Genomic DNA, 144,179 nt, shown 5'->3' with positions numbered 1-144,179 from the left:
GACCATATCTCGGTCTACTCCTGTGTCAGCAACTGTAACACAGCTTTCCCTGATTTGATCCATTTTTCATAATAAAATTATCAGATAAATGCCACCAAATAATTAAAAATTAAACTTTACTTACTTATTGCTATGAATCAATTTTTGCTCTAATCAATACTTGCTCTAGTGGTATCAGAACATTAACATTATCTGTGCTGGTATACTGCTACATCTATGGGAAGATTAAAAATGTAAATTTTCTAAAATGGAGTTCAAATAGGTTGCCTGTAGTGTAAGTTAATTTCCCTTGCTTATTTTCATTTTCACAGTATGATGTTGATGCACCCCATAATACACACATGTGCACACACACACACCACTCAGAAGACTACAATCAATAGGTAAAGTTCACAAAGACTAGATGGAAATATGTTTAATACAAATGCAAGGTAGAATATGGAATACATTTTGAATAAATGTAGAATAATAACTTCTTTATTCCAGCTTCATATAATGTGGTTATGCTGAAAGTACATGTATGACATTAAGTTAGAGAAAACATTTAGCATATTCGCATCACAAGGCAAAGGGGGGGACTGTCTATCACCATTTTTAACACCAGATCTATGCTAGCCGAGCAAGATCCTGAGAACGAGCAAACGATGCGCTCCGAAGCTGTAGCTCCAAGGGAAATGAGCTGGCATCAAGAACAGGCTGAGGGATTGTGCACACCATGCTCCCCTGCCTAGCATCTTGCTAGCCAATGTCTCGTCTCTGGAGAACAAGCTCGACAACTTCAGGGCCAGGGTTATGTTCTAGAGGGACATTCAGGACTGCAACCTCCTCTGCTTCACAGAGATATGGCTGAACCCATTCATACCAAAACATGCCATCCAGCTGGCCGAGTTATTCTCGGTTTACTGCATGGACAGAACAATGGAGTCGGGGAGGTCAAGGGGAGGTGGAGTGTGGTTGATGGTAAACAGCAGCTGGTGCGACAGAGGGACCATTGTTAGATTCACATGCTCCTGCAAAACCTGGAACTCCTGTCCATTAAATGTTTCCCTTTGTACGTTCTTCAGGAATTTACCATAGTCACTGCTGTTTATATTCCACCTCAGCTGGACACAGACACTGCGTTATGTATGTAAAGTACATGAGGCTCTCACTCAACACCAGACTCATCACCAGGATGTTGGGCTCATTGTGGCAGGGGACTTTAACAGCGCCAATCTCAAACGTGCAGTGCCAAACTTTTACCAACACATCACCATCCCCACCATGGGTGAAAGGATACTAGACCATTGCTACACTCTGTTCACAGATATACACAAGGCACAGTCTCAACCACTGTTTTGGAAATCTGTTCATGCCGCCACCTTCCTCATGCCTAGATACAAACAAAGACTGAAACAGGAAGTTCCAGTTCAGAGGGAGGTCACATGCTGTATGGATCAATCAGTGGCTGCTTTGCTGGACACTCTAGATGATGCAGACTGGGACATGTTCAGGCACAGCTATGGCTCAGATGGTAGAGCGGGTTGTCCACTAATCGTAGGGTTGGCGATTTGATTCCTGGCCCACATGACTCCACATGCCGAAGTGTCCTTGGGCAAGACATTGAACCCCAACTTGCTCCCAATGGCAAGCTAGTGCCTTGCATGGCAGCTCTGCTACCATTGGTGTGTGAGTATTTGTGTGAATGGGTGAATGAGAACCAGTGCAAAGCGCTTTGGAAAAAAGCGCTACTATATATTAGTGCAGACCACAGCATTAATGACATCAACGTGTTTACAGAAGTGGTTGCTGGTTTAATCAGAAAACTGGCAGATGATACAATCCACAAAACCTTAAGCAGAACATTTTGCAACCAGACCAGGAAGTTGGCCAGACCAGACTGCAACTTTGGTTGGGTCCTTCGAGCCTGCGCTGACCAGCTACAGTAGCACAGGTGTTCACTGAGATATTCAACTTGTCCCTGGCACAGTCGGTAATCCACACATGCTTCAAACAGTCCATTATCATTCCTGTCCCAAAGAAACCCCAGCCAGGAGACCTGTCAGGAGCAAGTTTCCAGTCTCAATTTGACAAGGGCCACAACAGGCTCCTGTGTGACGTCTGTGGACATGAAAGACTAGATACTCCTGACGTTGTTAAGGAGAAACCTGCATGACTGAGTCTCAGTAGTGAGGTGAGAAAAGAAGGACAGCTGGTTGTCCAGTATCCTAATAAAATGTCCAGGTCCTCTGGCAGAAAAACAGCTCCAAACATTAAAGAGCCATCACATCACATCGTTTTGTTTGATATCCATGAGAGCAGAGGATTTTGTGAATTTTTTTAAACAAAATATCAAAAAGTTAAACAATAAAGACAATTTTTCGCAGCCCTCTTTGCTCACATTTACCAAGGGTGCCAATATTAGTGGCGGGAACTGTCTATGCTCTGGCCCAGCTTAGTTTAGTCTTCCTTCAGGCAAATTAATTGAATTGTGAGGAGTGCCAAATTTAGAGAGGGGTGCCTTTTATAAATATTGGTTTGCTGTGTTAAAAGTTGCACTAGATTTAAAACTTGCATGCTAATGAAGAACTTGTTTTTTTAACATATTAGTTGTGAATAAAACTCTTTTCCCTCTTAGCGGTGTTCAGTATACATTTTATTTACTCGTAATAAAAGCAAGTTTAAACTTGGTTATATCTCTGTATTTGAATACAAGCTTACCTGTGTGGTACCTAAGGAAACAATATTATAAAGGGAAGTGAGTTTATGCTCTTTTGGAATTCATTTAACAATGTTATGTATTTCAGTTCATCTGGACCAGAAAATGATCTACAAGATTCTGTACTAACTTCCACCATGGAAGAATCAATCATATTCAGTCTTATTCAATCTGTGAGACAGAAATGAGCTTCTAGGGAAGACAGCAAACTCATTAGTGCTGAATTGAGGAAACCAAGACTTATATAAGTGACATAAAACCCCCTGCGATCTATCTAGACTTGCCCAGAGTTCATTTGCAGAAGCCTGTTGACACTGTAGGGAAGGTTTTTCTTTCCTAAAATTTCAGTATTTTGTTTCAGAATTTTCTCAAGCTTGGATGAATGCATAGAGTCAATATCTGAATCCATCTGAGACCTCATCAATAGCACACTCGGTTTAATGGAACACACCATGCACAGCACATTTGGTACATTTTGTTCATGTTTCTCTGTTAAATACACTTATGCCACTGTCTGGTCAGTAGAAGACATAATTATGGACTGAGGAACAGTGTAGGACAAACACTTTGTAATGTACAATAAAGTCACTGCACATGTTATTTAATTGAGGTTTAAAAGAAGCTTGTTGAGTTTCTGTATTAAATCAAACCCAAGGTAGGGCTCTGAGTTTCTAACTAATTTATTACGTGAAGGAAAAAATAAGTGCAACTGCACAGACAATACGAGGTGAACAGCAGTCCTGTGTGGCCTTTCATTTATACCTGGAAATTGAAAACACAGATTTCTTGACTAGTCTTTTGTTTTGTAAGTAGTCCTTTCTGTGAAATGAATATTTAATTCTACATCACCATACCACGCTGTCTGTCAGCAGACTTGATCTTAATAACACTGGTACTTATTTTACTTTCACATCTGATAGCTTAATGTTCTAGAAAATAAAGTAAAGTAATAAAGTAAAGTAAAAATGATCTTAACTTGATAAAAGAGTGTTTAATGTGATATTCAGCCAGTTAACAATGAGCTTTGTGCTGTGATGCTTATGGGAAACTCAGCCTGATCTAAACATCTGATTCTTAAATTACTACTGAACCTGTGTGCACCTCTTGCAGTTCCAGTATGGCTTATATCTCATGGCACCAAAACCTTTTCTATGTAGCCTATATCTTGTCCATATAAACTAAAGATAATCAGTTTTATCATCTGAACCTACATGATACCACTACATAATATAGCGTAGCATCTCTTTAAAAATACACACTTTCCTGTGGTAGTTCTGAAAACTTTGTCTCGCTCTGTCTTGTTACACCATTGCATCAACCAGTAGCTCTCAGGCCCTTCTACAATCTGCTGTGTGCCTAGTTTACCTTTATCATGTTAGGCCAGTTGTTATCTTCCAATTAATTATTAAATAAAATAATCCATCCATTTTCTATACCACTTATCCTATGGGGTTGAGGAGTACATGAAGCCTATCCCAGGGAGCACAGGTGGGGGACACCCTGGATGGGGTGCCAATCCATCACAGAGCACACACACACACACACACACACACACACACACACACACACACACACACACACACACACACACACACACACACACACACACACACACACACACACACACACACACACACACATATATATATTCATACAATATGGACACTTTGGAAATGGCAATCAGCCTACAATGCATGTCTTTGGGCTGGGAGAGGAAACCGGAGTACCTGGAGGAAACCAGTTTTGCATGGGTTTGCCTATTTACATATCACTCTGTCTCTCAACACTTTTCGTTACCTGAGTATCTAATACTTTACCTGAATATCTAATGTACTAGGAGCTGCAACTCCCCTTATGGGCTGTGCTTGTCTTCCACCATAGGGCACAACTAGATATTTGCTGTTTAATTGCAGTCACAGTGCTCTTGATGTTGTAAAGAATCTGTTTTCTACTTATTCACTACTCCTGGAGGTTCAAAGCATACAGAGAAACAACCAAAATCTTAGTCTTTCCTTCAGAGTTAGACATTTTAGTTCAACATACTTGAAAATTCTATGGGGTGTTACATTTTCCTATTAATGCAGATGCTTTAAGATAATTTATATTTTGAGTGATGCCAACTTAACGGTGCATTTTTCAACATGCTTGAACTAAGATTTTAGTAGATAACCTAATCAATTATTTTTAGTTAAATACTCAAGCCTGTGGCCATGACATGAGTTGTCTATACAAAGTCTTATTAAAACTAATGAATTACTGTAGTTGAAAAAATTATGATGCAATTGTTTCACTTTTTTTCTCAAGGTAAAGTCAGCCTATTATGGTTTACAGTGTATGTAAAAGTCAAATGGAGTCTGCCCAAAGTAGTAGAATTGACAACTTCCGTACCTCTTAGAGTGAATTTAAAACAAATGTTAATGAGCACCCTAAAAAAGGCACCATAGGCAAGCTGTATGTTACTCTGGCATTTATTTGCAGTCTCAAATCTGCTCTGAAGCAAGGGTAATGAGGTAATTGTACCCTTCAAGCAATTTAACCCAAAGTTAAGTGTGTTGCCCAATGGCAAATTTAACCTGCTGAACAGGAAGCTTAAAATGCACTCCCGTCAGCACAATTTTCCATTTTCAGGATACTAGTTGTTAATGCTAAATGCTGAACTATCCAGTCAGCATCAACATCAGTGTTAACCAGTCTTGGACCTTAGAAAAACAAATCAGCTAAGAAACAAACTCTTCACGATGTTAAAAATGAAATGTTAGAGCACAGAGTGCAGTACAGGGATACTCCAGGACAGTGGTGTATGTGATTACACCACTAAGTGACAAGGTCTTATAGTAATTCAAAATACAATCTTTTTAAAATTATTAAATCTTTACATGAAAAAAACACAGTATGTAAAATCTGTTGAAGAATTTAAGCTTTATTAGGAACAAATATATTTGAACACCATAATAATATTAGGTTAGGACCCCACTTTACTCTCAGAACAGCCTCAATTCTTCATGACATGAACTCCACAAGGTGTTGGAAACATTCCTTTGAGATTCTGGTCCATGTTGACATGATTGCATCACATAATTGCTGCAGAATTGTCAGCTGCACATTCATGCTGTGAATATCCTGTTGTACCACATCCCAAAGATGCTATATTGAATTCAGATCTGCTGACTAGGAGGCCAGTGATGTACACTGAACTTTTATGAATTGTCATGCTCATGGAACCAGTTTTAGACAACTTTTTGGTGCATTATCATGCTGAAAGTAGCCACTGGCTAAAATGTGGCCATAAAGGTGTGCACATGGTCGGCGACAATACTTAGATCAAACAATACTCATTTGGTATTAAAAGGCCTAAGTTGTGTCAAGAACAGATTCTCCATGCTATTACACTGTAATGATCAGCCTGAACTATAGATACAAGGCAGGTTGGGTCCATGGATTCATACTGTTGATGGCAAATTTGGACCCAACCATCTACATGTTGCAGCAGAAATCTAAATTTACCAAACCAGACATTTATTGACCCTGTGCCCATTGTAGACTCAGCTTCCTGTTCTTGGGTGACAGGAGTGGACCCCAATGTGGTCTCCAATGTGATTGTAGCCATCCCCCGCTAGGTTTGATGTGTTTTGTGTTCTGAGATGTTTTTCTGCTCATCACGGTTACAAAGAGTGGTTATTTGATTTGTCATAGCATTCAAGTCAACTGAAACAATTCTGGCCATTCACCTCTGACCTCTCTCAACAACAAGGGGTGTCTGCCTGCATAACTGCCACTCAGTGGATATTTTTCATTTTTGCACCATTCTATATTAACTCTAGAGACTATTGTACACGTGAGGATCCCAGATCAACATTTTAATAAATACTAAAACCAGCCCATTTGGCACCAATATCCGTGCTATGGTCAAATACTGAGATGATCCCCCCCCCCATTTTGATAGAAAATGCAGACCTGGAGACAGCAGTCCCTGAGGAAAGGTAAAAATCTTAAAGATTGGACAGAGTCCAGCCAATAAGGTGAACACCATTTGCTAAAGACTCCTGCAAAAACTCCGGCATTCAGAAATGGTTCTTGAATTTCTAGGTTACAAAACCTTATTTGGCGATCCTGTCAGCTGGGCCAAACCTGCAGGAACAGGCAACTAAGTTAGGAATGCAAAATCTTTCTAGCCAAACAGTGAAGCAGACCTGCTTGTGGAGAAACCTCCTAGGGTGTTCCAACAACCAGTGAAAATGTGTCTGTAAGCACTGTTTGTGCAGTGTACATTTTAACTAATGCTTTGGTTAGATGAAACCACAAGTGACACAATACAAGCATCACCAGGCAGCATAAGTGTAAGTCCAGCCTACTGGTGAACCATCATATTGGCCAGAACATGCACCACAGATCACGACTGCGGGTGAGGTGGGGCCTGCTAAGACCTATAAGGAGGGAAATACTCAGACATTACCTCCGACTTACAGTCTCTCAGCTCCTGGATCACTGATTTCAGGGAGCCATTTCTGTGAGACAAGTCATTCGTTCATCTAAAGAGCAACTTAGGCTGTTTCAGAGCTTCTTGTGGCACTTAGAGGTTGTCACCAGGCCTGACTGTTTACAAACAGGCAGTGGGTACATAATTGATGTTCATCATTGTTCACAGATTCAGGCATAGTCTGCATAGGGCAGTGGTGGCTTGGCGGGGGTAGTGGTGCCTTGGCGGGGGTAGTGGTGCCTTGGCGGGGGTAGTGGTGCCTTGGTGGGGGTAGTGGTGCCTTGGCGGTTAAGGCTCTTGGTTACTGATCGGAAGGTCGGGGGTTCAAGCCCTAGCACTGCCAAGCTGCCACTGTTGGGCCCTTGAGTAAGGCCCTTAACCCACTCTGCTCTAGGGGCGCTGTATCATGGCTGACCCTGTGCTCTTATCCCAGCTTCCTGACATGCTGAGGTATGCAAAGAAAATAATTTCACTGTGCATATGTATATGTTGTCAATAAAGACTCATTATCATTATGAGCTAGAAGTGGCGGTGTACTAAGTCTAATATAGACTATCGTATGATCCAAACCAAGTGTAGAAAAAAGATCTATATGTACATATTTTTAAAGCTGTGAATTAGCAGGAATTCGAAGCTAAGAATAGCAGAATCAGCATGGTGTGGTATATAGAATGAGAACCAATTCTATGGCACTTAGCAGCTCATATTAGTCACAAACCTTGTTAGCCAACTAACTAGCAGGATTCACCAGAATGTGGAACACTTTAAGGAAGAAAACAAAATGTTTAAAAAACAGAGGGAGAATCCACTCAATGAAAGTATATGGTAAATAATATCCATGTATCTGGGATGAGGTCACTGCCCCTGCAGATAGTGTTCAACTTTCTGGATCCTGATAGAAGTGAATATCAGAAATACAAACAACAGTGAGGGCTAAGTGCACTCTAAAAGCAGTAGAGCACGCAAGAGGTAAAAACTGACTCAAGGCTGAGAGACGCTACGGTGCTTAGTAGGGTTGAGTGGGGTCAGTTGGGCTCAGAATAATGCATCAATATGTTAATAAAATGAATAACAGTTCTGCTTATGTCTTTAAAGGACAGTCAACTAGACAGGGATCAAAACTAGCCTATGTTGGGTTCATTTGCATAGAAATAAAAACACATAAATGAAAATATTGTTCAAATGTGTAAATTACTTTCATACAGAAAAATCTGACTTTTGACAATAAATTCTGCAGAGCTGTGAGTAAGTTTTTGCTCTTTTGCTGGAAGGCAACGGATGCAACACTATCTGCAGTATACACCAAATCAGACATTATTCTTGCCTATTGAGTTCAATGCCTGAGATTTATACTGATATATAATGACAATGTCGAAAATAGAATAAAATTGTTAACATAAAACATGCTTTGCCCTGCCAAACGTGTATACTGTATATCCACCTTCTCTAGTTCCAGATAAAAAAATAATTGAAAATCAATTAGATTCAAATTTATCCGCATAGTGCTTTTAACAACAGACATTGTCACAAAGCACAGAAATGTGGATATAGATTTAGATCCCTAATGAGCAAGCCAGAGGCAACAGTGGGGGAAAAAAAAAACTCCCAGAGACGGCATGAGGAAAAAACCTGGAGAGGAACCAGCATGATGGTCTAATCAGGCTAATTGTTTTACATTATGGCAATGTAAGATGCTGTGAGGAAACAAACTTTGACAAACTATTGCAAGGTGCAATGTTGAAAATTCACAGTGCAGGGACTTGAGCAATTGGAAAACTGAAGGTGGTATGGGTAGTGAAGAGAAAAAAGCAAATTGAAAAAAACACATGCAAGAATGATATACAGTGATACATTTAGTGTTGCATTGATGATGATTAGTTCCTGTTTGTTGTCAAAAGGTTTAACAGTAACAGCCATCTGGTCAAAGGTGCATCTACCATGTATTAAAGTTTGCATCATTAAAAAGACATTGCATCATTTAAAAAAAAAAAAAAAAAAAATATATATATATATATATATATATATATATATATATATATATATATATATATATATATATATATATATATGTATGTATGTATGTATATATTATTATAATGTCACCCCAGAATGTTTCATGTGGTTACTGACTCTCTTTTTTTCATCCTTCTACACACTCTCTCTCTTTGAAAGAGAAGAGAGAGAAGTTATACTCATATTCACAGGCTATTTTATGGAGCAGTGGAATTGAACTTTGGTGCCTTCTGAAATACTGACAGGCTTGTAGGGGTAAAGTCTATGTGAGACGCATAGTGATTATAAAACACATTTATTATGATGCTGTGCATTTTGGAGTATATGTGTTACAGACCTTATTTGACACTGTATTTTAAAACTACTTGTAGTGTGACTCTACATTCTCTGTAGTGCACCTTTAATGTTAATAAAACAAAATAATTGTTCAACTTTTCTCCCTGCAGAGTCAGAGAAGGTGTGTCATGACCACAGAAGAGAAAAAAGTCTACATAACATCCCTCAGAGGCTCGTAGATTTTTTTTAAGTTTCACATCTCAGGATGTGTGAACTTTCTCACACCCTTGCTGCAGATGCAGGCGTCTGCAGGCTGGGGTACTTCTGAAGCATAAAAGCTCTTGCTCATTTATTCTATTGATTTTGGAGACTGAATAGGTGATAGAACAGTTAATATTGAAGATTAAATGAATTTAAAATTGCACATGCGTTCTAGGGATACAAATGGCAGTTTATTTTACAACCTCCTAGGAAGTATGGATTTTTGTTCTCTCTCTGAAAAAACTCTCTAACATTGGAAAAAGAGCATAGACAAAGAAGAAGAGGTGAAAAGGCTAAAAGTCAGTACAAATACAAAAGAAAACAAATAAATCTGTGTAAATTATTGTTATTTAGGCAGTTGCATATATTGAATCAAAAATACTGGTGACTCTTTCTTTCTGTTATTTATTTATTTATTTTTTAAATACTTTGATAAAAAATAATTCAAAAGTGCAACCAAATTTAGGTAAATAAATTTCTGCTTCCCCTATTGTCCATACATCTGGCCAATTTTGCTAACACTGTGTGTATACTATTTGTTGGGTGTTGTAGCTCATGTGATACTTTAATTCATTCATATTACAAAAAAAGTAGGTGAAGGTGTGTGTAATTTTGTTTAGCTATCAATTTGTGGAATTTAGATAAATATTATGACTGGTGTTTATGTGCAGTGTGCCCTTAAGTTCAGCATCATAGGAGGAAAAAAAAAAATGAAAAGGCAAAACAAAAGCTTATTTACTGTACTTTCTCATTATGCTCTATGCTATTTTGATTTCCTATTAGTAGAATTATTTGGATTCGTTCTTCCTGGCTCAGATACATCACGGTCAGTAAAAATGTAAAAATGCACATTAACCCTAAACTTATGGGAGACCCTGTATTATATTGTATTATATTATATTATATTATATTATATTATATTATATTATATTATATTATATTATATTATAAATAAAGTCTATTTAAACTACACCTTCTCAACATATCAATTATATATATATTTTTAAATATATATAAAAGATTGGATTCCAGCATTTTATAGCAAAAGGTTATTGCAGCATACAAAGAACTTTACAAGGATTATTTAGCACACTTAACAAACTAACATCAGTTTTCTGACTACTAGACTAGACTAGTGACTAACCATATAAAAGTCCCATATGGGAAAAAGGAAAGGCTACTGACAGAACTAAGCTGCTGCTTTGTTTATGAATAACTTTCATTTACAGGGTCAACTGTTGAAACCCAAATAAAATACTAATCGTTAGTGTGATTTCACACCTCATTTCAGCTGAAAGCATTATAAGAATAGTCACCTTAACATATTCTCTCACGTAATGCTTTGTAAAAGGGCAATTATGAAATGATGAAAATTACATATTTTAGATAATTATGTATAATTATATATTATATATAACATGTAACAGGTAATTTGCTACCTAAGAAACAAAGGGTTCTTACAACCCACACGTGCATGTGTAATGTTACTCTGAGTTGCATATAAAACATTAATGGCAGCATGAGCTGGTGATGAAATTATGGTGTAACCTTTATCAATGTACCAGCAAACCAGCGGTGTGCTCTTGCATATCACAGATCAGCTACTCTAGACTACTCTCAGCAATCCTACTATGATGCTATAGTATAAGAATATATATATATATATATATATATATATATATATATATATATATATATATATATATATATATATATGTGTGTGTGTGTGTGTGTGTGTGTGTGTGTGTAAAATGCATCAAAAAAATGTGTATTGTTTCATTAATATTATTTCATTGTTTAACCTCATTTTAGCTACTGCATAACAAGAACTTATAAATCTGCATGTATGAAACTAATAATGAATAAATAAATAATGAAATAAATGAATTATTGTATTTATGGTGATATGGATATTTCAGTGAATACAGAAGAGTACAGATTAATCGCTGTACTAATAAATCCAGCTTTATGGTCATTCAGAATGATTATATAAAATGTAGGGTAAGACTTGCTGTCCAAAAATTTATCATTTAGCCCAAATAAGTAAGAAATTTATAGATATTGCAATTATCTGGGGAAATAATATGAATAATGAATATGATAATCAATATAACAAAAGTATGATGATGATGATGATGATGATGGTGATGATTAGTAGTAGTAATGTCTTTTTATTGCTATATAGTTGCTATATTTGCTGTATAATCATTATTATTATTATTATTAGTAGTAGTAGTAGTGGTGGTATTATTATTATTACTATTATTATTATTATTATTATTATTATTATTATTATTATTATTTTAAAAAAAGTCTATGTCTATAAGGTCAAAAGTAATAAAAGGAAATAAAGTTCAAAAGTACATAAACAATTATTCAAATAAAGAAATTAAAATGACAACATAACGCATGAAATCAAATTAATGAGAACAATCCTAAAACCATTACACATACACATTACACATACACATTATATGTATGTATAATAAACACACATATCACAAATAAATAAATAAATAAATAAATAAATAACCCCGGAAGTGCTTCTGCGCCTGCCCCGTTTTCTTTCACTCAGATCAGATTTCAGTGTCATTTTGGCAGGAGTTATAAACTGATTAGGTTTTGCACTCCCTCCACCCAGCCACAAAGCACGTAGTGTAAACATTGTAGAGGCTTAATGTCCTGTATGTGTCCATCGTTTGAACATTTTATAGACTGTCTGTGAGAGTCTGAGGCATTTAGACACCATCCGCTGTGCCTCAGACAGCCTCCCCCTCAGGCTACACTTCCTGACACGGATTGTCACATCGGGGAATGAAAGTATATTTTCCCCAAACAAAAACTACTTTTTCCGAGGGTGATTTTCACTTCCCAAACAATATACTATAGGAGCGAAACTTCTCAACACGGAAGCGTAGGTTACGGACAAGAGTGCCAGCAGAGTTTGAACACAGGCAAAACTCCAGCAGATCTGATGCAACACGCCTGCAACCGCCTCGCGCTCCAAACTGTACAGCTCCAGTGTCCTTCCTCAGAGCCTCTCATTAACTAGTCCTCTCTGTCTCACGCTTTAAAAGGACTCTGCGATTTATTTGATCAGCCATCGTAGTTGTAAACGTGTGTGCAAATTAGTCCAATTTTTAATCATTCGCAAGAAGATAACTTTTTTTAACCTTTAATTTTTCCTCTCTTAATATAAATAGCTCTATGAGTTACGAACCCGTTCTAATGGAGTGTTCATAGCGGACTCTTAGAGCAGGTCAGTTGACGTTTATTACAGTTCAGAAAGAGGCGGATTGATATGAGTGGGTGTGATACGGCTGGGTTTGTATAGGCGTTGTGCTCCCTGGTGCCCAAAAGTTTTAGAAACGTTTCCCCCCCCCTCACTAGATCATTTTCAACATCAAATGGTTTGAAGAAGACAGAAGCGATGCTTTGTTAATTTGAAGTCGCCCTTTTTCCTCTGCCGGAGTTTGGACAACGCACTTCAGCCCACATCAACATGGAGTAAGTGTGCACTTCTGTTTCATTTATTCTAGCAGACTGTTAGTGCAGAAAACGCCCTGGGTGGATGGATGTCACTTTGTTTTGCGTTGCGCTTTGTTTTATTTTATTTATTTATTTATTACTATATAGATCAGCGTAAAACTTTGTTGTGATCATGTTTTGGCACTGTCGTTAAAGACTGTTTGGAGTTTGCCCCTAGAACAGTCTACAAAGTTAAAACATTTAGGTAAGTCCCTTTCCTCACAGATGTATCCTTGCTCTGGAGACTCATCAGATACAAATCAGAGATAGTTACCTTCTTATAAAGATCACATGTCAGCAGGTGTGTGATTATGTTTCAGTTTTTTTTGTTTGTTTGTTCTTTTGTTTTTTGTTTTTTTTGTTGTTTTTACTCAACAGCTGTTCTGCTCTGCACTCTGTCCTGTTTAATGCTATTAATTACTCTGCTGACAACCAGCGGTTCAGTAACCACGTGACTGGTCTCTGCTCTTTGGGCACAGATGATTTGTTCATTCAATCATGTGAATTATTTGTGAATTAGAAGCACATAACAATAATTAAACTACATGAATTCGTTGCTTATTTATTATATATAATCTATATATATATTATAATATTTATATATATATATATATATATATATATATATATATATATATATATATATATAATTTTGTGTTAGTTTGACTGAGTATAAAAACCAGATCAATTACTTAGACTTGAGAAAACCTAATTTTAGACTAACTGGTTTTGCTTGCTTATAAACTCTCTCCAAATGTATTATACAGTGTATATTCAGGCAAAGTACTGACGAAACAGAATAATGCAAATACAAATCAGCAAGCAAAGCATTTTTTTGGGGGGGGGAAGGGATTTGAAAAGAATAATATAGAAACCTATATGATAAACATGTAATACAAAGCTTTGATTAAAACACACAATTTGTGTGTGTGTTTTTTTTTTAAATCCCCGTCTTTTATAGGTATCAATATTTCTTGCCATTGTCCTGTGTGAAGCATTCCTCGAATACTGACACATTTGAGTACACAATTGAGTACTTCAAGCAAATCAGAGAAGATTATGGCATCATAGATCCTTTTCTGCAAAATTCTCCTCATTTGCAAAGCCGACCTCCGAATTCTCTCTTTCCCACTGGCTAATGACAGCCAATCCCTGAAAAGAGGGGAGGAGTCTACACAGACGTACGGACGTACATTGGTAAGCAGAGAGATGATTTTTTATTTTACCCGATAGTCGGTGGACACCGCACTGCAGTATATGTGTTAATGGCGTACCGTAAGTAAAGCTAATGACTTTATTTCATATTGTGTATTCTTTGTTATGCTTTGCTGGTGAATGCATTTCTGGGTATTTTTTATTGTATGTACAGTCATTATTACATGTCAGCTGGATAGAAATGAGTGCGTAGGTATGTTTAGTAGTAGCAAATCGAAGTGATTAGACTTTTGCGCCACTCATGAGAGGGGCTTACATTTTCAATTCTTTAATCTTTTATCGTAATTAATAATTAACATTTATTTAATGTTTACGTTATCATTTTCAGATTGGATGACAGAACATTTTGACACCTACCCGCTTTCAGCATCAACTGAATCGTCTCCTGGCTCATCGATTCCACCTTCCCCTTTGGAACATGATGTCCAGGTGCCCTCAGATTTGGAGGTCATGACCTCCCTCCTAAAAGAAGAACTTGCTCAACTTGAGGATTATTACCTATTTGAATCAACGCCCATGAAAGCAGATAAATGGCAGAAATGTGATAAAGGCTACCAAGCAATGTCTGCCCCATCATATTACCAGTTACCCTGCACTTCATACAATGTGAACCAGTCCGAATCGAACCCCAGGCTTGTTACTCTGGCAACAGGTGAGCTTGACCTAAGAGGGTTTTGTGGCAGCTCTGTTGGAAGAGCTAAAACTTCCAGACCTGCTCCATACAGCTATGTTCGGACCCACTCTACTAGCCAAAGGATAGCATCAAATGGTTGCAAAGACGTGGAAGTTTTTGAGAAAGAGACATGGACTTTCAAAGGAACTCATTCAGGTTATGCAGAGATAGACCAGTGTGCTGTTGACAAGATTTTTGGGAAGAACCATATTGGTACAAAAAAGGTTAGAGAATGTGCTATATTGCTAAAGGAGGAAGAAAAGAGATGTTTCACTGAAGACGTTTTTTACAGAGCAGAGATGGTGAAAAGTTTTGATGCTGGTGCGCCACTGGATGCCCAGCACAGGAGAGAAGGTCAGGTTCCTGGAATGAAGATGCTCGGTCATGGTCATGAAGCTGTTGCAATGCCAGTACTGCACTGCAGCGAAAATGGAAGTAGTCCTGCATTTAAACACCCAGAAGTAGCTGAGTGTTACTTTAGTCAGATTACTGCCAATTTAGAACCATATCACGGCTTTATGAATGAGGTAGATCCGTCAGTCCGGTCTGGGGCTGTCGAGTCTATGAATAATGGTTACTCAAGCCATGAATGCCTTGTAGATCAAAGCTTTGAATATCTGTCAGGAGACAGTGTTGGATCTTCTTTGGAGTTCCCAGCACAGAAACCAATGCAAAGGCTGAGAGAAAATCTGTGTGTGTTCAAGCCGGAGGTCAAAGTAAGTTGCCTGGAAAGGAACCATGGAGAGCGCAAGCAGAAGAAAAGAGACCAGAACAAGACAGCGGCTTACAGGTATTGTGGCAATGTTCTTTTAGCACGTTATCAGGATGAAGTAAAGCGTATGTGAGTCAACTAGAAAGTCAAAACATTTCAGCTATTGGATGAGACATTGTAGTTCAAATACAAGTGTGAGTTCAATTGATTCCATCTCAGTTATTGTATCATTGTAACACTAGGTAGCTATTGAATTTAACAGCTTTCTCTGGCAAGTGAGGTTAAACATTTGTACTTAGTGAAGACACTTTTTTCTTAGAACGTGGCGATAATGTTCATCTTTTGAGGTCTACTTTGCCAAATTTCATGTACGCATTGTCCTCACACAGACAGCAATAGCTCAGTAACGCTGATCTGATTAATACCAGGTATCGACAGCGGAAGAGGGCGGAGCAGGACTGTTTGGAAGAAGAGCTTCATGGACTGGAAGGGAGAAACAGGGAGCTGCGAGACAAAGCCGAATCTGTAGAGAGAGAGATCCAGTATGTCAAAGACCTCCTGATTGAAGTGTATAAGGCTCGGAGTCAGCGCCACAAAGACGATTCCAGTGCCTAAACCGGTTCTAAGCACCAGCATTGAAAGATGAGCTTTTTCGGCAAGGACTTTTTTAACAAGCTCTGGTAGTATGTTTTTGACGTTCAAAGTAAATGACAAGACTCAGAAAAGAGCTCTTTGCTGGGTTTGCTAAATAGAATTTAGCAAATTATGTAATGAACACTGTGATACTAGCCTTAGGCTGACCAGTATTCTTAGTATTTTAACGAGAGCTAAAGATATTATGCATTTTCATGATTTGGTTTGACTTTTTTTGCTTCTTTTTTTTTTTTTAATTACAATCCTCTGTGCATATTAAATCATTTATACCAAAAAAGTGAAACCAACAGCTATACTACATATTCTAGCTCAGATGTGTGTTTGTTGTGTGGGGCATGATGGTACAGCTTAGTGAGGACTTGTAAGAATGTGATTGCAAATAATTACTGCTATTTTTTTTTTTTTTTTTTGCGCTGTAACTATAAAACCCTGTAATGTTAAGTGTACTTCATTTTGGTTTTTTAACATCACCATTTTTGTATTTTCATATTTTATTTTGCTTGTACATCTTTTTCAATGATGCAAGATAGTTTCAATCACATTTAAAACAGTGTACATTATCAGCAAATGTACTGTGGTTTGAAGCACACTAGTAAGCTTTTAGATTTCTTGGGAACTTCACTGGCTCAGGTACTGAATGCATGCAGAAATATTGAAAAGCATGTTAGGTTACAATTTACTGCATGACTAATTATATGACTGCATTGTACATTATGACAGCAAGTAGACTTTGTTTCTTCCATCAGACCTTTTATTGCCATTTTCTTGATTACAGGCTGCCAAATTATTCACTCAATTTGTAAGGCATGGAATTGCATTAATCAGTATGAGAGGCCGTTTGCTTTCTTGTACAGGTTTTGCGGCAAACAATCACTGTCATTTACTAAAGAGCTTAAAAGACTGTAGGCCTAATGTAATTTATATTTTTAATATATATATCCAGGTGCATATTAGGTCTGATATCAATAGTTCAATCACCACAATGCTGATATTGGAAGAAAGTACTGCAGGTAATCCTCTGTGTCATAACTGATATGAGCATCAGAATCAAACAGCACAAGTGTGAACCAAATTCTGACATTTCTGTATACTGGTATTAAAAATGATTGTTTAATGTCGTCAAATGCTCAGAATTATTTTGTGTTTAAGTCTTTTTGACATTTCTGTGGCATTTCCTAACAACAAATTCTGAAATTTTTGCAGCACACCAAGAAACTCACTTCAACACTGCTTAGGATTATATTATGGTGTCTATTATTATAATGTCTTATAAACAAAAACTGTATGGCCTTTATGGTAATCACATATATTTAAATTCACTTGGATTTTTGGATTTAGTTGCTCACTATTTGAAGCGAGAAAACTAATATAAAATATTAAATTAGCAGCCAAGTTGTCTGCTGTACAAAAATGTTTTATTTATGATATTTTATTAATAATATTTTTAAACGTATTATTTTGTAGAGCAGTAAGCTCAAAATTATTACAAATGCCACTAGTGGTCATAATAGCATACAATACTATGTAATATGTTTTTCCAGGAAAACTCATGGACTAAGTAGTGTGTAAAAATCAGATGAAATCACTGAGACCTATTTCACAGATCTTTGGCGGCAGAAATACAGGAACATTTTTACTTAATTTCCAATCGTTTTGAAGGGAATGAAGTGTGTTTTTGTACCGCAGTGACCAATTTTAAAGACAGGAACATGGTTGTGGAAGCGAATTGCTAAGTCATTACAGCTCTCAATAAAGTAAAATTAAAAACAATAAATTTTCCAAACATAAGCTTTCTGATGGAGAGTGTAATGTGTCATCTAGCAAAGTTGTTACGAACACTTGTAGAGGGATCTTGGATGACTCCTTTAGGGTTGCCAGACAATAAACCCACAACATCTTAAAACGTACAGTAAATAGATTATCAATGTGGAATATAATAATAAAAATAATAAAATTGTACTTAAAAAAAAAAAAAAACCACACAGACATTAAAAATTGACCTTCCAAGCTAAAATATTTCATGTGGATGACCAAAATGATAGAAAATATATTTTTTAACAATAGTAATATTCTTGATGTGTACAAAATGTACACCGTTTAGGACTGCTGGGTGGTACAGCAGCTTTTTGAGGTAAAAAAAAAAAAAAAAAAAAAAAAAAAAAGATTTTTAATAAAAAAGTCATCTGTAATTTAAAAAAAAAAAAAAAGTTAACAGGTTATTTTGAGTCAGAAAAAATCTTTTATATTTTAATTTAGGATTTTGGATTTAGTTTAGGATTAATTTAAGGATTTTGTTTGAAACTTTCAGGATAATAGCATGGTAAATTACAGTAAGTGATATGGCGGGAATTTATCATTGATATATTTACTAAAAACTGCCTTAAATTGACTGTCCATTATTATGGACACTGTGCATAAATAGGTCAAATCAATCATCACAATGTCTGTCTATTTTGAACTAAAGTAATGCATTTTTAATAAAGCAATATTAAAATAGTAGATTTGAATAGATGCTGAAATTTTGATGGTTGATGGTGTAAATGAGGAACATTAGACCAACTCACAACATAGAATAATGCAGTCATACATTAATATGATCAGCTAATGTAGAAACTGGGGTGAAAATTGCCTGGGACTCATTATAGATTCTGATTAATCTCCTAAGTGTTCTCTTCTGATCTTCATTTACGTCCAGATGCAGTTCCTAATTTACTCGCTAGAGGTCTCTTCTTATTTGGCGCTGGTTCAGTTGCGCGAAGGATAATGTACACCAAACTAATTTTTAATACATTACTAATATTTATTGATAATATATATATATATATATATATATATATATATATATATATATATATATATATATATATATATATATATATATATATATATATTAGTATGGGTTGTATAGTTTAGACTGTTACAGTCACTAGTCACCACTATATATTTACAGTCTGGATGAAATTAGTTATACACCCAATTGCACATTATATAAGACTATGCTGGGAATTTTTTTCTTTTGCTTTAATGGAACGCGATTCAATTTGATATTAATATTTTAGTGTTTTTTTTTTAAAATAGATTAATACATTAATAACATAACTAAGACATTGCTGAAATCCTCAGGTTGCTGACTATGTGGATTTGAAGGAAAAATGTTTCAATTATATTCTAAACAAGCATGGCTTTCCCTTTTGTCAAGACTGACTGAAAACTGTTTTTATTGACTGTTAATTTGGACACATAATTTCATAAGTTATCTTTACTTTCATCGTTAATGACACATTTAAAATGGTATTTATTTATAGAATAAAAAATCATTACATAAGTAAATCAAATTTCAGTAGCAGGATATTTTTTTAAAAATCATATTGTTATATTGCATGAACAGAGTAGAGTAAGTAAAATTACTTCACAGTAAGCTGTTGGCCTAAGTAACATTCTACAGTATATTTCATAAAGCATTAACTGCAATAACAGCATTTAGAAAATATTTTCCAAATTCACAACCTTTTTCAAAAATTAAACACCACTAAAAGGTAACATCTTTCAGCATCACACACACACACACACACACACACACACACACACACACACCTTAATCAACATCAATCTCTAATATTATATCAACACTAAATAAAAATCTCTGCAAAAAGTAATAGGCCTCAGTAACTATTTCCTAGTCTAATTGTTCCCCTGCTTCTTAAGACCAAACCATTTTTGATAATTTGGGACAAATTGGAAATTAATTAAATTATAAACAGTTGCATGTACATAATATTAACTTTATGTTTATTTTGTTGCAGCATACATCTCATATTAAATATGCATCATAAATATGTATATTACTAATGACAAACTTACCATGATGATAACAATGATTTAAACAATAGCCAAAACATATAATTTTCTCCTACTTCGAGATTATGAGTTTTTATTTTGGGCAACTTCCTGTTTGATGCTGACCACACTTGTTTATATGATGTCACATGAATTAAGGCATGTTATTATTTTATCAAACATTTCCACTGTGAGAAATTGATAGAATAGATTTTGAGGTTTATTGATCGGCCAGAAAATAAATGCTGCTAATTTAAACCAATTTACCTGATGCTCCAATATACCCAAAATCACCCTAGTATTTGGCATTAGTAAATGTAATATTTTACAGTAACATAATACATTTCTAATGAAGCAGTATTAAAATGTAGATTCCCTAAATAATTCAACAAGATGCAAAAATGTAAATGTGTCATACTTCATACTGTAAATAAAGAATAACTTCATGCATCATTAGATCTATTCACTGAAGCACAACATAAAATTATACATTCAAACATTCAGGTGAAACACTGATGATGATCCAAAATGGACTCTAAACTTGATCTACAAGTTCTCGTTGCCGTCTGGTTTCAGATGCAGTTAATAATTTATCCACTAGAGGTCATCTCCTCGCATTATTTGCACTGTTTCCCAGTCTCAGTAGAGTATAGGAGTTAATGTACACCTACAGGTTGAGTGTGCAAATAATTGACAAAATGTCATATGGTAGATGCTGAATGCTGAATTCTGAATCAATGTCACAGGAGAAACGAAAAACAGCATATTTATAAGAAACAAAGTAAACCACAAAATGTTTGATTTGCTTACAGTAAGTGACTTCGCCCACAGAATTGAATGTTCAAAGCCGCTATGAAACCATTCATGTTAAAAAGCATGACCAGTATTCTGGCCAGCTACAGACTGGGACTGACAAGGTAAACAAACTAAAGGCAGCTCTCAAAAAGCAACAAAAGAGTGTCACTCACAGTTTTGAGAAGAATGCTGCTGCTGGGAAGGCTAGCAAAGGCAAACAAGAAATTATAACTATTTGTTTACACTGTGTTTATTGTTAAAGAGGTATAGCACTACGAAGTATTAACAATCTGCACTGTCATATAAATAGGTCAGTTGCATTTATATTTACTTCATTAACTGATCTGGCTGACTTTCTTTTATCCAAAGCAACTTATATTCAGGCCTACTGTGCATATTGCCCAGGCTCCTGTGGTGGTGGGGCTGCTTACAATTGAGGTTCCCTTGTGTCAGGCCTTGTCCAGGGTCAGCCTGTTAACAGTATTAAGATTTAGCAGATTACAGAAGGGGTATGCAAAATGCAGACTTTTGGGCACAACTGATATACATCAGTTGTGTAGGCAGAGGGGCAGGGGAATGTCCAGAGTAGAGCAAGGAAGCAGAGCATTGTCCTCAGTTGGGCAAGAAGGTGGAGTGACGTCTGAAGTGGGACAGGGAAGGTGGGAGACAGGTCCCCAAACAAATTCCCTGAGGAGGCACATGATATTGAGCCCAGCCACAAGTTGGTCCAGAAAGGCCTCTATCTGGTCAAGCTGACTCTGGTTCTCATGGATTTGCTCACCTTAGGCCCATATGCACCTAAGCATATCTGCTGCATCCATTGTAGGCCAAAAGGGATTTTGTAGAGGCAGACATAAGTGCAGATTTTACTGAAGAAGAGTGCAGCCAAATAACCAAAACAGTGAAAACAAGAACCAAAACAGAGAATACTAGCAAAACATTTCAACAATAAACAGGGCTACAGGGCACACATCAACACACAAATGCAATAACAACAGAAGCTTGACAATGAAACACACAGAAACCTGAACTTAAATGGGGTGCTTATTTGATGTAACACAGAACAGGTGTGAATGATCAGTGAGACATATGACATGTTCATGTGATGTGCTTGACACGGCCCCCAGGGGTAGTACCACTAGAGGGCACTCTGGGATTCCCCGCCCACCCCTGCTGACGACATGGCACTGCCCCTTGCTCTGCTGAGGTTGATGCTCCACCCCCTTGCTCTGCTGAGGATGATGTTCCTTCGTGCCACCACAGTCATTGTCGCTTCCCCCTCTGGCCTTGCAGTGGTCATCACCCCCACTTCTGGTCTTGCTTTGGTCATGGTTACTCTGTCTAGCCATGTTGTGGTCGTTGCTCCCCCTGGCTGCTGCTCCAGGCCCTTCTGACTATTGTGGCTCCTTCAGAGGGAGCTCTGTCACAGCCCCCACGGATAGTTCCACCTTGGGCCACTAGAGAGCACCGTGACTTTTTTTAAATGTAAAACTTCTGTTGTTTGCCTCATTTCCTACGTTGATCAGACTCATTTGTTTGTTATTTTCCAGGTACCCTCTATTCAAGTTCCATATTTCCCCCTCTTTTTTATTGGAGCATTATGTCAGGTTTTGTTGGGTTTATGTAAGTTTATGTTCAGTTTACATAAAAGTTTGTGTTCATGCCTGAAATTGTGTTCTTGGTTTGATGGGTGATGTAATGCAGCAGCCCTTTGGTGCTTTCATAACACTTCTAATGTTGCAAATATGGTTGGAAGCCCATTGTTCTTAGCGTAGACTACCTTTAGTAATTTTTTAAATAATATTTGTTCTTATTAAACCTATAGGTTTATGGTACAGAACCCAGACCACATACAGGTTCTAATATTAAGATTCTAGCAGATAAGATTGAAATTGGTTTGTAAACTTACAATTGTTAGTGCTGAAAGTCCCCCCCACATGGTAATAGATGATAAATGGACTTGTGTGCTACCACATATTTGTAGCCAGGGAACAGGACATGTTTAAAGACAACAACAAAATCACTGGGTATTAAAAATACTTTTGAGGAAATAAGTAGTTTCTCTAATTAAACTTTTTAAATGTAAACTATTATTATTATTATTATTATTATTATTATTAGTAGTAGTAGTAGTAGTAGTAGTAGTAGTAGTACATATAAGTTACATATAATTTGTCTTTATTTTCATGAAGTGTATGACTCATTGTGTAATGTGCATACCTGGTTCTAAAATATAAATGATACCTAAAGAAATAAAAATTAAAGCATATTTGAGAATGTATACATACTGTAAATGTATAAATTATTAGGAACGCTCATATAGTATCAGCAGAAAGGAATGTTTTTGATGGATACAGTTTGTATATTCATTGGTCATCTAACCTGCAGGTGGCACTCAATACCACATTTAATTAATCAATACACAACATCAGAGTAGATAAATATATATAAAATAAATCTAAAATTAAAACTTTTCACGTCCAATATTTTGTTGGAAGTTCACCCTACCGCTCACCCATAAATGTTTGTGATGAGCACTAAGAAGAAAATTGCGTGCAAAGCCACACATTACAGTCCAAAAAAATGTCCTAACAGAAAACCAACTTGTGCGGTTTGAGACAGAGACAAACTTGTTTGGCGTCAATGCTTGTGTAATTAGTTTGCCTCAAGGGCTCTGTGTTTGATCTACACTGACTCACAATTGTAGCCTTTACAAATGAGCTCAAGCATAGTGTAAAGCTGAGAGGGTGTGATTGCTGTATGTGTTCCTCATTATGTCAAACAACTATCCAAAAGTTGTGACAGTAATGTGAAAACATATTTTAAAATCAAACCTATAATCATAATTTGAGTTAATTAATTGTACTTGAACAAAAATCCAAGGTAGTTAAGCTTAATAAAAATGCTGTGTCACATGTTTTATTAAATTTTTGAAGATAAAGCATACATATCACAATGAAATAATATAACATTCTACACAGAACAAACGTATTACAATCTCTTTAAATCACCAATTGATTTGGCAGTTCAAATAAAGAAAAATCCCTTTCCCAACTTGTTAAAACAATAACAACAACAGTATTTACCTTAATTTACTGACAGGTCAATATTTGATTAATATATTAATATTACTGTTTAAATGTAAGCATAAAAAAACCTAAATGCAATTGTAATATATGATTTCAAAACAAACTCATGTGCAATAGCATTATACAGCCTCTTTAAAAAGACTCTTGAATTAGAGAACAGTTTAACATAATTATTTTTCAGTTAACTAAATGAATATTGCTAGTCTTAGGGCAAAAAAGGCCATTCTAAAACACTTAGGGGTTCTCCTGCAGGGGCCCATGTTTCCAAAACGGATCCTACACATTTAAGTGTTTTCCCTAGTCCCAAAACACCTGATTCAACTAATCTGTTAAATCATAGTAAAAATAACAGTAAAAATTATCAAAGTAAAAATAATAGTCAGTAGTTAGCAATCACTTAACAGTCCTTCTGGCCTTGAAATGTGTGTGTAAAATAGAGAGAAAACACTAAAATATTGCAGGACTCCAGGACCAGAGTTGGGAACCTGTGCTCTGGGGGAACCCTTAAAAATTGCATGTAGAACCCTACAGCATGGAAAAACACTAAGAGAGAGTAGAACCCCTTTAGAACGTAAAGTACCATTAGCTATTTAAACAAACTTAGAGGAACACTTTTCTCTAAGAGTGTAGCCTTTATATTCAACATTTCTATCGTAAATGAACCACAACACCATTATGTATTGATGGCTTGTCTAAATTGTTATAGGTGCAAAGATATGCATGTGCATGGTGCCCTGTGATGGGTTCATATCCCATACAGGGTGCATTTCTGACTCATGCCCAGTGTTCCTGGATTGTGTTCACCATGATCATGACCAGGATAACTTCATTTAAACAGATCACTTTAACAAGAACACCTGTGCACCTGCTCATTTATGCAATTATTCAACCAGCCAATCATGTGGCAGCACATTGTAAAACCGGATAGTTCATTTAACTCCAAAAATTTGAGGAAAATAATTACCTCAAAATTTTTAAGTTGATAAATCTTTAAGCCAAATATATTTAAATATAACAAAACTTAATGTTAAATTACAAAGTTTGAGTTAAATTTTTGTTATATTTAAATGTATTTGGCTTAAAGAAATTGATTTATCAACTTAAAAATTTTGAGGTAATTAGTTTACCAGCTTCAGACAGCTTCGGATTGGAGGCCCTTAACCCTCAGCTGCTCAAATGTGTAAATGAGATGAATGTAAGACGCTCTGGATGAGGGCGTCTGACAAATGCTGTAATTTAAAATTTTTATAATTTTTTTTGCACGATTTGTAATTTATGTTTTTGTGTTTTCATTATGTCTTGTTTAAAATATTTCAGAGGCTGCTGGGAGGATTCACAGAGTAAGAATTTCATTGTACTGTGTACCTGACTGTTTCCTGCACATATGACAATAAACTCTCGAATCTCTTTGGCACTATGGAAGATATGGCACTTATTTTGACCATATGACATGTTTGTAATACTTTATCAAAAACAGCTAACTGGGTTAACATTCAAAGTAATAATTCACAAATCCTCCCAACTAAATAAAGACCATTTTTAAAAGGAATCGCTCCTTTTATGTATGTATGTATGTATGTATGTATGTATGTATGTATGTATGTATGTATCAATGCTGTTCTAAATATGTACAAATATGTACTAAGTAGTGTTCAAGAAGCCATAATTTGCTATATCCTAGACTACAAAGCCAGCAGTTCCCAAGATATTCCTACCAATCCCTAAATGGCTTCAAGAAGTCTTTTTTTTTTCTTTTCTTTTTTTTTTTCTCGCAGTTACACAATTCAGTATAGGGCTAAGTTTATTTGCTTGATTATGTTTTATTTATTATATACTATTTAGACTTGAAGCAAGGCTTTACAGATTCAATTGATGTTCAATACTCTAAAAGTGTATGCAAGCACTCAGCGATGTGAAAATATGTAAACCTTACACAAGTAACCTTATATTAATATATATCAAAAATGCATTAACGTATTTTTGGTTTTTGCTCACACACAAAAAAAAACCTCACCAAATAAAATATGGAAACAAACAGAATTATAGGTCACTACATATCACTTTTTAAAACTGTTTTGCTATTTTAACATAACAAACAATGGAAGTTTCACAGAAACCAGCTGACTCACAACCATTTAAGTTATTAACAAACTAAAGGGACTGAAAGGAACCCTTGTTACAATAACTCCCTCTGGTTGCATAATACATAGCTTTAACTATACCGTGATAAAAAAAATATACCTTTTTTTCTGTGGCAGGTTAAAACTTGTATTAACCCAAAAACATTACCGTCAGTTAACAGCACTGCTTTGTTTGACAGACACCTGTCATTCCTGCTCAAAGTAGTTGCATAACTGGACAAACCAGTTCTAATTGACCAGGAGAACAGGATCATCACAAGCAGCAAAGCTCAATATCTTCATTTCTGTACGGGACAAAATAACACAAGTGTGTTTTGAAGCTTGTAAACAACATGTTCTTCTCTACCTTCTAATAATAGTACATTTGTTGTTATTGAATCAGTTAACACAGTTTTAAGTGTGCAAATGTTTTATAGATTTCATAAGGTCTGTTGAGTATTACTTACTAAGTAACATGCTAATATGGCTTCATATCAAATTAGTCAATGAACAGATAAAGAGTTATATGTTAAATAAATCTTTACTGCCTTTACAGTGAATTTATTCACTGTACAGTTTATGCCCAATGTGTTAGTTCTACCACAACCACATTGCTCATTAATTTTCTGCTTCCTTTTACCAATGATGGTTGGTTTAAAAAAAATTTTTTAAAAAAAGAAGCAAATATTATGTTTGCTTTACATTTTGTATTGCTTCACTGAAAATCCTTGATGACAAGCTCTTGGTTTGTGAAAGTGAAGTGTGTTTTTTTAACCAAATCAGAAATTCACATGGACTAGGTTAAGAGATATTATGAATAGATCATAGATAATTGGTACTTTCTCAAATGTATGACTCACCTGGCCTACAGTTGCCCAATCTTGCCCTAGCAGGCACTGCAGGTTGCATTCCATCTGCAGGAGGCACTTGAGGGTTTCCATCATCTGCTCTTTACGTAGGGAATGCAGTCTGGCATGACCAACTGTCACACTCTTCTCCAAATTACCCACTACGCTCTTCAGAGCTACTGATGCAAGCTGTAGTGCACTGAGTCCTGGATAAGACATATCACATATGCTCTCACATTACACTTAACCACCTGATTCCTGAACTTCAAGGAAAACACAGGCTAAACCAAAAAGTGAATGTCACTTCACATCACACATAGCAAGGTGAAACACCACAAATTTGATTCTGGCTTAATCATAATTATTACTTTTAAAAACCCTCTAGACAGAGGAGCACACTATTTTATGTTAAGTTTTAAATGTTTAACAAAAAAATTAATAAATGAGTTACTGTTGAATGTGAAAGCAATGAAATGCTTCACCAAAATTATTGCACCAGAACAAAGTCTCTTCCAAAACATGAACAATAATATTGTATGTGTGGGTGAAAAATATGTTTTAAAAAGTGATCTAGTATGAGCAGACTCCCCAGACGGGTAGAACATGATCATGCAAATGTTCTATGCCAGACACTGGAACACTGACTATTCTCTGTGGTGCTTTGTGAAATATTCTTGTATATTTTTAATATACAGTAGTTGTTGATTTAATTAGTATGATGGAAACCATTAGAACATACCATTCACATCTCTCGCTTCCAAGTCTATATATTTCCCACTTTTCATGTAGCTTTTCAGAACCTGTTAAGAGCAAAGTCTGTCACTGAATTAATCTGTTTAGGTTAAAATTACAAAGTGATAATGTAGAATACTTTTACATTATCATGCAAATTATTTACCTCTAAAACCCTGATGTATCCATATTCCGCACTGAGATGGAGGCATGTTTTTCCATATTTATCCTTTTCATTGATGTTTGCACCGAGGGAAATTAAATCAGCAACCACAATGTGCTCATTCTTCTGTGCAGCTAAGTGGAGAGAAGTCTACAAAGAGACATTTGATGACATGAGAGATATGATATAATATCTTGAAGCTGTCATTACAAACAAAGGCTTCTCCACTAAGTATTAAATAAATTTCACTTAGTGTGTTCAATACTTTTTTCCTGTGTCATTCCAGTTTATTACATATAACTTCATTCATGGACTTTAATGTTTGCATTTATTTATATGTGTGGATTTCTTGAGTTTATACCAAAGTCTGGTGAAAATTTCAGGTGGATATCCTCAGTGGAAATATATTTACTGAAATAAATGTTAAAGTTTTCAATACGTATTTCCCCCACTGTAAATCCGGGTTTTGATTAGGCCATTCCATAACCCTCCATTTCTTCTTTTTGCGGCATCCTTGGTGGATTTGCTAGTGTGCTTAGGATCATTACCCTGTTGAAAGGTCCACTTTCAGTTCAACTTAAACTTCCGGACAGATAGCTTCACATTATCTTCAAGCACACTTTAATATGATGCAGACTTCATAGTTGAATCAATGAATGCAAGCTGTCCAGTCCCTGAGGCAACAAAGCAACCTCAAACCATAACATGAAAAGTTGTCTTTGGTCTGCGCTAAACATGTCAAACTCTGTTTGATTTGTCTGTCCAGAGCACATTATTCTGAAATGCCTGGTATTTTCCTAAATGCTCATTGGCAAGCTATAGTCTTGCAAAGGTTTTTTCCTGGCACGCAGCTGGGCCGAAATTGGGTCATGCAACAGAACAATGATCCTAATCACACAAGCAAATAAACAACGTGAATGGCTAAAGACAAAAATCAATGTGTTGGAATGGCCAGGTAAAAGTCCAGACCCCATTAAGATGCTGTGGAGGGATCTTAAGTGAGCTTTGCATAAAAAAATCCCTCAAACATCAATGAACAGAAGCAATATTGTAATGAAGAGTGTGCCATAAGTTCTGCAAAATGATCTGAGAGGCTGCCTGAGGTGGTTTTACATGTGTTACGCCAGGAGACGTATTGTGCTGGTGTGTTTTCTCTCTCTCTCTCTGTCCCTCTCCCTGTTTCACGCTCACAGATCGCTTCGCCTTAATTGGAGTGCTGATGTTGTGCACGGGGATTGGAGAGGAGAAGATTGTGCGTCTTATTAAGAGAAAAAAGGACGTTATGTCGGGAGGAATACAGATGTGTGGTGTGTCTGTGATTGCGTGGGTAGGATTGAGTAACGAAAGTTTTCTTGGTGTTTGAGTGAACTCGCTTGTTTGGTATACTGTGTATGAGTGATAGAAGCGAGTGATTTGAAGTGTTACATATCGTGGTGTTTCGGTAGGCTATTGTGTTGTCCCATTCCCCTGTCTTGCTTTATATGTTGTACCAAGAATTGAATGGCACGTGTGTTGACCTCATTATTTTGATTATTTTGATTATGATTTATGTTTATACTATTTATGTTACACCTCGACCCTAGACCGGGGTCATAACAGCATGCTACTGAATTATAGGGTTTACTTTCTTTTTCCCATGGCTAGGTAGTGGTAGTAGGTAAGCATTTTCCCTTGCTAGCTAACTTACTGTAAACTAGAGAAGTAGTTAGCAAGCTGGCTGTAATGAATTGAGTCCTGGGGAGGATGCAAGTGCAGTTTAGAGGTTTATTAAGAACATGTAATCTAAAGGTCAAGGCAAAAGTAGAAACAAAGACAGGCAAAGGTCAGGCGATCAGCAAACGGGCATAAAACAGGCTAGGCAAAGCACAGAACGGGAAACTAGAACCAAGATCAAAACCAAATCAAAGTAGTTTTACTTGTGCTTGAGTAAAATTTTTGGCTACTCTACCCACCTCTGAGTGTATGTGAGACAAGAGAGTATATGAGTCTTATAAACTGTGTATGAACTTGCTGTGTGTCATAACATTACCCTTCCATCTGCATCTTTGCTGTCCAGTTTGTTTAGATTTGCCATCCGTCTGGCAATAACATACACAAGAGATCGTTTCCCCTCATCAACAGCTTGGTGAAGGCGTCTGTGAGAAAAGAGCATATACAAATAATGGCAACATACTAAGGAAACATTGACAATATTATTCTGGTACTGCCTGATTCAGTGAATATCAATAATAGTCCTCCATGAAATATGAGTCATTTTGAAAGAAATGTCAATTCTGCACTTTTCAAGGAGTAAAAGCAATGTGATCTTTAAAGGAATAATATTTTGGGTATGTATGTTTAGTTTCTGTAATAAAATCTCATCAATGGGAGGATCACTATTTATATCCTGTGGTCTTGTTTTATGAGTGGAATTGTTGGGATCTGGAAGTTTGCTATGCATTAAAGATTGAGCAAGGAAAATTTCTCTTTATAATTTCACATTTGCCAATGGACCATTCAAAATTATGCAAATTTTTTAATGCAATTAACCAGACCAAGTACAAATCTTTCATTTCGATTACAGATATAGTATGATTTCCTGCAAGAAAGGCTGATGGATGGGGAGCAGTCATAACCATTCTCCTAATTTTAGTTGTCTAAAATGCAGTTAAGCAGCTCTCGCTCTTTTGAATCCTGATTGGAAAACCACAATATTACGATTAAGGATGGATAAACTTACGTTCTTCCCCTCTCATCCTGAGTAAGAAGCTCTTGGTTGGAGATACGATTCAGTAGATGCACCTCTCTTTCCATTTGGGTCCAGAAGTATGTCATGCTGTCCCAGTCCTCCTGCACAGAGCATGAATTTGATGGACTTCCTATTTTGTGTGGTGAACCCCACCAGTCCATCTTGGTGCTGAAATAGATCTCTTGTGGGGATGGGACATGCACTTTGCTGTCACTTGGAGACCAGGTCATTTCATGCTGCCTTCTTTGTATATAGTAATCTGACTCTAAATCTGTGAAGAGAGAAGTAGCCTGGCCATATGTAGAGCCATAGATTCCCGCAGAATGCATAGGGGACTTTTTAGTGGCTGCATAGCAAACTGGATTTGGAGGTGGCTCATCTAGATGAGCTTGCTGAAGAAGGTTTTTCACCCAGAACTTGTTTCCAAGCTCTGGGGCAAAGGTGGGTGGTTGGTTACTTGACTGTCTGGAGGAACTAGTCTTAAGGTCTTCTTCCAACACCTCTAGTATAAAGGCAAGCTCTTCCAAACTCTTTGTTTGCCAGTTTTTCTATAAGACAGATGTACATCACATACTGTGTTGTGTGCCAGTACACCAATATTTTTAACAGCATTTTAAATAAGCACAACCAACTTAGAATTTATGAAGAATTTACTTACCAGGCTATTTCTTCGACAACTACTTATATTCACTCGTTTTTTATCCCCTAAAAAGAATTTTGACAATATAAATAAATGCTTAAGGTGGAAAGATGTATTAACTTACTGTACACTGTAAATTTATTCTAACCTTTTAATCCTTTGTTTTCTTTCTTCTAGACAGAAAAGGGGAAAATAGTGAGATAAATATCATTATTCAAGTATATACAGTGTTCTCCACTAATATTGGCACTTCTCATAAATATGAGTAAAGAAGGCTGTGAAAATGTGTCTTTATTGTTCAGTAAATTAAAAAAAAAAACATCTACTCTCATGGATATCAAACCTATATATCCATGAGGGTATATTTAACAAAGATTTTTTGATAAACCTGTGTTGTGTTTGCAATTATTTGATATCCATGAGAGCAGAGTATTTTTGTGAATTTTTTAACAAAATATCAAAAGGTTAAACAATAAAGACATTTTTCACAGCCTTCTTTGCTCATATTTACCAAGGGTGCCAATATTAGTGGCGGGCACTGAATGGTATAAGTATCATATATAAGTAAAGAGAATTATTAATACCTGCATTTCTTTAGGGTCCAATCCTTTGGCTAGGCGAATATCTCTGAGCATGTCTTTTACTGGCATTCTCACTCTGACACCCAGGTATGTCCGATCAGTTTTTGTTTTATGAGCCTTTGTCCCTAAAAGAATATGTATTACTGTCTTATTAGTATAACTCTTAATTGGTCAGTGGGAAACAGCAAGATATTTTGTGTAGTTATATAGCAGGCTCTTGTAACCAGAAGCTGACTTATCAAATATGGACCATTTGTTCCCTTGTTAGAGTGTGTAGAAATGTGAACTAGGTGCTAACTTTCCATTCACATTTTCCATTCACATTCACATTTTAGCCACTCAATAATGACTGATATAATCATGACCATCAAAGAAAAAGTAAAGTTAGTAGTTTAGTCTAGTCAGCCCTTACACCCTGAGGAAAAATTACATGTTTACCCACCTTTTGGAGAAGACAGTGCTTGCTCAGTATTTACTGTTGAGGTACATACTTCCACATTTAGTGCTGTAAGTGCTGATGTTGGTGAATTTGTTCCATTCATATTCAATGCCAGTGCCCCGGGAAGCGGTGAATAGTTGTATGCGCCATACTCTCTCTCTTTCCCCTCACAAGTTACTGGTATCCTTTCATATCCTGTGTTCTCCACTCGACTCTTTACCATTTTTAGGTTACCGCTAGAATTCTGGATTTCTTTTGAAGCAATGAAAATGTAAGAATCCTTCATTAAGTAGTTTTCTTTAAAGACTTAAAAAAATAAAACACAGATCAAAATACTGGAAAGGCATCTTTACAGCATTGTTACAGTGTGTGTGTGCATGTGTGTGTGTGCGTGTGTGTGTGTTACCCCATATTTATGAGAGTTTGGTACCTGCCTGGAATTACTTCTGAAAGGTGTGACTGAAACATAAAGCTGAAAGAATGTTGAATAGCCTGCAGGGTTTAAAACCTGTCTTGTCATGATATTATAGGGGGGAAAAAAACAAATAACAAAAAAACCCATTAAAAACAGAAAATCAAAATGAATAAACTAAAAGAGTTCCCATTACACATAACCTTAATGAATGTGATAAAATTAGGTGTATTTCAAATTCAAAAAGCATTCAAATACACAAAAGTCTTCTGCTAATTGGCACGAGTGGCCTTTGGCCATAGATGTTGGTGGGGCAGGACAAACATTTTAAATAGCAATGTCCAAATTCTGTGTACTTTCAAAATACATTTGGTAAATAAAACCAATACCAACCTTTTTTTGGAAAATTATGAATAATACAAAAAATAAAAAAAACCCAAGAAAAAACAATTAAGAAATAAGTAAATTTAAAACATGTAGGAGGAATTAAACAAAAATCAAGCAGTGGTATATTGCATGTGTATAAGTAAGGACAACAAAATGCAAAAACATTTTTAAAGCTACAGTACTGAACCTTTGCCTCCCTATCACCATCTCTGTTTGAAAAATAAAACTGCAAGTTACTTGCCGAGCGTTTTTTTTTTTTTAACGTGGGATGTGCTTCGGCACTGTTCCTCTTCGTGGATGAATCTGATGGTTTGAGGTATTTGTATGGACTGTATATAAGCTCCAATACTTGACAATAGATGTAGTGGTGGATACGGTTTTGTTGGAAGAGATGTGAGTTGCTCTCTCTCTCTCTCTCGCTCTTTCTCATAGCTAGCAGAAAATAAATGCAATTTAACACAATCACCATAGCAACAAAAAAACAACAACATAGGAAACTCGATCCCTAGATGAATCAAGCGAACAAGTGTACTAATGTTAGTTAACTACATATTGAACCACTGAAATTTCTTACCCGCTCAACAGAAAAAAAGCCATCTTTGTGTCAATGTTCAATCCCTTCAGATCTCTGTTGCTATCCCCTTTTTGACTGCAGGCTCTCCGCAGTTCAAGGCTTCTTGGTTTTGACAACAGCTGATTCCCCAGATGTCAACGATGATTGTGTTATATATCCAGATTGTGGATATCCAAATATCCAGAAATATCCAGATTGAAAGCCACCATGGTAGGTCCCAAGCCCGGATGCGAAAGGAGAAGTGTTGTGCGTCGGGCTAGCAACCCGTCCCCATACAACCGAGAACCGCTACAGAAACAGCAAGAAGAACTTCAGTTCTTCCTGATCAGTGCGATAGAAGCTCAAATCTGAGTCATGTGATGGCGCCTGAACAAACTGATGCCGGTGTCTGGTGCACAATATCGGAAACAAACTTCTCTACAAGAAACATCACAAAAATCTAAATGTGTACCAAAGTGGATGACTCGCCCAACTACTGTGGGCCTTTGAGAATTATCAGCTGGACATCCTGGGTGTCAGGGAATGCCAGCAAAGGCAAGACAGTCGTATATGTGGGAGCGGAATGAATGTAGGTCTGTTCTTGAGCAAAAGAGCAGCAAAAGCACTCATCGACTGGAAATACGTTAGCAGCAGGATAATTACAGCTTGCTTCACCTACAGACACACCAAAGCAACAGTCGTGCAACAGTCGTGCAAGCATATACACTGACAGAAAGTGCTGATGATGCAGCAAAAGATGAATTCTACAAGCAGCTCCAAGATACCTTCGATGACATTCGTGAGATGACAGTTAAAGTTCCTGGTTGGGGACTTCAATGCCCAACTGGGTGGCAATCGGCCAGGACTCGAATGTGTGATTGGAGCCCACGTATCTTCAGACCACCTCAGCGACAACGACGAGTGGCTGAAATCCTTCTGCAAACAGAATGGATTATGTGCTGGAAACATCTACTTCCTGCACTGGAGAACCCACAAGAACACGTGCCGATCCCTGGCTGGACACCAAACTCAAGCTCCAAAACCAACAGCAGCCAACAACAAAGAGACCATTCACAACAGAGAAGCTTAAGGACCCTACCATTGCCGATGCATTAAGCCTGGATCTGTGAAACCACTTCAGCTTGCTTGAACAGGTGGAAGATATAGAAGTTCTCTGGATTAGCACAAAATAAACCATAAAATAGTGCACCCAAAGCACCATCAGGAGGCAAAGAGGACATCAGAAGGAGAAATGGATCCAAGACCAATCATGGAAGCTGACCGGTGAAAGGAAGAATGCAAAGCTGAAACGGGATTAGGCCAAAGACACAAACAAGCTGGAAGAAGAAAGTCACAGATATGCAAAATTGGATTGACTCATGAAGAAAAGCTGTCGGAGGGAGCAATAAAGAATGGCTCCAATAAAAAGGGAATGAAGTACAAGTGGCAGCCAACCGAATGACGCCAAAACCCTCTACCACATCGCCAATGAGTGTGACACAACTCGAACAAGAACAGGAAACTTTTGATCACTCAAGAAGACCAGAACAAGAGGTGGATGGAATACTTCCGGGAAACCCATAACCAAATAAAGCCAACCACCCTCTACTACTTCGAAGCGGATGTGGGCAAAGAGGAGCTTTAAGTGAACACTGGCAAGATTACCATCAAAGAAGTGACAGTCATGATCAAAAGCCTTAAGAACAACAAGGCGGCTGGCTTGATGAAATACTTGCGGAAGTCTTGAAGTATGGTGGCAAGGCCTTGGCAGAAAAGCTGACCGCACTATTTAACAAATGCTGGGAAAATGGAGCAATTCCCAAAGACTGGTGAAGAGGTGTGATAGTTAAGATCCCTAAATAAGGCAACATCTCTGAACTGGCAAGACATCACCCTTCTCTCATTGCCCAGAAAAGCATTTTGTGTGGTCCCACTGAGGCAGCTAAGAAGCGTGCTGGACCAATGCCTGAGGGAGAAACAAGCCAGGTTCTGCACCGGAAAATTGTGTAGTGACTAAAACTTCGGTCTTCACAATATCATTGAACAATGCATCAATTATCGGCAACCGCAGGCCATCCACATCACCGACTTCAAGAAAACATTTGACAGCATCCATTGAGAGTCCCTGTGGCATATCCTGTGGCTCTACCGCATGCCATCCATATTCATCAATATCTTCAGGGTCCTTTACCTCCGGTCAAGCTGCTGCATCAAGACCGAAAGCGACTATACAGACTTTTTCAAGATTGTCACTGGTGTCAGACAGGGCTGCATACTGTCCCCTCTCCTCTGCCTTGTCACCCTCGACTATGTCTTGCAGCGTGCAGGAGCACGCATTGGGGATGGCATTCATTGGTCCAATCAAGACTGCCTGGGCAACCTGAACTTTGCCAGTGACATCACTGGACGACTTCCAACAGAGTTGCTGACGCCGAATCTTAAAGATCCGATATTTCGGCCACATAACGAATGAAGAGGTGCTTTGAAGGAGTGGCGCATACAAAGTCCACTACATCGTTGCATGTTGAAGACTTCGACTGACCGGCCACATCCTTCGAATGGAGAACCACCGGATCCCAAAGATGGCACTGAGATGGATTCCCACTGGCACAAGATGTCAATGAAGACACCCACAGAACACATGGGGACTGCGTTTATTCAAAACCTAAAGGTGCTGAACACCACGTGGGATGAAGCTGAGCAACTCGCGCATATGCTACCTAGCATGGGAGGCTCTAAGTCTAAGTCTAGCTATATCACTATATCACATTAAAAGCAGCCATCTAGTTGACAAGTTTAAATTCTAAGTAACTCTTGTAAAAACAAGCTACAAACACTCCATCATCCTCAGCACCCACACAGGTGATATAGTAACTGGATCTTCTTCTTTCTGTTTACAGACGTGATGTAACCATGCAAAGGTGTAGTGACATCAAAGGCTACGCAAATGACGTCACACTGACGTCTCCTGCAAAATCAAACCTGGCAGCTCAAATTATAAGTCATTACTATAAGCTTACCATTGCTAATCGGGGTAAGGTAAGGAGACCATTTTAAACACTGATTTTTATGTACTTGCTGAATTATTGATTTTTAATAAATTTTTAACCAAAATGTTAAATACTGCAGCTTAACAATGCATGTAGATATTTTAAAGCATGTAGAATGTTAAGCATATACTTTAAGGCATTGCATGGCCAATCATATGAATAGATGGGATAGACATTTTTGCACTAATTATTTCCAGTTGTAATACAGGTTAGCTTCCTCTTGAGGAAGTGGTCTCTACAGGATTGTCTCTACATGTTTTTGCTTGTTATTTGTTGAAAATATTGCCTCGTCTTATCTCTTGTGCTGCCAGCATTTATGAAGATTTAGACTAATATATAAATCTCACATTAAGCATGGTACAGGTATATGTTCTTTTCAGATTTCTTAAAAACAATTACACTTGACATAGACTGGAATCATACAATATGGTATTGTATTTTCAATCTTTCTTTTTTTATCACCTTTTTAAGATTTCATGTCAGAGAAAATCAAGGAACATGAGATGGTTATAACATGTCAAATCCTGACATCTAGTGGTGTGCATGATTTACACGATTTACCGTCAATCATTTTTGTCATAGTAGAAAATGTTCCACTGAAAATGATTAATATAACATACTAGTAATAGCATGAAAAAAATTAAAATACATATACATATATACAAATACATATACATTTACTCCTGTAACTAAATGATAATACAGTTCGTTCACATCATGCACAGATGTTTATAATTTAATCATTTTGATACATAGTTTAGTAACATGGATTGGTCATTTCAGACAGCATGATTCAGCTAAATTGGAACAATCTTAAAATACCATAAGTGCAGGAGAAAAGTGAAGGGATATAATGATGCATGAAACTCCAAAACTGTGGTTAATGATGCACTGATTGATTTTTTATTATTATGATGCATGATTGATTGATTATGTGCATTAAATGGTGTATTTATTAAACATCTTAAGAAGCAGGGACTGGGAAATATAAATAAATGTTCCTAATATGTAGCATGGATAGATTTTTTTTACTTGGTGTGCTGTGCTCATATAATTTTAGAGATTGATGTCATTGTTTATTTTATTTTATTTTTTTAAACACTGCAAGTTATAAATTATAAAATTATGTTACTTGTTAGTGGTGTTTTTTGTGATCTTACTTAACCTGTTCATACCGAATTTTAGAAAAGATTGATTATGAATTTTCGCCTCTAAACACTATTATTGTTTTAATTGCTGAAAGAAATGAAAAAGTGAGTGCTATTTAGGTAAACATCCTAATATTTAGTCTATTTTACTTAGTCTCATCTTTTCATACAGTATATGGTGATTATGAATTTGGAGAAGTCCTGTTATTTATTTATTTATTTATTGATCTCATGAATAATTAGACTACAAATAAGTAACATTTTAAACATGCAATTGAGAATAGAAGCAAGCCTAAACCAAAGAAAATAAATGCAGTATCTGTCCCAACTTACCCAACATTAATTTATTTTCAGTAAGTGTTTTATCCTGGTCAGGGTCAGGGTGGATCCAGAGGCTCATTATAACACTGGGAGCAAGGTGGGAGAATTCACCCTGACTGGAACCCCACTTGTTTTGTGCAATATAATGCTGTGCAACATTAAGCTGAGGTAGTTGTATTGGTGACATACAGTCCAATCCTAAACTATTGGTATGGCAAGGCCAATTCAATTGTTTTTGCTGTAGACTGAAGACATTTGGGTTTTAGATCAAAAGATGTATATGAGAAGAGAGTTTAGAATTTCAATTTTTATTTCCTGGTGTTAAACAACATAGAACATAGCACATTTTGTATCAGACCACACAAGGTGAGCAAAAATACTGGATGTAACTAAATACATGTGACTGTCAGGTGTTGTTACCCAGGTGTGTCCTGTTTTATTGTTTAAACAATAAATAACTCTGAACATCTACTCTTGGCATTAGCCTTCCGTTTCACCAGTTAGGACTGGATTTGTTGAGAGAACTGTCAATGGGAGAAAAGCAAGCCATTTTGAAGCTGAGAAAAGAGGGGAAATCAATCAGAGGCATTGTACAAACATTGAAGGAAAACCAACAAACAACAGTCTGTGACATCACCAACAACCTCCACAGGGCAGGGGTGAAGGTTTCACAACCCATTGTTTGAAGAAGACTTTGAGATCAGAAACATAGAGGCCATAACACAAGATGCAAACCATTCATCAGCAGTAAGAATCAGAAAGCCAGATTGGAATTCACAAAGAAATACAGAGATGAGTCACAAAAGTTCTGGAACCAAGATTAACCTCTACCAAAGTGATGGAAAGACCAAAGTGTGGAAAAAGAAAGGATCTGCTCTTTATCCAAAACATACAAGCTCATCTGTGAAACATGGTGGAGGTAGTGTCATGGCTTGGGCTTGCATGGCTGCTTCTGGAACAGGCTCACTAAGCTTTATTAATGATGTAACTCATGATAATAGCAGCATAATGAATTCAGAAGTTTACAGGTACATTTCGTCTGCCAGTTTAAAGAGAAATGCATCCAAAGGAATCGGGAGGAACTTCATTATGCAGCTAGACAATGATCCAAAACACACTGCGAACTCAACAAAGGAAAAGTGGAAGGTTTTAGACTGGCCAAGTTAATCACCAGACAATTGAACATGTATTTCATCTTCTGAAGGGGAGACTGAAGGGAGAACCCCCACCCCCCACCCCCACTCAAAAAAAAAAAATGATCGCAACAGAGAGAACAGACCATTGTTTGAATGGCTGAGTTCGTTTACTATCTTCCAGGCCTTGGTCCAGCACAGCTTGCTGAAGATAGACTGCTCCGCACAGATGGTACGCTCAACTGATCACACCACCCTCTGGAGAGCCTGCCATTCCTGCTTGGTGCTGTTTCAAAACCAGGCTGTGATGATTCCCATTAGGATGCTCTCAATGATATAAAAGTTCCTTAGCCCCGTAGACGGTAGTGTAAAGCCTCTGAAGCATTTAAGGTGGTAAAGATGCTGATGGGCCTTCTTCACCAGGGGGTTAATATGACAAGACCATGACAGGTCATATGTGATATGAACATGCTGAAAAGTGAAGGTGCCAAAACCCGTCTCCTCTCTCCATGGGGTCCCATTGGTCTTAAGGGGGTGGTAGCACCACTCCTGCTTTGTGCTGAAATCCACTATTGACTCTTTTGTCTTGCTGATGTTCAGGAGGAGGTTGTTCTCCTGGCACCAGTTCTCCAGGCTTTTAGTCTCCTCCAGGTAGTCCTTCTGGTGATTATCAGGGTATGTCTCAACCAGCTCCCTAGTTCAGTAGTTAGGGCACTGATCAGGGAGCCATTTTAAAATCCTTCCAGTACACTGTAACATTCGCTATCTAAAAAATCCCATAATGCAAAAGCCAGGGAGCATTGATGCTTACTATGTTCCCTTTCTGGAAATGACGTCATGTTTTCTGAAGCCTCTTATCTGGAAAAAGATGGGGAATGAACTCATAGCCAACTTCTGGCTACAGATATAAGTAGCGGAAATTCAGTTATCAGTGTCCCAATGTGTAGTGAGCCAGGGTCCTTACCAGTGCCCAAACTCATGTACACAATATAGTGATTCACTCTCAGAAAGCAGGCCCACCACAACAATGTTGTCACCAAAATTGACAATGGTGGTTGAGTTGGAAGTGGCCACACAGTCATAAGTGTGCAATGAGTACAGCACAGAGCTCAGAACACAATCCTTGGATGCTCCATTGCTGAGAGTGAGGGAGGGTGAGACCTGTCTGCCTACCCGTAGTGCTTGTGGTCTGTCTGAAAGGAAGTTGGAGATCCACTGACATAGGGACAGGCTATGTCCTAGGTCCTCCAATTTGGTGGTTATTAGGGAATTAGGGAATTATAGTTTTGAATGCTGAACTGCAGTCAACAATCATTTTAACATAATTTCCCTACCTGGTGTCCAGATGGCTCAGGGCTGTGTGACGGAGGTGTGTGGTGGCATCCTCCGTAGAGAAATTGGGATGGAATGCGAATTGTAATGGGTCCAGGCTGGCAGGTAGTGAAGTGGTGATGAAGTCTCTGACCAAGCTTTCAGAACAACTCACCTGCTCACATTCACACCCAAAATGACACTCCAAACAGCGTGTTAAAAACTCTTAAGTTCTTGTCTGATACCAATCACAGAACCAGAATTTGGACCCTGCACTGGCTGATTCCTCTCGTACAAGGTCGGGAAGAAGTCACACAGACACCATAGTTTCTTGAAAGCTTCTTAGTTTAATGATACAGAAAGCATAGAATATATACACACAAAAACAATGATAAAGAATTATAAATATCAATTGGAACAAGTCTCAGATATAATCAGAACATCTATTACATAGGTTTGATTGATATAAGGACTAAAGACATCTAGTCTACCAGATAATAATAATAATAATAATAATAATAATAATAATAATAATAATAATAATAGGAAGAAGAACCGACAGAGAGAGAGAGAGAGAGAGAGAGAGAGAGAGAGAGAGAGAGAGAGAGAGAGGACAAAAGGTGGGGTGATTAGGAATGCTCAGAACAACATATACCATGAACACAAAACGCTTTAGTTCCGGTACATCATGACACAAACTAGAGCCATTCAGAATTGAGACACAGAGACAATTCTATGAAACTTATCAAAACCCGTTGCCTATTGAGCATTCACTGAATTTTCCACAGGGTCCCAGAATGTACGACTGCTAAGTGCTGTGTGCTTCAAAGGAGATTTTCATGCGGGCTTGTGCTGTCAGCCAAAAACGGTTTGAGATGAACAAAGAGCATGATATTACAGTAAGATACTTGATCATTTGATTCATTACAAATATTGAATTCCACCAAGAGTGATGAATAATATAGATACTTTGGTAAATATTTAATTGCAAAATTTTAATGACATTTTTGGGGAAGCCAGGCTTCCCATGTAGTCTTAAAGCAATTGCCTGTGATCCTACTAATATTATCTACATAGGCTTTAAATGAAAGACTGGAGTCAGTGATCTCCAAAGTCTTTCTCTATGATCTAACTGAAAGGCCATTCAGAGTTACTACATAATCAGAAAGCTTCCTTTTAACCGCTTGTGGTCCTAATTGAAGTACTTCTGTCTTGTCAGAATTAAGTAAATGGTAAATAGTAAATGTTCAGTTTTCAGTTACTTAATATCCAGTGTCTAATGTCCTTTACACATTCCTCAGCTTTATTAAGCTGGTGTTTGTCATATGGCTTTGAGGTGTGTGTGCTGTGCATAGCTGTGTGTCATCAGCATGGCAGTGGAAGCTACAGTAATATCATGTTTATGAATAATTGTACTCAGAGGTAGCATATATAGAGAAAAGAGCAGTGGGCCTAGAACAAAGCCTAGAACAAATCTGACATGATTTATCTTGGTGTAATTATTTTTATGTTTTTTACAAAAAAAAAAAACATATCACAAAAACCTGCACAGGGATGTATATGCAGTATATACATCGGTGCTTGAAAGTTCAGAATTTTCTATATTTCTGTATGAATAGGAAAAGGCCGTCCTCCTCACCTGTGCGCATACAACGCATGGATCTCTGCAAAGGATTCGTGAAGGAAAATGTGCAACGTCCTCTGTTCTTTTCCCTGTCGAGCACTGTTGGGTGTGGATGCGCTGGCCCACGTATGGTAACTATTACCAGTAATTCATCTAATAATAAAGTGAAATAAATCTGAAATTGGACACCTTTTCAGTGTCACCTTTTGGACACAGTCTTACCTGGTCCTGGTATCTCCCAGTATCGCAAGGAAAGAACTTAATAATGGTCATAACTGATTGATTTTCCAAGTGTCTTCACCTGATTCCACTGTCCAAGCTGCTCACAGCTTTCAAAATGTCAGAACTCATGTTCAGACACATATTGCCTGTTCATATTGCCTGTTTTTGACAATTGCCCAGTGATTTGGTTTTGTTTGCTATTGCCAGTTGTTTTAAATAAAAACACTCTCTGCAATTGTCACTGTCTTTGCTGCCTGGCAGGTAGCCAGCACTACATACAGTAGACTGCGGGGTCAATTTTCCCAGATCTGTTGCACTAGATCTATGACAAAATGAAGAACTTTGATTCAGGGAGTTCAGCTTAAGGCTTAGCATTGAGATGTGGGCAAGAAGATATGTTTATATGTATACCATAGAGCTCTAATATCCTTTGAGATAGACTAGAAATTGTTCTTGGAGTTAATAGGATATAGTGACCAAAAAATTCAAGTGAAAATCAAGTAGAAATGTTTACAAAAAAAGATCAAAGATCAGCTGTTTCTGTAGGATTTTCTTGACATCTTGGTTTTATCCAATCACTGAAGTCATGGTCCACAACAAGCTTATAAAGCATACAGAAGCTTGGTACAAATTAATTTCCAAAATATTAGATGTTCCATGGAACACCATGAAGGCCATTATCAGCAAACAGAGAAAATGGTACACCACAGTGACATTACCAAAAACAGGATGTCCCTCTGGAATTGCCAAAAGGACATGTTGAAACTTTATCATAAAAACTACTAAGAGACCTACAGCAACATTAAATGAGCTGCAGGAATATCCAGCAAGTACTGGTCATTCACTATATGTAACAACAATATCTCATATTCTTTATATACTGTATGGGGTAATGTGGCTAGATGGAAGCAATTTCTTATTAAAGAAAAAATAAAACACCCAAGCCCACCTAAATCACCCAAACCACATGGCAGAATGTGGTATGATCTGATCTACAGATCTGAGCTATCTCTCTACACAAATCAAATTAAATATATAAATAAAGTATTTAGATGTCCTAAAAATCATTTTTAACAAGTCTAAAAACTGCATAATTTATATGTATTTTCACCCTTTCTGTTAGCAATATAAATTAGGACTAGTATTTCATTTATGAGAGCTCATACAAATGATGTCAAACAAGGTACACATGTGTTCATTTTAAATTCACCTGTGTCCAAGTATATGCTTGCACAATAAATATTTCTGACTTTGGGAGGTCTCACAGCTAAAATGAAAGCTCAGATCAGTCCTACTTGTCATGAAGATCAAGGAGGCTTGAGAGGAAGTTGCTTGAAGGGAAAAAGGTGGACAAGGTTATTAAAAGATTAGCAAAGCTGTGAGCTTTCTTAGGTTTGGAGTGAAGTTCAGTAAAACCAAACAGAAAGATATAGCACAGCCCACATACTACCAAGATTAGGCCAAAACAAGTGGTCAGGCAAGAGGAGCAATTGTCAGAGAAGTGTCTAAGATCTTAGCTACAACACTGAAGGGATTACAGAGCTCAGTGGCTGAAATAGGAGAACCTGTGCAGACCTCAACAGTATCAGCTCAGCTCAAGATATGACCTCTATTGGGCAGAGTGTCCAGAAGGAAGTCGATTCTAAGGTAGGCAATTTAAAATATCAGGGAGCTTTTGGAGAAAGATTTTGTGGTCTGGTGACACTAAAGTTGGGCCATTTGTTGCATCACTAGTAGTTTCATTCAATAATGGGGGGCAGTGGTGGCTTGGCATTTAACGCTCTGCATTACTGATCGAAAGGGCCGGGTTCAAGCCCCAGCACTGCCAGGCTCTGGGTTATTGATCAGAAGGTTGAGGTTCTAGCCCCAGCACTGTCAAGCTGCCACTGTTGGGCCCTTGAGCAAGGCCCTTAACACTCTGTAAAGCCACTGGTTCTCTTCTATGTATCTGTGTGATGCTTACTTCATTTTCCCATTGCCCTGGAAAACAGATGCTTCTTAAAGTTTGTCTTCAAAAAGCAGGCATTCCAATTCTTAACCTATAGCCACTCCCATTCATCACATACTTGTATACAGCTGACAGTATGCAGGCTGCATTTACTCCAATAATGGCCACTGTCTTCAGGACACTAACATATTTGAATGTCTGTGGAATGACTTTAAGAGGGTTATGCACAAGAGATCTCTACAGAAATCAAATTAAACAAAGTATTTAGATGCTCTAAAGAAATATTTTTTAAAGTCTAAAAAACGTATAATTTATATATATTTATAAGCCCCTATCTGGGTGCTTTTGGAGAAAGATTTTGTAGTCTGGTGAGACTAAAATTGAGCCACTTGGTCTAAGGTCAAAGCATAATGTTTGGTGCCAACCAAATACAGGCCAAAAAGCAGGTAACACTATTCTTGTGAATAATTGGAGGTACTATCATGCTCTAGGTTTGCTCTTCAGCAGGAGACACTGGAAAGCTTATTGACATCAAAGGCAACATGGGTGGAGACAAACAAGAAAATTGTTGAAGAGAACCTTTTCCAGTCAATCAGACATCTACAAAAATATACGTTCCAATAGAATGGCTTGAAAAACTAAGGTTTGTGATTTATAATGGTCAAAGCCCAGACTTGCATCCAATTGAATATATGGCATGACCTGAATATTTTAATACTTGAACAGTTTGTAATGATTATATGAACAGTTTTTAGATTTGATATGTCCCAATGCAAAGATTTTGACAGTTTTCATGGGGGAGTTGGGCAAGTTTCAGCTTACCCACACTCTAGCTCTAGCTAATATGATGATTTATGAGTAGGTTGGTGTATTTGACCATATGCTTGCTGTTGATGCTCTTGTTGCATCTCTAGTGGTCTCTTCAGATAATCACTATGCCCAGATACATGCTGAACAGGTCAGGAGACATTTTATGTGCGTTTAAGTTCCCCTCATCTAAATTGTGTGGAGGGCCCTATGGTATGAATGACAGATATGGTTCAAACTGTACAGCCACTGGATCTCTTCTATGGATCTGTGTGATGTTTACGTTATTTTCCCATTGCCCTGGAAAACAGATGCTTCTTAAGTCTGGTCTTCAAAAAGCAGGCATTCCAATTCTTAACCTTTAGCCTCTCCCAAAATCTCATCTCAAGGGAAAACTAATTCAATTTAGAATGTTAAATAATATTTCTTCCAAAATAATAGTACATTATGCAGCACTTACATGAATTTACACCCCTCAAACATGAAAACAAGGAATCATGTTTAACACATGAGCATGTTCATGTGTTTTTGTAGCACTTGTGTCCAATACAACACTTACACAACTGGACCAGTTCTAGGTTTGAAAGCAGTAGGTGGAAAAGATATAAAACTTATGCTGGAGACCAGATGTTGAATACAAAGCACCACTTTACTGTAACACAGCAAACAAAACAAAAAACAAACAAACAGTAGTTTGGATCAGTGGGGGAAGGGGGGGGGCATCGGGGGGATAAAAACACATGAAATAAAAGACAAATTACTAAAATACACTTTTCTCTTTTTGTGTTCTAGATTAGAGATTAGAGATCGGCCAATAATTGTTATCAATCGATAAAGGCAATTTTTCACACTTTAAAAACATCCAATGATCAGGGCCGATTATATCTTGTCAATCAAAAGAGGGCGGGAAAACACATCGATTTTGTGCTGTGTGTAAAGATGATGTCTCTTGTGTGGAATGATGACAAAACTGCAGTTTGTAATCTCTGCATTGCTAATATTTTATACCGCACTCTGCAGCAGAGTAGAAACAATGTGTATTTTTTATAATAAAGTTTAGAGAATAAAGTTTTTATTTGCATTTCCTTCAGAATTGGGGAATTAATAATTATTCATTTAAAAGAAGGCATAAAAGGCAGAACCACCAAACTATCGGTATTGGTATCAGCCGATATTACTCTGAATAATTGATTATTGTATCGGCTTAGAAATTTAGTATCGGTGCATCTCTATTACAGATCACGTAAGTCCACCCGGGCTGGATGATTTGTTTAGACTAGTTAGCAGTAGTTAAGATCAAGGTAATATGTTACACCTATTTCAGTTTCACTTTTGAATGTGTTAACCTTTCTTTTCTTTCACAAGCAAAAGAGCAATTGCATTGTACTCAAGGCAAGGCAAAGTAAACACAATCACATACCACAACACATAATAATTTAAAACAATAAACAATAAAAAGTGTTCGATACTGCAATTCTGTTCATGGTGTGTGACACAGTTCAGTTCATTCAATATGTGTAAAATATTTCAGTTCAGTATGTATAATATAGTTCAGTTTTTTTCATCATCAGATGAACTTAGTGTTTATCACAGACGGCTTTAATGGTGTTCTCGTTTAGAGACACATGCTCAGATTCCAAATGCCTCTTTGTGAACTGGTGTATTCTCTCCACCTCTTTCTGCAATAATGTGTCCTCAGGTAATCTGCTCTATGGTCGCTGGACAATCCATCTGCATCCTGGTTTTGTTTTCTAGCTCTGTACTGTAGATGGAAGTCATATGTTGACAGAGTAGCCAACCATCTGTAGCTTGTGGCATCAACCTTAGCAGAGGTGAGGATATATGTTAATGGTTACTGTCAGTGACAACAAGAAATGGGCTCCCATACAGTTAATCCTGGAACTTTTCTGTCACAGCCCATTTAAGAGCAAGGAACTCTAATTTGTGGGCAGGGTACCTGCTTTCACACTTTGACAGCCCATGACTTGTGTAAGCGGTGACCCGTTTCCGGCTTTGTTGTTCCTGGTACAGACCAGCACCAAGGCCTGAGGTGCTGGCATCTGTATGTAGTATGTAAGACAACATGGGATCAGCAAATCCGAGGAGGGGGCAGCCATTAGCTTCCCAATCAGGGTGTCGAAAGCTGTCTTGCAACCAGAAGTCCATAGGTTACCGAAGAGGTCTTTTGGATTGTGGTGGGTATCCAGCAGTGAGCTCATTAAGTGGCTTAATGATCTTCGAGTAGTCTTTGATGAATCAGTATAAGTAGCCAAAGAATCCCAGAAAGAATTTCAACTTTCTCAAAGTGTTCATTTTGGCCAGGTTTTTAATGCTCTTATTTACTCTGGATCTGTTTTGATCCCTTTTTCAGATACAATGTGGCCTAATTACCTTACAGATATCTGGAAGAACTTGCATTTTTCCAGTGAGAGCTTCAGGCGATACTCTTTTAGTCAGCTGAGCACTCACACTAGCCTCTCCTCATGCTCTTCCAGCATCAGGGAGAAAATGATATGATCATCCAGAAAAACTAGGGCTTACTTCATGTTCAGCTCTCCTATACAGTTTTTAACAAAAGGGCATTTGTTATCCCTTGAGGCATCCTGTTGAACTCAAAGAATCCTAGTGGGCAGATGAATGCAGTTTTGTGCTTATCTGCTTCATCCATTTCTATTTGGTAGAAACTGTATTTGAGATCCAGTATGGAGACCCATTTGGATCCAGTGAGTGCTGAGAAGGATTCTTCCATATTAGGTAAGGCATAGGAGTCCTTTATTGTTTGCCGGTTCAGTTTTCTTTCATCTATGCAGAATCTAATCACTATTCTTTTTTCCTGACAACTACAGTTGGTGAGGAGAAAGGGGATCCAGGTTCGTGGATGACTTCTGCATCAAGAAGTTGCTGGAGATGGTTACCCAAAGCTTCCATGTGTTGAGTGTGTATAGGCAGCACTTTATGCTTAAACCGGTCTCATCACTGAAGTTTATACAATGTTTTATTTTATCATTGCGGCCAAAGTAAAGCTCATGTTGTGCAAATATATCTGGCATAGAGTTAAATTTTTCCTTATCGTCTCTTTCCACACACTAGGTACGGGAGAGTTTCCAAAGTCAAAACTCAGTTTTGGTTTGTGGTCTGGCTTTGTTTGGGAGTCTGAGTTGGAAGATTTGATGGACTGAACACACTTGATAGCATGTATCTCTGTTATCATTGCCTTTGGAGACAGGGTAATATCATGGTCTGATTAATTTCCGAGAATGACTAGCATGCAGCATGGTAGCTTAGGTGGTAGACTTGCTATGCTATCTATTACAAGCATGCCACCTGGCAAGGGAGCTGATTTTGGTGATGCTACCATCTTCCTGATTTGGTGTCCTGTAATTCACTGTTCCTTTGAATACTTGGGTCTGACCAGCTGTGATGGTGACTCTACAGGCTGAACTTGGTTGGCTGTGTCAGCAGACTCAGGTGAAAGCAGAGCTTGGTTGACCATGTCAGCAGACTCAAGTGTAAGCAGAACTTGGTTGGGCGTGTCGTCGCCCTCGGACAGAAAGATGGCTTGAGAGGCCGTCTCATCGCCCTCCAACAGGAACATGGCTTGAGAGGCCATCTCATCGACCTCGGACAGGAACATGGCTTGAGAGGCAGTTTTGCTGACCTCAGACAGGAACATGTCTTGAGAGGCCGTCTCATTGACCTGGGACAGGAACATGGCTTGGGAGGCTGGGTTCTCTACCTCAGACCGGAACATGGCTTGGGAGGCTGGGTTCTCTACCTCAGACAGGAACATGGCTTGGGAGGCTGGGTCCTCTACCTCAGACAGGAACATGGCTTGGGAGGCCGTCTCTTCTACCTCAGACAGGAACATGGCGTGGGAGGCTGTCTCTTTGTCCTCAGGCAGGAACATGGCTTGGGAGGCCGTCTCGTGGGCCATCGACTGGAGCTTGACATGTGAGGTTGCCTCGTTGACCTCCGACAGGCGTTCTGTAGATAACCACCTTGGGGGTCTTGTGCTGGAGCTCTGAGGAGGAGGTCACCATGTTGACCTCTGACTGGGGCTTTGGAGCTGAGGTCACTTCGTTAACCACATGCTTTAACTTCGGATATGAGACCCACTCGTGGGTCTCATGCTGGAACTCTGGGGAGGAGGTCACTTTGTTGACCTCTGGCAGGAACTCTGCAGGTGAGATGGCCTTGTGGATCTCAGACTGGAGCTTGGGGATGAGGTCGCTTCGTTGACCTCTGGCAGGAACTCTGCAGGTGAGACTGCTTCTTGCATTTCAGGCTGGAGCTCTGGTGCTGAGGTTGCCACGTTGGCCTCCGGTTAGAGTTTGGCAGGTGAGACCACCTCGTGGGTCTCAGGTTGGAGGTCTGGGGATGAGTTCACCACATTGATATCCAGTTGGAGCTCTGCAGTGGAGACCACCTCATGGATCTCAGGCTGGACCTCTGGAGCCGAGGTCACCACGTTGACCTCCAGTTTAGTTCTGCAGCTGAGACCGCCTCGTGGGTCTTAGGTTGGAGCTCTGGAGTCAAAGTCGCCACATTGACATAGGGTTGGAGCTCTGCAGTGGAGACCACCTCATGGATCTCAGGCTGGAGCTCTGGAGCCGAGGTCACCACGTTGACCTCCAGTTGGAGTTCTGCTGTGTGGACCTGCTCTGTTTGCCTGTATATAGTAGGTGGTGAATGGCAGGACAGGTTTATCTGCCAGGCTCACCACCCCAGCACCCCCCCCCCCCCCCCCCCCCCACTCCCCTTCCCCCCAAAAAAAAGAATGTTCCATGTAGGCTTTGGATTCTGGACTCCTGAACTCCATCACAAATAGTCCCACAAACTGATTACCTTCCAAAGTCCACTGGATCCCCTGGCCACTAGAAGCTGAAATGTATAGATTTCAACAGAAGTTACAATCTCAATTACAAAAGGGGAAATAAAACATCAATCAGTAATCATCAGATAATGTGCTGAGAAAAGATGTGTTTTAAGCTGAGATTTAAACATAGAAATAGAGATGTCACAGAGGCTCTGAGGTGGAGAGTTCCACAGTCTAGGTGCAACTACACTGAAGAATCTCCCACCAAAAGTGGATAGACAAAATCTAGGGACAAACAGCAATTTGGAATCAGAAGAACAAAGAGTGCATGCAAGTATGCATGGATGCAGCAGATAACATATATAATGAGGTCTAGAGCCTGCTACTGTTTTTTCAAATCAGTAATTAGTGTCTAGATTAGTAAAGTGATTAGTAAAGTAGAGTTTTACCATTGAAACACTAGATGGCAGTAATATACTGTATGGTCCAGTTCAGCCTAAGCTTGCAGAAATTATTCAATTTCCTTTATTAATTGGACTTTTTTCTTTTAGAGTTGTTTTGATTGTTTGTAATTTAACTATTTTTCCCCATTAATAAATAAAAGAATCCCAGTCTATCCTGCTTGTTTAATGAGATGTTTAAGGTCCTTAACATCTGGCTCCAAAGTAACCTGCACTACACTACATTTCGTCAGCTATGTGTTCAAAGACATGGAAAAACTGTGCAGTGAAGGACTCAAGACCTGAACCACGGATTCAAAATTACAGCTCAGATGCTTTTCATTGTGCAACGTGTGAAACGTAGCACAAGGGAAAATTGTGGAAGATGCATATTGTCATACAACTTTACTCTTTTTGCTCAATTTGGCTCAAAGTTTAGATCACATAGCTCACAAATTTCTACAAAATTTAAGCAGACTCAGTTAGAGACAGTTGAACAGGTTTGATGAGTTTGGGGCCGTTTGGGGCCATTGCAGGGTGTGTGTGGGGGAAGGGGGGAGGGGGGCTTAAGACTGAAATATTTTCTCATAAAGCAGTTCTGCATTGGAGACACACCCGGTAATACTGCAGGTTTAAGATTATCCCTGATTTTCAAATGATTTGATTTTTGTCTAGGTACATTATTAATAATTTGCTATTTTGTAAACAAACACAACCAGCATTGTGAATATACTCAGGTATGTTTCAGAGGCCTGTGATTCATGGTTATAGGTGAGACATGCCCATGCTTGCAGCTGGCACGTGGGTTACAACTTTATTATAGACCGAATAGGACTTTTACACGCTGTGGTGTTGCTCTGATAAAGGATCTGTGGAGCATGAATAAGGTTTCAGAAACATCATGTAATACATTTCGGAAGAAAAGAAAAATTTTGCAATGTTCTGTATTTTTGCATGAAAAAGAAAAAAATATGATCTCTGGATAACATGGTGAAGGGTGTAAACAGTTGATGAACGTTTGACCTGATCCACTAAAGGATTCACAAATCTGAAGGGCAGTTTTACCTAGTAACTCCTAATTCAAGACAGTCAACACGTGGCCATGACCTGAACAACTTTTCTTACACTTCTTCCTACCTTTCATCTACATAATCATGTGTGTCCTTATTAACTTTCCCCTATGTATGACCTCATCATTCAGAGTCTTTCTGTGAGAGAAGGATGGTGAGGCTGTTATCTTGCTTACAGACCAGGGTTACCGTTTCTTTGACAGATGTTGTTAATGATATGTAGCTGATCATCCATACTTTTCTATGCACCCAATCACATAGAAAGTAAGTTAACTTGTACGATAAGTGAAAGTTGCCTACAGTAAGCACTTGCATCAAATGCTCCTGAATCAAGTCAAGACAAATGGATTCACTGATGTCAGTGATTTAAAAGGACATGCAAAACAATACTCTCAATAATAAGCTACTCTCTTAGAAAAGCTACTCTCTACACAATAAGCTACTCAATAAGCTATTCTATTAGAAAAAATGTTTCACTGGTGAACTTTATTCCTTAGTATACATCACCAGTTTAGAAACATTTGAGTGCACACTGCACTTTACATAGCTGCATCAGTCACATTTGCTGCTATACTGGTGCTTCTACATTACACAATAGCTTACAGTTTACAGTCCATGTTCTGTGTATCTATTGTCCTGTGTATTTATTGTTTTGCACTCGTCTCACACTGTTGTGTATTTGCACTATATGTAGTCTTGCATACTGTCCTGCTGCACCAGGGTCCTGAAGAAATGTCATTTCGTTCCAATGTATACAAGCTTTATAGTGGAATGACAATTAAAACGCACTTCACTTGACTTAACTTGAGTGCTTACTACATAGCTAAATTGTTAAAAAGCCTCTAGAAAGCCCTTCATCATGTTGCTTGCCAGCAATAAAAATGTATTGCCCTGACAGCATGGAGCATTCCTGACTGATTAAATGACTTGGCAGATTTAAAATCCGAAAAAGCATGCAGGTTTGCCTGCTAAAGTAAGACATGTACACACAAGCATAAGTAAGTGTTGTCAGGTATTTTGTCAAAGCACATGGTCACGTTACAGAACCTTACGAACAGTGCATCCTGTTAACTGTTAACTGGATGGATATAAGCAATATTTTTGTTACATATATATATACATGTGTGTGTGTGTGTGTGTGTGTGTGTGTGTGTGTGTGTGTGTGTGTGTATATATATATATATATATATATATATATATATATATATATATATATATATATAAATATACACACTCACACACTCACACACACACACACACACTCATACACACACACACACACACACATATATATATATATATATATATATATATATATATATATATATATATATATATATATATTACATTACCTATATTCTTGTGAGATGTTTTGCACATATATCTACGTTTATATTTAAGTTATGAATCCTTACAAACTGCAGTTGCAAGTGTAAACTGTAATGCAGAAAAGCTATACAATAATGTATAGTATGACATGGCCAGCCAAAGAGCTTCTAAAACAGGACAACTGGCCATGAACACACACTCATAAACAAATAAGTAATAAAAAGGCCTGGATAAAGGATGGAAGAAAAACAGAGTGTAGAAGTTTACTCTGGTTGATGTATACAACAATGACAATATCATACACAGTTTACATACTGTCAGCTTTGTTATGGAGTGTTCAGTTTTCAGTGCAGTGTGAAAAAAACATGGTTTGTTGTTGTAATTCATATGAGAAGTGGGTATGCTGTTTTGATGTCATTGTGTCTTTTTTTGTGGTGAATGTTTATGGTTTTGGAGCTAATGTTACATTGGTAGCACTCTCTTAATGCATGCGTGTGGGTGGAGGCTGGCTTTTACAGCTGTTCCCTTTTGATGTGATTGATCTATTGTTGTTATTATATATCACTATTGTGTATCAAAGTGTTAGCCTTTTTCCACTTATAGCATTATATCATTAAAAGATTGACTAGCTACTTTTGTTTGGGACAAATGTTTCTGGCACACCTAGTAATAGTAATAGCACCTACTCCAAACATGATTGTGGGTCTGTGTTGTTTTTCCTTATTTTTTTTTTTATTATTTTTTTTTTTTTGCAATATCTGGTGACAAATGCCCCCATAATGGTAGCAATACATAATAATGTGAGGCTAGGCCTCATAAAGCAAAATACTTATTAAGCAAAAATGCAACTTTACTTGAAAAATTAAAAGTGCAGAAATATTTTAGTTAATAAAGGTTTCAGTTCAGTTTGTCTTCTTCAGTAAAAGAAAGTTCAGCAGAAGCAAAACACAAAGCTTTACATCCCAAATATTTCCGGTGCCTGCTAGTTACAGAAGGCTCGCTGACTACCAGTAAAGCATGAATAGGTGTGTTAAACGGTTCCAAGGAAGAAAGCTGGGCTGAGCACTGTGCCATGACAAAGTACATTGGAAGGGGCACATGCTTTAGTTCAAAGCTGTTGTTTAACCTAGATAAGCTTAAAAAATCCCCGGCACTGTGCCAACCGTTGTTGAGCTGCAGAAAGAGGAAGTCTGTCTTTCTTTAGCTCCAAAAAATGTCCCTTCAGCACACTGTGCAAGTCTAGAATGTTTAAGCACTCCATTAGTAAATACAGTTACTAATTCAGGTGATAGAATTATCACAGACATTCAAAAAATTTTGTTTCCATTTAACAAGTTAATAAGTGCAGAGTACAGAGTATCCCAGTACAAATTGTAACGAGGTAAAGTTCAACTTCAGCAGTCGTATTAAGACGTATTAAGTCGTATTAAGACGAGGTAAAACACCAGTTTAAGGTGTGGTTTACTTTGAAAGAAGAGGCCAAAAGGCTCTGTTGAGGTATACACTGAAATCAGTCAGGTTGGCATTCATTTGCAGTCATCCATAATATGGGAATGCCACACCTTTGTTACATTCATTCTTTTTCTTTATAACTAGTCCACAACTCTCTATTGATAGAAATAAATGGGCAAACAAATCACATGTACAGCAGCCATTAAATGAACATAACTACAACCATCATGTTTCTTTGTGGACAGAACGCGCATGATGATTATCTTATCCTGGCTGGGGAAAATAATATAAGGTGTTACTTTGGCCAAATGGAGGTCTGATTGGGTTAGACAGTACTCTCTGACACGTGCTAGAAGCATGCATGGGAAAGTCCATGGGGAAAAATTAGAAATGTGGATTTGGAAATGTGAATTTGGTATATAATGTCCTTGCTTATAAAATATCAGTGGGATTGGAGGCATTTTTTCAGATTTGTTAATTTTGTAGCTGTTATATAAATTCATTCAGCATTCTTATATATTTATAATGCTGTATAAGGCTTTTGTACATTTAGTAGATATAAGTCTTCATTCATGCATGGAATCATTTCTTTCACTTGTTTACTTCATGCACCCCTCTTTGTGATTATTGTTAGGATGTTTTACAATTTCATGGCTTTTGTGCTTAGTCCAGTTAAGTCTAATGGAAGTCATGTTATTCTGCCAGGTGTACTTTCCTGCTCTAGGCTATTTTTCAGATTAATTTGAACTGAATTAACTGGAGTGAATAGATTCCTTCAAAGTCCTAGGGCAAAGTGTTAGTTTTCATCAAGTTAGAGAGGGCAAGCCTGCAATAGTGTTATGTTTTTCCTTTATATTTCTTGGTTAGCTGATTGATATTGAGCTTATAGTGAGAGAGGTTTGTTTGTTGAGCAGGTCAGGGCCTGCTCTAGTGCTCAGAGATGTGGCAATGCACACAAGTTGCAGTTTAGCTGAACAAATCCATGCACCCACAATTCTAAGTATAAAAACATAAAAATGAATTTAAAACATAAAAATGTATACAAAAAGTGTATATAAAACAGACTGATAAATGAGCAATATGCAGACTATAAACCAATAAATTTTACAGAGGCTCTCCTCAATATATGGACACTCAGTAGAGTGCAAGTTTGTGGAGTGCAAGTTGAGTGCAAATTTGATGGAAGGGAACTTGCCGCTGCTTGTAACAGTATTGGCTGCATGCTGACATGGGAAGTCCCAGTGGCTGTTTGTTCAAACGTGAATATGTGTATGGGTGCGCCTTAGTGACAAGGACATGTAGTAATATGTCCGATATCTTGCCTTGGAGACAGAGCGTTTTTTTAATGAACCCAGTAGAACAAAGAAACCTGACCTAATTTTATTAGGTTATTTCCTCTTAAGGAGGTTATTTTCTCTTTTTAAAAAATATATTTTATGTGTTTATATGACTAAAAGTTTCTGGACACCTGAACACTCTCACCCAAATGCGAGCTTTCCCCAGACTATTGCCACAAAGTCAGAAGTACACAATAGTCTGGAATATTTTTGTGTGCTGTAACTAACGGGCCTGTTCCAGAAGAATAATGTCTCTGTGCACAAAGCAAGGTCCATGAAGACAGGGGTTGCCATGGATGGTGTGGATGAACTCGAGTAGCCTGCACAGAGCCATGACCTCAACTGCACTGAACACCTTTGGTATGAATTGGAATGCCGACTGCTCATTGCCTGATATCAGAGCTTGATCTCATTAATGTTCTTGTGGCTGAATGTTCAAGTTCCCACAGCAACACAACAAAATCTAGAAAACCATTCCCAGAAAAGTGGAGGTTATTATAACAGCAAGGGTGGGGGGTTTAATTGAGGTAGTAATAGGCTATAGAGCTTTTTTTATAGGATAAAAATTATAGTTACAGTGTCAGCTTGTCAATAACAGTAGGTGGGGCAGAGCCCAAAACTCCATACAATTTAAACCACATTAAATACTAATTACCTCTTGATTGAAGAGCAATTTAAAAAAAATTGACACTTAGAAGCCCATGTTCCCTTGATTTCCTTGTCTTTCTATATGTCGTGTAGTAATAGAGTAGTGAGCTCAATGCTTAACTTGATGTCCACTTTTGCTGTTTACTTTTGTTGATCTGAAGGAGCGTTTGGACCTGGAAATAGCTTCACATCACATGTGAAATCAGACTTAACAATCAGATAGAGGCGCATAGGGGCGGGAATTGTTATTCCCCATGCTTACTCTGGGGGAGGAACCATGGGAAGACAGTTATCAAAAGTGTTGCCAGATTTAGCTAATTTAAGAATACTCCACCAAGGCCATCAACATCATGTTTTATAGCAAATCATTGAGATTAAATTAATACATTTACACAAACAGTCAAACTTCAAGTATTAAAAATGGACAAAGAGAATCCAATTAAACAAATGAGACAAAAATATTATACCTGGTCTTTTATTTATTGAGGAAAATGATCCAATTTTACATATCCGCGAGTGACAAAAGTATGTGAACCTCTAGAATTTCCGATTAAGTTGAAGGTGAAATTAGAGGCAGGTGATTTTAATCAATGGGATGATCAGCTGTAAGTGAGCACCCTGTTTTATTTAAAGAACCGGGATCTATCAAAGTCTGATCTTCAAACACGTTTGTGGAAGTGTATCATGGAATGAACAAAGGAGATTTCCGAGAGCACCAGAAAATGTTACAAAACCATCTCTAAAGAGTTTAGACTCCACCAATTCACAGTCAGACAGATTGTGTACAAATGGAGGTAATTCAAGAACATTGTTACCCTCCGCAGGAGTCAACCAACAAAGATCACTCCAAGAGCAAGATGCGTAATAGTCCGCAAGATCACAAAGGAACCCAGGGTAAGTTCTAAGCAACTAAAGACATCTCTCACATTGACTAATGTTAATGTTTGTGAGTCCACCATTGGGGGAACAATGAGCAACAATGGTGTGCATGTTGCAAAGAGAAAACTACTGCTCTCCAAAATGAACATTGCTGCCCATCTGGAGTTTGCTAAAGATGACATGGACAAATCAGAGGGCTATTGGAAAAATGTTTTTTGGACAGATGAGACCAAAATTGAATTTTTGGTTTAAATGAGAAGCATTATTTTTGGAGAAAGGAAAACACTACATTACAGCATAAGAGCTTTATCCCATCTGTGAAACATGGTAGTGGAAGTATCATGGTTTGTGCCTGTTTTGCTGTATCTGGACCAGGACGACTTGCCATCATTGATGAACCAATTAATTATACCAGTGAATTCTTAAGGAAAATGTCAGGACATCTATCTGTGAACTGAATCTGAAAAGAAAGTCGGTCATGCAGGAAGACAGTGACCCTAAACACACAAGTTGTTCTACCAAAGAATGGTTAAAAATTAGTTGGCCAAGGAAAACAACAGAAACATCGTGAGAGCTATGAAGAAAAACCCAAAAACAACAGTCAGTGACATCACCAACAACCTCCAGAGTGCAGGGGTAAATGTATCACGATCTACCATTTGAAGAATCAGAAAAGCCGATTGGAATACGCAAAGAAAAACAGAGATGAGCTACAAAAGTTCTGGAACTTAAGATTAACTTCGGTTAACCAATGTGATGGAAAGGCCAAAGTGTGGAAAAAGAAAGGATCTGCTCATGATACAAAACATACAAGATAATCTGTGAAACATAGTGGAGGAAGTGTCATGGCTTGGGCTTCCATGGCTGCTTCTGGAACAGGCTCACTAATCTTTATTGATGGTTTAACGCATGATGGTAGCAGCAGAATGAATTCAAAGTGTACAGGAACATCTTGTCTGCCATTTTACAGAGAAATGCATCCGAATTAATCGGGAGGAACTTTATCATGCAACAAGACAATGATCCAAAACACACTGCCAACTCAACAACGGACTTTTCCATAGAAAAGTGGAAGATTTTAGACTGCCAAGTCAATCATCAAACCTTAACCCAATTGAGCAGCATTTCAGCTCCTGAAGAGGAGACAGAAGGGCGACCCGCCCATCCCCTGAGCCCCACCACCCACCCACCCACCTGCCCCGTCCCCCAGTTTTTGTGCGGGTTTTGTGATGTAATTAAAATTTTGTTGTAAAAACCTGTAAACTATGGTTAATGATATTACCCCCAAAGACAGCTGAACATGGTACATGGAAAATTGCTCAGAATGAGCTGTTTGCTGGATGAGACTGTAATCTGGATGACTATAATTTTGGTCACAAGCTGCTGCTATATTATGAAACAAATCATTCTAATTATTCATTGGACATTCTAGGTACACAAGAATGTCTGGTCCCTGGTACATATTGTAAATAATAAACTTATTCCTGTCTGAACACATACATATATCATAAAACTATCCATATTTTTAATAATATAGAAAGAAAAATTTTTTTTTTACATTATATAATTAACTTTTAACTTGAACTATTTTCAGGACTATATTTTAAAAATACCTTAAATAAAATGTCTGCATCTTAATTTCTTTGTTCTCACCTAAAGCTACACCTACAGCTACTTAGCTGGGCCAGCAAGGCCATAGGTTTTCAAAGAAATTCTAATCGCCCTGTGTTCTTAAACTCGGGTCACTTACATGCAAGTGCTTGCTATGTTGTCCTCTCAGGTCTGCCCCATCCCCTTCCTCGAGCATTGCTTCAAGTGAAGATCACAGTAGATAAGACATTTTCATTTTCCTCTCCCCTCTGCTGATTTGTGGCCTGATACAATACTTAACAATGTTAAATCAATTGAGCCTGCAAGCAAGAATCTTCAAACCTCTTTTAGCTCGCAGTAAAGGGAACACTGGTTTGTGCATTGTTTCTCATACAGTACCCAATGAGGTAAAGAGGCTAAATATTATCTATCAGTGCTTGACCTGTTAACTGACAATTCACCACAGAACAACAGTAAAAACAAACAAAAAAGTCTATACAGCTTTAAAGAGTAGAAAGCACAGTATTGTTTTATATTTTTATTACAAGACCTCTATATATACTGTTTCATATCCACTAAAGCCTATGGAAATTACCTCTTTGCATTGGGCCACCACTGTATTTTGCATTAGACAATTTTTAAATGCATCAACTGTTTAGTGCTGTGGTGCATTTAATTTGAGTGCTGGGGGAAAGTGCACTTCCACACCCTGATAAACTACAGTAAGTGTTGAATTTCTTCTAAATTTTCTATTTCATCTGGGTATACAAATGGTGGTGTCAGTCTTATTAGTCTATTTACATGCTAATTACTGTCATTAATTACCATATTACATTACTGTCTATTATGATTTTAATGGCCTGTAAGTGATAAATTGTCTGCTATTGGTCCATTGTATTGCTAAATCCATTTTATTTGTATTTTGTTCATGTGAAGACTGTTGATTGCTTGCTGCTGAATTAACATAGAGCTGAGAAAGGATGTGTTGTGCATTCAAGAGCTCGGATGGTCAGTGAACCTCAAAATCTAAGCAGGTGTTTCCTTTTCAACACTGATAAATTGACTTGCACAGAGGTTTCAGCTGGGTCTGAAACTCTCGCAGACGTCATTTGGGCACCAGATTTGAACTACTTCATCTCCTTTAAGAAAAATAAAACCGACTTGCAGATATGTGCAATTTACCAGACTGAATTGAATTTATATGCAATATATTATGTGTCCAGATTATATTTTTTTTCATTGCTTAGTGAAGTGGCCTGAAAATCTACAGTATACAATATATGTATTATGTAACCAAGGTGACTGTGAGCTGCTTTTAATCCTCTCCTAAATCCAAAATTATATAAAGAAATCATTAAAGAAGTGGTCCAATGTGTTTAGAATATTAAAACAGTATATTAAAACTCTAGCCCTCTTCTAAAGCAAGAAGTAACATTTAAATTAAATGGGAAACTCGTGATCTGCATTGTGGTGACATCACTTGAAACTGCATTGCTGTTGCTTTTATAAAGCAGACCACTCAGGCGATCAGTGTATACTTCTGAGGCGAATTAGCGTGTTAGTGTTCATCTAAATGATTAAACCATATTAAATTAACGGATATCAGATTATGCACATGGGAAAATGTAAGTAAGAATTTTTTCCAGTATACATGCAGAATATTTCCAAAATGACACATTACACATGTCATTAGCCACTCAATGTAATTAAATACATATATTTTTAATTTATTACTAAGCTTATTTAATTGATTTATAATGTAAATCAATTTAATAACAACTTTCTTTTTGAAATTTGCAACAGCAATAATACATAGACACAAATCCATGTAGCTCATGCATGGGAAATATTCCAGTAGTTACTCTATTTTAATTCATAAGTTTGAATCTGTATCTGCCATTTTAATCTTATGTGAAAACAATCTCCTGCTAAACTATAGACTTCACTTATGGTCAGTTTTTTAGGGTTTATGTGAAAAATGCTAAAGTAAAATTTACAATGATGCATGTTTAAGTGAGAATATTAATACTTTATTTCTTATGCTGTTGAATGTCATCTTCGTGCTGACATGATGTTTCTGCAGGCTTTGTGATATTATTGACAGGTGATGATGTATATTAACAAGTTTATCTTTGACAATCATTCCTTTCATTTGAATGTTATTATGGAATCTTATTAACAACATTAATTTGATTATTATTAAATTCACAAAATAAATTAGAGAGGTGGAAGTCACTCAACCTGGAGGGCAATAGTGTATACCCATTTTAATGTTTCAGACACACCATGCTATACAGTTTTGCTGTTATATATTCCTTATCATTTGGAAAACCTCATACTCACAGGAAATAAAATTATTATGGAGGCCTGTCCACATGTTGGGGGTTGGTGCCTTAATCTTGATATGCAAAACATCACAATTATTGCCGTCCTGCCAAAAAAAGAAGGGTGCACAGCTGCAGAGCTTCCTCTTTTCGAGTCCCTGAAATACTGTCACGCTTGTAATTTGCAGAATGACTCTTTGCTCTTAAGAGTGATAAAGTGCAACTGTTCGTTCACTGTTAGTCTGATTCTCAGTTCAATCCATTTTGAAGGCAAAACACTTCCATAAATCTGAAATAGAGAAAATGTTGAGATACCCAGATTGTCCACTAATTAACAGAACTGTGAGGGATAATATTACAGGATGCAATAGCACATTTTTAAACAGTTAAATTTTATATGTAAAGTGTCTGGTGCAAGCCCACTCATATTCAGCCACTAATAATACATCATTCATTTCATAAGAAATAAGGTACAATTTAAAACACTCAGTTGCAATCAGATATTAATGGATAGGTAGCACATTTAGAAAAGTTATATATCACAGCAACAGGAAATGAGGCATGAGGGAAAGAAATATACTGTTCACATGTTGTGGTCTGCTATTACCTGTATTACTCATATCAAATAATACAACAGAATATGTCTGACAAGTAGGGCTCTTCGGGTTAATTCCTTATGATCCATTTCACTTAGGTGCTTTACATACTCTGTGAAAATATCTGAAGCAAATAAATTGATGTGTTGGATTTCCAAAGGGGTGAGGTGTCTCCTTGTACCAGGCTGGAGTGACCACAATAAGCAATAAGCAGCTTTCTTTCTTGAACTGAATATGTGAGGTAACTGTGCGCTAAATCTAAGGCTCATGAATGAAACCTTTGTAAATAACAAACTTAATGGATGTTTAGGTAATGTATGCAGGTAATGCATGCAGGACAATTATGTAAGCGTTCAGCTGGTTAGGGCCCCAGCTGTAGATAGTAAATTAATTATCAATTGTGTGAAAGTTGCTGAATTTGTGTATGTATGGGTTATACAATCACACTTCTCTAGTGAGTCTATACATTTGAAATTTATTAAGGGGGTTCCTGCAATTGTACATTATGACCTCTCTAGCAGTAAATCAGGACTACATTTCAGTTCAGTTTAATAGTCCTAGGTGTGACCATTCTTTACAATATAAAAAAACAAGTTGTTTTCCATGTTTCCATTCTCAACATTTGTCATTACTCATCAAAATCTGTAATATAAGCACAGTACAAAGGTATATGAGACAGGAAACTCCAAGTGACTGAATTAAGAGGCACATTGTTGTTACCACCAACACTGTTGCTTTACAGTTGAGCATGCCCAGAAAATAACCATTGGATATTGGGAGCAAAGTATAACTTTCACTTAATCATATGATCCAGTCAGTATTAATTTGTTTGTGTCCCCTTGGTAAATATAGTTAGCATGGATGTGGTCATTTATGCACGCAATACACTCTGCATGCAGAAAAGGCTGAAATAGTTCATTTATCAGTAGGCCAATATGAGAAAATCTGTTCCTTTATTTGATCAAATAAAAAAGATTGCTCAAGAAGGTAAATGTTGACCAATCAAGATTCTTTCTAAGGGCGGGTGAGTCCAGGTTTTACTATAACAGGATATAGTGTTCCACAAACAATGATTCATGAAGTGAGTGAAGTTTTAATCACTACTTGAGAATATATTTTGATTAAGCACAAAAACTGATTATAAGCGGATGTCTGTCAGTGAATGTGGTTGATAATGTTTCATGCTGTGAATAGATAAAAGAACTGATGTCCTTTGCATCAATGCTCTTCAATGCTCACTCTTTTCCACACTGACTCTTATATTTCATAAATCACTAAGTGGCCACTCCTCCTGAAACACACATAGCAAACTCCTGCCAAGTTACTTTAAAAATCCCTTATTTTCAACTTATGCCTAGTATATCTGGGGAAATGCATTTCTTGGTTTCTAACACAAATCTGTGTTTGTCCATAGCACTGTCAGAGCAGGCTGCATCTAAACCATACCAGGGCGTGAGAGTCAAAGACCCTGTGAAAGAGCTGCTGCGCAGAAAGAGAGGAAATACAGCCAAAACATTGCCTCCAACTGCAGTGAGAAAATGACCATATACACACACAGTACATAATCACACACACACACACACACACACACACACACACACACACACACACACACACACACACACACACGTTATTAGATGGACAACTCCCTATCACTAAAAAGAAAAGAGAAAAAAAATTATATGAAAAATGACTTATGCCACATAATCTAGAGATTATATCCTGTTCAGATTATCAAGTAGAAAGCTTTGTTTACTGTCAGATTTCCTTTACACTCCAGGAAGTTTAGAGAAGTAGCATGGACAAAGGTTTATTTTCATCTAATCTAAGACATGCCCTGTTGAGAATCAGCTGGATATTAGCTTAATTTGTTATGTGGACATGGCTGTAAAGCAGCCAAACTCCAGGGGGATTTTGTCCTTATATAATCCAGGTGTTTTTCCATGACAGTTAAACCATTCCCCCATATTACCACAGGGCAATAGCCCTATGCAAATCAGCATGCAACCCTGCCAAGGATCTTGCCTGCCAACTTCATAATTATACCTGACAACTCGTGGAAACATAAATATACAAAAGCCTATCAGATTCGTATAAAAAAGAGTGTCACCCATTCCTATTCCACACTAACATACTCCCACCCTCTCCTGCAGTTCTTCTTCATGTCTTCTCTTAAACTTTTTTCTCAGAGATTTTCACATAGTCCATCCTGTGTGCACACAGAAGATGTCTAAAGACTGTCCAGCTCTAGTTCCTTGCAATTTAAATAATTTTTCACTAGAGAGATTTTATTTTTCGGATATAGTGTATATTAGATCATTTTATTATACATACTGAAGTTACATATATGCCACTTATTATTTTGATGCAATCTTCAACAGGTGGTGATTCCCAACAATACTTTGCCATCATATACACATGTTGGTGAGTAATATTAAAACAAGACAGTTTTTTTTACCACAGGGCTACAGATTTCTCACACCATATTTATGGTCTGAAGGGCCTTCTGGTTTCCCGGGCAGCAGCCAAAGCGCTCTGAATGAATCAGCTGTAGATTTTGGTGCCCTGTGTCCTGGTTGGGTTGCTCAGCCCAGCAGCACAGCTACCTTTCAGCCCCTAGGTCACTGGGCTCCTCCTGAGTATTTTCAACATGAGCAGAGCATCTCCACCCTCCCCTCCCTTACAAGTGACATGTATGTCCAGCCTGTGTGTCCCAGCTATGCAGTGGTGGGCCCCTCCTCTGTTCTCACCCTGGCCCATGCCCCTCTCTTCACCAACCTCGGGGTAAGCTATAGCCGATGATGAACTCTCCACGTGAAATGCTAGGCAAGTGTTAACTCAGTCCTTACCTCTACCTTCTCCGTCTCTTATCTTATATCTGTTCCAGACCATAAGCTCTTCCACTTCAGGCCTGCCCCAGATAGATGTCCAAGATGGCTCGCTGGCATACATCCCATGGGCCCCACCCTTGTCTCCCTGTCCACAGAATGTGGCTCCCCAGCTCCTGCCCATGCCTGTTCCTGTGTCTCATCCAGAACCACAGCAGGAGGAACCTGCCCCATCCTCAGAGGGCACCCTAGCTTTAGAGAAACTTCTGGAAGAGGAGGAAGAAGATCAGAAAGAGCCCTATGCCTGCAGTCCTTCACTGTTTACACAAGACATTTAGAATGCCTCAGTACATCTTTTATACCTTTGCTGTTCTAAGCACTGAAATGTCACCTGTGAAGTAAAAAGTCTACCTTTATACCATAAATCATGAATTCAACATTGTGTTCAAATGCATATATTATTCAAATATCTTCTTAATTGTTCATAAATGTGTCTTTGTATATAGAATGCTTTATTTTTTGCTTGTTGGGGCTATAAAAAAACAAATTTGTTTTGTAAATACAAAAAAGAAGAAATTAAACGTTAATGTTAGTCAGTGATTGTTCCATGAGTTGTCAAACAAATTTAATCTAAGAATCATTTCACATTTCTCTGTTCTCACTTGCTCTGTTTTTCTTAAATCTGACCCAAAAAAAACCCTTTGTTTGTTTTCCTGCAAGTATATCTTATACTTTCATATCCTGTAAGAAGAGATATATTTTCTCAGCAGGTGTCACATAACTCTTATCAAAACCTTGTGAGTCCATCAGAGCACTCTAGATGAGTGTTTAGGGGGAAAAACATCCCTTTGTTGCAGAGACTTTTATCTGGTTATCTTGACACAGTCATTGTCCTTTACCTAGGAGTGCCAGTTTTACCTTGCGTTCCCACAACATTTTTATGGCCCTAGTTGTCTGCCCTGCACCTGCTCTTCAGCTGTCAACATTACTAAGCTTTCATTACAGGCTTGGTGCCTATAATAATGAAGCATAACCAAAGACAATAAAGAAATTATTATTTATGTCTTGAGACTTCGAAATGAAATTTCATTTACAATCTGACTAGTTGATGAGCATACCTTAAACCAAGAGATTAGTGTTAAACGTAAATCCCATGGTATAAGGAATGTTTTAACAAGAGAAAAATGACAGGTCTCCCTGTCCGTGCCTGTTGCACCTGAGTAATTTCAGCATCTTGGCATGTCCTTTTACATCAGTACATAATAAAACCATGTCCTGTGAGGACAAATTTAAAATTAAATTTAAAACTATAAAATTGCTGTCCTCTTACATATGGATAATTTTTTAATTTCATTACAGGACAACAGTGCCATACCACATGGCATTGCTAGTGCAATGGAGCGACTAACTTTGCTTTCTAAGCTTTAGCTAAGAAATATGATAACTTTTTAACTGCAGTAGGATTGTCCAAAGTCTATGTTTAACAGCAATACCGTAAAAGCTCTTCTTAGGAAAGCTGCAACTTATTAATCTCCCTTTGGGTTGCTCCAACACTCACAAATGAGCCATGTAAAAGCTGTATCTGTCAAATTACACTCAGTTGTTGAAATCTTTTTTATTATTATTACTATTATTACTTTGTTTACTTTTGGGGGGAATTTCTTTAAGAACAATTGATTTTTAATAACCCGCATGACTTCCTTTCGTAGAATTGTTGACTTTGGAAATCAAACCTAGGTGGTTGGAGGGATTTTTGGAAAGTAACCATAACTCCTCACTTCCTCCTCTATCCTCTACCCTTCTTTGCCCTTGTTATTGTTTCCCTGAAATACGAGTAATAGGTAATGTCACCCAAAAACCATGTTGAAACTCTTGCTTTTGGTTCAGCTTGGTATGGATGAGAAAACTATTTCCGCCAAGACCAAGATCTACACAACATGTAGCCAACATGATCCAGGCATGTCTGTGTCTGAAAGAAAGGAATTTGATTTGTCTGCCAAAGGAAAGGTAGTGCTGGAGGCATCCAGGATCTGGAACTCTCACGTGTTGGATGAGACAAGGCTTTAAAGCATTGTGTGAAATTCTTTAGAATTAAATGTCAGTTTAGATGTATTGAAAGAACAAGTTGTTTAAAACAACAGTTGAAAGGTTGTAATACCTAATTTTCTTAAGATCTAAAACACGTGCTCTAAGCCACTGTCCCTCTGATAAGATAAACTGGTATTGTTTTTTGTGAAATATGACTCATCTCGTGAGTAATCTCACTGATGTATCACATGTGAAAGCCATAGGCTTTTGTCAAATAAACTATGGGAAGTCCACAAGTTAATATTTTATTATTTATTCTCTCTGAAAAACACAAATTATTAGTGAGTTGTATTGTGATGCATCATGCTTATGATTCTGAAGTGAAAGGTGGGTGTGGTGGTTGGCTAGAAATCTGAGAATTTGGTTATGACTTAAGAGATCATGTATTTGATCCTCTGTATATTACATCTTTGAGTGTGGTGCTCAACCCCAAGTCCGCCTGATTGTTAAACATACGTGTCAGTGTCAGCTACATGCAAAAACTTAACACTTCTCCTAGTGTAACCAGATCTTTAGGATTAGCTGTGTTGAACAAGTAGGTTTAAGTGTTAAATACCACAAAAGACGAGTATGCATTTTGTGTGTTTTTCACATGTCACTGAATCTTAGCAGATAAACGGGTTGTGGAACTCAGTTTGTCATCAAAAACCTCTAGGGTTCACAGGTAAAGTCTTAACTGATGTTGAGGTGCTCTTGCACAGATACAAGTGGCATAATAATATGTGCAAAGGACCTTTTAAAGTGCAGTCCAAACCTTGCATGTCAAAAAGATTTTCACATTTTCTGCATGGAGGAGTGTCCAAAATCTTTGTCACAGTGTCTCCAATTTGGCAGGAAAAAGTACATTATTTAAGAAAATATTTAAAGTTTAAGTCTAAAACTATACAGTGCCCATCATATTGCAGTTGCATACAGTATATCTTATATAGAAGGTCAGGATTTCTGTGCCTGTCTATGAGGATACAGAACCAGCCAGTCTGATTCAGAGACCCATAGGGGAAAACCCCCAGCCTGTGAGTTTAAACGAACAGGTTTTTACAGCCTGTCAAATTGCCAAAGAATCTGATTTAAATGAGTTTAAGGTCAACAGCAGTTCCTCTGTTGCCTGTGTAAAAAAAAAAAAAAAAAAAAAAAAAAAAACTTGTAAATTGATATATTCAGCATGAGTATGCTGAGATAACCTGGGAATGACCTGAAGCACATGAGCTCAATTTGCTCAATCAACCCTTTAAATATTTATGTCTAAAAACTTTAATTGTTTTGGCTTCTGATTAAATGCATCTTATTTTTTTCTTCATGCCTTGTTTTACTAACTTCATCTGTAGACAATCTGTTTTCTTAAAATTAGTAGAATGTTTACATGAGAAAATTGTTGTTGTTGTTGTTGAGCATAAATGTGTAAAAAGTCTCTTAAAAGTCTTTCATTGAGAGCACACATTTGCTGCTGGCTGATGTCATTAATATCATTCATTCAGTGCAGTCTGTGCATCATGAAGATCTAATCACACTGGAATTAAGATTTCCAGCTATTTGTGAAGTAACAGTAGGCGCTACTTTGAGCTCTCAAGCATCACTATTGGATATCTTATCATTTTCTTTTGGGTTTTTTATCGCAAATATTATTTTGCTCTATTAACTGGAAATGGACAAACCAACACAGGTAAACAGAACAGTGGCTCTCGGGTGAGAGGGGGAAAGTACTTTCCCAAAGCACTGAAACAGGTTCAGGCCAATCCATACTGGATGAGAACGCAATTGCTGCAAGCAAAGAAACAGCGTGCAGTGGCTTGCCCTCTCTTCAAGCATCCAGGTTAAACTCTACCACACTTTTTGGTGTGACAAAATGCACAAATTGTGTTAATATGCACTTTTTTATGCATAAAACAAATGTTTAAAACTACAAAAACTAATTATGTTTCTGTTCCAAATATTATCATGCCTAACATGCACTTTGTATCTGTATCTCAATAGAACTAATGTTTAAAACCCATACAAGTTAGATGCTTCAGTGCATTACCTCAGTAAACTATTTTTTAGTGTCACAGACTGATGTTGAAGGGGATATGACTGCACCTGCCTGTGTTCATTTTTGAATCTTGATACATGCTTCACAGAGTGTAGAGCTACTGTATCAAACATGTTAAACACCTTTTATTCACCTTACAAATATCAGGCCTGGTGTTTCACTGTGAGTGTGCTGTTAAATAGGATGCTGATAGTCATGACAAAGTGTCAAGAAAAATAATAGACATCCCCTTTCTATGGGTGACAATTATATGTTTACTTTGGGGTGGTGCAGGGGCAATATTGTATACCACATGTGATGCCAATTGTGCTATGAAGTGAATCAATTTAATGGAGTAGATTCCATTAAGGTTAGGGCTTACTAGCATATAAGAAGATATTTTTTTGATGGAGAAGCATTTCTGTAAGTCACTATGAATAAGGGCCTATGCTGTAAATCTTAATGCAGCTAATGTCTAGCTTTTCTTATGACCCCAGCCATGCACAATAAAAAAAAATATTCTCACGGTTGTTAATAGAGGCTTAGCTTTTTTTTTATTTTTTAAATCACCAAATAACAATTCCAAATAGGGTCTACTTATTAATGGGTGGTTAACATAACACATCATGACCCCTCTCTTACTGCTCTACAATTCATGAATCTTGATGAATGACTTATAAATGAATTATCTTAATGCATATCTTTCACCAACTGGCCTATAGACAGGCTTAATCATTAGAGTTATAGGTGAGGCCAAAAATTTATATACACCTAGGCTATATAAGACATTCAGCTCTCTTTTCACAACTCCATTTCATCTACTTTATGTCCATAAGAGGTCAAATAAAAATACCTAAGTGACATATTTATTTCAGCTTTCATTTACTATATAGAATTTTCAGTGGGTCAAAGGTTAACAAATTCTTGAGAGTATTTGGTGGCATTGCCTTTTAATTGATTTAACTTGAATCACTTGAAAACACTTGGGATAGCCTTCCTTGACAATTTGCTCATTCCTCCTGATTGAAGTTGTGTAATTTAGTCAGGTTTGTGGCCCTCCTTGCTCAGACATGCTTTGTCAGGTCAGTCCATTTTTTATTGGGTTCAAGTCAGGGCTTTGTAATGACCAATCCAATACTTTTACTTTGTTGTCTTTAAGTCTTTAAGCTATTTTAGCACTCTCTTAATGGTGGCTGTACTAAATTTGGTACCTGATGCCTTCAGTTCCTCCAGCTGTTGTTTTTGTTTTGTTTTGTTTTTTTGTTATCTTGGGGTTCAGTTTAATCATTCGTTCATCTCTGGGATTTAACTTTGATTGCTGTGATTTAAGTGAATTATTATTATTTTTTATTTTTTTTTATTTTGGCTGAGTTGCTTGGATTTTACCATGGTACCAAAAGCATAAGGCACTGGCTCTAAAGGTAAGCCCTTTTACAGCTTCAGGTGTGCTCGCATTAAATCCATGACATTTGGCCAAATAGAAGCTTCTAAAAGATAAAGTCAAAGAGAAAAGTCAATAGGAATCTTCTAGACTATTCAAAGACACAGTCAACTTGTTGTATGTAAAGATTTGATCCACTGGAATTCTGATATAGTGAATTAAAGTATCTAATCAATTGATTTCAATTTACCTCTGATGTACAATGTAGATGCCCCAATTTACTTGCCAAAAATGTATAGCAACATAAAACGTGTGGAGTTGTGAAAAACTAAGATTGAATATCTTTAGCTCTGGTGTATGTAAACTTTTGGCCTCAACTGTACACCCTGCTGGGCCGCCAGTCCATCACAGGGTACCATGCACATATCCACACACTCATTCACTCGTAGACAGTGTGTTAATTATACATTGACTTTCGTGGAATCAGTTTTTGCCCAGATTAACTGGTTTGTGTAATGCAGATGTGTGGATACAGAGCTGTATCCTTAAAACAGCACATAAAGAAAACACTTTAAATGCTATAATTCATACAATGCTGTCAGCTTTATGTGACAAATAGTGCCATGAATGCCTTAAAAAGTTGTATGTACTTTCTGAACTACTTCTCAGCTTACTTGTCTTTTCCTGCCTGTAAAAAACTGCCTTATGTCTAATCCCTTTCTCTTACTCAAGACATCACCAGTGTTAAATGAAATCTGAGTGCAAAAAAGGCCTCTGTTATTTCTATGTAAAAAGGTCACTGCATTAATTTGTATTTATTACCAACCAAAACTAAACACAGATAAAACAGACATTCATGAGTCATGAGTAAAGGGTTGCGTCTTTTACAATATGGTAAAGGTGGACAATGCATTATTGTCCATTATTGTTCTCAACACTGGCGCCCTTCAGGGGTACGTACTTAGTCCACTTCTTTATATTCTCTATACAAATGACTGTCAGAGTCCAGTCACCACCACTCATTACTTTAAATATGGAGATGATACTTCCATTCTTGCATTGCTGAATAACGACAATGATTCATAGCACATTTTAGTACATGGTGTGATGATAACTTTCTCCACCTCAATAGCGCAAAGATTAAGGAACTGGTTTTTAGCTCTTACAAAACACTGATACATCCTTCCAGTATTATCATTAATAGAGAGATGATTGAAAGGGTGGAGAATTACAGATATCTTATCATTACATTGGATAAACATCTTGACTTCAGTCAACACACTCTAGGTATTTACAAGTGCTGTCGACAGAGACTTACAGTTATTTGTAAACTTAAACATCTGTCTGTTCAGCCTAGTCTCTTCTTCTTCTGTACTGATGTATCACTGAGCTGGTTCTTATGTGTGGTGCCATTTGTTTCTTTCATATGCTAACAGTTACCAATAAGAACAAACTCTTAAAGATAACTAATTTAGCGAGAAAAAATATTGGCATTCCTACCCCTAATTTATCGGACTGTGTCGTTTCATATACGCTCCGGAAGGCACATAAAATTTTTAATGATCCAGACCACCCACTTTATCAATTCAGTGCATCCGGAAAGTATTCACAGCGCTTCACTTTTTCCACATTTTGTTATGTTACAGCCTTATTCCAAAATGGATTCAATTCATTATTTTCCTCAAAATTCTACAAACAATACCCCATAATGACAACGTGAAAGAAGTTTGTTTGAAATCATTGCAAATTTATTAAAAATAAATAACAAAAAGCACATGTACATAAGTATTCACAGACTTTGCTCTATACTTTGTTGAAGCACCTCTGGCACCAATTACAGCCTAAAGTCTTTTTTGAGCATGATGCTACAGGCTTGGCACACCTATTTTTGGGCAGTTTCTCCCATTCTTCTTTGCAGGACCTCTCAAGCTCCATCAGGTTGCATGGGGAGCGTCGGTGCACAGACATTTTCAGATCTCTCAAGAGATGTTCAATCGGGTTCAAGTCTGGGCTCTGGCTGGGCCACTCAAGGACATGCACAGAGTTGTCCTGTAGCTACTCCTTTGTTATCTTGGCTGTGTGCTTAGGGTCGTTGTCCTGTTGGAAGATGAACCTTTGCCCCTGTCTGAGGTCCAGAGCGCTCTGGAGCAGGTCTTCATCAAGGATGTCTCTGTACATTGCTGCATTCATCTTTCCCTCGATCCTATCTAGTCTCCCAGTTCCTGCCACTGAAAAACATCCCCACAGCATGATGCTTCCACCACCATGCCTCACTGTACGGATGGTATTGGCCAGGTGGTGACTGGTGCCTGGTTTCCTCCAGACATGATGCTTGCCATTCAGGCCAAAGAGTTCAATCTTTGTTTTATCATGGTCTGAGAGTCCTTCAGGTGCCTTTTAGCAAACTCCAGGCAGGCTACCATGTGCCTTTTACTGGAGAGTGGCTTCCGTCTGGCCACTCTACCACACACGCCTGATTAGTGGAGTGCTGCAGAGGTGGTTGTTCTTCTGGAAGGTTCTCCTCTTTCCACAGAGACACGCTGGAGCTCTGTCAGTGTGACCATCGGGTTTTTGGTCACCTCCCTGACTAAGGCCCTTCTCCCCCGATCGCTCAGTTTGGCCGGGCGGCCAGCTCTAGGAAGAATCCTGCTGGTTCCAAACTTCTTCCATTTATGGTTGATGGAGGCCACTGTGCTCATTGGGACCTTCAATGCTGCAGAAATTTTTCTGTGCCTCGATACAATCCTGTCTCTGAGGTCTGCAGACAATTCCTTGGACTTCATGGCTTGGTTTGTGCACTGATATGCATTGTTAACTGTGGGACCTTATATAGACATGTGTATGTCTTTCCCAATCATGTCGAATCAACTGAATTTAGCACAGGTGGACTCCAATCAAGTCGTAGAAACATCTCAAGGATGATCAGTGGAACAGGACGCACCTGAGCTCAATTTTGAGTGTCAAGGCAAAGGCTGTGAATACTTATGTACATGTGCTTTTTTTGTTTTTTATTTTTAATACATTTGCAAAGATTTCAAACAAACTTATTTTATGTTGCCATTATGGGGTATTGTTTGTAGAATTTTGAGGAAAATAATTAATTTAATCCATTTTAGAATATGGCTGTATCATAACAAAATGTGGAAAAAGTGAAGCACTGTGAATACTTTCTGGATGCACTGTATTTCAACCCCATTCCTTCTAGCCGCAGGCATAGGCTACCCATGTGCAGAAAGGCCAGCTATGGTAGGAACCCACAGTGGAAACAAATTTCCTCTTTGAGGACAAAAAATTATCTATATATCTATATATCTATTGCTTGTATCTTTCTCATTTGTAAGTCGCTTTGGATAAAAGCGTCTGCTAAGTGAATAAATGTAAATGTAAATGTAAATCTACAATGGTTGGTATTGAATAATTTCGAAAAGAAGAACAAGAATATGTTTTAAAATGCCACAGTTTTTGTATGATACAGTCATGTGAAAAAATAAGTACACCCCAAAAAAGTGGTGTTGTTTTTTTTGTTTCTTTTACATATTTGTACAAGCAAACATTTGATCCTTTTTTAAACAGTACCTATTAATAATGTTGATACACTCTATCAAATGACGCATAAAGTTGACATTTTGTAGTAATTTTTATCGTCTAAATTGACAAAAAAAAACAGATCAGTCACATGGAAAAAGTAAATATACCCCTACATTAATCACACCTTCAGAACCATACAATTAGAATCAGGTGTTGAAGATTGGGTGTCAGTGATTATAACCTGCTTAGGGAGTGCAGGTGGAACCTGTCTTATTTATACCCCTCTCATATCTAGTGTCTGGTGTTCCCTTTGCTATTGAGGTGTGTGGTGTCATCATCATCAGCAGCGTTCCATAAGGCCTTCAGGAACAAGGTTGTAGATGCCTATGAGTCTGGCAAGAGATTTAAAAAGATCTCCAAATTATTTTAAATACATCATGCCACTGTAAGGAAAAAACATTTACAAGTGGCACAGATTTCAAATGACTGCCAATTTGTCCAGAACTGGCCGTCCCAGCAAATTCAGCCCAAGAGCAGACCGTCTGATACAAAAAGAAGTCTCCAAGAACCCCAAATTTTCCTCTGGATCTGGCAGTAAGTCTTGCAACTATTGGTGTCAAAGTGCACGCTTATACGATAATAAAGAGATTACACAACTTTGACCTGCATGGGAGGTGTGCCAGGAAAAAGCCTTTGCAATACTACATTTTGCCAATGAGCATATAGGCGAAGACTAGGCCTTTTGGAATAATGTTGATATGTTTGACCGCAATAACAGCACACATGTTTGGTGCAGCCCAAAGACAGCTTTTCAGTAGAAGCACCTCATAACAACGGTGAAGCAGGGTGGTGGAAATGTTTGGAGTTGCTTTGCTGCATCAGGGACTGGACAGCTTGCATTCACTGATTCTGCATCAAAGAGTGTTTGAAGATAATGTGAGGCCATCTGTCCAAAATTTGAAGTTGAATTAAAAGTTGGAACTTTCAACAGGATAATGATCCTAAGCACACGAACAAATCCACCAAGGAATGGCTCAAAAATAAGAAATTGAGGTTTATGGAATGTCCTAGTCAAAGCCCAGATTTGAATCCCATTGAAATGTTGTAGGTGGATTTGAAACAGGCAATACACTGCAATAAAACCCTCAAACATCTTGCAAATGAAAGAATATTGCATGGAAGTCTGGTCAGAATTATGCAAAATTATTATGCAATATTAGATCCCTTTCAAAGAAAACTCAACGTTGCGTGAGCTACACGCTGTGAGAAGCACCCTCGCGCATGACCAGTATCTCAAGCTTGTGTAACATCATGCCTGCCATGATCAGGTGACGTGGCAATTAAGCAAGTCGTGTGATATAAAAACAGCACTTGTTAACCGCGCCTTATCAGCCTTATTATATTAAGCGAGACTGCATGTCAGTCGTTTGTGTAACGCTCGCAAAAAGACCCTTCAATTTCATATCTTTTTGTAAAAAAAAAAAAAAAAAGAAAAGAAAAGAAAAGAAAGAAAGAAAGAAAAAAAATCTCTTTACTTTTCTGTCCCTTTAAAAAAGGGAGAGGAAAGTATGAGTGAGAGGGTATTCAGGAATTGTGTTACGCTTCACTCCCGTTTCATAAAGGGGGGGTGTTTGCAACACACTTTCTGTGTGAAGTGTCTAGGGACACTGCCGAAGCAGCCAGCCGGTTCAGGTCCTGGGGATCTCGTATGGATCTGGAAGAGGAGCCGGAGACGAGTGCAGCTCTATCTCTTTCTTCCAGGTCCGGCTCTCCGCTGGATTTTGGAGCTCGCGTAGCGAATCCTCCTTCCGCTATGGAAAGCCAAAATAAAATAAATGAATGAATAAATAAATAAATAAATAAATAAAAATTCGTCTCTGACTCCAGGGAGCCAGAAAGGTGTGCTAAAATCTGAGAGTAGCTCTCAAGCATACAAAGAGCTGCTTGAAGTAATTACTAAGGCTGGATGAGCTTTTTTCTCCCCAGTGAAAATAAATCTCCTTCACACTGTAGAAAACTCCCGTTTTTTCCAGAAGTAAATGACTAAATATCATGCTTTTGGGGAAAACCTTAAATAAGCCGTATTTATAACACCGCAATGTCTGATTATTAGGCCACCATGGGGAATGAATGGCATGGCTATTTTGCTATGCTAAAGGTGGAGGAGGCGCTTGCAACCTATCTCTCTCCATTGACGGCAGGTAATTTAGGGGGCCGGCTTTGCCATCCAAGCCATGTAAGAAGTACTTAGCAATACGAACCATTCAGGAAACACTCATCAATTTAGCAACTACGTCAGACAAACGAGTTTGGCTCATTGCCATTAATTTGATATAGCTGTGTAGGTGTGGATGCATGATGTTGAATGCTAAGAAAACCCTAAGGGCACTGAATCTGTCAATTTCGCTGTTTTAATAAACTGTTTCTATCCACCATTAATATTTGCTGTAGCCCAATTGTAGAGGATAATATTATGTCTCTTCCTGTAGAGGGATCTTGGACACTTATCTATGAAAGAGCATTAAATGCCTTACATATTCTTAGGTCTATCAATCTGGGATGTCTACATGTCAGACCACATGTTGTCTGGGTTGAAAAACAGAAACTGTGATGCCTGTTGCTAAAACACGGTTTTCCTTTTGAACGCAATGGTGGGTGATGTTCATGAACTTTCATCTGGCAGATGCAATCAGGTTGTAGTTTAAAGGTGTATATATATATATATATATATATATATATATATATATATATATATATATATATATATATACCCTGGACCACTAGCAGTCCCAAAGCATTAATGAATGAACCACTATGATATTTTACAATGGTAACAGAGGTTTTCCCCTATCTGTAGCACCCATTTTTCACCAAATATGTCAATGGCATTCACAGCCAAAAGCTCTCATTTTGGGAGCAGGGCACTATGCTTATGAATCCAAATTTTCAGTAGTACTGGATCTTTTCATGTCCCTGGTTGTGTTATAGGAAAATTAGGGCAGTCCACCTATTAGCATATTTAGTTGTTTGTAAAGTACCTGAAATATAGACTGTCGTACATTGTTATTGTAGCCTATTCATATCTTATGGGCTATACTAGATGTGATAAATATTAAATTATATTACTAGATAAATCATTAGCTACATTGCCAGAAAGTTTCAGATTAAGTTTGCATATAAAATACCTGACTCAACATTTTGTTTGTTGCTAACTCAAATTGTTTCAAGACTTAACTTAGGCAAGTACACTTAGGCTGGTATTAGCTCCTAAACCATTATGTCATATAGGCAATAAACTTTGTCTTTGGCCATCTAAGACTATACAGAGCACAGTAAACAGTACTATTTAGGACATAGTCAAAGTAAGTAACTTGTAGTAACCATAGTAATTGTAAGCTGGTGTATGGTGCATGCTATTCCAGCTCATCAGAAATAAATAAATACATTAACCATGTTGAATTAACACAGCATAAACAAAAATCAATTTGAATTTTAGTATAAGTGAATTTAAAACAGACTATTTTTGTTCTCTTTTCTGGGTGTAGGTAATCTTTTTTCAGGGATTCACTTTGCTAATTGAAAATGAAAACCACTTGGATCTCGTGAATAACAGGCTTCACACACACATTGAGTTCCCTGCAAAGAACAGTTTCATTTCTTTCCCAAAGAACACATCAACATTGGTCTAGAATCTATATCTGTTTGTTTCTGTCTCTACAATAATAGGCATAATTGTTTGATTGTCAAAGTGATGGGTATCTGTATAAAATGTGTGTTGGCAGAACACAACCATAACTCATAACTCAGCCATGTTTATAAGTGGTCCACTTTCAGGCTAAAATTTAAACACTGCACAAGCAATTGTTACATTTGGGCCATTTTTGGCCCACATCTTAAATACTGCTTAAAAATGTATATGCCTAAAATCAACCATAATTGGCCCAGATTTTTCAATATAGCATAACAAGAAAAAAAAATCATATCAGCTGCACACTAGACTAGCACTAAGCTTGGAATAACATGGGACTTGTGCTGCTCATGAGATTCATGTGAAACACTCTTACTACTGTTGAGGTAACATTTAACCTAGACACTGGACATTTTGCTGAGTACGCATTTCCAGGTGCATCTGTGAGCCACTATCAACTATCACTTCGGTTTCTTTGAGATATGGGGCCTCATGTTGAGTGACAGAACCAGCAGATGTGTGGATGGATCAACCCCTGATCCCTAGGGGAATTTCCACTATAGGGCAGCAGGAATCGTGATACACAAAACACACCCTTTTGTTTGTGAAACTTTGGCTTTCACTAGAGTTAATATGTACACACTGTTCAGTGACCCATTTAGTGATTTTACTGAAACATACTGAATCACCAGGACGGAATAAATGTTTCCTGTTGAATTATGTTTGAATAACACACAAATAATATTTAACATTTTGGGGAATATGGTTTGTTTTCATAGCTACAATATGAACCAATTGTGTCGCTGATAACCATTTCCAAATATGAATTTGAATATTGCACTGTGTGCCGTAACTTACATGAAAACAACTGAGATAAAGAGCTTGTTTTCATTTCACACTAAAGATATTCTGGATTCAACAGATTCAGCAGAATTTCTTAGTTTTCAGCAGGTAGGGCATCCGTTATTTCATATATCACATTTATCTGTTATTTATATGCAATATCTAGCCATGTTGGGATGCACAGTATTACACTATTAATCATATCAGTTCTTTAAAGTGGTGCATTAAGCTACTTTATTCTTAAAAAATAGCTTCCTTGTGGCTTCTTTGAATCTTTTCTAAAAGGATTGTACTTGGAACATTGTCTAAAAACATAATGCTCAGTTGGACTATTTTGCAAGATCCTTGATTTTTCTCCTAGAAAGGATAAACCGAATAGCATATATATATATATATATATATATATATATATATATATATATATATATATATATATATATATATATATATATATATATATAGAATGCTGATATCAAAAACCTCTATCGATCATTCAGCGAATATTTCTAAAAATGTATGCCTGTTCTTTTTTGAATAATGGGCTAGCATGCCCAAATACATCTTTCACACATTTGTAGCCTACTATGTGTGAGATAGGTTAAGTGAAAAATAACCTCAAGGGATTACGAAAAATAGTATTTTATTGTCAAAAAATAAAAATAAATGAACAATTTGTTCGTCATCGATAATGACCAGCGTTTCAACAAAAGTTCCATGAAATTGATAACGCTGCCTTTGCTAGAGCCTGTAGATAATGACTATACCAAGCGATGCTTAACCAGTTTTTTGATCAAAACAAAAATACGATTTTTTGATAAAAAAAATAAAATAATAAAATATTGAAATGCTTTCTGGCGCTGTAAAAACAATGCTTAGACAAAGTGCTCTTATAAGTAACACAGCTCTGAGCTGGAGGAATCTCTTCTACAGTAAGCTTCTTCTCCCAGAGGTTGGTAAAAACAGTCTGAGGTGCTGTAGTGAGGAGACGTGTAGTCTGCGGCCATGGTGCCGTCCTGCAGATTGGGCCAGTGAGACAGGCAAAAACAGTGCTGCAGGGTGCAATACTGGTAGTGGTAACTTTCTGACGTAAAGCTGGAGCTCATGTCCATGCGTGTTGGAGAGTTGTAGCATGACGAGGAAGAGGAATGAGACTCGGGCGGAGTGTAGCTGTTATAATCGACCAGACTGGGAAGACTGAACGAGTGTGTTGGTGAACTAGAAGCCTGGAAGAAAAGGAAGTGTTACAACGTTAGACGTTATCTAAACACACAGCAAAAATCCCCTAATCCTTAATGAACACCTTCAGTGCTGGGCTAACATCCAGAGTGCTAAAATAACACCTACAGTGTTAAAATAACACCTACAATGTTTAATTGTGTTAACAGTGCTGCAATAACGATTATACTACTGAATTATCACCTGCTACATGGAATTAGCTAATTATTACATTATTTTAATTAGTACACATGGTGCTGACTAAACATCTTTAGTATTGAATTAACCCTTACAATGTTGAATTAACTCCTACAAAATGTAATTCATTTGTAAAGTCCATGGATTGACATTTTAACAAAATTTTGGAAAGTTGAATAAGTGTCTACACTATTCAGTTATGCTAATAGTGCTGAATTAACTCTTCATGATGTATGTACAACTACAATGTTTAATTATCCAAGACAGTCCCAAGCAGAGTGCTGAATTAATTCTTACAGTATTAATTTTACCTTTAGAGTATCCAATGTGTCCAGCTGGACTTATTTAACTGTATAGACTATGTTCATTGAACACTGAGCTTTTTGGTAGTGAAAAATCTAATATTCTCCAGTCAAGCAATTTACCTGTAGTTTTTTTGTTGGAGTGTTCCACTTTTATGTGGATTTCTGTTCGTATATCCTGGTTTAAAAATAGCATTAAAAAACTTGATAATCAATTGGATTGTCAAGTGTAAACCCCTATAATTATATCTTTTGGATTGTATTGAATTTTATTCATACTGTAGAATACACATTTTTTTAAATGCCAATTCATGCTGCCTTTAAAAAAAAAGTCAAACCGAGGAAGGAGAAAATTAAACGAAACATGGTTTTGGTTAGCAGGTGTAAAAGTAATAATACATACTAAGCTGTTAGTGTAATATTCCGTGCATGAAGGGAAGTATACGTGCGGCCACTGTGCAGGAGCACTCGCACACACCGCAGCGCTGGAGCTGTAGTTCTCTGCAGGGATCATGTTCATCAGCAGCTGATCATCAAACATGTCCTCCATAGCCATATGCACGCTTTCTGCAAACTGTCGAGGTTGAAAATAATCATCCTGCGCCGAGCTCCCGCAGAGAATATCGAGCTGGCCTGCTGGAAAAGATGGAGAGAAAAGTACTATATAAGCACAGTGGGGTATTTAAATTGGGCATGTAAAGTCTTGAGATGATGTCACGAGTGGAACAGCCAACAGCTAAATCACATTTGAATAGAAGTTTATAAAAGGAGTCCTTACACATTTTAAGGAATCTTGTATAGCGTATCGTGTCTTTTTTTTCCCAACTGTTCTGCATGACGATCCAATGGTTTCATTTTGGAGTTAGTAAGTGGGAATTGCTTTGATTTGTGATCAACATCTATCTAAATAGCTTAAGAAGGCTTGTTTAGAGAGATGTTGCACCCTATTACATGCTGGCTCAATAATGTCGCTGTTTTTGTTTTTGTTTTTTTTGTTTTGTTTTTGTTTTGTTTTGTTTTTTGCTGTTGTTTGTTTTTTATCTATTCTGTGCAGATGAGGACTGCCATCATTTACCAAAAGACAAAACCGGTGTGTAACTTAATTCAGAGACATTAGTTTGAGATATTATATCTATCAGTTTCAACAGGTAATAGTAAATGGAAGATGGCCTAATGATTTCTATTTTGCCGTAGGTATCTAATGATTGGTAATGATTAATGGAAACAATTTGGCAAACTCCCTTTAGTAGACTAAGGTGTTTTTTTTTCAGTAGGGATGTTATTTTGGATGCGCAGACTTTATCATTACAGTCGAATTGTTGGTTCAAACGTTTGTTAGTCTGGGTAGGTCTTTGTAGGCTAATAAGATGTTGTAGGCTGATGAACCTACCAGTCACTGGTGTAGAACAGACGTCGTGAGTCGTCACAGCTTGTTTTTTCTTTGGGGTGGGGGGAGAGAGAGAGAGAGAGAGAGAGAGAGAGAGAGAGAGAGAGAGAGAGAGAGAGAGAGAGACTGATTAGCACTCAGTGTTTAATCTTTGCGACTTTTTTTAAACATGCTTTATGTCTATCTTCCAGTGTAAATATACCACAAATGTTTGATTAATAATCAGACAGCCTTATATTGTAAAAGAGCACAAAAGCAGGTGTGACCATGTCGAGCATTGTAACAGTTAGTTTCTGATTCATCCTAGTTACTGATTAAACACCAACCCACTGACACTGACTCGCATGAGAAACCCTGTATTATGCTTGGACATGATTTTGCTGAGCAGAAGAAAAAAAAAGTTCTTACTCTGGATTCTGCTGCCTGAAGTGCCCTACGCTTCTGAAGTAACTCCTTAACGGTGGTCTTCACCCGCACACCCTGGTACACCTTAGGTTTGTCTGGGGATGAAGAGAAAAATGTACACAACAGTAAATCCCTCAATGTCCCGAATGCCATGTTTATATTAGACACTCATTTATGATTTATTTGTTTATTTTAAAATGTCGGAATTTTTCCCAGTTGTTAGACTTTTCAGAATTTCAGTTTCAGAAGTTCACTTTTAGTTTTTTTTTTTTTTAAGTGAAGTATCAACCTAATCATTGACAAAAATAAATAAATAAATAAATAAATAAATAAATAAATAAACGCCTGTTTACATAGTTGCGCAGCAGTCATTCAATGGTTCTTTGTAGCAGAGGTACAGGTACTAAGGATTTAAACGCTGCGCATTACAATAGGCTCACGTGCAGAAATGCAGAGGAATCCAAACTGAAATTTTACTTTTATACGAACCTGAAAAAAAACTACAGTTTTACGAAACAAAAAACAAATAGCATTTCTGAAAAAAAAATCACTCTGCTGTGACTAGTGGTGCAGAGTTGGTATGCAGACAGGGAAAAGGGAAAAGCACCGCACCCACCCCCGGCAACACAGCTAAATCCCGCATGTAATACGGAGTGTGAGGGAAATCTCCAGCGGCGTGTGTATAATCTCATCAAAACACTCCGGTAAGTTGCTAAATTTATAAACGTTCATATGACTGGGAGGGGAATGCGTTTGAAATCAGCAAGTGGTTTGCAAGCTTTAGTAAAGTCTGTACGACTTCTTGTGAAACGAAGCTCTTTGTGCTCCGTCGCTACTTTGTGGCCAGATTGGTGTGTAGGTTAAGGTAGATTACATGCTGCAGAAATGTAACAGAACCGATGAAGCTCGAATCTCTTTGAATTCCCGTCCCGACTGAAATGACTCTTGGTTCTAAGTGCGAGTTTAATAAATGTACTGAATCTAACATGTAGCCTAAATAGAGGAATTCCTATACGAACCGAGGAATTCAGATTAAAAATAGGCTGGTGAAATAGGTTGTATAACCACACAACCGACCTAAATAGGATTAAGTCAGAAATATTTAATTGGCCGTGTAGCTGTAGCATGTATTCGGTCAGTGGGCGTCTTCATGAAATCTTTAACATATGTCTAAAAGTTCCGTACAAGGGGGAAAAATGGTTAAGATAAGAACAACGCCACGCCATGGCGGAGCTGATAGAGACAGCAAAGGTGAACCTGGCACTGATGGTGAAAAGATTGCGACAGGTTCAGCGCACACTCACACTTACTCTCATATAACTATTCATATGACTTATACCGACACATCAAATCGTTTCCCAGTCGGAAAATATTCTTTTTAGTATGCGCTCAGGAAGCAGATTTAAAAAAAAAAAAAAAAAAAAAAAAAAAACCTGGCAGTTATTCGGAGGGAAAAAAAACCTTTCGGCAAGATGCATATTTAAAACACTAAATCAAGTATTAAACGAGTAGCCCACTACAGCCTTTTGAAATAATAAATGCGCCCATAAATCGAAAAACAGAAATATGAGACAGTCTGAGATGTTTAAAAAAGCATGCATACAAACACAATACGTGGTCTACTTACTATTACTTTTTTTAAGTGTATTAAAGTTAATCCTAACACAGCTACAAAAAATCCCTTTCTAAATTGAAGTTTATTTTTTTAAACAAATTGCTATACAGCTGGTCAAAGAATGAATGAATTTGTTGGCCAGAGGCATGCTGTACCTTTATGACCCGTTTAAATTAAATAATTTCCTGTAAACTCAATATTTTAATCCATCTCCATTTTGTATGTGTTTTTTCCAGGTCCCAAAGGATAAAGAATAAAATGAGAAGAAAGAAGAACATTCACTCACCAGACATTATTGGCGTGAAGAGGAGCAGGACCCAGTGAAACACCCCAAGCGCCTGTTCTTGGCTCTATTATATGGGCAAGAACGAAATATTGATAAAATTGTCACAAAGTCTCAATCAATCACCCTCACGACACTCTCACTATATACAATTATGCAGTAATATGGCCAGGGAAGCATTAGTTTGAGTTTTTCTGCCCTCATCCCTACTATTTAAAGTCCCAAGAACTCAATGATTTGACAATGATTTGATTGCGCGATACTTTCAATTTGAATATTCAAAGACTTCGCAAAAATACTTATATCTTAGCTATTTTCGCCATCAGAGCGCATGTAAGAGCACCCCCTTTAATAGAATATTACACCATTTCACACTTTGACACAAAAACAAAAATATATTTTTGACATTTTATCACCCTTTTGATATTGATGTCAAGAGGCTGGCTGTGGAGCTCTCTTTGCACTTTACAATATGAAAGAGTGAGCAAATGTCATTTCAAACAACACACAACAACCTCAATATATATCATACAGTTCATAACCATATAAATAAATAAGAAATAATATGTTCTGTAGCTTGATTGTAAACCATTTTTCCAGAAATGTAGGAATGGTGGGCGTGGCATATAGTGGCAGCCATTTTGACCATCAGAGCATGGGGAGCTTGTGCTCTCTGACACATTTAACACAAGTTAACAGTTCTGTAATGAACATTGAATTAATATTATTTTGTATCATATGTAACCTGAATTTTTATATTAATCATATGTAATCTGCAATGCTTTATCGAAGAGTTGCCCTCAAAGTAGGATATTTCTTGTAATTATCTCAAATATTTTAAAATCACAATCAAATGATGCTGTTGCAATATTGACAATATTATATGACCAAAAAAAAATACATTATTTATATTTTACATACTAGGAAGGATTTTGTAAATTAAAGGAAGAGGGCATTAATACAATTAAATGTGCTCGTAGTTCGTCCTATTTTATTAAAATACTTCTTTGTGTTTTTTTGTTTGTTTGTTTGGTTGTTTTTTTTTTTTTTTGCTGATGAACGTATATTAGAGTGTGATGCTTATCATAAGAACCCTAATATATAATATTAATAATATCCCATTAATGAGCTATTAATAAAGGATTTATTTCAATATAGGACCAAATTTAACAAACTTCTGCATCAAACTTAAATGTCTACATAGTTTGTTTTTTTGTTTGTTTTTTTAAAAAAATATTTAACATATTTTCATTTAATATATGTATGTATTTTTCGTTTTATTGAGATTTTGGATTGATATTTTGTCATTATTTATAGGTAGTGCCTGCTTGCAGTTTTGTAGCGGGGTTTATCTTAAGGCATTGTAAGAGACGCGGATATTTGCGCATCACATATCCAGTTTATACATAAGCTATATTTTGTTATTATGATCCACACATATATATGTATATACCCTTCTGTGTGTGTGTGTGTGTGTGCTTTTTTTTCTTGTGGCATTTCTCAGTAAGCTTGTGTTTAAAAGATGTCAAACATTTTTGGCGTCGATTGGTCACTTATGCTTACATAAATTATTTAAGAGTGAAATTGAGCATAGATAAATATCATAACAATAATATTCAACACAATATTTTTTTGTGTATAAAAGCATTTTCTGGTCGGCATGGGTTCTTCACTCCCTGTCGCCACCACGTGGTTTGAAACGTGATCAGCAGGTCAGGAGCAGGGCAAAGAACATAGTCACAAAAGCATGATCGTGATTACAGCACAAAGTGGACTTTGCTAGTCTCTTTATGATTTTTCTCTTTTTTCGTGAAAATTCTTGAAAGATTTTTCGGAATTTTCTTAACTAACAACTTATCTAAACCATTAAAAAGACCTGAGTACATTTTCCACTTTAATTGTGTGATTTAACTAATGTTATTCAGACAAAGCAAATCAATATAACCCATTATCAATATAACCAATATAACCAACTTAACCATTTAGTTTACTGAAGTAATCCGATATGAACACTGTAAAACCGGATAAGTTCATTTAACTCCAAAAATTTGAGAAACTAATCACCTCAAATTTTTTAAGTTGATAAATCAACTTCTTTAAGCCAAATACACTTAAACATAACAAAAATTTAACTCAAACCTGTTATATTTAAGTGTATTTGGCTTAAATAAATTGATGTGTTAACTTAAAAATTTTGAGGTAATTAGTTTCCTCCAATTTTTTGAGGTAAATGAATTTTTTTTCACCAGTTTTACAGTGAAGTAATATGAAGTAGTATAGTAAAGAAATCGCAAATTCTATTACTTCTGCCAAATTCACATACAGAAGCCTAATGAATCTTATCTATCTTTGTCAATTGTAACAGTTGTTATTCTGTGCAAAGCCCTAAAGTATCAGAATTTATGAAGAATTTATTAACTATGAAGTCGATACAACAAATGCCATTATGTGGCCATACATTTTGCACAAAAGAATAAATCAGATGTTCTATAAATTCAGACTTGCCCTATAGATAATTCAGTAATGCCAAGTGTTAGAGTTTTTGGTTTCCTGTGGCACACCATGTTTAAAACTTGGACAATTGACTGATTTATTTATGTGCTTTGTTTCCATGACAATATTACTCTGTTATCTGTCTAATCTTTTATACAGCAGCAAAGTTCCCTACAGTAAGTCCACCCTAAGAGTTGTAATGTATGATAACATTCAGAATAACAAAGAGGCCAAGAAAATGTTTATGGAAAAATAAAGGTAATACAATAAAGGTAAACAGGGCAAAAATGGAGAGGATCTATACAAGTAAAACAAATTATTTCAGTTTATTTATTACGTATACTTTCTTGTCATGACATCACCACAAACTCTTGGATTAATCTCTTTTGAAAGTAGACTCATATTTAAAAAATTATATTTTTAATCGTACAAGCATAAAAACATGCAATAAATCACTTTATGGAGCAGGTGGCATGTATTTCATTAAATTATTTTTCTCTTTTTGCTTTAAAAGATACATTACAGTACCATCTAGTCATTTTAATAATAGATTAGCAATATATCAATGAAATATATACATATAAAATTATATTAAATGCAATTATTTAAAAGTTAAAAAGGAATGCCTTGTGGCTCTTCTCTATTCAACGTCATCTTACTAAGACGTCCTCTTGAGTTCCATTTCCCCTTTCTAATGAGTTTGGTTTTTGTTGAATAAAAATGCCTTAATATCCAATGGTGTACTCATGTGTGTTAAAGTTTTTTTTATTTGGAACTGATCCACCAAAAATGAGCTTTAGCTCCTGGTGTTTTAAAAGTTGAAATGGACTGTCCTTTGTTTCTCCTATATTCAACCAGCTTTGGCATGTTTGCAATTCAAATGCTCTGCATCAGAAAGTTCTCCTAATTTCACAGTGTGACCAAACCCCAGTGGCATCTTCTTTGACCCATGGCAACATGTCATTCAGGGCAGAGGGGGCATTCTCAGTGTCCTCTGTGGACAGAGCTGGGAGTTTAGCTACATGTTCACTATATGTTGGGCATGGGAAGCTGGAAGGCAGTTGGAAGGAAGAATGATATGGCATATCATCCAGGGTGTGCAGAGAGTAAAATTGCGACGATCCCATGCTGGAGCTCCTGGAGGACGAGCGGTACTGGCTGGGGCTGGACGGCTCCACTGATGCAGGAGCCAAACCATTCCCACACAACCCCTCTGTAGGCTCCATCCCGGCCTGCTCCCAGGAATCCCTCTGCACACACAAACAAGACTCAGATACCTGGCTGTGTGTTAATTCTCAGATGTGGAGGATGGCATTTATCTTATATGGGAACGTGATGTTCAGCCTGTGGTACAAGGCTGATAACATATCTTTGTTTTAAGGAGGCCAAGCATATTAAAGGTTGTTTTAAATGGAATTAAATAAAAAGTGTGCATAAATGAGAAAATAGTAGATTAGAAATTAGCACAATGGTCTTGGAGAAATAACATTTTGTTACAAGGTATACAAGGTATATACAGGAATAACAATAAAAACACACTTCACTATATAAATATTTAGTCTGAACGGAATAATGAAACATAATCAGATTATGCTAAAATATTGTGGATTTTTGTTGTACAAATTGCTGCCATGATCATTAATTTAATGTAGCCCATTCATAGAAATAAGATCCACACCACACATTAAATCCACACCTCATTAATAGCCTTACCAGCATAAAGTGAGAGGTATCTCCAGGAAAAGGGGGAAGCCGAGTGCCCAATGCAGTGGACGAGAAGATAGAACTTCCTCCTCCAGAGTGAGCAGCACTGCGGTAATCACTGAAAGACTCCGGGTAGTAACTATCTATTAGGGATGAGTAGGTAGACATGGGCATAGTGTCACAAGAGAAGGACTTCCCTGTCAGTGCTGAAGAGTAGATGTCTGTCGAGAACTGTTTGCTCGAAGAGCAAAACTCAGCATCAGAAAAGAATGGTCTTCTCATGCTGTAGTATCCTGGTAGTGGATGGGAACCTGAACACAATGTGAATGAACATGAGTGCTGCACATGTTAAGTAAACTGTGATTTATTGTAATAGTAGTGACAGCCAGTCTAGAAAAGCTATATACATGCTTGTCATAAGTTAAAAAATACAGAACAAATAATAATAATTATAACAATAATAATAATAGAAATATAATGGCACTCATTTCATTGTAAGTCCAAGAAAGAACAACTTCCCTGGTTCTACTGTACTGTTTTGCATGTTGTGGACAGTGATTCACTGTGCAGACATGCAGACCTTATACTAGGGCATCACATATATCTTATATGATTGCTCTCTAGGGACACTATATTGAGACAGTTCAAAATCTGACAATTTTGTCCATGTTATCTGGATTAATAAGATAACCTTAACATTAGCCAAGAAACAGCCCTGTGTTTAATTGTCTGGTCAGTACTTGTTTGGCTGAATAGCAAGCAACTTCTGGTGTCAAGCCAAAATTATTGTCGTTCTTTTTAATTTAAATGAACAGTTGTTGCTTTCTGCACTAGTATGCCAAACTAGTTTGTCAAGTCAATAAATAAATGTATACTAAAATTATAAGCATGTGTGTTCTTGTTAAAGATTCTTTATACTTTCAGTTGTAAATGATCAGTGATAATTATAAACCAAATGGATGCTTAAACAAGGCACAATATATATATATATATATATATATATATATATATATATATATATATATATATATATATATATATATATATATATATATATATATGTGTGTGTATATATATATATATATATATATATATATATATATATATATATATATATATATATATATATATATATATAGTGTTTTTAATGTTTAAAAAAAATATATCTCACCTGCCATTTGGACGAGTTGGCTCTGAGCAGACACCCCCTAGAAACAGAGTTGAAGGGGAGAGCTAAATCTCAAAATGTAATGGTTTATATAAATGGTATGGCATATGTTTATGGCCGGATAAGGACGTAGGTTATGTATCTTTATTTATACTGAAATATACCTCTATCTCTGCATTACTGAGAGAAACTGGCATGTAATCTTGAAGACTAGGGACTGTAAAAAGTAAAGCTATAGTTAGGTATACTCATCCGCTAATAATTTTTTGGGGACATGGTCTAGTCTTGTGGTTTAGGATATTGCAAGTGTGCTCTTGATATGTTTAGTTTTGCACAAATTTCAATGCATTCAGGTTCCTTTAGTTTAGAATAGAAGCATTCTCTTTTTACCTAGTAATTGTCGTTGGTGTGCTTTGGGTGGAGCAGTCTGCTACATATGAATAAGACTGAGTTTGAATGGTGGTTTCAATAGCTATTATTATTTTACATGCTGGTAAAAAGTTAAATAATTGAATGTGTCCATTAGTTGCACTTCTTCTTTGGCACGCTTTTCTACCTCTTTATAGTTTGTCTTAAATAACATATTTTGTAATATTTGTATGCATTTTTAAAGATAATTTAGACAACTTTTGCTAACTAATCTGCAAATTGTAAAAAAGTATAATAATAATAATAATAATAATAATAATAATAATAATAATAATAATAACAGAATAGAAAACTATTCGAATGAACTGCACTTGCTATTGTGTCTTTTCCTCAACACTTAATACATCCTACCATACATTAGAAAATAGGCAGCTCTCGATTAAAGAATTATATATTAAATGTCACACTTTACAGCTCTCATTTAATTATTTCACTTAGTTTTGTTATCCAGGTTGTGATGTAGATATTACATAAAAGTCACAAAACAAAACTCTTATAAAAGCAAACATATAAAGTCCACATGGAAATCATGTTACCATGTCAAAAGTGGATGAAGCAGCGCACAGCAGACAAAACTGATACGCTGGAGGTTCTCAATCATTTGCATATTACAATCATGAAAGAGTCTATATCAACGTAACCCTGGCTGGAGGGCAAGCAAATTTTGAGGCCTGGATTTGAATGTCATTTGCCCATCACAAGATTTGGCCGTGTTGCCTATCTACAGCTCAGTGCATCTCTGAAGGCAGGGTATGAAAATGTTGTTGTGCAAAGAGGCAAGCTCTGCACCTGAAAGGCACTTGAAGAAAATGTGATGAGCTGGAAGTCAAGAGTAGGTTGGATTCAAAGATGTTAGATGTAATAGCTGAACAAAGCATCATTCTGTGGTCCTGTTTTATGTTATGTATTCTTGGTTTTTTGTATATTAGGGTTTATAGCTTCATAAAATGATTTTAGTTTGAAACCCATTCTGATAGGGAAACACTTTGTTGTAATGTTCTATATAGAACGATTAATAGGTCCTACAGAGGGACAACTAAAGAACCCTTAAATAAATTCTAGATTTGACCTTGACAGGTGTCTATTACTTCTACTAGGTTACATTACAAGCACATTCACTGACCCTTCCTGTTACTGGAACATTTATTAAATTATGAGGCTCTAAAGATTTTTTATTTTTTTTAATCATGTGAGTATAAACCTCTCTACCTTGTGTTTACTTAGCAGAGGTTGTCCCAGCCCACATATCCGGCTCAGTCTTCACAATACAATTCATACAGTTCACATGAGTGGCAGGCCCTTGAGATGTAAAGCAATAAGGCTTTATACAAAAAAAAAAAAGAACATCCCCTATGAGGACTTTTGGACACATGTTGATATCAGACACTGGTCAATCTTTTTAAAGAACCTGTACATGCTGTGTAAATCAACACCTGAGGCCATTCTGAGTAGAACAGAGGTGCAAAAACCAGCAAGGTGTTTTTACATCTCAAAGTGCCATCAATATTAAAGGATTAGTGTCCTCATGCCAACATAGTCATTCCATGTAGACCATGACATCCAGCATTTTTAAGAATACAAAATTTGCTTGTACTTACTCATTTGTTTTTAATATGCAATACTTAAATATGTGTGTGAGATCTTCTCAGGGTTCAAATACACTGTCTTACATTGAATACTTTTTTTCTTATTTTCCACATGTAAACCCGGAGATGCTGAGATGATGTTAACTTTAATCTTATTTAGTACCCTGGTGTCTTCCTAGTCTTGTTCCATGTCCTAGTTTGCCTGTGATTTATGTTTTGGTTGTGTTAATTCTGACTACATCAGATCGTTCTTTGGAGATCTATAATACCTTTTTCACTAATCACACATAAAAAGATTTGTATTCCACCGGTCACCTCAAGCGGACCATTAGCACATGCACCGTTCTGAAGTTCCCATGGGTGCCCATATACAGAAGCAAAATTGAGAGATGTGAGAGCAGTAACAGAGCAAAAAATTATTATTATAATAATAATAACTATAAACACAAAATAGATGTGCTTGAGTATATGTGCAGTGCAGTAGCCTATGGTCCACGAGATACTGTAGTTCATATTGCACACATACCTTGAAGCACAAACAGCCAATACAACATACCAGTGTGGTGAGAGGGGGAAAAAACCATGAAATGCAAATACGCTTTCCAAACAGAACAGTGGTGGCATTTGCCATTGCTAACACAGAGGAGAGCTGAAGTGAGCTGACAAACTAACCAGCTCTATTTTTTTTAAATTAAGCAGAGCAGTATTTAATGCTTGATGCTCAGAGCTTTCTGCACGTGTGACTCACTTTCTGTTGCTGTGCATGGTCTCACATGGATACCCTAAAAATTTGCAGTTCCCCAAAACAATTTATGTCCAAGCCTGAACCCTGTTCAGAGGATAATCTTGGATACTTGGACAAGTTAACTTGGATACAGTCAATTTGTACCTTCTATAAACCTGCTGCTGTAATCACAAAGCCTGTCTCAAGATTATGCCTCAAATTCACACTCAATATCCTTTCACTACAATACTGTTTGCATTTATTCTTCTACAACTGAATACTGTAATGATTTATAATTCCAAAATATAGCTATATATATCTGCTACTCAGAAGATGATGGGTTCCCTTTTGATTCTGGTTCAACCAGTTTGCTCATCAGAGTTTTAAATCTACATCCAGATTCTCTGAAAAGCTGCTTAATGACAATGTCAATTGAATTGAAAGCCCTAAAGATGGCTGTGGATTTTCTTCCTCTTTCCTTTTAAGAACAGCTTACAGAACACTCAAGTCTCCACCAGTGAAGAGTTGATAACTTCAGTTTGATACGATAGACTCAACATTAAAACTTTAATTATGCTCATATTCAAGTTCCTGTTAACACACTTAACAGGAACACACTATTTGACTATAGTATACAGTTATAGAAGACAAATTATTTATAATAACACTATCCACTCTCACCCAGAAGAGGATGGGCTTCCTTTGAGTCTGTTCCCAATCAAGGTTTCTTCCTCTTGTGTTCTCAGGGAGTTTTTTCTTTTCCACTGTCACCTCTGGCTTACTCATTAGAGATATATTTAAAATTTTAATTTACGTTTTATATCCCGATTTCTGTAAATCTGCTTTGTGACAATGTCCATTGTTTAACATACTATATAAATAAAATCTAATTGAATTGAATTTACTGAGATGCTTCTGCCAAGGTTCTTTTTATGAAGATGTTCATTTAATTAAATTTTTTTTTTTATTTTACATTTTTTTTTTTTTTTTTACCATAAGTATCTAAATAAATTGGAATACAGTACGGTGCAAACATCTTAGGCACCCAATTTCTTTTTTTGATACTTTTTTTATTTTGTAAAAGATGACTATTTGATGGTGTCTGCATTTTTAGATTTCCAAACATCACTCTTTCAACCACAATAAAACATTACAAGAAAATGTTTGTATGCCAGTAAAGAAAGTAACATATTACATAAAACATATTGCCATATTCTACAAGATGTCAGAAAAAAACTTACCAGCCAATTTATTTATAAATCTTTACAAATTGTACTTGGGATTACTGATGTTTTGTTTTGTTTTGTTTTTTAAAAAAGATTGGGTTGTCCCACTAAATATTTTGTTCAGTTTAATGCTATTTACTGCTCTTTTTTAATGTAGAAAACATTTAATTTAATTAATTTTGAAGGCAAGGCATCTTTTGACCATTTCTTTACATTTTCAAAGTAATTCATAGTACGTAGTTATGAAAAGCCTAAGCTCATGCTCAGCAGGGATTATACTCTAAAACAGCTGGCTATTTAACTCTTCTACTGTTGCTATTATATTGAGACAGCAAGTGTGGCAAGTGCCTCCCTTTGCTGTGTGTCAAGTTTAGATTTGAATGTTTGTGTATACCTGTAGTTAAAAGGCCACAGACTTTATAAAAGCCAGCGGAAACTCAAACCACTTTTGTGTTGTCCTGGATATGCTCAATTTACTCTTAAAAGTTTATATTTATTTATTTATTCATTATTAGGCATTCTTTTTATTTCTATGACCACAATGAAACGTGTATATTTACAAATACTTGCAGCTGCATTTGTGTCTGTTTTTTGTATAGAAATTAAAGTGATGAATGCATTTTAATCAGTAAATAACATACAAAACATTTAACTGACAGATTACCAGTGATATCTCAAAATCTAAACTAAAACAAATTTGTCTCACGAGCATTTTTTCCAATTGTTAAGTGATGATCCTCAACAACACTACATAAACCTACTAAAATATAATACTTTGCATTAGATATTGCTATTTATTTAAGGAAACAGTGACCTAGAATCCTTCTTACAGGCCACATTTTGTGCCTTTAACATAAAAAAAAATCAGTGGACAGATATTTATTCTTGCCTATGCACGATGCGTGTGCTGCCGTGCCGTGTGCTGCTGTGCATAAAGTAACCTGCTTTTTGTGTGCTTGTATGTTGTGTGCTTTCTTTTCTGATACTGCGTGAATGAATCCAAAGCTAAGATGGCAATGCAAACAGAAGCGGCTCCCCTGTGAAACAATAGTGAGGACTTAACCATGAAAGGCTGGCGTTGCTAGTGCAGCAAGATGTCTAAAAGCAGTATTCTAGTCTGTCTGGGACAACAATGGCAGACTTGTCTGTGGTCTGCAGGATGAACAATATTACTGGGCAGGTGTGCGAGATTTTGACTTTGCATAGGCAGACCACAGACCAAAACGGCAGCTTAACTTGCTGTGGCATGGTGTTCGTGACCATTTCCATTGTTGGTTATTGTTGCTGCCTTCATTGTGAATGCACATGTGATTGCCGTGTTCCTTTTAGCTACTTATTGCTTATGTTTTGGTATTTGCTGATGGGCTTTACATTACCACACGGGATGGAGAAAAGAGCCAGACTGAAAAAGGCATATACCTAAGGCCAAAGACTCAGGAATCATTAAAATACAATGACAATCCTGTGTGCAAATAAAAGTGCAAAGCCATGCATAATGTTACTAGATAGCCATACCAACTGTTTTAACTGACTGTTTGCATGCAATAAAGAAGAAAGTCCATGGGAACAGTGATGCAGACTGAATTTCAGTTTAGCTTAATGTCCAGACATATTAGATGTTGAACTTACAGCATAACGTGGCCCACTGGTTTGTCGTGATCTCTTTTCAGCCAGCAGATCCTTCACAGTATGCTTGACTCTGACTCCCTGATACACTCGCTTGGAATACTCTAGGAAAAGCAAAGATATCACAACACTAAATGCCTTTGCACATTAAAGTACACATTATGTGACAAAAAGGTGAATTCGTCATAAATAATTAAGTAGCAAATAGGTCTCCCATTGCATTTCAGGCTTTATCCCAAAAATCAATAGATAATTATTTAGATTTTGCCTCAAAATACTCATATATGTTGCTCATTTAAAAAAACTAATTTAAAAAGTCTTTAAAAAAGCCTTTTCCCCAGAATTAAAGATTTATAATTGTGGCATCCAAAACTAAAAGAAATGAAACTGCATAATAAATAAAATAAAATAATAAAATTAAAAATGAATGCTGGCATTTAAAAAAAAAAAATGCTGAACAACGGTTCATGAATTGCTGTCCTGAAAATCATATCCGTTGATGATTCATATGTGAATCATAGGCATGCGTTGGCTTGAGATTTCTAAGATAACATTCTGATAGTAGTATGGATACTGTGCCTGCAGGGGTTTATCTGTCACAGTTAGGAACTTTAGGCAAGTTTTGATCAGTGCAAAATAGGCCCAAATTAAATCTAGGACTATGTAATATCATAGATGACTCATAAATACCTCAAAACATGCACCATCTGAGGAACATTTAAGGACAAGTAAAAGAACAGATACGCTGGTGGGATGAGTTATTAACTATATTTACTATATATAATTTTTACATTTATTTTTCTATTTTAGATTCTCTAAGTTTGTATTATTACTCACATGAAATAACATTCCTGGGTAGCAGATATCCCTGTTAACAGATGCCATATTTGCAATTTAAAATGCTCTGAGAAATTGCATGCAAAAAGCATAGTAGTATTATGTAAAAGACCACAGATTTATGAATGATCTGCAAAGAGTATGATGGGTTTCAGTGCCTCCTCTGCCTTAGTGACAAACTGATTAAAGTTCTTGATTAAATTGATTAAAATTATGCATTGTTTTCAGAGCTCTAGATTAGCTTTTGACAGCTATATGATCTTTGTAAACTTTAGAATCTTCAAAATGGCAGTCTAATACTGTGAAATAATAAAGACCAAGGAAGTACAATTGTGAGGACAGTACTATGTAAGAGATATAGTTTCAGTACTATAATATGGACCAATTAACAAAACTCATCTATAGACTGATTCAAAACACAGTGTCTTGAACTCCCAAGTAGAAATATAGTTTTAGCTCACTAACAAGTATTATTGTAGGTTATTCAGCTTACCAGCTTCCATGTTGTAGATCACGTTTGCTTGCGTCGAAAGTATTTGGAAGGCCAAGTCACTATTCCAGCAAAATGGCAGTGTCTACTTCAAACCTTGAACAGAATTTGATCATTGTACCATAGACAGCAGATCTTAACTAAACCTAAATGCTACTTTTCCATCAAAGCTGAATGAGTAGGCAGCTTTTGAAATGACCATCACCAATTTGTTTAAATGCAAATAAATGGCAGGACGTTTTTCCAGTATTTGCATCTATGTTCTAGATTAAAGAGGAGAGGACACTGAAAGCAAGGCAACATCACTGGCAAACCCTACTTAGGTGCCTTTTTGCCATTTGTTGGGTATTTTATAATTATATTGATTGAGTACCATGTACCAAAAATTCAGCATAAATGTACTACAGAAGTCGGAACATAGCACTATACCAGTGGTATGAAAACAGAATTTTTTTTTATCATAATATAAATACAAAGAATTACCAAAGCAAAATATAATTTTGTAATCTTATTGTGTTGTAATGTCTATTTTGGGCTGTTAGTTAGTTTAAACTGTATATTCATTCACTGTAAACTCATCCACTTTGTAAATTTTTTTCTCTTTGTGAAGTTTGTTTTTGTTCTGGCTGTGTATCTGTTGGGCTTCTTTTTTTTCTTTTTTTTATCTCTACGATAAATATGTGGTTTAAATGTATAAAATTAATAAAATTAGGCATATTGATTTTTAAAAAGCCGTGGTATTTGGTGGATTGGTATGGAAATTAAATAGTATACTTAAAATAGTATTTGAATTTCTAAACATCTAAGTCCAAAGCCCATTTATATAACATGTCTATCTCTTTTCCAAAATACTTTATCTTTTTCAATAATATGATATTGTATGTACAGTGCAATTGAATATTGGATCACTTTAATTGGTACCAATTTACTGCACACTAAGCTTGGCACAATGTGAAACATTACATGATACATTACATTGCATTATAAATCATTGAGAAATTGATTAGAAACAACATGGGAAACTGTCTTGTATCATTCATAAATCTGACCTGAAGGTGGTAACATGCCATGTGTCAAAAGGATTAGGTGAGTCTAAAAAATTTTCAAGGTTGCTCCTGTCTTGTGGCAGTGGTGGTTCAGTGGTTAAGGTGTTGGTTTACTGCTCAGAATGTAGTGAGTTCAAAGCCCAGTACCACCAAGTTGCCACTGTTGGGCCATTGAACAAAGCCCTCAGATGTATAAATGGGATAAATGTAAGTTGCTCTGGGTAAGAGCATCTGCCAAGTGCCCTTGATGTAAGGAAAAAAAATATGTAAATGTTCTAACCTGTTGTCACTTCAGGGTAAATGTCAGTTAGTAAATTCCTTCCCTCCTTTTAGTGCAGAATTAATATGTTGGCTTCTCGCCAAACTGTTAGATATTAACAATATTATTGTTATTTTATTTAATTATTTACTTTCAGTAACAGAGTAAGAGCTTTTAGATTCTACACAGCGCTGTGCTGCCCTCTAGGTGAGGACTGTAGAATAACACTTTAAAGTCACCCTTACTTCCTGTACTTCCGGTTTATATATAATCAGCATTGTGAAACCACTCCAATAAAGTAGAATTTTTTTGGTAACCATGTCTTGGATGTCTGGAAGTCATGAGTACCTTCTTATCATTTTTGAAAATACAGCAATAAACAGGAACACTATCTAGTAATTTGTATAATCCATTTAGCCCAATAAAGTGCAAGTTGGGGGTCATGGAAATACAGAGATGAACTGGAAAAATAGCTAGTCTGGTCTCATGGGAGTTTGGAGACAGCTCAGGAAAAGACAAATTATGAATTACAGTATGATCACCTCCCCTTGTCTCACTTGTCTTGTTATCAACAGGGAACAGCCAGTACACATTCCACTCCTTTTAGAGGGGAAATATCCCTCTAGCTAAGTACATGGAATCATCGGGTTACACTCTCACTCCCTTACTTTCCTTGTTCTTCTGACTTCATCCAAAAAAGGGAATCTTTCTGTAAAAATGTCATCAACTTGAAGACTGACGTCAATTCAAGACATCTCAGTGCTACAGGAAAAGCTGAGCATGTATCTGAGAAATACATTTGTAAATGTATTTAAAAAAAAATACTATTTAATAAACCTCCACTGATACTTCTTACAGATGTCCTTAAAGTGTGGCACTGAGGCATTTCAGTTATATTTGCAAGTGGGTGCATATTTAAATGTGTGCCAACTATCCTATTCATTCATTTATTCCTTTTCTTCAGTAAGTCCTTTTATCCTGGTCAGGGTCCCAGTGGAACTAAAGTTTTCTCCAGGAACTCTAGGCACAAGGCCTATTCACACTTACTCAGTGTGCTCTTAGTCATCTATTCATCATGATCCTCATTACATCACTGAACAGCTTGCTTGAGGGGATGGGGGATAATCCTGATGTTAAACATGAATGAGACAGCCCTGCCTCTTCTGAGTGAGAGTGTTATATAAACAATGGTTGGGGAGAACTTCACACAGGATTTAGAGTTAGAAAAGTTCCTGCACATATTTTACATTTTACACTAATCCATGATCAGCAGAATTTTCTACACCTGAATCCACACATAAACCTCGATATCCTTAAATCTGAAAGAACAAATACCATATATTTTGAGCTAGATGGAGCAGTTTGCTCCTCCTCCAACCCAATTTTATGCAAAATCTGCAGCAAATATAATGAATGCAATTTTGTTCCATATAAAATAAAGTTTATTATTATTATTATTATTTTAGATGAATAAAGTTGTAAGGAAAGCCAGTGGTGCTAATACTGACCCTCAAACCTCAGAGTTGTTTTACAACACATACTGAAATGTTTCATTAGGAGTAGGCTCAGTATCATCACCGATTAGATCCTGTCCTACTTGTATCTCATTGCCTTGACTACCCATGAAGGTTTGTGCTTCTAAATAGGTTAGTGTTCACAGGTCAGTGTTCTGTCAAAAAGAGGAAGATAAAATTACATGAAGCATTGTTAGGAAGCTTCAAAATCAGAGAAGCATCATTTTCACTTGTCACTATTCCTAAGTTTTAGTCTTGTATAAAAATGGCCATAAGTAGGGATATGCTAAATTTATAGGATCATGCCAAACATTTCTGTCAAATGCCAATTATCATATAATGAGTTAATCTTATATCTTTGAGGAAATGGTATCTAGGACCCATGCATATATGCATATACAATTATACACACACACACACACACACACACACACACACACACACACACACACACACAGTACTGTGCAAAAGTTTTAGGCACATGCAAAGAAATACTGTGGAGAGGAATAAAGAACAATAAACAGTAGTAAATGAAACAAAGTCAATATGTGGTGTGACAAAAAAAATTACAATAAAAATAAAAATAGTAGTCTCTGGTAGAATTAGTGCAGTTTTATAAGGAAATGAGCTGTAAGTTTTATTGAGAGTCTTGCAGAACCAGACACGGTTCATCTGGAGACTTTAACTGTCGCACTTGCTTCTTATTTCTGCAGCAAAATCCAGAAGCCTTCATTATGTTTTTTGTCTGAAAAGTGTTTCTTACGTAATATACCGCATTCTTTAATGACATACAAACATTTTTCTGTAATATTTAATTTTCTACTAGAAAACTAATATTTGGGAATCTAAAATGTTTTTTGTACTGACTCAGTAATGTAGAAGTCATAAAATAAAAAATCTATAACCAAGTTTGAACTAAAAAAAAAAATAGGGTGCCTAAAACTTTTGCACAGTACTGTATAAATGATCGAAACTTAGGTCATGTAAAGTCAGATAAAATGATAATCATATATAATAAAATGATGACAAAAGTAATTAAATACTAGTTTAACTAGTGAGTTCTCCAGTACCCTCACATACAATAAATTGCTGGCACTGCAATTTCTCAGGCATCAGAAGAGGAAAAAGTAAATGCCACCATTCCTGACAGTAAATGTCACAATGTTCATTTTTCACTGAGGTACCTCAAACCCCACAGTATATAGAACGAAATAATGGAACATTGCAGTGAGTGAAGCAGAATTTTATAAATGTCAGGCCTAAGCTTAAAAGTACAGCATAATGCATGAGCCTCCATTTCAGCTGGTAATTAAGAGTAGCCCTGCTGTTTTAATAAGGCATGTTTCTCATTACTGTACTGGTCGCAGGACACCAGGCAAAACATGTGTTTCTGTGGCAAAGGATGGAAACAGGGACCAAGATTATATAATTAAACCCAGCAGCACTGAGTGAGAGATTTACATACACACCAGTAGAGAAAATTAAGTTCATTGCAGTTAAATAGGTTATTAGACGGGGCCAAAAACTGTATATTAGCATACATAGATCTGCATACGGACTTTGTGTGTAAACTGTAGACGAAGATAGAGCTTTTCTTTTTTCTTTTCTTATTTCACTGCATGTTTTATACTGTATATATCTGTGTATGTGACAAATCTTGAATCTTGAATCTTGAGATACGATATCTCCTAGAAAGTCACTGGATCTTGGGCATACTTTGCTGTCATGAATACTGAATCTTTAATGTGAACTATCACTGAATGTGTCTGTTGGTTCAGTGTGCAGATTTGAAAGCATTTCTGTGTTGTGTTTAAAAAATATATATTGCTATAAAATGAAAAGAAACACAACATGTAAAATTTAAATTTTAGGTTATATAAGTAGTGTTACAGATGCACCTCACTGAGAGCCAAATGTTTAGCCCACTGCAGGATGAACAACAGCTGCTTCTCAGCTATGTGTTTCCTCAGAGGCAGGAGATTTTTCCATTTCTTATTCTAGTTTACTAAAAGCTTCACATAGGCCTATGTGGGTGTAACTTTGTTTTAGAAAGTGCAAGGAGAGGAATGATGACAGGGCACTGAAAAAAAAAACACAATCAGTTACAAACGAGGCCAATTTATGCTAAAAAAAAAAAAAAAAGTTACACTGTCTGTATCAAACGCTTCTATTTTAACCATCATGTAAATCTACACCAGCTTTACTAGCTCTCGAGAATGATGGATTTTGAATTCTTTTTTTAAATTTGGTTGACATGGTTTACATTGGATTTTCACTGGAAGCCCTTTACAAGCAAGAAAGAAGTTAAAAGTTTGATTAAACTGACATTATAATGACAGATACATGCCATAAAAACATGATACAATGCTGTGATTATAGACTTCATCACTTGACATCACCTGACCATCACACTCATATGTGCTTTTGAAACATCAGATTTCAGATTTAAGTCCTCTTTGCTGTTATAATAACCTCCATTCTTCTGGGAAGGCTTTCCACTAGATTTTGGAGCATGGTTGTGGGGAGTTGCTCATTCACCCTCAAGAGCATTAGTGCTGTCAGGTGAGGAGGCCTGGGGTGGAGTCACAGTTCCAATTCACCCCAAAGGTGTTCTGTGGAGTTGAGGTCAGGCCACCCTAGTTCTTTCACAGCAACCTTGGCAAACCATGTCTTCATGGAGCTCATGGAGCATATTTGGCGCTCTTAGTTCAGTTAAGGGAAATTGTAATGCTACAGCATACAAAGCAATCCTATACAATACTGTGCTTCCAGCTTTGTTGTAACAATTTTTGGAAGGCCCACATATGGCTGTGAAGGCCAGGTGTCCACAAACCTTTGGCCATATAGTGTATGTCTACCAAAAATTTTTTTGAAATCACAATTTTGTCATTTTAATTCATTTACATTACTGATGAGAAAATCCAGAGAGCACCGCAAGAAATTTTCTTTTTATTTTATGTCCATTTAAAATATAGAAACTTTAAATATAATAATAATAATAAATAACTCTATGAAGATGTTATGAAATAATAAAATAGCATGGACCTTCACTGAAGGGATAATACACATTACTGTTTTTCGATATGTTTGATACATGTAATATACACAACTGGAATGCTCATATAAAGTTTACATAATGAGACAATGCAGAAATGGTTGAAGGCTCTGAACAATTTTAAAAAATTAGTAAATCATGCTCGTATCACCTCGGGTAATATAGATGTACGGTAAATGCATGTCACAAACATGACTAAACTATTTCTTAGCTTAAATTACTAGAGGAAAAAGTGGGAAAGCCATACTGACTCTGTCACATTAAAGTACTCTACATCATTTCACTAATTCTCAGAACAAATTAAAACAATTCTACTAGCTTTGGACAAAACCTGTAAAGTGAATACCATAATGACTTTGCAACAGTAAAATAAGAAATGTATTCAACTGTCATTAATTTGACTAGTTGTAGGTGAGCTATTACTGTTATATGACATAAATAACAATCAGACCTACCAAAAAAATAAGTTACTGAATATGTATCCCAAGATTGAAATGCCCGGATACTGATTTATTCAGTCTGTATTGATTTAGAGAATCACTGTATGTGAAAACAACCAGAGGATGCTGATTAAAATATTATATCCACTTGAGGTAGATCTCTACTGGAAATAAAGAAATAGTGGTTTTAAATATATGTTGGAAACAGCACTTCATTCAAACAGGCCAAAGGCATGTTGTTTGGACTGATTTAGTTCTTCATCCTAAAACTAAGCTTCTACTGCTTTGCTTCAAAGCCCTGTCAAGGAGGTTAGTAATAGTTGTAATTTTTCTGTCAAATACTAGATCCCAGATGGCTGGAGGAGTCCAGCACAGTTTGGTGCTTTACCAGCTTTTACAAACCTACTAAACTTGGCATTAAAATAATGGGACGAATTAATGAATTAATGATGAGGGGAATCACCAAACCATGCTGGACTTGTGGCCTTCAGGACAGGTCTAATGTTAAAGTCTGCTTAGGTGTGTTTAACACTCCTGGTACATACACTCTCCAAATACTGGCCTGGGTTGCTTGGAAGAATCACACTTCTCTTTGTCAACAACCTTCCCAGTGAAATCAACACAGTCCACATTGCGTTGGCGTTCCCCATGACCGCATGTTCGGGAACACGAAGACCATGGGCCTATTTGCCACATGGGACATGGAAGATCTGCACATGGCCTGATGTCTGCAGGTCTGAGGTCTTGGTCACAGTGGTTATAGTAAATGCCAGCATTATCCTGGCATTCCACTGTTCTCCGAGACCATCCTGATCCACAGCTTTTGGAACACTCTGACCACTCTCCCACTACCCACTGTGGAACACCAAAAGGATGAACAGATGTCTTTCCTTCTTTTGTTTTACTGAAAGGGATGCCTTTAGGGATAAAGAATGTATATTTGATCTTTGCTGGGGCTGTCTCTCCAGTGGTGGACAGGAGTTGGATGGTGATGGCTTCCTTGAGTTGGCGAAAGCTTTGAATTCGTTCTAAGATGGTCGCTGAGCCACTGTACTTGAGCACAGCCCCATTAGCTGGAATGTCCTGTTCGACAGTGGACACAGAGAAGTTGCCATTCAGTATATACTCACCATTTTCTCTTTTGATAGCTAGGTAGTTCCCATCATGTTTTTTGCCCTTGAGGCTCCGCTGCTTGATGTCAATGTTGGTGGCCCCTATTGGGATTGTTACAATATCACTGTACCCCTGGCTGAAAATAGAAGAGATTAAATTAGTCATTCACAATAGCTTATTATAACAATGACTTATTATAACAGTGACCATAGCAGTAACTATGGTATAGCATTAAGGTGAGTGGTCTTACATGACTTCATTATATGAACCTGATATCTTCCTGCAGCTAAGACCATTCCCACCACACACACCACACTTGTCAAGCTTCTTATTGGAGCCAATCTGGAGGTCACAGCCAGCTTTAATGCACTGGCCTTGGACACAGATTGACGTAGAATCTGGACTGCATGCTGTTCCATCAATGACCTGTAGTTAATAAGTACTTGTAATTAGAACTTTTACCAAGGCTTTGACCTTAAAACAATGAAGTCATTAATTAATTTAAAAATAAGCATGAATTTCAGATCTCTTCATTATCAAAATGAAGTCAGGGCTCTGTATTTACCTTGGCTTCAAACACTCTGAATTCACTGCTGCCTCTTGCTCTACAAAAGAGTTTACATCTGTCCCGTGGTGATACACCAGCATATTTTGGTATCCACTGCTTGACATTTCCACGAATATCAAAATGATTGGGATTGTTATACTTCTCACACTGTTCTTCACGGAAGCTTTTCCCTGTAATTAACCACCATTTGACATTAAAATAAGAAACCTGTTATTCAGAACAAAACTATGCAAGCCAACACTAGCTATTTCTATCAGAGTTTCCAAACTGTCCTTCAAAGGTGCATTGCATTCTTCTCATTCTTTTCTAAAACACCATTTATAACCTCATGAACAGCTTGGTAATTTGCTGAGTGTGAGAGTATCCACACCTTATCAATGGAAATCTGACATTTGAAGACCTGAATATGGAAATACTGCTCAGCAGAGTGTAGCGTGTAACATACCATGACTGGTTTCACAGGCCTGTGTATTGCAGGAGCGATACTGAACTCTCTGTCCCTCGCAGTATTTTCCTCGGTTCTGAGGAACTGGCTGGTCACACTCTCTGTACGAGAACATTACTCCTCCACCACAGGAGCGAGAGCAAGGCTTCCACACACCCCATTCTCCCCATCCACCATCCACCACCTCCTGCAGCCACATACAGCCAGAGAAACTCAGAATAACACAGTCATATTGTGAACTGCTTAATTTCAAATGTGGACTTGAAGCACCAAGTTCAACAAAGTTCTTGTCACTTACTTGATATTCTTTAAGTTTTAAGCGATAAAAATATAGACGAATAATTACTATACCAACACATATATAAGAACCTCATGACGGGCTATTTAATAATAATATATAAGAAGAAGAAGAAGAAGAGAAGAAGAAGAACTATTTGAAAAGATGCTAAAGATGCTTCACATTATTATTATTATTATTATTATTATTATTATTATTATTATTATTATTATTATGTAACATTATTTACCTTGTTACCTGGTTCCATTACCTCCTCAGAAGAAATACAAACACCATCCAGGCACTTCCTGTTGGGGGCACAATCTGTGCCATCTGCCCAGGGTAAACTCCCATTTCTGGTGGTACACACAGACTGGCCTTCCTCCTGGCACCACAGCTGGCTGCACACCTCACCAGCAGAAACATTCTGACAGTGTGAGAAATTCTCTCCAAAGGTCTGCTGGCATTGGTGGTCCAGGCTATAAATCACACCAGGCAACTCAGTGGGCAAGGGCAAAATCTTCTCAGGGGCATCCAGTAAGCAGTCTCCTGTTAATAAGCATTGAGGAAGAGAGCTCCATAAATCTAGAGAGACACATATTGTGTAATAGTAGGAATGTCTGGCTCCCTTTGCTGACGTTTAGGGAGACCTGCAGGAATGCACATCTGGACAAGTGAGCTAAGAAGAGCAATCCAAATGAGAGCAAGAGTCACATGGGAGAAGATCGCCCACCTCAAACTCTACAGTAAAGTAGGAGGGAAGTAAATAATTTATTTTAAAAATGACCTCAGTACTACAGAGACATTTACTTTGTCTATGCTTCTATTCTGTGAACAGCAAAATATTCTTTTAAGAGATTAAACTTCCTGTTTCCATTACGATCCCTCAGAGAAAAAGGGCAATATGATGTCCTACAAAGTTCAGTTTTCGGCTCCTATTGCTCTCTTTTTCTATATAGCCAAGATGATGTTGGCTTTTGCTTCTATGCTGATTATAAACTTGTTTCTTTTTTAAATACTTGTCAGTTCAGTCAGATTCAGCAGCACAGCTGTGTAAACTAAAATCCTATTCAAGATAGTGCCTTAATATATTTTAACACGTACTGCTTTTAAATGTTATTGTATATTGATGTTAGGTATTAAAGTCTGCCTACAGTGAATAACTATATAATTAGGTACATACCGTGGCCATTGTCAAAGAACTCTGTGATGTAGAATGCACTGCAGGGGGACCAGGGGGACTTCTTTATAAAGCTTGTATATACTGGAGCCATAACATGATGCGTGGGCAGATTTCCAAAATACCTCTCACAGTTCTTCGAGTCATCATGAGGCATACTCATCACATGGCCTAGACAGAAAATATTAATTAATGGATGCACACTTATGTGAATGTAAAGACATTAAGTCTGTTAGTACACTTTTAAGTATAGGCACACCTAATTCATGAGCTATTGTGAACGCCGCCTGTAGTCCGTTGTCTTCAATAACTGAACAACTCCTTTTAGGGTCACACATGGTCCCCACATCAGCAATGCCAAGTGTGTCACAGCTCTGATGGCCACAAATGTCCTTGTAAGAACAAAATGAACAGCTTTATGTTTTAAATCAGCTTCTTTTCATAATGGTATATATATGTGTGTGTGTGTGTATATATATATATATATATATATATATATATATATATATATATATATATATATATATATATATATATATGTTTCTGGCAGACAACAAACTTATCAAGTGACAAAGTTTAACAGTGTGGTATATGAACAGACTCCTAACAACATGCCTGGAATCTTTTCCAGCCATTTCCCAACATAAGACCTAGCCACACATAAACTGGATCTTAGCTGGACAGGACACAGCTTGTTAATCAAATTCATATGACTACACCTTACAGAGGGCCAGCACAGTAGCAAGCGTGTACCACTAACCAGTAAAAAGCACTGTCTAGATTTAAAACAGTTAGATCTAGTTTCGTTTTTTTTCACCTCTCTAGTGAATAGCAGGGCAGTGTCGTAATGCTCAGGATGCCTCTGGCTGGATGGGTTGAATTGCTGCTGCCAAGAACAGAAATTACGAAGTGCCAAGCCTCCATTACTGGAGACAGATGGTCCAACCTCCTCATCTTCCACTATCAGCAACTTCACTACCACCATGTTCAGTGAGTTTTTAATGCTGGGATGCTTGTAAATCTGAGCAGCCACGGACACCAAGGTCAAGACATAGTGCTGTTAGAAAGAAGAAAATAAAGCTCAGTGTTAATCATGACTGCCAAACTTGTTTATTTAAAAAGATGTGCTTTTGAGCTATATGTTATACCTTAGCACAAGCACATCAAGTTAGGTCATCTACAGATTAAATTGCCATTTAGCTACATTAATAATACACTTTAGGTTTATTTCTAAAGACCTTTCGCATAGCTGGAAACTGCACAATACAGAGTTGGCTAGTGCATGTGAATTTTTTCTTAAGAAAATGGAGCTAATTGACTGCCAGTCCAGTGAGCCTAACCCTGAATCTACATTATGTGTTTCCTCTATCCAGATGGTGCATGCATTTACACTTCTGCATATAATCTGCAAAACTCACTAAGGACATGAATGATTTGTGCCCTTCTGGGATTATCATAACATTTTCTGGGGAGGAGGGGGGGGGGCAGTAGTTTAATAATCTCAGGTAAATACAAAGGACATATGTTTCATTATAAACTTCACTTAGTTTAGCCTATATAAAAAAAATTATAATAATTCAGTATCAATTTATTTTCCTTTCAGCAGTAAAAGGTCAAAAAAAAGGAGTTGATTTGGGCAGAAAGTGATGTTTTTTTATAGAATGTGTTATTTTGGAAAATGTTTTAACAGTTAAGATATCATAGTGTTTAATTAACCCTTGGTGTTCGTTTGGATTTACATAAACACTATAAACACGCATTTTCATTTATTTACTGTGTAGAAAAATTCCTCTAAACTGCCGTCTCGAGCATCATTATGATCATTTCGTCCACTGACTTCAGGTGTAATCCAGCACTAGGTATGTAATCGCGCAGCACGCGTGTACAATTGTGTTGTTTTTTTTGTTTGTTTTTTGTTTTGTTTTGTTTTGTTTTAAAATGAGTTATGAAATGATCTCTGAAATAATTGATTCATATCTGCTCATGTGTCTGTCCACTCGCCTTGGTGTCTTCTCCGTAGAAACTCGACACTGAAGCGTCCGCCACCACCAGAGTCTCGATAAATCTCGGCACGGAGACAAAGCGCCTGCGTCTGGAAGACCCTGAGCTATCCCTGCTGTGTTTACCTGACCTCCGGGAACTTTCCCCATGTGTCCCAGCAAGCCACTGACTTGCGTCTCGAAGTCTTTTGGTCAGTTGCTGTCTTGTGATGACATGCGGCTGGTCAGTTGCGCTCTCGTTCGTTCCCGTGCCAAAGCGCTTGGGCTTGATCTGGTACTCGTCTCCGTCCGAAAAGAACGATCCCACAATGCCGTGACAGAGACTGACTGACACCACTGACTCATCATTAAAGTCAACAGTTCCTGTAAAGAAGCAGCCTCGCAGTTGTGATCCAGCTGTTGCGGTTTCACCCATGTTCACATCTGTTAGGTCGAAGACTGACACCTGTCTCTGTGCTGCGGATAAATCCTTCGCTCGGATATGATACGCTTTCAGTAACGGGGATATGAAGCTGGTGTCCGGTTGTAGATTCAGTGTGAAATTGCGCCCGAAAGCCCTGAGTATAAAACTCGGATGATCTTCGCTTCTCTTCGTTACGCGTCTCCCGGTGCGTCCCGTTAAACGGATAGGCACGATCTCTTCTGCTTCAAACCCCTCCGAAACTCTCCCACTGAATACACACGCAGCTAAAAGTACAATATAATACCACGGGCACATTTTATCCGATAGGCAGAGATTTAGACGCACTTTATGCTGAGCGTGATGCCGCGTTTTGTCCGGCGCGTTATACCCGCTGCGACTCGCCGCTGTCCCGCGTTGAGGATTTGCGCACAGCCTTGGTCTAATTATCCCGCTTGTGCTTTCATCAGCGAAGATCTACGGTACTGTATATTTCTAGTGGCATAGTCCACAGGACACTCTCTCTCTCTCTCTCTCTCTCTCTCTCTCTCTCTCTCAGCTCCGCGCTTTAGTACATCTGTGTCCACCACAGAGACGCTCTTTATACTGTCGAACTCTGCTGAGAAAAAAAAACAGAAGTATAACAGGCTATATTTAATCTCTGAAGTGGTCTCTCCTCCCACTCACATCTCTGGCCCAATATAAAACCCGAGTCTGTTCCTCGGGTCCTGCACAGCTCCTGTCTCCAAGACGAGCTGTTATGAACTTGGTAGTTCTTTAAAAGTCATTCTTTAAAGCCACAGCTTAGACGGTAAATATATTATTTCCTATAAGCCTATTTAGATTTCTTTATCTTAACTGTCGTCTTGCTGTCATAGAGCTTCATGTTCTGTCACCTGAGATCAATTGATGGTGTTAATTATCTACAAATAGCCTAGTTATCTGCATAACAGGCCAACAGGTTAATAAATTCAGTGTGTGCGCCAACTGTCGACTATATGTGTAGATGAAATGACTCATAGATTGTGAAGGGCAATCTTTATCAATTCTTACAGATGACTGTGTGATTTAGCGCATTTAGGAGCTGGATCATCAAGTTAAGTGTATAGATGTGTAATGAACTCGCACATCCACAAGGAGGCGGTATAGAGATTTAGAGCGCAATTTTCTCCATCACTTGGAGCTCGATGCGCTTTGGGTGATTTTGTAAAGATTGTAAAGCCTTGTAAAACCTTGTGAAGCCTTGTGAAGCCTATTTTATTCATCATTTAAGTAATAAATTAAAATTACGCTATTACTTGTTGCTGGTTAAAGGGACATTCCACTATTAGAGTAAATGTGAGGCATCAATTGTCTTCAAAAACAACTTGTTTGTTATAGGTGTACAAGGAATAGAGTTGAAGATCCAGGATAATTTTAAACATTATTCAGTAAAGAATGATAACTTTGGAACCAGGTGTGATTTTAGTGCCCTAGGCAATATATAGGAATGGGGCCCTATAGTGTTTTAAGATCAATCGGTAAATTTTCATCATACATTATTTGGCATTAATAACTTAATATATATATATATATATATATATATATATATATATATATATATATATATATATATATATATATATATATAGCAAATAGTTGAGGGGACTTGCTTTTCTCTTGGCCATGCTGTTAGAAAGGTGCTTGATAATGCATCTTTGTGTTTGTTTGTTTGTTTGTTTGCTTATTGTTTTCTTGTGTTTTGTTGGTTTTACTCTTACTTAAATGGGTTTCAGTAACATTGTGTGATACAGCTTAAATGTATAATTATTATTACTTAAAATTAATTAATAATGCAAATGATTTATTTTCACCATTAAATGAGACATATAACAATTTGACTATACAATATTTTTTTAAACCACATTTTTGTCATTTCATTTGAGTTTTTGTTACAAGACAACATGTCTTATCTTATAGTTATAGTGCATGTCTTCTCTAAAAGTTTATGGTGGGACAAAAAAGGTACTATACTATTGGGATGTCCCTAAAATTTTTGCTTCTGCTTTTGCTTTTATAACCCCAAAACCTCAAACACCAAAATATTTTTCTTTCAGTTAGTAAGGTATGTGATAAGGTATGGTCAGCATTTTTTTTTTTTTAAATCATGTTTACTTACTAGTTTTAAATGCACAGACCTGTAACTACGCATGAACGATATTTCAAAGGAAATGGTGACAAAAGTCGAACACAAGAGGGCGGAAATTTGCTTCTTTGTGAATACATAAGGTGGCCTTTGGCGCATTTATCACACTTGGGGAAACTCTTAAAATCAAGCATTCATTAAGCAAAATAAACTAAAATAAAATATGTATATTAGAACTATAAACACGGAAATGTTTCCTAAACATATTCTTTTAGTTACAGAATTTCATTTCATTCAGTTACTATACAGCAGCTAGGGTTTACCACAAACATAGTCTACATAGTATCTGGAAAAGTGCGCACTTTCCCATCGATTATGCGTTTACACTTCATATGATTTTGCACCATCGGTTAAGGCCACGCCTAGATGTCCCTCCAGCTTCAGCGTTATTCAGGCGAGCTGAGCAAGTACCCAATCAGCTCTCAGCTCCCTAACCACTCTCACTTCAGCGTGAATTGTTTACATATGACGCAAGAGATGAAACCTGACAGAGGACAGACGGGTCTGCACAGCCATGGATTACTGAGGTCATTTTGCTGATATAGGATAATTAAGACATGCCATTAAGAGCACTACAAATTCTTGCATGGTATTTTTGGAGGGCATCTCTGCACTAATTAACAATGTACGGCCAGCAGGTGTTTTATGTTTTAAACTTCCTGCTTATTACCAATTTATACATGTGCGTAGAACTAGATTTTTGCGAACTTGTGCAACTTGGCAGTGAGAACGGGGACAGAAGAATTGATCGCAACATGGTTTTTCAAATAAAGGCTTTTAAACAGCTCTTCCATCTGAACGTTGTACCCGACTCTAGTTTTCTTGCACCTGACGTCGCATATGAGAAACATATCCTCTCAAAAGTGTCCTCTCTGCGCAGCTGCTTCTACTCCGGGGATGTGAACTCGGACCCTTCTTCCTCCGCGGCTCTCAGTGTGTGTGGAGGAGTGCGCGGTGCGTTTTCTTATAACGGTATGGAATACGATTTCCAGGTCAGAGGGAATGAGACCGGTGATGGATTTCCCTCAAGCGCTGGAAAGACGCACGTTATACGCCGCCGGTTTCCCCGTAATGTCACGTCAAGATGCGGAGTAACATCTGGATTGAACCAAGGCGCTGCAGAACCACCGCAAATGCCCGAGCGCGTAAAGGCGCACGCGGAAATACGAAAAAAGACTGCTCTGAAAGGCACAAACAGGTCCAAAAGATTTGTTTCTCTGTCCAGGTATGTGGAGGTGTTGATTGTAGCTGACGAGTCCATGGCCAAGTTCCATGGGGACGACCTGAGACATTACCTTTTGACTCTCATGGCTGTTGTCGCCAAGCTGTACCGGCACCCCAGCATTATGAACCTCATCAACATTGTAGTAGTGGATATGCTGGTGATTTATGAGCCTGAGGAAGGACCCAAGATTTCCAGCAATGCTGCTGTCACACTACGCAACTTCTGCACCTGGCAGAGAAGGTTGAACAAGGTGAATGACAAACACCCTGAGTACTGGGACACTGCTATTCTGTTCACAAAGCAGGTAAGGAAGAGTCGTGTATCACTTCACTTAATCACAGCAGGCAGGTTTTACTTGTTTCTGTGTATAATGAATGATTGTGCTCAACACGTGTGCACAACCAAAATATATAAATACATTATAGATGTACAATCTATGGCCAAATGTTTGCATACACTTTTTGAACATCTGCTTCCAGATTTAGTCCCCTTTCGCTGTTATAATAACCTAAACTCTTCTGGGAAGGCTTTCCATTAGATTTTGGAGCATTGCCCATTGAAACCACAAAATCATTAGTGAGGTCAGACACTGATGTTGGGCAAGGAGGTCTGGAGTGCAGTCAGTGTTTTAATTCATCTAAAAGGTGTTTAGTGGAGTTGAGGTCAGTGCTCTGTGCAGGCCACTCATGTTCTGCAACTCCAAACTTGGCAAACCATGTCTTCATGGATCTGGCTTTGTGCACAGTGACATTGTCATGCTGGAACAGGTTTGGGCCTCATAGCTCCAGTGAAGGAAAATTGTAATGCTAGAGCGTACAAAGACATTCTATACAATTGTGTGCTTCCAAATTTGTGGCAACAGTCTAGGGAACAACCACATATGGGGGTGATGGTCAGGTGTCTACAAACCTTTGGCCATATAGTGTGTAACAGAGGTAGTGTAGTAAACTGTAGTCCTGGGAATCTAGGCTCCATAGGTTTTCTTTGCTTAATACTCACCTGATCCAGCTAATCAGCAAAGCTAAAGTGTGCTATAAGAGGGATCCCCCAGGACCAGCGCACACACTATAATATACCATAAAGGCACTCTTCTTTGAAATTCCCTGAAAGCCACAATGTCAGATTATATACTCTGTAACATGCATGGGTATGTGAGAATGCTTAAAAGGGGAATTTTGTTGATTTCTCACAAATGCAGTATAGTTAATTCATTGAGAAATAAACAGTGGTTTTAAAACAAATTATACTTGAATATGTTTGTCATACAAATTAGACAAATAATGTTGTATGAAAATCTTTGTCATGCAAAAGGGTCATGATATCTACAATACAAATGCAAGCTGTTTGTTAACCCAAATACCAGTGAAGTTGTTGAAGAATATTTGTTGGCATTCTGTAATAGTGTTTATCTGTCATTTCTAAATGCTACATAGTACATAGGAACTAGGATGAGAAAGTTACAAGAGGATACATGTTTATGCAGAAAATGTAGGCTACATGTGTGAGCGGTATAGACAGTACACATACAGTATAGCATCTATGTTATGTACAATAAGTCGTGGGTTATAAGGTTTAAAACACAAGCAAGGAGTACAACAAATGTTATTCCATAGAGATAAATGTTACACAGACTAGGGTTCAAAAAGAAAGCCAAAAAATGTGAAGGGACAAAACATACTTCACAAAGACACAAGAAAACACTGTGTAGTAAATTATCCAGAAATAGTATAAATAAATAAATAAATAAAACAGAAAGAAAGAAAGAAAAAAAGAAAGAAAGAAAATGTATGGAATTCCCCTATAACAGTGGTAGCAAAGTGCTTGAAATACTTGACCATGACTCAAGTGTTCACAGGGTCAATGCCAAGTTGTTGCTGTCGAATCCTTAACGCATTTAAGCTCAAGCTCTGGTGTAGGAATAACCTTTTATTCTCAAGTAAAAACACCACGGTATTGCACTATGCTGATTTGTGTGCTTTATGTAATATTTGGTTGATTGTGGAAAATACTCTGGACCTCTTCATTACATAAATAAGAGTACACATATTTCAACATATGGCCAAGCACAGTGCTGTGAAAAAAGTATTTGCTTCATCCTGATTTCTTCTGTTTTGTGTATATCTCATACTAAATAGTTTTATATCTTCAAATGAAATACAACACAAAACAAAGGCAACCTGAGTAAACACACACTACAGATTTTATTTTAAAATTATTTTATAAAAGCAAAAACAAGTGATCCAACACCTATCACCAGTGTGAAAAACTAATTTCCCCCTTAAACATAAAATCTGGTTGCGTCACCTTTAGCAACAATAACTGCAACCAAACGCTTCTGATACTAGAGATCAGTCTTTCACTTACTTCTAGGATTAGGACTTGATCCTATGCTTTGGATCATTGTCTTGCTGCATAATCCAGTTGTGCTTGAGTTTCAATTTACAGACTGAAGACCAGATATTCACCTTTAGGATTTTGTAGCAGAGAGCAGAATTCATGTTTCCCTCAATTGTTGCAAGTTGCCCAGGCCCTGAAACAGCAAAGCATCCCCACACCATCACACTTCCACCACCATGCTTGACCATAAGGATTCTGTGTTTGGTTTATGCCAGATGTAATAGGACCCCTGTCTTCCAAACAGTTCCACTTTTGACTTATCAGTCCCTAGAACATCCTCCCAAAAGCTTTGAGGATCATCAAGGTGTGTTTTGGCAAAATTCAGATGAGCCTTAATGTTCTTCTGGGTTAGCAGTGGTTTTCACCTCGCCACTCTTCCATGGAGGCCATTTTCCCCTAGTGTCTTTCTGATAGAGGAGTCATTAACAGTGACCTTTATTGATGCAAGAGAAACCTGTTGGTCCTTTGATGATATCCTTGGCTCTTTTGTGATGTCCTGGATGAGTATTGCTGTGCTCTTGGAGGAATTTTGGAAGGTCGGACGCTTCTGGGAAGGTTCACCACTGTGCCGAGTTTTTACATTTGGAGATAATGCCTCTTGCCGTGGTTTCAAAGTCCCAGAGCCTTTGAAATAGCTTTCTAACCCTTCCCAGACTGATGTATTTCAGTCACCTTCTTCCTCATAATTTCTGGAATTTCCTTCAATTTTGCCATAGTGTATTACTGGGTAAGACCTTTTAACCAACTTCATGCAGTTGAAAAAGTTCTATTTAAGTGTAGATTTGATTGAACAGCATTTGCAGTAATCAGGCCTAGTTGTGTCTAGTCCAGCTGAACCCCATTATGAATGCATGTTTCATACATTTGGGGACTTAGTGACAAATTAGTAACTATGGGGGCAAATACATTTTCACACAGGTCCAGTTGGTATTGGATAACGTTTTTGCTTCAATAAATAACATTAACATTCAAAAACTGTATTTTGTGTTTACTCAGGTTGCCTTTGTTTTGTCTTAGATTTTGTTTTTATTTCTGAAACTATTTAGTATGAGATGTACACAAAGAGAAGAAATCAGAAATCACAGCACTGTAATTGGAGTGTAAACTTTTAACAGTTGCTGGAGTTTGGGCACAGCTAGGAAGTATTAAGTATTAATATGAATACAGTAACATTATGAGAAAAAAACTTACCGTTTCTCAAAGTGTGTTTTCCTTTCATTTCAGTCTGACAGTGCGCGATGCTTTTCACCATATAAGGAATAAACTGTTCAGTAAAATCCTTCATTAAGTTAAAATTTCTTGCCATTCATTCGCGCCTAATAATTTTTTATTCATGGAGGCAACAGCTGGCAATACCATGATAATTCTTTCGCAGTTATGATCTGTGTTTTGACTACAGATTTTCATAGAAATTCTTGGCCACCCCCGTTGGTCATTTAGAATGACACTTCTCATTATTTGGCCAGACAATAATATTCACAGCCCAGTTTGCTGATCACTACCAAGCAGAAACCCCATGATGCACATCACATCGGTATTTCAGCCACAATGAAGTTCTTACTTTCATTTGTACATTCAGTCGGACAACTAAGCCTGCTTAAAATAACACTTACATTGTAGTCTGTCTCACATCAAATCTCTACTTACTGGTCATGGTCTTTTTAAAATTCCACCAGGACTTGTGTGGGGCTACCACCTGTGACACTCTGGGAATGGCTGATGTTGGAACCATGTGCGATCCCAAAAGAAGCTGTTCAGTTATTGAGGATGATGGCCTACCCTCAGCCTTCACCACAGCACATGAATTAGGTAAGCTCAATGTTTATTTTAATGTTCCAAGTTTACTTCACAGTAAATACATGGTATGAAAAGTTGTCTGCATAATTTTTAACGTCAGTTGTTGGTCTTAGCTGTAGGCCTTGACCTTAACGGAAGTATTTTCTGTCAAGGAATTGCTATTAATGACAAAAGTGATGAAAACTGCTGTTAAGCCATCGTGTATTAGAATGTTTACAGAACAGTTTATAGAGCATTTCTTTACCACTGTCAAAGTAGTACTGTAAAGAGTAACAGATGGGTAAATACTACCACATGCTAACAAATACATGTAAAATATTAATTTCTATGCTGCCTCTAAGTGCATAAGCACTGCATGCATCTTATTTAAATCAAAGGGTTAAAAACAACTTAGGTGTAAAAAAAAAAAAAAAAGAAAGAAAGAAAGAAAGAAAGAAAAAAGATTTCACAATACAGGCCTGTTTCATCCCAGTGACTATTTCAATGTCCAGGCCATGTCCTCAATATGCCACATGACAATGTGAAGGCCTGTGAGATGTTTGGGAAACTAAAGGACAACCACATGATGTCCCCTACCCTCATCCAGATCGATCACAACAGTCCCTGGTCCAGCTGCAGTGCAGCCATTGTGACCAACTTCCTAGATGCCGGTCATGGTAAGTCCACATAGGCTGCCTGCATAGAATGGCTCTTTTTTCACATGCTAGATGTGATACACACCACACTCTCTCTCACTGAAGCAACAGCGACTACACAATGCAATATTGGCATTCAGACATGGCTGCTCAGACAGGAGAGCATCAGGAATAGGGTTTTAGCTTGAAACTCTAATACAGTTGTTTTCTGATTCATGAAAGTTACATTTAAAATTTACAGCATCAGAAAACCTACCAGCTTATACAAAATATTCAAATGTCTCAAATTTAGTTGTTCAAGTTTCAGTTGAACAAGTTTAGATGTTCAGTTGAAGAGTGTGTATAATGTTCATAAGGTAAATGTAAAGAAATGGTTATTTTCATAGGTATTTTTTAAATGCTGTTAGCATCAAGTGTGTGACTAGTATCAAATATGAAAACTTTACCACGTAATATTAAGTCATAATTTTGAGAACCTTTTTTCCCAACAGGCTCAAGCAAATGTAATACTTGCCCTTCACTCATATTAATTTGTTCACACAGTCGCTGTTCCAGAAGTGACTTACAGGTTTTGTAAATAACATTGTTTATGCTAAATTAATCAATTTGCATAGACCACTTTGTATTTTGTCATTTTAAATAGAAATGTTCCAAATTACATATTCATAAGGCAACAGTATTCATTACTTTGTTTATTTGAAAGACACAGTCCTCCTTGGAGCATGTTAGTAAATCTGCTTACACGTTTTCTGAGTGTTATCAATGTTTCATGTTTTTAATATGGCAAGTATGCTGTATTCAACATATTCAAGTCCTGGTCTGTTTTCAAAAGGCGACTGTCTACTGGACAAGCCCCAGAAACTGCTTGCGCTACCAGATGATCCTCCGGGAATTGCTTACAGCCTCAGCCGCCAATGTGAGTTGGCATTCGGCTCTGGGTCCAAGCCCTGCCCGTACATGCAAGCCTGCTCAAAGCTGTGGTGTACAGGAAAGGCCAGGGGACAGCTGGTGTGCCAGACTCGCCACTTCCCCTGGGCTGATGGCACCAGCTGTGGCAACAGCAGGATATGCTACGGGGGTGCTTGCAGTAATAGGAACACCACCATTAAACCAATGGTGAGAGCATGAAAACCTGCTAATATTGCTCCATTTTAAATGCAGTGTTTGAACTGCTAATGTTTTGTTTTTCTAGATTACATTCTGTACATGATGGTTCTTAATGTTTTCTATCACAGGTAGATGGACAGTGGGCTAAGTGGGGAGCATATGGATCTTGCTCTCGAACATGTGGAGGAGGAGTTCAGCTGGCAAAAAGGGAGTGCAGCAGCCCTGTTCCAGAAAATGGAGGCAAATACTGTCAAGGCCTGCGTGTAAAATATCGCTCCTGCAATCTGGAGCCATGCAAATATTCAGGTAAGCAGGATGGATTTTCTTTATATCTCCTCCACAAGGGCGTCTGTTTTATCTCTTCTGATATACACAAGGATACTTGTAAGTTTATATTTCTTTGTGGTAATGTGCCCCTGAATGTGTGTATTAAACATACTGATGATGTACTACACTTGGCAGGCAAAAGTTTTCGTGAGGAGCAGTGCGAGTCCTTCAATAACTTCAGCCTCAACACCAACAGACTTAGACCCTCTGTGATGTGGGTCCCTAAATACTCCGGAGTTTCTCCAAAAGACAGATGCAAGCTTATCTGCAGAGCCAGTGGCACAGGATACTTTTACGTACTTGCTCCAAAGGTGTGGACATCAATATCTCTGTATGTTCTGTCAAAAGTTACACACCCTCAATATCTTATGAGTTATATAGTTATGATAACTTTAGAAGCTTATCTATGCCATATGTGAATGTGTACAGTAAGAGGGGCCAGAATTATTGGTTACATCAGTGGCAAGTCAGGAGAGGAAAGAGTAGTTGTGCACAGAATTATATGCAGCTCTAGTGTTTCGGTCAGAACCAGTTCAAAATAAACAAATGACAGACTGAACCTCTCAGACTGTGATACTCCCGTTATACTTCCCTGAGGCTGAGTAGCTGGTATGGTATGTTCAACCACCTCCCTTTTTTTTTTTGGTTTTGTATAATGTAACACCTTTTATCTCTGTCCGAGTGTTCTGTATTAGGTGGCCATTGTTAGTGTAAATACATTAGCCATTAGAGTTGTTAAGCAGAGTGCACTGACAGAGTGTTTTATCTGTAAGAGCAGGTTGTGGATGGAACACTCTGCTCCCCAGATACTTCAGCAGTTTGTGTTCAAGGGAAGTGCATTAAAGCAGGTTGTGATGGAAAGCTGGGCTCCAGCGTAAAATTTGACAAGTGTGGAGTGTGTGGAGGGAACAACCAGAACTGCCACAAAGTCTCTGGAGTGTTCACCAAACCTGTGTAAGTTCCATTTTAGGTGTTTCCATATTATAAACAGTGTGTATGAGAAAGTAGATGTAAAATATAACAGCTGTTCTTGTTTTTTAGACATGGATATAACTTTGTGATCACTCTACCAGTCGGAGCCTCAAATATAGACATCAGGCAACGTGGATATCGCGGTTTGGCAAATGATGACAACTACTTAGCCATCAAGAACATTCATGGTCAATATCTTCTCAATGGGAATTATGTGGTATCTACTGTTGGACGACATATAATTGTAAATAACACTACACTACGCTACAGTGGAACATCCACAGCTGTGGAGAAGGTGCAGGCAATGAGACCTCTCCAGGAGCCCCTGACAGTGGAGGTGCTGTCCGTGGGAAAAATGACACCTCCTCGTGTGCGCTATTCATACTACCTGACCAATAACAAGGAGGAGAAGATTCTGAAAAAGGAGGAAAGGAAGCATGTACAGAACAGCATTCTGGTAGACACCAACAAGGTGCAACTAAAAAAGTTAGCCTATCAGAAACCTTCTAGTAAATGGGTTACCAGTGACTGGGAAGAATGTTCTGTAAGCTGTGGCAATGGCTTTCAGAAAAGACGTGTTCAGTGCCTAGACTCAAATGGGAAAGCAACTGCATTTTGTGACAGCACCCAAAGGCCTAGTTCTCAGAAGGTGTGTGGTGGCCCTTGCCCTATGTGGAGTATCGGTGAGTGGTCTGCTTGCTCAAAAAGCTGTGGGAAAGGTTTCAAGAAAAGGCCTCTACACTGTGTCACTCAAACCGGGCTACTCCTACCAAGAGACCGCTGCTCAAGCAAGAAGAAGCCCCACGAACTGGATTTCTGCACTGTTCAAACCTGCTAGAGACTTGTTAAGACTTGCTCAAACTCCTTTGGGCATTGTGGACATATAGTCTATAGAACTGTTCTTTTCAGTCTAAACAAACCTCTTGATTTACGTTTGTTTTCACTTGTGTATCTCATGGTACCTCAGCTGTGTGACAGGAGACAGTGATTGGTGAGACTGCAGAAATACATGACTGGAAAGGCTGAGGTAAAAACCTTATCATTTTTGTGATGATTTGAAGTCACATGACCTACCTCGAAAAGACACTGACTCATAGTAGATCATTTGTTGTCTGATCATAACATTCATCTTTATGCGGCAAAAAATGATAAATACAAAACAATGTCATAAATAGGGTTCGAGATTACACTGAAAGCATCTGATTTTTCTTAACTGCTTGAATTAAATGTGAAGCATTGCTCTTACACTACAAAATATTATATTATAATATTGGGTTCATTCATTGATTCTGCCTTGGTGCTGCAAAATACTCTATCATCCCACTTCATGCTTTCTAGTATATCTACATTCACAATTAAACAGCAACCCAAGTAAAACCACACAGTCAAAAATTATTTGTCATAAAATATCTGTCATTTCCTATTTTAAACATTTTTAACCGTTAGATAAATAACATTTAAATGTAGGCATTTGTAATGTGTTCAATACTCTATTTCCCATCTGTGTGATTATTTTACCCTATCAGTACACTCTAGCTGCAAACATGATGACGGTTCCCATCATGTTCCCCATGTTCCTCTAAAGTAACTGAACACACTTGTGTGTATTGGTTTTATTCTCTGCTGTATTTGAGGAGCTTTATTGTGTCTAGTTAGACAAATATCTATTGCTTTTTATGATTTTAGTTACGAAGGGTTAGGAAACTTTTTTATTCTTTCTAAAAACCAAGTTTTGAGGATTAGTTCTGTATGTTGTATCTTTTAGTGTAGTAAGAAGCACTTATATTTTGCTACCAGGTTCCTTTGTATACTGTGTATACATTATGTTAACTGTGCATAAATAAACATTTATGCATGAATTTAAATTACATACTTAATCTTTTTGATACAAAGCATATAAAATACAGGTTTGATATTTGTCTCCAAGCAACAGAGAGTAGAGGATTAGATCATTTTGCCAAGCTGCAGTCACTAAGCTCCGTGATAGAGTTGGAAATTATTAGTGCTTACACTGCACACTATAATTCTGCTGATACATCTGTTCTGTGTCTCCTAGAAAAACAGCCACAGCCTACCACATGCCTAATAATCCTTTTCTATTATCAAGGAGTATGAGACCCACTCCCACATTTCATGTCTAACTGCACACAAAGATAACTACTATGTTTTATGCAAGTTTATGCTTTTTAAAAGATATATTAAAATATCAGTTTAATATCAGAAGGAATCTTTTATAATAAGATATAGCAATTATATATCTGGCAAGAAATGCTATATGGAGTTAAAAGACTGGTGCATAACTTGTTCTGCCAATACTGATTAGTTGAAGCTGAAGCGGAAACAGGTTTTTATGATGAAGTCTATATTTGTGTAAGATAAATAAGGCACAGTGAGCCGTTATAGGAAAATAATAACGGGGTGGTGTAAAGGTGCAAATATTTATTGTTACCACCCAAAAACTGTTTATTTACCAATAACAGCACGTGTTAAAATATTTTATTCCTCTTATACCATAGCAATTTTCCATTGCTAGCCTTTTTTTTTTTCTTATTTAACGACACCGACACATCATAGGTGTGATCAGTTTATACACTATATGGCCAAAAGTATGTGGATACCTGACCATCACACTCATATGTGGTACTTCCCTAAATTGCTGCCATAAAGTTGGAAACACACAATTGTATAAGATGTCTTTGAATACTGGAGCATTACAATTTCCCTTCACTGGAACTAAGGGGCTCAAAACTCTTCCAGCATGAATGGAACAGTGCCCCTGTGCACAAAGCAAGCTTTATGATGACATGGTTTGCAATGTTTGGAATGGAAGAACTGCAGTGTCCTGCACAGAGCCTGAGCGCAATGTGACTGAACACCTTTGGGATGAACTGGAGAACTGACTACAGTCCAGGCCTCTTTACCCGACACATTCCCCAACCTCACTAATGTGCTTGTGGCTGAATGATCACAAATCCCCACAGCCACGCCCTAAAATCTATTGGAAAGCCTTCTAAGAAGAGTGAAGTTTATTATAACTGCACAGAGGAGAAAGGAATCTGGAATGGCATGATCAAAAAAGTGATATGTTTTGGTGATATAGTGTAATATAATGGCATATGGAGAGTTAATTGCATTATTGCAATATATATATATATATATATATATATATATATAGAGAGAGAGAGAGAGAGAGAGAGAGAGAGAGAGAGATGTATATATACACATACATACATATATTGGATGGTCTAAAGTATGTGGACACCTGACCATCACACTCATATGTGGGACTTTCGTAAACTGTTGCCACAAAGTTAGAAGCATACAATTGTGTATAAGATGTATTTCTATGCTATAGCATTACAATTTCCCTTCACTGAAATTAAGGGGCCCAAACCTGTTCTAGCATGTCAATGCCCTGTGCACAAAGTAAGGTTTCTCAGTCCCTCCTGATTTTGCAATCACAAAAATGAATGCAAAATCAAGGAAATGCTGCAATATTTGCAGGACCTTGCTATTTTTCAAAATTACTGCAGATTTTCTGCAGATTTGTGCCAAAACGTGTCATGTGACATCATCACAAAGCGCATTCAGCAAAAGCCCTCTTTGATTCCCGTTTGACAAACACGAGTACAGCTAAAAGGTCTCATTTACTTCAATTCAATTCAATTCAGTTTTATTTGTATAGCGCTTTTAAGAATGGACATTGTCTCAAAGCATCTTTCCAGAAACATATAAACACAGGATACAGATTTTAAGTGTTTAAGATTTACCAACAAACATCACTGCAAAAGTCCATACAAAACAATTTCGGCAATTGCAATTTCGCCAATTCAAGTAGTTTTCCTAAAAAAACATTTTTTTAAAGTACAAAAACACGGCAAGTTACACCGCACATTTTTTAAAAAGCCACAACAAAATCAAGCATTTTTGGCCTCAACAATCATAAAAAACTCCTGCATGGAATGGTTTATAATGACATGGTGTACCAAGGTTGGAGTGGAAGAACTTGACTGGCTGAACTCAACCCAAATAAACACCTTTGATATGAACTAGAACACTGACTGCACTCCAGGTAACCTCATCCGACATCAGTGTCTGACCTCACTAATGCGCTTGTAGCTGAATGAGCAACCAGTTGCACAGCCATGCTCCAAAATCTAGTGGAAAACCTTCCCAGAAGTGTGAAGGTTATTATAAAGGGGCCTAAATCTAGAAGGGGATGTTCAGAAAGCACATGGGTGTGATGGTCAGGTATCCACAAACATTTAGCCATATAGTGTAGTTACATTTAATGTTGTGGAACATCAGCGTAACAGGTTAGTTCCTGATATCACTTATGTTATAGCAGCTCACTTTCATTATTCAGTTATACATTTTAAAATTGGATAACTGAATCATGAACTGGAGATTTTTTTTTTTAAGTGGGGAACAAAAGAGAAAATGCACACTCTCAAAACTTCTAACCTGTGATGCCTTTCATTTCATACAAAAGCCTGTGGATGGCCAGCAACAATAAGTTAGAAGAGATGCTTCCCCATGTTTCACCCTTTGTAAAGGAGATGACTGGTCTCCTTTTCAAACAGCTGTCACATGGCCTTTAACCCTGCTGGCTAAATATTTTCCGCAGCTTTGGATCTTTTGTGCCCTTGAACTGGCAAATCCCACCATTTGGAATGTCAAATATCCAAGAAAATCTTTATGATCAGCGTTTCAGAGGATAATGTCACCTGAAGGCCATATTAGTGACTTCACTAGCAGACTGAAATTTGGTAGTAAAAAGCTTTACCAACTGAAAAAGTCTGTGAATTTGTGTGTTGGGAAAAATTCAGACCTTTGTCAAAACATTTAGTTTGTAAAAAAGAAATATTCATCTCTTTGAATGTGAAGAAGTGAAGCAAGATTGATAATGCATTGAGTACAATGGATTTACTTAATGATGATTTTGGAAGGCTTTGGTTCCTGAATGATATTAGAAAAGAAATCTTTTTTTCCACAGCATACTTAAAACAAAGCCTTGTGAGTCTGATTCAGTCTCAGAGAGCAATAGGGCTATGTAGTCAAATGGTCAGTTTTCAGCTCTTTTTTATCCACTAATTCATTGTTTGGACCACCCTGGAATTCAAAAGTCAAGCGTGACAGCAACTTACTATTGTTTTAGTAATGGCACAAAAGAAAGATGATTCCCTTCATCTTGTTTGGTGGCACCATGTGAGGCGCAGCTTTTTGAAGCATTGTTCAAAGGCTGAGGCTAGTGAAGAATCTCACATAATAATGAGGGCCTATAAACTGCATGAAGCAGGGTCAAGGCTGAGCAGGGGAACTTCTGAAAATCTGGCATGTTCAGGACAGAAAAAGTAGGTAACAACCCCTGGGATAAGAGTGAACTGAAAGACTTTCCACAAATTCCTGAGGGAATCTTTTAGATCTGGGGTATTCATCTAAAATTTGTGAAGGTCTAGGTATATACAAGCATTACTGAATGGAAGCAACAGTTAGTTTTAATGCTTAACTATTAGTTTATGGTTATAAATAAGCCAATTTGAAGTGGTTATGGTTTGGTTTGCTCTGGCATGTGACATCTCTGTCAAACATGGAGTGGAGAATAAACACCTACAGTGCCTCCAGAAAGTATTCTAATAAGCAAACATTTGATCCTCTTTGAAACAGTGCCTATTAATAAAGTTGACACACTCTATCAAATGACAAAAAAAATAAAATTAAATTAAATTAACAAAAACAGATCAGTCACATGGAAAAAGTAAATACACTCCTACATTTATCACACCTTCAGGTGTTGAAGATTGGGTGCCAGTGATTATAACCTGCTTAGGGAGTGCAGGTGGAACCAGTCTTATTCATACCCCTCTCATATCTAGTGTCTGGTGTTCCCTTTGCTATTGAAGTGTGTGGAGTCATCATGCCAAGATCTAAAGAGTTCTATAAGGCCTTCAGAAAAAAAGTTGTGGTTGCCTATGAGTCTGGCAAGGGATTTAAAAAGATCTCCAAATTACAATTAAAGTTGGGGAAGTATGGAAAATGCAAATAAATAAATAAATAAAATAAAAAGAGTCATTTGAAAACTTAGTTCACCTTGTACTATATTGAAAACACATTATTAACACTTTATTTGATGTTTTACTTTGTGAATTTAATTTATTTTTTAAAATATACACTCATTTAAAATCTGATGACTGCAACACAATCCAAAAAAGTTGGGACAGTCAACTGTTTACCACTGTGTAACATCTGTCACGAATCGTGACGAAGCAGAGATAGGACGGATGCAAGTGCAGTATGAACAGTTGTTTATTTGACAGAGAGACAGGCAGACAAATCCAAAACGTGATCCAAAATGTAATCCACAAACATGCAAGAGGTCAGGCGATTGGCAAACAGGCATACACGGGGCAAGTCTGGAATCTAGGTCGTGGTCACGGAAAACAAGTTCGATAAACAAAACGAGAAACGAACTATGACGAGGAACTGGAAGCGGATAATCCAGCGCGAACTAACTCTAAACATGGAACGTGACTGATTATGACTATGACTACGATACGAACTAAACTAATTCTAAACATGGACCGTGACTATGACTACGATACGAACTAAACTAACTCTATGATATTAATCTTCTGCGTTGTGTGCTGGGAAGCGCGCGGTATATATGCGGACATGATCAGCATCTAAACCGCTAGCAGCTGAGAGCAATACAGACCCACGTGAAATCCCAGCCAATGACAGAACAGGGAGGAGACATGACAGAAACATAAACAAAACGTGTCCAGATGTCATTACGGTCAACAACGGAAAAGCAGGTGCTCGCGCATTCGCGCTTAGAGCACGCTGCTTCAAGGGGGAATCGTGACAGAACCCCCCCAAAGACACTCCTCCCGGAGTGCCATGAGTCATCTCATTTCGTTGGCGGCCCCAGCCCCCTGGGCTGAATGTCCCAAGAAGAGCCAGGAAACTGCACGGTGTTCTTGGCGGCGCAGGTAGGCGGAGCGACGTCCTCAGCTGAACAGGGAAGCCGAGCGACGTCCTCCGCTGAACAGGGAGGCAGAGCAAAGACCTCAGCTGGGCAGACAGGCTGAGCGACGACCTCGGCGGAGCATGAGGGCAGAGCGATGTCCTCGGCGGAGCATGAAAGCGGGGCGACGTCCTCGTCGGAGCATGAAGGCAGAGTGACGTCCTCGGCGGCGCAGTTAAACAGAGCACTGTACTCGGCAGAGCAGGGAAGCAGGGCGACGTCCTCGTCGGAGCATGAAGGCAGAGCGTGTCAGCAGACTGGGGTGTGAGCGGAACTTGGCTGGGCGTGTCGGCAGACTGGGGCGTGAGCGGAACTTGGCTGGGCGTGTTGGCAGACTGGGGCGTGAGCGGAACTTGGCTGGGCGTGTCGGCAGACTGGGGCGTGAGAGGAACTTGGCTGGGCGTGTCGGCAGGCTGTGGCGTGAGCAGCACTTGGCTGTGCGTGTCAGCAGACTGGGGCGTGAGCAGAACTTGGACGACCAGGTCGGCAGACTTGGGTGTGAGCAGCATTTGGTCATTAGGCTGAGATATTAGCAGAGCTTGGTCAACTGGATCAGCAGGCTTGTATGTGAGCTCAGGGACGTGAGACTTGGCTTGGACCTTAGGGACGGGAGGCTTGGCTTGGACCTCAGGAACGGGAGGCTTGGCTTGGACCTCAGGGACAGGAGGCTTGGCTTGGACCTCAGGGACGGGAGGCTTGGCTTGGACCTCAGGGACGGGAGGCTTGGCTTGGGCTTTAGAGCCTGGAGGCTTGAGTTGGGCTTCAGAGCCTGGAGACTTGAGTTGGGCTTCAGAGCCTGGAGGCTTGAGTTGGGCTTCAGAACCTGGAGGCTTGACTTGGACTTCAGAGCCTGGAGGCTTGACTTGGACCTCACTGACTGGAGGCTTGACTTGGCCTCAGAGACTGGAGGCTTGACTTGGACTTGGACCTTAGGGACTTGAGACTTGACTGGGACTTGGACCTTAGGGACTTGAGACCTGACTTGGATTTCAGGGACTGGAGGCTTGACTGGGATTTCAGGGACTGGAGACTTGCAAATCCATTGCAAGACTACAGTTTGCCAATGAGCAGATAGATAAAGACCAGGCCTTTTGGAATAATGTGCTCTGGACAGATGAATCAAAGATTTTTGGCCAAAGTAACTGCAGACAGCTTTTCAGGAGAAGCTCCTCATACCAACTGTGAAGCACGGTGGTGGAAATGTTATGGTTTGGGGTTGCTTTGCTGCCTCAAGGACTGGACAGCTTGCATTCATTGATTCAATTATGAATTTTGCATCATATCAAAGAGTACTTGAAGATAATGTGAGGCAATCTGTCTGAAAGTTTAAGTTGAACCAAAAGTGGACTTTTCAACAGGATAATGATCCCAAGCACACTAGCAAATCCATCAAGGAACGGCGCAAAAATAAGAAACGAAGGGTTATGGAAAGGCCTAATCAAAGCCCGAATTTGAATCTCATTTAAATGTTGTGGGGGAATTTGAAATAGGCAAAACACTCAAGAAAACCCTCAAACATCCTGCAACTGAAAGAATATTGAATGGAAGAGTGCTCAAGAATTCCAGCAAGCTGGTGTCAGAGACTGGTGAACAGATAAACAAAACACGTACAAGAAGTTATTTCTGCTAAAGGGGACAATACTAGGTTCTGAGGACAAGGGTGTACTCACTTTTTCCACAGAAGACTATCACATTTATTTATATTTCTGTTGAATAAATGATTGAAAAGGCTCATTTTCCTTGTGGTTTTGTTCATCAAGTATATTCGAAGTATATTAACTTCATTAATAGGCACTGCATGACCAAATATGTCAAAAAAAGCCAACAATATCCATGAGCTGTACTTGTTTTTTCACATGACTGTAGATGTCTTGGAATTATTTGAAACAAGTTTAAAAAATAAAATTAATTGAGAAAATTAACTGAGAACTTTCTGCGTGTGTCATTTTGCAGCAATTACAGATATGAATTGTTTCAGAGGTGTCTCTACGAACACTGCACATTTTTATATTGACATGTTCTTTCAATAATGCAAAAGATTAGTGGACAACTCACTCTACCACCTGAGCCACAGACGCCCTATATAGTCTAATATTTGGTTATTACCACTTATTTTTAGTTCCATCCATGTTGCCTTTTATAGCAACAAACTTTCCAGTTTCACCTGCTGGAAAAGCAACCCTGCAGCATTATGTTACCACCACTATGTTTGATGGTAGGAATTGTGATACTTGGATGTTTGGCTGCGTTTGTTTTGCACCAAACAATATGCTTTAGCTTTATACCAGATGGCTTGACTTTAGTCTCATAAGACCAGAGAATCTGGTCTAAGATTTTAAAACAGGGCCTTTCTCAGAAGTAGTTTCCTTCGGGCCACTCTCCCATAGAGGCTGATGATATTGTTGATGCCTGCACAGTAAGCTCTGTAACCACTTCAGTGTTGTACCAGGACTCTTGTACACTTCTTAGACAATTGCCCTTCTTGTCTGAGCACTCAGTTTGGGCTGATCTTGGTAGTGTCTGGGCCGTGCTGTATTTTGTCCACTTTGTTATAATGGATTTCACAGAACTCCTAAGAAGGTTCAAAGATTTGCTGGTGTTTTAATAACCATCTCCCTTTTTTTTATCCTCCTAGCAACTTCATTTTGAAGCCTCCCTTGGTCTTCATGACAGCAGGGAGTGATCTGATCTGCCATTTTAACTGTGAGACCTCCCAAATTCAAAAATATTTATTGTACAAGCAAACAGTTGGACACAGGTAGATTTCAAATTAAACCCTGTTTAACATACTTAGTGTGAGCTCTCAAAAATTAAATACTAGTCCTAATTTAGACGGGGGTGAATACTTATTAATCATGTAGGTTTTCAGACTTTTTATTTGTTATTATTTCAGACTTTTTATTTAATTGTATTTCTGTAACAGGAATAAAAACATGAAAAAATTTAATTCTAATAGACTCAAATTTGATGATGCAATAAAGAAAAAAGAGAAATAATCACTGGAGGGCTGAATACTTTCAGGAGGCAGTGTATTTCTCTGTTCATTTGTCTTTAAACATTCTGTTTTTCTTGTCAATTTTCTCATCACCAAACCACGTCATCACTTCACTAATCAGACCAGAGCAAAAGCTCCCATTTTTTCCCAATACACTGACCGGTTCTGCTCAAGTACTATAGCTGGTTTGATTAGCAGAAGTACTCTGAGGTTCTGCATTCAGATGACGGTCCCCCACTTGCTGACCTCTGCTTTAGATATTCTGATGCCTCTGTTCTATATCTAAAGGCAACATTTCTTGAGAAAAACAAAGTGCTGGTTATATAATGTAAACGTAATGTAATATTTTAATGCATCGATTATGCATAAAAATATATACTTACTGGGCAATTTAAGAGGAACACCTGTCATCATGGCTTTTCATGCAGTTATCCAATCAGCCAATCATGTGGCAGCAGTGCAATGAAAAAAAGCACGCAGGTACAGGGTAAGAGCTTCAGTTAATGTTCACATCAAATATCAGAAAGCAGGGAAGGGGGGGGGGGGGGGGGGGGGGGGGGGTCTGATCCCAGTGACTTTGACCATGGCATGATTGTTGGTGTCAGACAGACTGGTTTGAGTACATGAGAATCTTCTGGGATTTTAACACACTACAGAAAAACCAAAAAACATTCACTTCTGTGGGTGAAATCGCCTTGATAAGAGAGGTCAGAGAAGAATAGGCAGACTGGTTTGAACTGACAGGAATGCTACGGTATCTGAAAGAATCACTCTTTATAACTATGGTGAGCAGATCTCAGAATGCACAACACATCAATCCTTGAGGAGGATGAGCTGCAACAGCAGAGGACCACATCAGGTTACACTCCTGTCATCCGAGACCAGAAGTTTGTGGCTACAGAAGTCTGATGAAAGACCAGGTGATGTTTTTACAATCTAGAACTGTTCAGTTTCAGTGAGCCTGTGCCCATGATAGCCTCAGATTCCTAAACCCAATCAGAGATGCATTTCTGCTCACCATGGTTTTAAAATGTGGTTGTTTGAGTTACTGTAACCTTCCTGTCAGCTCAACCCAGTTTGACCATTCTCCTCTTTCCTCTGTCCATTCTCCTCTTTCCCCAAGGTGTTTCCGACCACAAAACTTTCAATGACTGGATATTTTTTGAGGTTTTTTTTATTTTATTTCATTTTATTTTTTTATTTTTTTTGCACCATTCTGTTTCAACTCTATAAACTGTTGTGCATGAAAATCCCAGAAAACTTTTTTGAGATACTCTAACTAGCCCATTTGGCACCAACAACCACACCACAGTCACAGAGATCCCCATTCTGATGTTTAAAGCATGACAGTTCCTAGTTACAGTCTGTTCTACAGATGGATTGCCACTACAAGGCTGTTGATTTTGCGCTTTAGTCCATTGGGAGAAGGACAACTTAGTCTGCCACAGTTCTGACCTGTGTGCACACTAAACATTGGTCTTCTCTCCATAATTATTGTGCAGTGCTAAGCCTCTGGGAATAGAGCACGGCTCAGCTCTTTTACAAAGATGAGTGCTGGTAGACTTCTCAAGCAATTTGCTGGCTGAAAATAATGAAAGCTTCACTGGTTTTCATTCTTCAAGTGATTTTGGAAATACTGTCCAAAAAAGCCTAATTATGGACTACACACTCACTGAAGGATCAATGCACAGTAATGTTCATGCTGTAATGTAAGATCTTATCATCTTAATAATCGTTTATCCATTGATATTTTTGCTGTGCATGTAAAACTATCATTCATTTTCCTTTCCTATGGGACTGACACAGCTACTCACAATTTACATGAAGGCAAAAAGCCATTATTATTTTCTTCATGGATTTGCAGCTTTGAACCAAACTAAATATCAGACCCTAATTATAATTCTGCTGGAAAGTGGAAGAGAGGCTCCAGTGCAGAAATTCCTGATTATAGTTTTATGTCTGTGAGGTACCACATCACTTCAATAGATTACAATCTGTCAGGTGTCTCTTGAAAACACAGAATGCCATGTCCACTTTATGAATGAATGTCATCATCACACTGTCGAAAAAGTATGAGGTAATGCCTCTTAAGGGCCTCAGGCACTTCCTCTCACTCACTTCCTTCTATCTCTTTTCATAACAGTTTAACTAATTCAGTGCAACATTAATTCCGCAGATTTTATGTGTTGGTTATACAGCAGGTCCTAAGAGGAGGGCCATAAGTGTATTGCTTGACTCCAGGGGCGCACTAAAATCTGAGAGGCTTGAATAGTCCATACAAAAAGGACCTGTGTGGCATCTGTTCAAGAAGGTCTCCAGTCTTGTACGGAAACCTTAATCATGCCAATGTATTCCGCTATGTCTCACTGAGCTCATTCAACCCCCATTAAGAGCTGGATTGCAGACACAAGCCAGAAATGGTTGGACAGCGCAGTTTTGTTAGAATTTATTGTTCTGACATGGGCCATAACTCTCAACTAATGTTCTGGTCTTTCCAGCTGTGTGATTGTTTTAGTGAGCTATGCTGGAAGTGTCAAATTTACAATAAACTATTATGCAAAACTTGATGGGCCGTGTTATGAGGTACATTATTACAAAAATCCTTCATGTTTGCAGCTGATGTGCACAGTGAAGGACTATACAGTACTTTGTTGAGCTGATTAATTACGCTTATTGGGCAATAAATCAAGCCACGGTCATGGTGTAGTAATCAGGTCCCTTTACATTAAGCACACAGCCCCAACCATGTACTTGTGAGCTTGTGTTGCCCTATTATATTTTTCATTTATAGCCTTAAATGGTTGTTGGCACCACCAGGCAGATCCCAGTTCTCCTTATGTTGCTGAAGCCCACTGGATTATTGGATGTCTGGACAATGGATTCTTATTTTCTGAGATTTTAAAAGCCTGAAATCTCTTTTACACAAATACAATAGAGCAAATCAGTGATTAGGAAGACAAATATATCAGCTGTCACAACTCATCCAACACTAGGCCTGTGCCACTGATAAGTACTCATACTGCCTATGCCAAAGCAGTACATACAGTGCCCACCACTAATATTGGTGCCCTTTGTAAATATGAGCAAAGAAGGCTGTGAAAATCTGTCTTTATTGTTTAACTTTTTGATCTTTTGTTAAAACAATTCACAAAAATACTCTGCTTTCATGGATATCGAACAATTGCAAAGAAAACACAGGTTTATCAAAAAATATCTTTAAGCATATGTGTGCAACAATTATTATGTAATTATATAATTGAGATCTGAGACAATAAATATATGCCATTATGTCAATATATTTATTTTCTCTCTCTCCCTCTTTTCTTGCATTTGAAACATATCCTCCCATGTTTGAAGACAGTCTTGACTGCATTACAAGAGTGTTCAAAATATTCTGTCTAACAGTAGAGCGCTATGTATACAAATGTGCGAAATTATCATAATGCCATGCAGTAATGTAACCTCTACTGCAATTAGTCAGTCCATACAGGATTTCACAGAGTTTTTTTGTGATTGTTGCGGCCAAAAATGCTTGCTTTTTGCTGCGGCTTTTTTTTTTAAAAATTATGCGATTTGCATAGTTTTTCGTGCTTTTTTTGCGGAAAACTACTTGAATTGGCGAAATTGCAATTGTTCAAAAAAAATTTGCACAGTGATGTTTGCTGGTAAATGAAACCTTTTAGCTGTACTCATGTTCAACGCACATGAATCGAAGAGGGCTTTGGCTGAATGTGCGTTGTTATGACATCACATAACGCATCTTGGCCCAAATCTACAGAAATCTGCAGTAATTTTGAATATTTGCAAGCTCTTGAGTTTCCTTGATTTTTCATTAATTTCTGTGATCACAAAATTGCAAAATCCTGGAGTGACTCAGATAAATATTCAGTCCATGTTATTTAATAATTTAACAATTTAATTGTTAAATTTAAATAATTATCGCCCGATATCAAACCTTCCCTTTTTGGCAAAAATTTTTTAACGTGTTGTGGCTTTGCAGCTGTCCAATCACCTTACTGTTAATAATCTTTTCGAACCCCTTCAGTCTGGTTTTCATAAACTTCATAGTACAGAGACAGCTTTGGTCAAGGTCACCAATGATTTGTTACTAGCCTCAGATTCTGGTTCTCTCTCCATCCTTATCTTTCTTGATCTTAGTGCTGCTTTTGATGCTGTCAATCTCACCCTCTTACTCAACTGACTTTAAACAGTTTTTGGTGTTTCTGAGACTGTTATAACCTGGTTTAGATCTTATCTCTCTGATCTTATCTCTCTGAGCGCTGCCAGTGTGTTTTTATGAGTGGTTTCAGGTCTGAGTTTCGTTCTGTTCCTACTGGTGTCCCTCAGGGTTCAGTTTCAGGCCCCTTACTTTTTAGTATTTATATAGTTCCTCTTGAATTGCTCTTAAGATCACTCAGGCTTAATTATCACTTCTATGCACTTCTATGCACTTCTGTGCAGATGATTTATATTCACTCTAAGCCTGGTCAAAATGTGGATGTTTCTTTTCTCTTACATTGAATTTCTGAGATAAAAACATGGATGACCCAAAAAATTTTGTGTCTTAATAGTGATAAGACTGAGGTTTTGCCTATTGGCTCTTCTCATCTGCTTTGTAAAGCTGATTCGCTAATCTTAAACATAGACAGCTCTGTTTTGGTGTTCCAAAGTTATATTTGATTTGAGTTTGTCTTTTGATCCACACATGCAATATACTGTCAAGAATTCCTTTTTTCATCTCAGAAATATTGCTAGACTTCACCCTTTGCTATCTTTTCCTGTGACTGAAAGGCTTATCAACACTTTTGTTTGTTCTCATATTGATTATTGCAGTGCACTTCTTGCTGGGTTTCCTAAAACCACACTTAATAAATTGCAATGTGTGTAAAATTCTGCTGCTAGGTCCTGACCTGAACTCCAATACTGAAGTCCTTGCACTGGCTAGCGGTCAGGTTTCATGTTGATTTTAAAATCCTTATGCTCACATATAAGGCACTGCATGGTCTGCCCCTCAGTAATCTATCTGTATGCACTTTTAAATATACATACTCCCAAGCGTCCCACACGGTTGCAATCTGTAGGGGACAGGGCTTTCTCATCCTATGTTCCTACACTCTGGAATGCACTCCTTGCTCATATTAGAGATGCACAGAATTTAAACATTTTTAAATCTAACCTAAAATTTAAAAAAATGTAGGTTAGCTTTTTCTTGATGGTTTTAACCATTTTGTATTCAAGTCTGTTTTTTTGTATGCTTGTGTTTTGATCTGTGTATTTTTTATTGTATAAAGTGCCTTGAGAAGCTGCTTTAAAGGTGGTATATAAAATAATGTTTATTATTATTATTATTATTGTTGTTGTTGTTGTTGTTGTTGTTGTTGTTGTTTAAGCTCAAAAACAAAACATTAACCAGAACTTGCAAGTGATTAAAAAAGAAACCTAGAAAACAGGAAACAGGCAAATAGTGGCATAACCTCATTGAAATTTCTCTCCTTTTAAAAAACAAATGTTAGAAATACATGAAAAATGGGTTAAATGCTGAATTAATGCAAAACAAGTCTTACAGGACTATTAAAAGAATATTGGCCTATGCTCAGCCCTACATTGCTCACTTTCATAGAGATGTAGAAAGCAGTCCAGCACTAGAATTCTCTTGACTGCATTCCCCTGACATTCTTTCTCAAAAGCAGATGTAGACTTTGGGAAAGATATCAACAGTTTAGAGCAGCTGTGGCCAACAGCTAAAAACTAGTTAGTAGAGGGCCATTTGAAATGAAGCTGAAAACAGGCATAAATATAATTTATTTAACATAATTTCAGTTCATTTTGAACACCAAAAACAATTGCAACATTTCATTAAAATTTTTTATTTCTTTAAAATGTATGTGTTTATTTTACATTAAACAGGGTACACAACAGTTATAATAGGCATGTTAAAATATAAATTTAAATAACTAAATCTAAATATAACATAAATAACAAATAAATATTTATGTATGACATAAACACCACAATTTTTTTATTCAGATGCAGTCCTTCAGCTGGGTCCTGACCTGAGGAAGCATTTTATAGCTAATGTGAGCTACTTTTCTCTTCTCAATCCTTGTCTTAGCAATGAGCTTGGATTTTAATCCATTAATCTGAAATTATCCTAACCTTTGTATTTTGCTGGATATAACTAACTATGGTGGAAACAGATTTAAAGTCTGATGCTCTCTAACTAACATTAGCTTCCAAACTCAAATAAATTCAAGCAACACTGCTAGCTAACATTAAATTAGAAAATCAGTGATATACAGAGTCAGAATACGTGTAATATGTAAACCTGTTCTGTGTACACTGGGGTTGGACCCTTTGACACTAATCACATGGTGACCCACTATAAAAAGTCATCAGTGATTGTTGCCACCCCTTTGGAAACTTCTCACTGAGCCTGGCTTAGGTTCCCGAGTGATAGGGACCCTGGTGGTGGTGTTTTACCACCTGGATAACCTTTATACCAGTGGGTTATGAGGAACCGACTCACCATCAGACTGACTGAAAGGGTGGCCAGAAATGAATTCACCCTGCTGGGGGCAATGTTGATTCTATAGAACCTGGAAAAGGTGATGGCCAGGTAGCAGCAGCAGAAACCTGTTGGATTGGCACACCACGAGGAGGAGATGCTTCTTGGAAAGTGACATGTTACAGCAGGGGTCTGATGCCCAGCCAGTCTATAGGCAGAGGTGATAATATATTCCACCCAATGAGCTAACCTTTGCTTAGATAGGGAGGCACCCAGTGTCTCTCCACCACAGCAAACAGATAATCTGATACCCAGATCACTGCTGTCTAGTTCATGTAACCCTGGAAGGTGCGTACAGGTCATAGTAAGGTGGGTCCCCTTCATGGAAAGTCAACCAAACAGTTCACAAGGTTTTGAAATGGCATTCCCATTATGCTAATTATGTGCATGTAGTTCACGCCTCTGAGGGTTTTACTATAGCATTTAGACCACCATCTTTAAACACTAGCGCTTGTTTTTAAGCTTGAAAAATATCAGGGATAATCAGGGATCATTAACTAAAGTTTTAAGTTCTCAAATATTAATATTCTGAACAAACAGTATATTAGTACTTTTAGTTTTCCTGTTGATGCCTGTGGCATTTATTAGGTCATGTGTTGTGATCAGAGCATTTTCACTGCACAGTGATAAGAAAAGAAAGGAAAAAGCATAGCTTCAGGCTCAGGTAATCTTAAAATGTCAAAACGAGCTGACAATCAGGATGAAATATTGAGTCCAATGGCAATATTGAATTCCTCTGCACTCAGTAAACAGAAAGACATCTGAACTGCAGTCCAGGACTGCGGAAAAGAAGAAAAAGCGGATTTTGGTGCTAAATTGTCAGTAAAACAGAGGACGGAACACACTACAGTAGTCTAAGTAAAGGAATTCAGTCTACCTGGGTGTTCAGATGTGTTTATCAGTGACAGACTGTTAACACAGCTGACATCTCGTGGAATCTGTCAAGTCCATAATCCCCAGCGTCTTGAACAATATTTGCTAAAGTATTGCCTTTCACTTTAGAAGAGTATACAGTGCATTTGTTGCTATGGAAACATAATAATACATTCAACACTGAATAGTAAAAACACCTCTTCAAACAAGACAAATGTTCATAAATGGGATTCAGGTTTAAAAGGTATGTTTATGTTTGAATTATCTGTACTTTTAATTAGGCAAGTTAACCATATAAAGACCCAAATGGGAATTTTTTAAAAATCAACAAATTTTATCATCACATTGGACAAAAAAGATTTTAAGTTAAATGATGTAAAAAGGAGCTTATCAACAGCATTTGGCAGACACCCTCATCCAGGGCAGCTTATCTCATTTATACAACTGAGCAGTTGAAGGTTAAGGGCCTTGCTCAAAGGCCCTGCAGTGGCAGATTGGCTGTGATGGGATTTGAACTCATGACCTTCGGATCAGAAATCCAGCATCTTAACCACTAAGGTTCCACTTCTCTGAGCCTTGATCCTTGCAGTTGCAGTTCAAGCAAACTGAAGTAAGTGAAACCAATTCAGGAGAAATGTAGCCACTGTAGACAGTTTTTAATCAGGATAAAACTAGAAGTTACAAAAAGCTAATGATATTTCCCTCTAGGTTTCTTGAACTGTACATCTGTACACATTTAGCTACTGCTCTTCAATTTATTTCCGAATGAAAAATTTGAATGAATGGTAGTTCGATTTAATTGGCATTCTTCATATTCAACAGTCTGGCTTTGATGATAAAACACTTTTTATTCTAAAGACCCTCCTTTTATCTGCTCTGTCGATGGGCCTCTCACACCGCCAGCGCACATTTTACATGTAATCTTATGGATGTAATCCTTTTCAAAAACACTGCCACTGCATTTTTTTTTGGGTTACAGTGAATCTTCCAAAACCTTTTAGAAAAGCACAAACTGATGTTAAATTCCTCAACCAATCAGGGAGCAGAGAAATAAAAGGAGTGCTGGTACAAAAATTTGACTCATTACTGAGTGAATATGAGGAGAATTATGAAATACTGAATCAAAAACATTTTGTTGTCAATATTCCAAAGTTGCAATTTAACTAAAAACAGTAACTTGACTATTTACTGGCACGTGATGTGACGTAGCTACTTTTTCAGATCAGCAAAAGAACACTCCAGTTAACACTTTTTTTGTGTGTGAACGTATCATAATGTATCAGTCATCTCAAAGCCTCACACCAACTGGCATTTATTTGAACTAATCAATAGAAAACAATTGAAACTACAGACCAAACCATGACTGCACTCTAGACAGCATTACACACTAAATTTTAATAAAATACAATATGATTTTGTAATAAAATAAAATAAAAATGTGAAGAAATGAGGTTTATTTTCTTTATTTAAGGTTTGGTTTATTCATTATTAATAAGGCTTATTTTCTGCACTTCAGAAAATAAGGTTGCTGTTTTCATTTAAGGCCATTTCATCACTTCATCCATCATCTCCTAACTGACTTCCCCAGAGAGTGATTCTGCAGTATTCCTAAACCATGTTCTCTCTGAGCATGGAACTCACAATTTCCTTTCAGGTTCATCATAAGGCTGTATTATGTTTTCTGTTGAACTTGAAAAGTTCCACAAGTTACATTACAGATCCTCAATTTAATGCACTCGTGAACTGTAACCAGTACGTTCGTCTGACACCTCCAGGGTTGGGGGTTCGATTCCTTCTTTGGCCCTGTGTGTTCGGAGTTTGCATGTTCTCCCCGTGCTGCGGGGGTTTACGGTTTCCTCCCCCAGTCCAAGGACATGCATGGTAGGCTGACTGGCATGTCCAAAGTGTCCGCAGTGTATGAATGGGTGTGTGAATGTGTATGTGATATGTGTATTGTGCCCGATGCTCGCTGGGATAGTCTCCAGATTCCCCACGACCCAGTACGTTTACATTTATTCATTTAGCAGACGCTTTTATCCAAAGCGACTTACAAATGAGGAAATACAAGCAAAGCGATAAAAAGTGGAGAACAATACAAGTAGTGTTACCATACAAGATTTATAATTGAGTTCTAGAGAAGCAAAGTGTGTATAGTCGAGGTGTAAGAGCCATAGTAATTTTTTTTTTCTTTAAATAATGTGGAGTTGGCATTTTAGGGGTTAGTTAGGTATTCATAGAAGAGGTGGGTCGTTAACTGTTTTTTGAAGATAGTGACAGATTTTGCGGTCCAGATTGAGGTTGGAAGTTCATTCCACCACTGAGGGACGGTTAGTTTGAAGGTTCTGGAAAGGGACCTTGAGCCACGCTCAGTAGGCACTACTAAGCATCGGTCGTTAACCGATCGCAGATTACGTGAGGGAACGTAAACCTCAAGGAGAGTGTTGAGGTAGGGGGGTGCTGTTCCAGACAGCACTCTTGTACGTGAGCATCAAGGCTTTGAATTTGATGCAGGCGGCTACAGGAAGCCAGTGGAGGGAGATGAAGAGGGGTGTGACATGGGTTCTTTTAAGCTGGTTGAAGACAAGGCTTGCTGCTGCATTCTGAATCATCTGAAGGGGTTTGATGGAGCTAGCTGGGAGGTCCGGTATAGGATAAGCAGTATGGAAAATGAATGGATGGATGAACTGTAACCTTATAAACTATGAAACGTTTAGACATGCTGAAGCTGTGATGTCTCTAGATACAGAGTTAGGAGTTTGCACTGTAATTAAAGGTCTGCTTGCTTACTTAGAAGCTCGAACTTCAAAGGGACCTGGTCATAAGCACTCATTTCCTAGTGTATTGTTTGGACAAACTACAATAATTTAGGCATCTGTAGAGTGTACAGATCGGCAGGTTCCCTCACTAAGACCTAAGCACAGAGGTTATAATGTTGTTTTAACATTAAAGCTGTCTCAACAACCAGGGTAAAGCAGGTGGTTAGCCTCGTTCTTTAATTGCAATAAGTACACAAAGCTTTTAACTTCTCACATGAACAGTTTCAGGTAATGACACTCTTTATTTGAACCTTTCTGTACATTGCTTACCACAGGGTGAATAAAGATACAATAACATTCAACACTTCATTATCTACATGTTTTTAATTGCTAGATATTATGGTATACATATTACAAGAGTATAATTCCTTGCAGAGTTAAGATGTTGAGTGCATGACATCATGCACAGAGTATGCAATGCCTCCACTTGGTTATGACAAGAGTCCATTAAAGAGAACAGTATAAATCCTGCCAGTTAGAAAAGTCCCTTTATGAACATGTTGGTTTCATAAAACTGAAAACAGACTGTGTAGGTTATACATGATAAATGTCATTTTCAAACCAGAGAAACAGGGCCAGGTGTCAGAACATTTACATTTACAGACTAAGCACAAAAGCACAAAATAATGAGGTTGTATGAATTGCTACTTCATTTGATAGGTAAATGACTGCATATGTGTGAAGTTTTGAAAGAACATAAACATTAACTTCTGGTAAAAGCTAAATACACATATATTTTTTTTACTAATGAAAATGTAATGCCTTAATCTAAACTCCAGCCAACATATACACACCAAATGCTTTCCCCATATAGATAGAAACAGAACATGGAGACAAGATGGTAATTGAGTAAGTCCTTTCTGTGTCCCAAATAAAGAAACCTGAACTGGAGAGTAGATAAAACAATTCAATATGTAGTGTTTTTATGTGTATATTAATTTATATAAATGTTGTGACAGTCTAGCCTTTAATTATAGTGCTTCAAAATTGTCACTAGAACAAGGGAGCTCAAAGCTTGATTATGATAACAGTGTACTGTTATGAACTGATCACTGAATATGAATCTCTAACACATGCATGAATATATTTGTTTTATGCAGAAAGGATTTACCTACAGTTGGCTAGATGTGGGTGGACAAATGCATGGGGAAATTGTCTTCCACAAATACTAGGATGGTACCATTTTAGGCATGAAGTTCCTGAAAATATTTTTTTTTGATTGGTATCAGAGGACAAGACTCAGAACCTGAGGATGAGGAAAGGTGACAGTGCCACATCCAGCTGGTCAGTAAAGCTTTTAGCATCTCACACACACATACACATACACACACACACACACGTGCACACACACACACACACACACACACACACACACAAACACACAGTTGGTGCCATAACATTGGTGCTTTATTTAAAAAAAAAAAAAAAAGAAAGAAAGACAAACTTTCCTTTTTTATGATGCAGTACCATGTACTGCCTCAAAATCTACTGAGCTGAGTGTGAAGTTAGAAACTTTTTGCTCACATATTCTAAAATGCACAGCGAGCATGTGTTCAAGGAATGCAGAATGAATGGGGCCAGTAATCTCTGCTCTAAAGGGAGGGACTCATGCCTAAACAGGAATGGACTATTTTTCTTAATTGGGAGAGAATGTCATGGTAACATGTAGTTTCTGACTCTAACTGAGAGATAGGGAGCCAGGGAAAGAATGAAAGCGAGAGCATGCATGTTCTTCCCTGCACGCCCATCTTTTAATCACAGCTTACATGCACTGTACAAATAAATGCCAAAACTTGTTTAACCTTCCACTAGTTAAAGTTCCAAAAAAGTCGCTATTAGTAGTGACAATAGTGGTTTTGTCAGATTTTTAAACTTTATGATAAAGAGCTTCACATAAAAGCATCTGTAGAGTGTTATTAACATAATCGTTCTAATATAATTTGTTCACCAACAGCTCCAACCGGACAGTATGGCACCATTTTGTGTGGTTTTGAAGCCTTTTTTTTGATCATCTTGGAAAAAGTGAAGCCAGAGTCTGAGTAGTAGATACCTTGAAGCCAAAGCATGGTGTAATGTCAGGTACCAACTGAAAATAGACTGGTAAACACCAGTAACTCTTTCCTAAATAAAAATCACTGTTTTTCATGATTTTGCATGACTTACTCTGACACCCGCAGTAAGTTACCCATCTGAATAGAGAAGTGCTCTTTAATGCTCCACTCCTTCTGTCAGTGGAGTTTGTTTAAAAAAAAAGTCAATGGTTAACCTTTTCAAGAGTGTCATCTAAGGCCATTGTAGATTATTATTAAATTTAGCTGCCTTGGTTTATGCCATCACTTTGTTCACTCATTTTGCTTTGGAAGTCTTGGAAGAACAAGACAAGGCTTTGCTAGAGAACTGTCAAGAGCTTCAGCTGTGTGTCGGAAAGTGAGTGTATATCCATGAGGCTCGACCGTCATGTCCTCACCTCATCAACCAATCCCTTTTATTTATCACCAAAGAACTACTATGAAACGCATTTATCATGACGAAAAATATTGGGGGAAATATCATGGTCAGTTCAACTTGTAAAAATGACAGAACACTATCGCCAAAAAGAATGTGTAGAAATGTACACTACTGTTCAAAAGTTTGGAATTTGACAATTTCCATGAAAACACATATTCTTATGCATAAATTACAAAATAGAATAGAAAATTCAGCCAAGATATTGATATAGTTAGACATATTGATTTCTTTTTGAAATAACAATTTAGTGATTCAAGCACTAAACTGCTTTCATCAAAGAAACCTCCACTTGCAGGAGTTACAGCCTTGCAGACCTTTGACATTTTAGCTGTGAGTTTATTGAGGTGGTTTGCAGAAATTTACTCCATGCTTCCTAAAGCACCTCCTACAAGTTTGATTTGTTTGATGGGCACTTTTTTTGTATTATCTGGTCAAGCTGCTCTCACAACAGCTCAATAGGGTTGAGATCCAGTGATTGCACTAGACAATTGACTGCAGACAGAATTCCAGCTGACTAAATAGGTTTAGCATAATTTGGAGCAGTGCTTTGGGTCTTGCTGTAGGATGAAACTGCTCTAATCTATAGGGTGCGGCATTTCGTTGCAAAATTGACTGATAGCCTTCCTTGTTTAAGATTCCTTTTACCCTGTACACATCACTTTACGAGCACCAAGGCATCCCCAGACTATCACATTTCCTCCACCATGCTTGACAGATGGTGTCCAGCACTCCTCCAGCATCTTTTCTTTTGTTCTGTGGCTCACAAATGATGTTCTCTGTGAAGCAAACACCTCAAATTTAGATTCATCTGTCCATAACACTTTTTCACCAATCATCCACCGGCCAATGTCTGTGTACTTTTGCACATTTTTTAGCCATTTCCTCTTATTGACTAGTCGGAGATATGACAGATGAGACTGGTGTTTTACAGGGACTATTTAATAAAGATGCTAACTGAGCACCTGTGAGGCTTCTGCTTCTCAAACTAGAGACTCTGATGTTTTTAATCCTCCTGCACCGAACCTCCCGCTTCGTTTTCTACCCTGGCTAGAGCAAGTTTGTGCTCATCTGCGAAGGGAGTAGTACACACTTTTGTGAGATATCTTCAACTTCTTGGCAATTTCTCACATGGAATAGCCTTCATTTCTCAAAACAACAAGACTGAAGAGTTTCTGAAGATAGCACTTTCTTTCTGGCCATTTTGAGACCATAATTGGACCCACAAATACTGATGCTTCAAATATTCAAGTAGCCCAAAGAAGGCTAGTTTTCTTCCTTCCTTAAACAGCACAATGATTTTACATAACTAGCATAATTGCACAAGCGTTTTCTAATGATGAATTAGCCATTTCACATGATAACTAAAGATTAGTTAACAGAATGAAACATTAGAACATAGGACTGATGGTTGCTGAAAAATTGCCTTTGTGTGCTTCTGTAGTTATTCCATTAAAAATAATCTGTTTCCAGCTATAATTGTCAGTTACAACATTAACAATGTCTAGACTGTAATCTGATTCTAAGATTTGTGATCTGATGTCATTTTAATTGAAAAGTTTGCTTGTTTGCTTCAAAAACAAGGCAATTTCTGAGTGATTCCAAACTTTTGAATGGTAGAGTAACTTAAAATGGAAATTTGCTACCTTTCTTCACTTTGACTAACATTCGGAATGGGCGGGGTTACAATTTTTTTTACTGCAGCCAGCCTCTAGAGGGCCTCAGAGACATTTTGGCTTCAGTTTCTAATCCCTATTATGTTGTTCACCCATATAGAGTAGACAGTCATTGGTTAAGGGTCACAGCAACACCGGGTGCAAGGAGGAAGATGGGACGTCGGTCCATTGTGGTGCACCATGCAGACTCACAAACACACTCACACCTATCAGCAGTTTAGTGTAGCCAATCGACTTATCTGCACATTTAAGACAGTGGAAGGAAATCAGAGAACCCAAGAAAACCAAGTCAAATGCAGGGAGAACTTACGAAACTCTGAAGAGATTGTACCCCTAGCTCAGTATTGAACCGGGGACCCTGGAGCTGTGAGGTGGCTTTTATTTTGGGAATATGAGAAACAGGCATGTAGAATACACTGAAATGAGTTCAACTTGAATTTGCCTAAGTGCTTCCTGAAACATTTTAGGAGAGTATGACATTGTAGCAGCATCCTGTCAGTCACCTGACTTGGTCACCCCCTTAAATGACATAGGGTGACCATACGTCCTCTTTTTCGGACCTTAGAAAAAAAAGTCTAAATTTGAGAAAATGTCCAGGATTCAACTTTAGTTTCATTATGATGTGCTTATGGTGTAATACTGCATCATGTGCGCGCATGTTTGCATTGCTTTATCCCCTTTCTGTAATTCCCAGCTTCTCACACACCAATTGGTCAATAATTATACAGTAAATAGTTTGCAGCAACTACTGGCCAAATTCCTGCCTCTCAACAATTAGCCTACTCTCAGCGAACGTACGAAGGTGAAGCGCTGTTGTGTACGGCATCAAACAGTTGCTTGACAGTAGCAGCCAAT

General features: G+C 37.6%; 7 protein-coding genes and 1 long non-coding RNA gene across 13 annotated transcripts; 4 read left to right on the top strand and 4 right to left on the bottom strand.

Moving 5' to 3' along the window:
* The first annotated feature begins 12,771 nt into the window (after positions 1 to 12,771).
* atf5b (activating transcription factor 5b) lies at positions 12,772 to 17,625 on the top strand. The gene is made up of 4 exons (XM_017491705.3): positions 12,772 to 13,232; positions 14,215 to 14,450; positions 14,797 to 15,931; positions 16,282 to 17,625. The coding sequence occupies exons 3-4, from the start codon at positions 14,802 to 14,804 to the stop codon at positions 16,466 to 16,468; spliced, it is 1,317 nt and encodes a 438-aa protein (XP_017347194.1). The 5' UTR covers positions 12,772 to 13,232; positions 14,215 to 14,450; positions 14,797 to 14,801; the 3' UTR covers positions 16,469 to 17,625.
* Positions 17,626 to 24,036: 6,411 nt separating this feature from the next.
* zgc:113279 (uncharacterized protein LOC553749 homolog) lies at positions 24,037 to 32,929 on the bottom strand. Of its 2 annotated transcripts, none has more exons than XM_017491720.3 (10): positions 32,483 to 32,929; positions 32,044 to 32,165; positions 31,608 to 31,629; positions 31,478 to 31,524; positions 30,811 to 31,367; positions 30,121 to 30,226; positions 28,095 to 28,241; positions 27,936 to 27,996; positions 27,209 to 27,402; positions 24,037 to 26,653 (listed from the first exon to the last, which is right to left on the bottom strand). In XM_017491720.3, the coding sequence occupies exons 1-10, from the start codon at positions 32,763 to 32,765 to the stop codon at positions 26,648 to 26,650; spliced, it is 1,545 nt and encodes a 514-aa protein (XP_017347209.1). In that variant the 5' UTR covers positions 32,766 to 32,929; the 3' UTR covers positions 24,037 to 26,647. The 2 variants fall into 2 exon arrangements, with proteins under 2 accessions (XP_017347209.1, XP_017347208.1); XM_017491719.3 differs by having other exon boundaries at positions 31,608 to 31,632; positions 32,483 to 32,928.
* Positions 32,930 to 60,451: 27,522 nt separating this feature from the next.
* pou2af1 (POU class 2 homeobox associating factor 1) lies at positions 60,452 to 65,770 on the top strand. Of its 2 annotated transcripts, NM_001200235.1 has the most exon segments (5): positions 60,475 to 60,581; positions 63,291 to 63,406; positions 64,258 to 64,300; positions 64,377 to 64,660; positions 64,764 to 65,071. In NM_001200235.1, coding segments are annotated over 5 exon segments (738 nt in total). In that variant the 5' UTR covers positions 60,475 to 60,565; the 3' UTR covers positions 65,043 to 65,071.
* A 13,090-nt stretch (positions 65,771 to 78,860) lies between these two features.
* Positions 78,861 to 84,458, bottom strand: linc.pou2af1 (lnc RNA pou2af1). Of its 4 annotated transcripts, none has more exons than XM_017491743.2 (5): positions 83,646 to 84,458; positions 81,748 to 81,839; positions 81,343 to 81,391; positions 80,356 to 80,588; positions 78,861 to 79,460 (listed from the first exon to the last, which is right to left on the bottom strand). In XM_017491743.2, the coding sequence occupies exons 1-5, from the start codon at positions 83,650 to 83,652 to the stop codon at positions 79,125 to 79,127; spliced, it is 717 nt and encodes a 238-aa protein (XP_017347232.1). In that variant the 5' UTR covers positions 83,653 to 84,458; the 3' UTR covers positions 78,861 to 79,124. The 4 variants fall into 4 exon arrangements, with proteins under 4 accessions (XP_017347232.1, XP_017347230.1, XP_053543431.1 ...); XM_017491741.3 differs by lacking the exon at positions 83,646 to 84,458 and adding an exon at positions 82,361 to 82,440; XM_053687456.1 differs by lacking the exon at positions 83,646 to 84,458 and adding an exon at positions 82,361 to 82,440 and having other exon boundaries at positions 80,356 to 80,585.
* On the top strand, positions 82,318 to 85,099 carry LOC108278391 (uncharacterized). The gene is made up of 2 exons (XR_001815327.3): positions 82,318 to 82,448; positions 83,596 to 85,099. It is a non-coding gene; the product is annotated as an uncharacterized LOC108278391 (long non-coding RNA).
* Positions 85,100 to 86,445: 1,346 nt separating this feature from the next.
* Positions 86,446 to 96,192, bottom strand: si:ch211-213d14.1 (POU class 2 homeobox associating-factor 2). The gene is made up of 5 exons (XM_053687390.1): positions 95,929 to 96,192; positions 94,602 to 94,702; positions 89,011 to 89,047; positions 87,849 to 88,150; positions 86,446 to 87,385 (listed from the first exon to the last, which is right to left on the bottom strand). Exons 1-5 carry the CDS (start codon positions 95,936 to 95,938, stop codon positions 87,026 to 87,028), a joined length of 810 nt encoding a protein of 269 aa, XP_053543365.1. The 5' UTR covers positions 95,939 to 96,192; the 3' UTR covers positions 86,446 to 87,025.
* Positions 96,193 to 101,673: 5,481 nt separating this feature from the next.
* Positions 101,674 to 108,860, bottom strand: LOC108278366 (A disintegrin and metalloproteinase with thrombospondin motifs 8). Its single transcript, XM_017491703.3, has 9 exons — positions 107,824 to 108,860; positions 106,640 to 106,879; positions 106,082 to 106,214; positions 105,826 to 105,993; positions 104,893 to 105,191; positions 104,366 to 104,552; positions 103,918 to 104,090; positions 103,603 to 103,778; positions 101,674 to 103,488 (listed from the first exon to the last, which is right to left on the bottom strand). Exons 1-9 carry the CDS (start codon positions 108,538 to 108,540, stop codon positions 102,765 to 102,767), a joined length of 2,817 nt encoding a protein of 938 aa, XP_017347192.2. The 5' UTR covers positions 108,541 to 108,860; the 3' UTR covers positions 101,674 to 102,764.
* Positions 108,861 to 110,209: 1,349 nt separating this feature from the next.
* LOC108277444 (A disintegrin and metalloproteinase with thrombospondin motifs 15) lies at positions 110,210 to 121,089 on the top strand. Its single transcript, XM_017490201.3, has 8 exons — positions 110,210 to 111,936; positions 115,706 to 115,838; positions 116,318 to 116,482; positions 117,294 to 117,577; positions 117,697 to 117,874; positions 118,031 to 118,206; positions 118,674 to 118,849; positions 118,937 to 121,089. Exons 1-8 carry the CDS (start codon positions 111,031 to 111,033, stop codon positions 119,703 to 119,705), a joined length of 2,787 nt encoding a protein of 928 aa, XP_017345690.2. The 5' UTR covers positions 110,210 to 111,030; the 3' UTR covers positions 119,706 to 121,089.
* Positions 121,090 to 144,179: the final 23,090 nt, after the last annotated feature.

This window comes from Ictalurus punctatus, chromosome 17, assembly GCF_001660625.3.
Source record: "Ictalurus punctatus breed USDA103 chromosome 17, Coco_2.0, whole genome shotgun sequence".
NCBI classification, from domain to species: domain Eukaryota; kingdom Metazoa; phylum Chordata; class Actinopteri; order Siluriformes; family Ictaluridae; genus Ictalurus; species Ictalurus punctatus.
This window is presented reverse-complemented; position numbering and strand designations above follow the sequence as displayed.

Excerpts from the sequence above, each read along its gene's own strand:
- atf5b (XM_017491705.3), top strand. The coding sequence starts at position 14,802 with ATGACAGAACATTTTGACACCTACCCGCTTTCAGCATCAACTGAATCG. Across the intron at positions 15,932-16,281 it reads AACAAGACAGCGGCTTACAG|GTATCGACAGCGGAAGAGGG; the intron begins GTATTGTGGCAA and ends GATTAATACCAG.
- zgc:113279 (XM_017491719.3), bottom strand. The coding sequence starts at position 32,765 with ATGAAGGATTCTTACATTTTCATTGCTTCAAAAGAAATCCAGAATTCT. Across the intron at positions 31,633-32,043 it reads TGGACCCTAAAGAAATGCAG|AAGAAAGAAAACAAAGGATT; the intron begins GTATTAATAATT and ends TTTTCTGTCTAG. Across the intron at positions 31,525-31,607 it reads AGAAAACAAAGGATTAAAAG|GGGATAAAAAACGAGTGAAT; the intron begins GTTAGAATAAAT and ends AATTCTTTTTAG.
- pou2af1 (XM_017490100.3), top strand. Across the intron at positions 63,407-64,339 it reads AAACATTGCCTCCAACTGCA|GGCTACAGATTTCTCACACC; the intron begins GTGAGAAAATGA and ends TTTTTACCACAG. Across the intron at positions 64,661-64,763 it reads CTCTCTTCACCAACCTCGGG|ACCATAAGCTCTTCCACTTC; the intron begins GTAAGCTATAGC and ends TATCTGTTCCAG.
- linc.pou2af1 (XM_017491741.3), bottom strand. The coding sequence starts at position 82,436 with ATGAGATTATACACACGCCGCTGGAGATTTCCCTCACACTCCGTATTA. Across the intron at positions 81,392-81,747 it reads TTCAGGCAGCAGAATCCAGA|AAAAAACAAGCTGTGACGAC; the intron begins GTAAGAACTTTT and ends CCCACCCCAAAG. Across the intron at positions 79,461-80,355 it reads AATATTACACTAACAGCTTA|GCTTCTAGTTCACCAACACA; the intron begins GTATGTATTATT and ends CTTTTCTTCCAG.
- si:ch211-213d14.1 (XM_053687390.1), bottom strand. Across the intron at positions 89,048-94,601 it reads CCAGTGGGCCACGTTATGCT|GGGGTGTCTGCTCAGAGCCA; the intron begins GTAAGTTCAACA and ends CTCTGTTTCTAG. Across the intron at positions 88,151-89,010 it reads CCAACTCGTCCAAATGGCAG|GTTCCCATCCACTACCAGGA; the intron begins GTGAGATATATT and ends CATTGTGTTCAG.
- LOC108278366 (XM_017491703.3), bottom strand. The coding sequence starts at position 108,540 with ATGTGCCCGTGGTATTATATTGTACTTTTAGCTGCGTGTGTATTCAGT. Across the intron at positions 105,994-106,081 it reads CACAATAGCTCATGAATTAG|GCCATGTGATGAGTATGCCT; the intron begins GTGTGCCTATAC and ends TTTTCTGTCTAG. Across the intron at positions 103,489-103,602 it reads GGTTCATATAATGAAGTCAT|CCAGGGGTACAGTGATATTG; the intron begins GTAAGACCACTC and ends TTCTATTTTCAG.
- LOC108277444 (XM_017490201.3), top strand. The coding sequence starts at position 111,031 with ATGTACGGCCAGCAGGTGTTTTATGTTTTAAACTTCCTGCTTATTACC. Across the intron at positions 111,937-115,705 it reads CTATTCTGTTCACAAAGCAG|GACTTGTGTGGGGCTACCAC; the intron begins GTAAGGAAGAGT and ends AAATTCCACCAG. Across the intron at positions 118,207-118,673 it reads TTTACGTACTTGCTCCAAAG|GTTGTGGATGGAACACTCTG; the intron begins GTGTGGACATCA and ends CTGTAAGAGCAG.